At 34.7% G+C, this 107,342-nt stretch overlaps 1 protein-coding gene and 1 pseudogene across 1 annotated transcript; one reads left to right on the forward strand and one right to left on the reverse strand.

Moving 5' to 3' along the window:
* The first annotated feature begins 10,502 nt into the window (after positions 1-10,502).
* On the forward strand, positions 10,503-79,977 carry REDIC1 (regulator of DNA class I crossover intermediates 1). The gene is given in 13 exon segments (XM_059934552.1): positions 10,503-10,535; positions 14,988-15,126; positions 19,361-19,493; positions 19,902-19,950; positions 24,151-24,339; positions 26,591-26,706; positions 39,370-39,878; positions 40,134-40,203; positions 41,646-41,706; positions 70,711-70,774; positions 76,709-76,791; positions 79,523-79,568; positions 79,571-79,977. Coding segments are annotated over 12 exon segments (1,833 nt in total). The 5' UTR covers positions 10,503-10,535; positions 14,988-15,020.
* LOC132372784 (large ribosomal subunit protein eL20-like) lies at positions 48,413-48,924 on the reverse strand (annotated as a pseudogene).
* Positions 79,978-107,342: the final 27,365 nt, after the last annotated feature.

A 107,342-nucleotide genomic window follows, 5' to 3' on the forward strand; every position in this document is an offset into this window, starting at 1 on the left:
GTAGTATGAGCTCCTTACATATTTTAGATATTGACCCCTTATCAGATATAAGATTTACAAATATTTCTTCCCATTCCATATGTTGCCTTTTCATTTTGTTGATGCTTTCCTTTACTGCGCAGACGCTTTCTAGTTTGATGTAGTCTTACTTACTGATTTTTGCTTTTGTTCCTTATCCTTTTGGTGCCATATCCAAAAAATCACTACCAACACCAATATCAAGGAGTTTTTTCCTCTGTTTTCTTCCAGGAATCTTATGGTTTTAGGTCTCACATTCCAGTGTTTAATTCATTTTGAGTTAATTTTTGTGTATGGTGTAAAATAGTAGTTTAATTTTATTCTTTTGCACATGGCTGTGCAGTTTTCCCAACACCATTTATTGAAGAGACTATCCTTTCCTTATTGTATATTCTTGATTGTCATAAATTAATTGACCATTTGTATGTACGTTTATCTCTGGGCTGTCTATTCTGTTCCATTTGTCTATGTGCCTGTTTTTATGCCAGTACCATACTGTTTGATTACCATAGCTTTGTAATGTTGTTTGAAATCAAGCAGTGTAATGCCTCCAGCTTTGTTCTTTCTCAAGATTGTCTTGGCTATTTGGGGTCTTTTGTGGTTCCATACAAATTTTAGGATTATTCCATTTCTGTAAAAGCTTTCACTGGAATTTTGATGGGGATTGCATTGAATCTGCAGATCACTTTGAGTAGTATGGACATTTAAATGATATTAATTATTACAGTCCATGAGCACTGAATATCTTCCGATTTAGCTGTGTTTTTTGTAATTTCTGTCATCAGTGTCTAATAGTTTTTAGTATACAGATGTTTCATCTCCTTGGTTAAATTTATTAGGTATTTTATTCTCTTTGCTGCCATTGTAAATGGGATTGTTTTCTTAATTTTTCTTTCTGATAGATCATTGTTAATGCATTGAAATACAAGTGATTTTTGTACATTGATATTGTATCCTGAAACATTACTGAATTTTTTAGTTGTAACAGTTTTTGGTGGAATCTTTAGGGTTTTCTATCTATAATATCATGTTATCTGCAAATAAAGACAATTTTACTTGTTCCTTTCTATTTTGGATGCCTTTTATTTCTTTTTCTTGCCCAACTGCTCTGGCTAGTATTTCCTTACTGTGTTGAATGAAAGTGGTGAGATTGTGTGCCCTTGTTCCTGATCTTAGAGGAAAAGGTTTTAGTGTTTCACCATTGAATATTAGCTGTGGGTTGGAGTGGTAGATATGGAGTCCAAACCCTTTGCTCCTCAGGGAGAAGCTAGGAGTTGGGGGTTCTCTCCCAACTGTATGACAATATGCTAGCATAGGGTTTACGGTAACAGTGTGTCTCAGCCTTTCCTATTCATTTTAATGTGGAAATTTTATCATTTGTCCAATGTGAAGGAGTCACTCACCTAGTTTCTGGATCTCTTTCATAGGGAATACTCCAAGTGTAGCTGTACATTGGGTGTGTCTGTGCAAAGAGGGAAGCTTAGGAACCTCTTATATTGCCACTGTAAGGGAGCAAAATCTTCCACCCCAAAATGTCTCTTTGGCATGCGGATTATTTCAAGCTGAAAACATTCTAGGCCCAAAAGACTCAGGAAGAAACATTGACCTTCCTCCTAACTGCCTAAAAGAATTCAGATAGACGACCTGTTCCCAGAACAGAGCTATCATCAGAGATATCTACAAATATCGCCTAGATGTGGTGTGGGAAAATTGGCAGGACCTACAGATCAGAGTCCACTCTGTGTCCCATTGTCTGCATGGCCCAGCAAACATTTATGTACCAAACATTTGCTTTTCCATCTCCATATGAATGGCCTTTCTCCCCTTTGAAGTCCCAAACCACTACTCACAACATCCTCTTTTGTCTTTAGCTGAAGATGGTATTAAAGGTGAGAACTTTAGCCATTTTGGTGAGTTACTCAGTTTTCCTGGATCTCTGTCATGTATACATGTTATTAAACTTTTGTTTGGTTTCCTCCTGTTAACGTGTCTCATGTCAATTTAATTCTTAGACCAGTTATAAGACCCTGGAAGGGCAGAGGAAAATTTCTTCTTCTCTGACACAATCTTGGTTAACCCTTGGGGGCAAAAACTAACTTTGCTCTCTTATTTTAATGTTAATCTAAGCAAAACCATTAGAAGAAACTATTAGGAATATATATATATATATATATATATATATACTTCCAACATGCACACACATAAATATATACATACAAATCCATACCTGACATAGCCAACTAAAAAAATCACTTTTTTTTTAAAGATTTTTAGAAATTTCATATAATGTCTGAAACATTTATATTAATACATTTCCATACATATTTCCATACAAATACAAATATAAGATTTTTAGAAATTTCATGTAATGTCTGAAACATTTATATTAACATATTTCCATACAAATAACCCAATGAAAGTTTAGTATTAGTTGTTTTATTTGTTTGTTTTTTTATACTGCAAGTACTTATTAGGCATCAATTTTATACACATCAGTGTATACATGTCAATCCCAATCGCCCAATTCAGCACACCACCATCCCCACCCCACCGCAGTTTTCCCCCCTTGGTGTCCATATGTCCATTCTCTACATCTGCATCTCAACTTCTGCCCTGCAAACCGGCTCATCTGTACCATTTTTCTAGGTTCCACATACATGCATTAATATACGATATTTGTTTTTCTCTTTCTGACTTACTTCACTCTGTATGACAGTCTCTAGATCCATCCAATTCTCAACAAATGACTCAATTTCGTTCCTTTTTATGGCTGAGTAATATTCCATTGTATATATGTACCACAACTTCTTTATCCATTCGTCTGTAGATGGGCATTTAGGTTGCTTCCATGACCTGGCTATTGTAAATAGTGCTGCAATGAACATTCGGGTGCATGTGTCTTTTTGAATTACGGTTTTCTCTGGGTATATGCCCAGTAGTGGGATTGCTGGGTCATATGGTAATTCTATTTTTAGTTTTTTAAGGAACCTCCATATTGTTCTCCATAGTGGCTGTATCAATTTACATTCCCACCAAAAGTGCAAGAGGGTTCCCTTTTCTCCACACCCTCTCCAGCATTTGTTGTTTGTAGATTTTCTGATGATGCCCATTCTAACAGGAGTGAGGTGATACCTCATTGTAGTTTTGATTTGCATTTCTCTAATAATTAGTGATGTTGAGCATCTTCTCATGTGCTTCGTGGCCGTCTGTATGTCTTCTTTGGAGAAATGTCTATTTAGGTCTTCTGCCCATTTTTGGATTGGGGTGTTCGTTTCTTTAATATTGAGCTGAATGAGCTGTTTATATATTTTGGAGATTAATCCTTTGTCCGTTGATTCGTTTGCAAATACTTTCTCCCATTCTGAGGGTTGTCTTTTCGTCTTGTTTATGGTTTCTTTTGCTGTGCAAAAGCTTTGAAGTTTCATTAGGTCCCATTTGTTTATTTTTCTTTTTATTTCCATTACCCTAGGAGGTGGATCAAAAAAGATCTTGCTGTGATTTATGTCAAAGAGTGTTCTTCCTATGTTTTCCTATAAGTGTCCAGTCTTATATTTAGGTCTCTAATCCATTTTGAGTTTATTTTTGTGTATGGTGTTAGGGAGTATTCTAATTTCATTCTTTTACATGTAGCTGTCCAGTTTTCCCAGCACCACTTATTGAAGAGACTGTCTTTTCTCCATTGTATATCTTTGCCTCCTTTATCATAGATTAGTTGACCATAGGTGCGTGGGTTAATCTCTGGGCTTTCTATCTTGTTCCATTGATCTATGTTTCTGTTTTTGTGCCAGTACCATATTGTCTTGATTACTGTAGCTTTGTAGTATAGTCTGAAGTCAGGGAGTCTGATTCCTCCAGCTCCATTTTTTTGCCTCAAGACTGCTTTGGCTATTCGGGGTCTTTTGTGTCTCCATACAAATTTTAAGATGATTTGTTCTAGCTCTGTAAAAACTGCCATTGGTAATTTGATAGGGATTGCATTGAAACTGTAGATTGCTTTGGGTAGTATACTCATTTTCACAATGTTGATTCTTCCAATCCAAGAACGTGGTATATCTCTCCATCTGTTGGTATCATCTTTAATTTCTTTCATCAGTGTCTTATAGTTTTCTGCATACAGGTCTTTTGTCTCCCTAGGTAGTTTTATTCCTAGGTATTTTATTCTTTTTGTTACAATGGTAAATGGGAGTGTTTCCATAATTTCTCTTTCAGATTTTTCATCATTAGTGTATAGGAATGCAAGAGATTTCTGTGCATTAATTTTGTATCCTGCAACTTTACCATATTCATTAATTAGCTCTAGCAGTTTTCTGGTGGCAGTTTTAGGATTCTCTATATATAGTATCATGTCATCTGCAAACAGTGACAGTTTTACTTCTTCTTTTCCAATTTGTATTCCTTTTATTTCTTTTTCTTCTCTGATTGCCGTGGCTAGGACTTCCAGAACTATGTTGAATAATAGTGGTGAGAGTGGACATCCTTGTCTCGTTTCTGATCTTAGAGGAAATGCTTTCAGTTTTTCACCATTGAGAATGATGTTTGCTGTGGGTTTGTCATATATGGCCTTTATTATGTTGAGGTAGGTTCCCTCTATGCCCACTTTCTGGAGAGTTTTTATCATAAATGGGTGTTGAATTTTGTCAAAAGCTTTTTCTGCATCTATTGAGATGATCATATGGTTCTTATTCTTCAATTTGTTAATATGGTGTATCACATTGATTGATTTGCGTATATTGAAGAATCCTTGCATCCCTGGGATAAATCCCACTTGATCGTGGTGTATGATCCTTTTAATGTGTTGTTGGATTCTGTTTGCTAGTATTTTGTTGAGGATTTTTGCATCTATATTCATCAGTCATATTGGTCTGTAATTTTCTTTTTTTGTAGTGTCTTTGTCTGGTTTTGGTATCAGGGTGATGGTGGCCTCATAGAATGAGTTTGGGAGTGTTCCTTCCTCTGCAATTTTTGGAAGAGTTTGAGAAGGATAGGTGTTAGCTCTTCTCTAAATGTTTGATAGAATTCACCTGTGAAACCATCTGGTCCTGGACTTTTGTTTGTTGGAAGATTTTTAATCACAGTTTCAATTTCATTACTTGTGATTGGTCTGTTCATATTTTCTGTTTCTTCCTGGTTCAGTCTTGGAAGGTTATTATACCTTTCTAAAAATTTGTCCATTTCTTCCAGGTTGTCCATTTTATTGGCATAAAGTTGCTTGTAGTAGTCTCTTAGGATGCTTTGTATTTCTGCGGTGTCTGTTGTAACTTCTCCTTTTTCATTTCTGATTTTATTGATTTGAGTCCTCTCCCTCTTTTTCTTTATGAGTCTGGCTAATGGCTTATCAATTTTGTTTATCTTCTCAAAGAACCAACTTTTAGTTTTATTGATCTTTGCTATTGTTTTCTTTGTTTCTATTTCATTTATTTCTGCTCTGATCTTTATGATTTATTTCCTTCTGCTACCTTTGGGTTTTGTTTGTTCTTCTTTCTCTAGTTTCTTTAGGTGTAAGGTTAGATTGTTTACTTGAGATTTTTCTTGTTTCTTTAGGTAGGCTTGTATAGCTATAAACTTCCCTCTTAGAACTGCTTTTGCTGCATCCCATAGGTTTTGGGTCGTCGTGTTTTCATTGTCATTTGTTTCTAGGTATTTTTTGATTTCCTCTTTGATTTCTTCAGTGATCTCTTAGTTATTTAGTAACGTATTGTTTCGCCTCCATGTGTTTGTGTTTTTTACGTTTTTTTCCCTGTAATTCATTTCTAATCTCATAGCGTTGTGGTCAGAAAAGATGCTTGATATGATTTCAATTTTCTTAAATTTACTGAGGCTTGATTTGTGACCCAAGATGTGATCTATCCTGGAGAATGTTCCTTGCGCACTTGAGAAGAACGTGTAATCTGCTGTTTTTGGATGGAATGTCCTATATATATCAATTAAAGCTATCTGGTCTATTGTGTCATTTAAAGCTTCTGTTTCCTTATTTATTTTCATTTTGGATGATCTGTCCGTTGGTGTAAGTGAGGTGTTAAAGTCCCCCACTATGATTATGTTACTGTCAATTTCCTCTTTTATAGCTGTTAGCAGTTGCCTTATGTATTGAGGTGCTCCTATGTTGGGTGCATATATATTTATAATTGTTATATCTTCTTCTTGGATTGATCCCTTGATCATTATGTAGTGTCCTTCCTTGTCTCTTGTAACATTCTTTATTTTAAAGTCTATTTTATCTGATATGAGTATAGCTACTCCAGCTTTCTTTTGATTTCCATTTGCATGGAATATCTTTTTCCATCCCCTCACTTTCAGTCTGTATGTGTCCCTAGGTCTAAAGTGGGTCTCTTGTAGACAGCATATATATGGGTCTTGTTTTTGTATCCATTCAGCCAGTCTATGTCTTTTGGTTAGGGCATTTAATCCATTCACGTTTAAGGTAATTATCAATATGTATGTTCCTATGACCATTTTCTTAATTGTTTTGGGTTTGTTTTTGTAGGTCCTTTTCTTCTCTTGTGTTTCCCACTTAGAGAAGTTCCTTTAGCATTTGTTGTAGAGCTGGTTTGGTGTTGCTGAATTCTCTCTCTTTTGCTTGTCTGTAAAAAAAAAAAAAAATCACTTTTTGATTGTCAACTATTTTAACTTTATTGTACAACATCTCTTTAGTGGACTTTGTACCCTTTGGCAGCCCAACATCTGAGCACCTTTTCTAAGCCTTAGGTATTTCTCACTTTATGAATTTTGATGATGGGCACACCCCACTTACGTCTATAGAATCTGGAAAAAAAAAACAACCCAGATACCTGTTTCAGCCTGTTTTGCTGCTCGTGAATGGGCATATGATCTAAGCTCAGACCTTGATGTACTTGTCCTGTACCTTGAATCAGAGGTTAGTGACCCAAAGAAATAAGACCTACAGGGCACCTATTGTAGTTGCAGGCAGTTGTAGGATCTGCAGCAGCATTGAGTTTTCAGGGTTAGTAATGCCGGTGATGCCAGAAGAAGTTGTTGTTCATTGTCCAGGTATAGAAATGGTGCAGTCAGTGGTGTCCAGTGTTCACCAGTGCCAGCAGTGGTGTCTTTATGAGACTAATCATGGCATAATTTTGACTGTGACCCCACAGCTGCCTCAACTTCCTTGTTCTTGCCAGTTGCCAAATCTGCTTCCTCAGCCCTCTTGGCAGGTCTATTGGCTATCCAATTTCCCCCTTTTTTTTATATATCAATACTCAAAGAGAATTTATTTATTTTTTATTTTTATTTTTTTTAACATCTTTATTGGAGTATAATTGCTTTACAATGGTGTGTTAGTTTCTGCTTTATAACAAAGTGAATCAGTTATACATATACATATATCCCCATATCTCTTCCCTCTTGTGTCTCCCTCCCTCCCACCCTCCCTATCCCACCCCTCTAGGTGGTCACGAAGCACCGAGCTGATCTCCCTGTGCTATGCGGCTGCTTCCCACTAGCTAGCTATTTTACATTTGGTAGTGTATATATGTCCATGCCACTCTCTCACTTTGTCCCAGCTTACCCTTCCCCCTCCCCAAGTCCTCAAGTCCATTCTCTAGTAGGTCTGCATCTTTCTTCCCGTCTTGCCCCTAGGTTCTTCATGAACTTTGTTTTTTTTAGATTCCATATATAGTGTTAGCAATAAGGTATTTGTTTTTCTCTTTCTGACTTACTTCACTATGAATGACAGTTTCTAGGTCTATCCACCTCACTACAAATAACTCAATTTCATTTCTTTTTATGGTTGAGTAATATTCCATTGTATATATGTGCCACATCTTCTTTATCCATTCATCTATCGATGGACACTTAGGTTGCTTCCCTGTCCTGGTTATTGTAAATAGAGCTGCAATGAACATTGTGGTACATGACTCTTTTTGAACTATGGTTTTCTCAGGGTATATGCCCAGTAGCAGGATTGCTGGGTCGTATGGTAGTTCTATTTTTAGTTTTTTAAGGAACCTCCATACTGTTCTCTATAGTGGCTGTATCAATTTACATTTCCACCAACAATGCAACAGGATTCCCTTTTCTCCACACACTCTCCAGCACTTATTGTTTGTAGATTTTTTGATGATGGCCATTCTGACCGGTGTGAGATGGTATCTCATTGTAGTTTTATCCAATTTCCTTTTAATTTATTTTCTGTTTAAATTACCCAAAGATGCTTTCATTTCTTTTAACTAAGAATACTAACTGATGCAATATTCTTCTTTAATATAGGTAATTGAAAGTGACTATATCCAGTAAAACATTTAGACATAGAGTACTTACTGTTTACTAGCATTGGGTGCCTTAATAATAGTCTAAAAAGTTCTGTTTAAGAAATTACCTTTGACTTATACATCAGGATCCTTTTTTACTTTCACTGTGGTTTAGTGATTAGTAAGCTGATCTAGCAATTGGTCTTGAATTCCTAATTAATTTTTTCTTAGGCAAATAGGAACAGGGATTATGTAGTACATAGAATTTGGTGAAAGTCATAAGATAATGTCCTGGATAATGGAAAATCAGCCTGGAATAAGTTCAGTTGATTTATGCATATATTAAGACTGTATTTAAACTTTGACTTATCCCTAATTCTGTTGATCTTTATAATGTGGGAACTGCTTATACAATTGATATTTCTTTTTTCTCTTTATAATCTGGATTGTTTAGTGTTATTGCAGCTTCTATCACTTCTTACATTTCTGACTTTGGAAAGTCACTTTTCTCTCTGTGCCAAAGTTTTTTAAGTTTTGAAATGATGGAGAATAAACTAATCCCAAAGGTCCTCTCTAGCCTTAGCATTTAATGAGTTAATGAAGTGTAATTTGTTTCCTTTTTCTTTTGTAAAGTTTGAATGCCAACAGTACACTTATGCTGCATGGAGCAGAATAGATTGGATTTATTGTTCAGTGACCTCAAAATAGTCAATTTAAGACATACTATTGGGAAATATGTTAAAGAACAAGTTCAGTAAGTGGCAGAGGACTTCCCTGGTGGTGCAGTGGTTAAGAATCCACCTGCCAATGCAGGGGACACGGGTATGATCCCTGGTGCAGGAAGATCCCACATGCAACAGAGTAGCTAAGCCCATACGCCACAACTACTGAGCCTGTGCTCTAGAGCCCGTGAGCAACAACTACTGAGCCCGTGTGCCACAACTACTGAAGCCCACCCACCCTAGAGCCCATGCTCCGCAGCAAGGAAAGCCACCGCAATGAGAAACCTGTGCACCACAACGCAGAGTAGCCCCCGCTCACTGCAAATAGAGAAGAGCCTGCACACAGCAACGAAGACCCAACACAGCCAAAAATAAATAAATTTATTAAAAAAAATAAAGTGTCAGAGTCTGGGGATATTCAGTAACCGTCATTCATGTAGTTTATGAAAAGCATTTGGAAAAATGAACAGCTTTGTATATTCACAGTTGGTATACTTGGCAGGCAGTAAAAGGCACTGGTTAAAAATTTTAAAGCTAGATTTCTTGGATTTGAATCCTGGTTCTACCACTTATTAGCAGTATGACCTTGGGCAAATTACTTAACTTCTCTGTGTCTTAGTTTCTTCATCAGTAAAATGGGGATAAAAATAGAACTTACCTTATAGAGTTGCTATGAAGATTAAATGAGTTTATACATGTAAAGATTCTGGAGTATCTAGAATGGTACAAGATTTATGGTACTCATTATTAGCAATTTTATTTTCATGTTATTATTACATAATCTCATATAGCTAAAATACATTTTGTTATTTTACTTATAATTCTTGCACAAATCTTGAATTTGAGAGCATAGTTTCATGTATATCCAAAAGATATATTGTGTAGATCTGACTATATTATCAATGTTTTATAGCATTCTGCTATTATTAATAGAGCAAATAATTTATAACTGTTAAATACCACATTACCACTGGGTTTCAGTGCAGATTTTGGCACAAAGATTATGTGGTTTGAAGCACATCCATAATGAATACCTGTTTTTTAAAGAAGTTGTGAGGTTTCAGGTACACATAGCTGATATATTAAGGTAACTGAAGTTGCTCTAATAATAAACTTAACATTTCCTTAGATCCTATATAGATTTTGATCTTCTCTCTATTCCATGTTGATTTCAGTAGAATATTGAAATACAAAGAAAGGCAAAGAAAATAGCAGTGTTGACCAAGAATATTGCTATCAGATGAGAATGTTTCAGTGATACATTCTTTCCAGTGCATTTATTTCTCTACTTATCTTGTTTTTTATAACAGGTTTATTTTATGCTTAATTATTCATCATAGGTCTAGAGTCTTTTTTATTAGTTCTTGTATTTTCTATCTGGGAAAATTTTGTGAAGCAGTATATATACTTTACAAATAATTTAAGAACATTTTCACAGTTGTCACTACACTTTTAGATTTTAATTCCAAGTCTTCAATTCAGCTAAAATGGCAATTATTTTAGAGACTATTTCTTTAATCATTATATGTTTTATCATGCTTCCCTTTTCAGGACCAGAGTTCTGATCAAGCAGGAAAGGAGAAAGCAAAAGGTAAAGAAAATATATTTTTATTGTGTCTCATAGCCTTATGAGAACAGTGATATTTTGGAGCAGTTTTCCAAGGTTAATAAATTCACCTGAGTGAAACTGGAAGACCATCTTTCTTTAGTCTTCTTCCTTCTTGTAGATAGCTTAATTAGCTACCCATTTTGCTCAGGCAGAGAGTTAAGGATCATGATGATTCTTGTTGTCATCTACTTCCAATATATCCCAAGTCTGATCACTTCTCACTAACTGTACTGTTAGCCCCCTGATCCACATCGTTATCATTTATTGCCCAGAGTACTATAATGACCTTATAACCTATTTCCTACCTTTTTTAGTGTTTTTTAAAAAATTATTACATTGATTGTATTACATAGTAAAGTTGAGCATGTATATGCCTTGCAACTGAGCAGTATATATCCCAGAGAAACTTCCACAAGTGTACTTTATGTACATGCTTGTTTGAATCGTTGTTGTTAAGTAGCAAACAAAAAAAGAAGAAAGAGAGAAGGAGAAAGAGAGGAAGAAGAAGGACAGGGTACAGGGGAGAGAAAAGGGAGCACCCAAGCATTCAGGAGCAGTAGAATGGTTAAGCAAATTGTGGCCTACCCAGGTAATGGTATAGCCATGAAATGTATCATCAGAATGTAATTAATGTAGATGAATCTCAAAAACAGAACGTTGAGCAAGCGAAGCAACTCACAGATGAATACAAGCAGTGAGATTCCATTTACAAAAAGTTCCAAAACAGTAAAAATATGTTCAAAGGTGGTAAAATTTAAAGAAAAGCAAGGGAGTGATTATGATGTAAGCAGGATATTTGTTAACTCAGTGAAATGATACCTTATTGTAAGTTTAACTTGTATTTTCTTGATTACTAATGAAGCTGCCTATCTTTTCATTCAGGTTTTCTGTTTTTTGGGGTTTTTTTTAACATCTTTATTGGAGTCTAATTGCTTTACAATGGTGTATTAGTTTCTGTTTTATAACAAAGTGAATCAGCTATACATATACATATATCCCCATATCTCTTCCCTCTTGTGTCTCCAGGTTTTCTGTTTCATGAGGTGCTTTTCCAAGTATTTAAAATGTTTTTCTTTGGGTTCTTTGTCTTTTTCTTACTGTGTCTTTATACATTTAGGAATTCTTTGTCAGTTATATGTGTACTCCGTAGCTTTTATTTTTACTTTCTTAATGATATCTTTGAAGGAAAGTTCTTACTTATAATGTCATTGAATTTATCAAAAATTTTTTCTGCTTTTTCTTTTACTCTTTTGTATTCTATTCTTCACACAGCAGTTAGTATGATTCTTTTTAAAGCACAAACCAGAATTTATCATTTCCCTGCTTAAAAGCCTCAATTATTTTTCATTGCTTTTAGAATAAATCTGATTTAAACATATCTAAAAGGACCTGAAGATTCTGCATCCAGCCTGCTTCTCTGACCTTATTTTTTACTACTCGCCCTATTGTTCATTGTATTTCAACCACACTGAGCTTCCTTCTGCCACTCTTCTTCCCTTTCTCTGGAATATTCTCCCTTGAGATAGTTTTATGTCTGGCTTGTCAATCTTGGGTCTCAGCTAACGTATCTCTTAGACTGGCTTTCTCTGATCACTACATCTAAATAGCTCCCCACCCTCCAGTTACTCTCTTCAGTACTCTCTCTTATTCATCACTCTTTTCAAAGTCTGGTATTTTCTTATATATTTCTTGAGTCTGTTCTCTTCCCCCACCCCCTATTAACATATATTCATAAAAAAGGGATCTTATCACTTTTATTCATTCTGTATCTCCTGTGCCTAGAATTGTGTGTAACATAGGCACTCAATAACTAAATAATCTATGAATGTAATCTGTACCCAGACTATTTTTCAAAAACTAATCTAACTCTATTTGGATCATTCTTTTGAATATTTATAAGAAAGAAAAAGACTCACGGCCCTTTCCCAAAGTGTTGATCTCTAGTCATGTCACTTTCTTATTCTTTGAAAATTTCATACCTTCCTTTGTCTCCTCAAGCTTCTCTTCCCCAACCCTGTTCTTTATCCCTTCATACTCATTAGATGACCTTGTCTCATATTTCAAAGGAGATAGAAACTATCAGATGAGAATTATCTGAAATTTCTATCACCAGTTCTATAAATCATCTTATATCTTCAGCCATCTTCTCTTTCCTTCCTGTAACTCAGGAAGTAGTTTCCTTTTGTCAAGGTCTCTCTATCTGTGATCTGGATTGCATTTACTTCTGCTTTCTCAGGGACCTCACTGCATCAATTACTTCACCCCTTTCTTGTATCTTCAACCATTCTGGGTCAACTGGAGGTTTTGCATCGATATCATACATACTCAATTCTCTCCTGTTGAAACAAGTAAAAGCTCTCTCTGGATCCTTTCCCTTTTCTGCTATGGCCCATCCCTCTTATCTCCCATTCGCTTCTCAGTACACTCCACTATACAGCTCTTGCTAATGCTGAAATTGAACTTCATGTTGTTCAATTCCAAGGATGTTTTTCAGTCCAACCTACTTTAGTATGTCATTATCTCCTGCAGTTTGCCATTACCTCCATCTTTTCTTTTTGTAGGTGTGTGAGATATAAACAAACCATTCAACACTTCATAAAGTGGACAGTCTCCATTTGGAGAACTGCACACCCCCTTTATCTCGAAACAAGCTCTTACCTTGCTTTCTTCAACACATTGTCCAGATTCTATTCCTGTCTCTCTAGCTGCTTCTTTTAAATGGCTATTATCAAGTTAAAAATTGATTATTTCCTGAGGTTTTCTAACTATCTTCTAATTATTTTCTATTTGTCTCTACCAAATGAAACTTGATAGAAAAATTGAGCCTAACCTTGTCAGGTAAATCAGTGAGTCACATACCTTTGTTCTTTCTGGGAACACAAAGATTAGAGGTTATCATGATATCTAGAGTATGAGGATCCATTCTCTTCAGCACAGTGTCCCCTGAAATAAAGACTTACTTGCTTTGTAGATAGTCATTGTACTGTTCTTCCTTATTCCTAGAACCTTATATTTCTATACTCTGGCTTACTCTTGACTCATCCATCTACCTTAGAAATAATTTCATAAGAAACCTTCCCTCTCCTTCTCTGCCTGACCTCCCACCACCTACCCATAGGTTGACTACCCTTTTGGGGTAGATCCTATAATATCTCCTATCACATTGTGTTGTAATTATTTGTGTCATTGTCTCTCTCACCATAGTCTTATTCATCACAAAGTATACTGCCTTAAGAAATAACATCTTAATTCTAAAATATTATCAATTATAAGATCCATAGTCAGTTTTTTCAAGGGGAAAAAATATTTACATCCTGAAGGTACTGTCATTTCATTGCTGAACCATAGTGTGATCTTTTCTAAGACATTTAAGTCCAACTTGGGATTGCAAATCACTGAAACAAATTATAAACAGATATGTTTATCTATTGTTAATTTTGCATAACAACATGACATTTACTTTGTTGCTTGAGAACTGGTAAGTTTCTTACAATTCTTACAAGATTTTTACAATCTTAAGTCTAAGTCTACAGTATAAAAGTCTATTATAATTAATGGTATTCTGAAAGGTTAATGTGAAAGAGCTTTAATTTCTTGGAAAAGCGATACTTCCTCTTTAGTTTTTTTGCCATCTTGGACCTTCCTCATTTTTGATATCTCACATTTATAATAACGTTTATGGCAGTGTATTATGAATTATTAATTTAAGAGAAGAGGTTTTCACAATTTGTTATAGTGTTAGTACATAGTAGTTGCTCAATAAATAAATTTTAAACAAATAAATGCCTTTGAACTTGGTAAATTAAGGATATAATCTGAAAGAAAAGAATGAAGATAAGGAAGAATAATTAAGTTCAAACAACCAAGAAGAAAATAAATGCTGGATGAAAAAAGATAATTATGTATAAGTCTGGTTTAAAAAAAAAATGTAGTCATGGAGGTATAACAAAGGGAATTAAATTGCCTTTGGCTGCAGATTATTTCTCACATAGCTGCTTTTCCCCCCCCCTTCTCATCTCAGTTGACTTTTAATGGCACCCAGCTGAGAATATCTTTAAGGATTTTTATATCTATAGAATAGCACACATTGTAGAAAAACAAATTTTTAGCCTGTCAGATTTGTTTTATCAGATTTTTTAAAACTTTCTACATTCAGATAATTTTTGATACCTGTGAATGGCTTTATAAAGTTCTGTTTTAAAAGTATTACATTTAACAAAAGAAAGATAAGAGGCTGTGAAATTTAGACTCTTTAGGCAAACTGCAAGTTATCATGATTGATTTTAATTTGTAAACATATAAAGTGTGTGTCACAAGAATATAAAAATATCAAGTCAATTATTTGATTGTATTATTGCTTTTTATTATTTTTGATTCTGCCTGAAACCATATAGTTGCTGCAATAACTTTTTATTTATTTATTTATTTATTTAGGAATATTTTGAAAAGAAAAGGTTAAAATCAAAAATGGAATTACTGGGAGTTTCATCCCCTGTCAAAAATTCTACTGTCAGTTTAGACCTCCTTAACCTGTATATGGTAAATCAGATATCTTGCCAGAAGAAAACACCTGGTAAGTAAGTTTTTCTAATACCATTTTGTTTTGATTCTGATGTGATTATAAGATTTAGTTCTCTAATAAGTGTAATATTAGAACTCAAAGGATGTGGAAAGTAAACTAATTTTAAAACTTGGTTGCCTGGTTAAATAAGATTTGTTAATTTTTGCTTAAAATCTGTTGTTTAATCCATTTACTTTTATTTTTAGGTTAAGTGTTATATAAAATTAATTTTATAAGGTATAGTTAGACTTATTACAGTGCAGCTGTTTCAGTTATTACATTATTCTGTCTAGGCAGATAGTTATCAAAGTTTAGCTAAAGAGCAGGAAATAAATGTATTTACTATCTTATACTATTTAGAGAATTTGTTTGAAAGGAAGAGCTGAAAGGATTTTTGTCTCAATGATCAGTTTCCTATCTCGCAATATGAATAATTTCTTAGGCATTCCTGGGGTATTAACTATGGTAGTCTAATAATTCAAAATAAAGTTCCTTTTGGCATGCACTTTGATTCTTTAAGTAAATAAAAAGTTTAATCAGAGTATTTTTTTCCTCTCTGAAGGGAACTTGTGTCTGATATTTAATTTTTAAAATAAATGCTAAAATGAGAGCTTAAAGAAGTAAGAGAGTTCATAAATGATGGATAGAAATTGATCGTACTGTTTAGTATCCCCTCTTTTCCTTTCTCTGCCGTTTTTGTTTCTCCCTCCACAGATGGCAGTTTACACAAGTAAAAAACTTCTACTGTAGTAAAAGTAAATACGTTATTCATGGACTTTGTGAATAAAAGCTTTTGTTGTAAATCTGTTTGTTGAATTTACCTTTTATTTTCTTCACATATAATACAGTGTTATCAACTATAGTCACCACATTTTACACTAGATCTTCAGACCTTAATCATCATACAGCTCAAAGTTTGTGCCCTTTTACCAACCTCTCCCTATTTCCCCTGCTCTCCAATCCCCAGCCCCTGGAAACCACTTTTCTACTCTGTGTTTCTATGAGTTTGACATTTTTTTTTTAAGATTCTACATGTAAGTGATACCATGCCATAGTTGTCTTTCTCTGTCTGGCTTATTTCACTTAGCATAATGTCTTCAAGGTCCATTCATGTTGTCACAAATGGCAGGATTTTCTTCTTTCTCAGGGCTGAAGAATATTTTATTTTATGTATATACCACATCTTCTTTATCCATTCATCCATTGACAGACATTTAGGTTGTTTCTATATCTTGGCTATTATGAATAATGCTTCAGTGAACATGGGAGTGCAGATATGTCTTCGAGATCCTTTTTTCATTTCATTTGGCTATATATCCTGGAAGGGGGATTGCTGAATCATGTGGTAGTTCTACTTTTAATTTTTTGAGGAACCTCCATTCTGTTCTCCATAGTGGCCGCACCAATTTATATTCCCACCAACAGTGCACAAGGGTTCCCTTTTCTCCACATTCTTGTTAACACTTGTTATCTCTTCTCTTTTTGGTAATAGTCCTTCTGACAGGTATGAGAAGATGTGTCTTATTGTGGTTTTGATTTGCATTTCCCTGATGATTAGTGATGTTGAGCACCTGTTGGCCATTTGTATGTCTTCTTTGGAAAAATGTCTATTCAGGTCCTCTGCCCATTTTTAAATTAGATTGTGTATTTTTTTGCTAATGAGTTATGTGAGTTCTTTATATATGGTGGATATTAACCCCTTATTAGATACATGATTTGCAAATATTTTCTCCCATTCCATAGGTTGCCTTTTCATTTTGTTGATGGTTTCTTTTGCTGTGCAGTAGCTTTTTAGTTTAATGTGGTCTCACTTGTTTATATTTGCTTTAGTTGCTTTTGTTTTGGTGTCAAATCCAAAAAATCATTGCCAAGATGGATGTCAAGGAGCTTACCCTTTATGTTTTCTTCTAGGAGGTTTATGGTTTCGAGTCTTATAATTTTTACTTTTTTTTTTTTTGGCCACACTGTGTGGCATGCAGGATCTTAGTTCCCAGACCAGGGATCGAACCCTTGCCCCCTGCGTTGGGAGTGCGGAGTCTTAACCACTGGAACACCAGAGAAGTCCCTCGGGTCTTATAATTAAGGCTTTAATCCATTTTGAGTTGATTTTTGTGTATGGTGTAAGATAAGGTTCCAGTTTTGTTCTCTTGCATGTGCTGTCCGATGATGAATTTATCTTTATGTATTTTCTTTCTCCCTTACTTTCTTTTCACTTATGCATTCAACATATGTTTACTGAATACCTACCATAAGTATTGTGTTGGATGCTGGGAATAGAATAGAAAGTGACAAGGTCGGGACACGATACCCCAAAATATGGCACCTTGGCATTTTGAATATTTTAAGCTGAAGGAATTTGAGAAGCAGCATGTGCAGGAAGGATTCTCATGTGAGAGGTACCCTATACCTGGAGGAAAGGAGCATCTTTATCTCCAAGACAGAGGGGCACTGAGAGGAATCTAAATAAACAGGACTGCTGTTTCCCCCAGTTTACTACACTTTGCTCATACCCTTTTTTTGTCCTGTCACATTCTTCATGACTTTCCATTGTTCATCAAACCTAGCATTCAAATGCTCAGGTTTAAACACTTCTTTGGGTCTTCATTTTCTTTTGAAGTTTTCTATGTAAAACCTATATTAAATAAGTTTGTATGCTTTCCTCTTGTTAATCCCTGTTTTGTTACAGGGGCCCCAGCTGGGAGTTTAGAAAGGTAGAGGATAGAGATATTTTTACTCTCCTACAAAAGCAAGACTTTATTAGTGAGGACTCATGGCTGCAAACAACAGACATTTAAAAATATATACTTATTTAATGTTATGAACTGAATGTTTGTGTCCCCCCCCCCTCCAAACTCATATGTTGAAATCTTAATACCTAATGTGATGGTTCAGGAGGGACATTTAGGAGGTGATAATGTCATGAGGATGGAGCCCTCATAGATAGCATTGTACCCTTATTAAAGAGACCCCAGAGAGCTCTCTCTCCCTTTCTACCATCTGAAGGCACAGTGAGAAGATGGCTGTCTGTGAAACAGGAAGCAGGCCCTCACCAGACACCACATCTGCCAGTGCCTTGATCTTGGACTTCGCAGCCTCCAGACTGAGAAATAAATTTCTGTTGTTTATAATCCACCCAGACTATGGTATTCTGTTACAGCAGCCTTGAATGGACCAAGCCACTTAACTAAAAGGAAGGGCTGTGGTGCAGCTGGGCCTCAGAGACTGCTTAAATCAGGGACTTGAATACAGCCAAGATTCTTTCTCACTTCAGGTATTAGCTTCATTCTCTCAGACTGTCTTCATCATTGAGGCTTAAAACATTACCTTAAAAAACTAATATTGCTCATCTCTCCTAGTTTTGCTACCAGGGAAATACTGAGGTTTGTTTCTCTGGTTCTGAACTTTAAAAAATTCCACTGGAGGGATGTTGCCTTGCCCTACTGGTGCCAGGGCCCAGCACTGGAACAATTACTTTTTTTTTTAACTTTTTATTTTATACTGGAGTATAGCCAATTAACAATGTTGTGATAGTTTCAGGTGCACAGCAAAGCGACTCAAACCTACATATACATATATCCATTCTCCCCCAGGCTCCCGTCCCATCCACGCTGCCATGGAACAATTACTTATAACCAGAGGGAACAATTATTAATTCTTCTTGGGTCAGATGGGTACCCATTTTTTTTTCCAGAAAGGCAGGGTTTTATAACATAGAAAGTCTCCACTAGAACTACATAGTTGGTGCATGTGTAAAAGCATTTCACAGAAGAGTTGTCAAAAGTACTGAACAGACAAAATAGAGACTTCTTCTATAAAGAGAGACAAGGATTCTGCTCTATAAAGTTTAAAAATCTAGTGAGAGAAATAGAGTTAATCAAGTACTACAAACTATGGTAAGTGCTATAATAGAGGACTTATATAGCGCTATGGGAATGTATCAGACAACATCTGATATAGTCTGGGGGTCAGGGAAGTCTTGGAGGAAGAAAAAAATAGAAGTGAATAAGTAGAGCCCCTTTCAGGAGGAATATATAAGATGATGAAGAAAAAGAGATGATTTGACTTACTATGATAGTTAGTATTGTAATGACTTCTAGCATATATATCAATAGAATATAGGTGGTTTCAGTAAATTTCTAAAATGTACATTTATTTAATGAACATAGTATATCAAACAATGCTTTTAAAAGATTTTATTATTCTTATAATTTTTTATAAATTGTAATTGTAATTTTTTTCATTATAGAAACTGTGAGAAAACCAATCCACGTGAATATGAATAGAGACATAAAAATGCCTCTAAGAAAGCATGATATAGAACTTCCAATGTCGCCTCACTGTGTACCGTCTAACCTCTGCATTGATGATGTAGAAAACAAGTAGGTTTTAGCTAAGTTATATATTATTAGGTATTTAAATGGATTACTATCAACACTCTTTTATTCATTGGAAAATGTACAAAGGATTTATCCTTCTAAGCTTCAGTTTTTATTTGTTCAGCTGTTATAATATTATTAAACTATTAAGACCTTTATCAAATGACCAAATGTCCACGCTAAGTTTTTTGTACACAATTTCACTTTCTTTATCATAAAAATGTCTCTCTTGTAATAATATAATTTTTAGAAAACTCAGTAATATTATGACCCTGGAATGAAGAGAGTTACTTAGAATTCCATATGTTTTCAAGTATTTGTGTAGAACCGTATGAATTTTAAGTAGATATAAAAAGATGGTCAATTTTATTGCCAGCTATATTTTTAACCTTAAAATTTTATTTTTGTTAGTATATACTCTCAAAGACTAAGCAGCAAGGAAGAATTTGATCCAGTTCAGGTGAGGTTTTTTTTTAAATTTTATTAATTATTTTGACAATTGTGACATGCCACTAAATGATACAAATTTTTCAAATACTGGAGAAAATTATAGTCCTTAAAATTATTCTTTTAAAAGTTTTTAACGTAAGGAACCTATACCTTAAGAATATTTTAACTGATTGCTTATGAGAAACAATTTGGAGTTCTGGTAAGGTAGACTAGGCCTACGTGTGCATAACATTTGATTCTGCTTGTTACTGACAAACTGCAAAGGATAATTCATTTGGAGATTCCTACTTTGGGTTCATGTGATCATCGAGCAATTCATCTCTTCAAACATAGTGATCAGATTGTTTTATTTTACATCAAATTGTGATTTTCAATATTCACATTGTTCCTAAGATTATTTTTTAAAGTATTGCAAATGATTATTTTTTAGCAAATAAATTATTTTTAATTTAAACATTTTAATTTTTTTAAATTGAAGTATAGTTGATTTGCATGTCATGTTAGTTTCAGGTGTACAGCACAGTGATTCAGTTATATATATATATGTATATATGTGTATATGTATATATATATTCTCTTTCAGATTCTTTTCCCTCATAGGTTATTACAAAATATTGAGTGTATTTTTCTGTGCTATACAGTAGGACTTGTTTATTATCCATTCTGTATATACTAGTGTTTATACCTTAATTCCAACTTCTTAATTTATCCCCCCCTCCCTTTCCACTTTGGTAACTGTAAGTTTGTTTTCTATGTCTGTGGGCCTATTTCTGTTTTGTAGATAAGTTCATTTGTATCTTTTTTTTTTTAATTCCACATATAAGCTATATCTTATGATATTTGTCTCTCTCTGTCGGACTTCACTTAGTCTGGTAATCTCTAGGTCTATCCATGTTGCTGCAAAAGACATTATTTCATTCTTTTTTATGGCTGAGTAATATTCCATTGTAACTATAAACGACATCTTCTTTATCCATTCATCTATTGGTAGACGTTTAGGTTGCTTCCACATCTTAGCTATTGTAAATAGTGCTGCAAAGAACGTTTGGGTGCATGTAGCTTTTCGAATTATGGTTTTCCCCAGATATATGCCCAGGAGTAGGATTGCAGGATCATATGGTAGCTCTATTTTTAGTTTTTAAGGAACCTTCATACTGTTCTCCAAAGTGGCTGTACCAATTTACATTCCCACCAACAGTGTGTAGGAGGGTTCCCTTTTCTCCACACCCTCTCCAGCATTTATTGTTTGTAGACTTTTTAATGGCCATTCTGACCAGTGTTGGGGTGATGCCTCATTGTAGTTTTGATTTTCATTTCTCAAATAATTAGCAATGTTGAGCATCTTTTCATGTGTCTTTTATCTACCTATATGTCTTCTTTGGAGAAATGTCTATTTAGATCTACTACTCAGTTTTTGATAGGTTATTTGTTTTTTTGCTATTGAGCTGTATGAACTGTTTGTATATTTTGGAAATTAATCCCTTGTCAGTCGCATCACTTGCAAATATTTTCTCCCATTCTGTAGGTTGTCTTTTGATTTTTTTATGGTTTCCTTTGCTGCAAAAGCATTTAAGTTTAATTAGATCCCATTTGTTTATTTTTGTTTTTATTTCCATTATTCCAAGAGATGGATCCAAAAAGATATCACTGTGATTTATGTCAAAGAGTGTTCAGCCTATGTTTTCCTCTAGGAGTTTTATAGTATCCAATCTTACATTTAGGTCTTTAATCCATTTTGACTTTATTTTTTACATTGTATTAGAGAATGTTCTAATTTCATTCTTTTACATGTACCTATCCAGGTTCCCCAGCACCACTTATTGAAGAGACTGTCTTTTCTCCCTTTGTCATAGATTAATTAGCCATAGGTGCCTGGGCTTTCTATCCTGTTCCATTGATCTATATGTCTATTTTTGTGCCAGTACCATATGTTTTGATTACTGTAGCTTTGTAATCTGAAGTCAGGGAGCCTGATTACTCCAGCTCTGTTTTTCTTTCTCAAAATTGCTTTGGCAATTTGGGGTCTTTTGTGTTTCCATACAAATTTTTAAAAATTTTGTTCTAATTCTGTGAAAAATTCCATTGGTAATTTGGTAGGGATGACATTGAATCTGTAGATTACCTTGGACAGTGCAGTCATTTTAACAACATTAATTCTTCCAATCCAGGAACACGGTGTATCTTTCCAACTGTTTGTGTCACCTTCAGTTTCTTTCATCAGTGTCTTATAGTTTTCAGAGTACAGGTCTTTTGCCTCCTTAGGTCGGTTTTATTCCTAGATATTTTAATCTTTGTGATGCGATGGTAAATGGGATTGTTTCCTTAATTTCTCTTTCTGATCTTTCATTGTTAGCATATAGAAATGGAACAGATTTCTATGTATTAATTTTGTGTCCTGCAGCTTTACCGAATTCACTGATGAGCTCTAGTAGTTTTCTGGTAGCATCTTTAGAATTTTCTATGTATATTATCATGTCATGTGCAGTGACAGTTTTACTTCCTGTTTTCCAGTTTGGATTCCTTTTATTTCTTTTTCTTCTATGATTGCCATGGCTAGGACTTCTAAAACTGTGTTGAATAAATATCATATGATATAGCTTATGTTTGGAACTTTAAAAAAAAGACAAACTGTGTCCACAAGAGTGGACATTCTTGTCTTGTTCCTGATCTTAGAGGAAATGCTTTCAGCTTTTCACTGTTGAGTATGATGTTATCTGTGGGTTTGTCATATATGGCCATTATTATGTTGAGGTATGTTCCCTCTATGACCACTTTTTGGAGAGTTTTTTTCATAAAGGGATGTTGAATTTTATCAAAAGCTTTTTCTGTATTTGTTAAGATGATCATATGGTTTTTATTCTTCAGTTTGTTAATGTGGTGTATCACGCTGATTAATTTGTGGATATTGAAAAATCCTTGCATCCCTGGTATAAATCCCGCTTGATCATAGTGTATGATCCTTTTAATGTGTTGTTGGATTCGATTTGCCAATATTTTGTTGAGGATTTTTGTATCCAAGTTCATCAGTGATATTGGCCTGTAATTTTCTTTTTTGGAGGTATCTTTGTCTGGTTTCTGTATCAGGGTGATGGTGGCCTCATAGAATGAGTTCGAAGTGTTCCTTTCTCTGCAATTTTTTGGAATGGTTTCGGAAGGGTAGATGTCAACTCTTCTCTAAATATTTGGCAAAATTCTCCTGTTAAGTCATCTGGTCCTGGACTTTTGTTTGTTGGGAGTTTTTAAATCACAGATTAAATTTCAGTACTTATGATTGGTCTGTCATATTTTCTATTTCTTCTTGGTTCAGTCTTGGGAGATTGTATCTGTCTAAGAATTTGTACATTCCTTCTAGGTTGTCCATTTTCTTGGCATATAGTTGTTTGTAGCAGTCTCTTATGGTCCTTTGTATTTCTGTGGTGTTGGTTGTAACTTCTTTTTCATTGCTCATTTTATTGCTTTGGGCGCTCTCCCCTTTTTCTTTATGAGTCTGGCTAAAGGTTTATCAATTTTGTTTAGCTTTTCAAAGGACCAACTTTTAATTCCATTGATCTTTTCTATTGTTTTCTTGGTCTCTATCCCATTTATTTCTGCTCTGATCTTTATGATTTTTTTTCCTTCTACTAACTTTGGGTTTTGTTTGTTCTTCGCTCTGTAGTTGCTTCAGGTGTAAGGTTAGGTTGTTTGAGGTTTTTCTTGTTTTCTGAAGTAAGCTTGTATCACTATACACTTCCCTCTTAGAACTACTTTTAGCAAATAAAATTTTAATCAATTAGAAAATGCACAGATTGTGATTAAAGCTTGAAATATTAAGTTCTAAGGCTATATTATTACCCTTTTTTTCCTTTGAATTGCTAAAGTTATACTAGAGAAAGGTAACAACAGTGATACTAAAATCTCTTGGAAATCTTTTCACCTGTAATGTGGGTTAATGAAACTCAGGTTTTCCGTCTTTAGGAGATGGCATGTAGGAGAATGGGGCTTGAGGATGGAGGGGACCAAATGTGATAAAGGCAAATGAAAAGGAACTCTTAAGTATAATCTTAGTTGATAACCTCTCTTGTCTTAATAAGTCTTGTCCATTACTGATGGGCTTGCCTTTCCTTGGGACTTTTTCTGCAACCCATGACCTTTTTGCACTTCTATTTTCACTTTTATCTTCTCTGTTTTTTACATTTTGACAAATCAAATGATGGTATCTTCTTTCATATAGTCATCACAAGTCATGGACTCATATAGGATGTTTGAACCTCAATTCAACAGAACAGAAAACTGCAGTTTCACTCCACCATCTTTTTCAGCTGAATTATCTTCCAATAGAAATATTACAGAACTAAATTTCATTCCCAGAATAGCACCTAGTCTTCAGAAAGTTGCATATGAAGAGAAGCAGAATGAACAGGTATCTTTGGATCACGAGTTCTTAGCATTTTGATATTATTATATTTTTATGATATATTCTTTTCTCTTTTTATAGATTTAAAAATATTAGTTGTGAATTGCTATAGATATAGCTAAAATAAGATATAAATTAAGTGTAATAGTTCCTCAAAGGTCAAAAACTTAATTCTCTGCACTGTAGAAGATTATGAATCCAAAAACTGGAGTGTTCTTTAAAAATCTTTGAAAAAAATCATTTTTTATAAAATTGATAGTGAAATTGAAAATCGTTCAGTGTGTTATATAGTAGTATGATTGTAATCACAGTAAATAGCTAGTTGGTGATGTCATGGTGGCCCGGTAGACATGTTATGGAAAGGCTCTTGTGAATAGCAGTACATAATCTCAGTGATATCATAGTAGCCTGTTAAAGTATGAGTTGTGATGGCTTGATTCTTTTTATGATTTGTCAGATGACAACTGGTTATATGCACTTCAATTATAATTATACAAATATATTTATATAGAGATGTATAGTGCTAAAATATTGTTCAATCATTGTGTGCTCTAAAGTAAAAATATGAAAATGTCCAAAATTTAAAATTCTGAAATATATCTGCCATAGAACATACCAAGAAATGATTTTTTATTAAATTTATATAGAGTTTAAAAATAAAATTATTAAAGATTACTAATGTATAATGATAGGAAAATGGTTATATAAACATTGTCTTATTAACAGGAATATTTAGTTTTGAATTTCTCCCATTTTTAGCATGCAGTAGTTTTATGCCATATTTATGTATTTTTAAATTAATTTATAATTATAAATTTATAAATTATAGTTATATATCATGCTATATTATAGTTATATATAATATATAACATGATTCAATTTTATTAAAGTATGTTTTCTGTTTTTCAGAAAAGAGAAAATGAAGTATTATGTTTCAGTGATGTGTGTTAGCCTTATTAATTTGAGGACCCAATAATTTTTGAAAGATGCAGTGAAAAACATCCAATTACCCATTCAGTTTGTATTTTACAAGACTAAAACTTGCATCCTAGATCAGCTTATAACTCATCCTTATTCTGTTAAATAGTTTATAGGCTAGAGAATGAAATGCTCTGTAATCTCCTACTTATAGACTGCAGGTTAGTGATTATCTCCAGAGGGGTAAATAATGTTATTCTTAATAGGACAGAAGAGAAAAAGAGAGTTTAATGTCCCTGTCCAAGGCATATTGTCACATTGTGACCTTTTAATGAAGTATTTAATAGTTTATTTGGAGGGATTTCAAGAAAAGTGAGAAGAATTAAAATGAAATTATATGATACAAAAGAAAATGAGTTGAAAAAACATGTTAGAAGAAAAAGTGGTCTGGGGCTCACTTCTCACTTCCCTAGAGAAGTAGTATTTGAGCCCATATATAATATACCCTTCTCTTTTGATTTGTTTATTTGTTTCTCACTTCAAGGGATGCACCTTTGTCTCTGCACCTCTGTCACTGTCTCTCTGAGGCTGAGATGTGCGATGTATTATCAGACTTTATTTTCAGCTCTCCCTCACTTCAGACCTTTTATTTTTTAAGACTTTCAGTATCTCTTTTTGTCTCCCCCTCTTTTTTTCCTGTTTCTGTCACTGATTGTCTTTGGACTTGTCATTTCTATGTTTGATGACTTGTAGATAAATATATACTACAGATATAAACTATTATTGCTGGATAGATTAGTGCTGAGCCAATACAATATCTTATATTTATATGGTACTTTCCACATTAATAAATGGATTATCTCAACTGCTTTTCACAATAGTCTTCCAACACTTTCCCCATTTTGTATTCAATGATATTGGTATTTGGAAATATTAAAGTAGCAGTCTAAAATTACTCAGTAAATGGAAAAACTGAGATAAGTACAGCTGTTTTCTTGGGAGAGATCATGTATTTTTTGTCAGAGAAATTTAACTTTTATTTACTCAATATCCTGGTGTACTGGGTATTTTTTTAATCTTTTTTTTTTAATCTCTGAGAAAATGTTTAGCTCACCATAGTATTAACCCTGTTATTTCAATAATTACTCAAATACTGATATTGCTTTCATTGTTATAACAGTATTTATTTTGTTTTAAATTAGGACACAATTACTTTCTTTTAGACTAAAATAATACATTTTTGTATATATATGTTCACTTAAATGGCATTGTGATAAATAATTTAACTTGTATATATGTACATTTACCACTTTGGCAGGCTCTTCCTTTCTTTTTGCAGCTCAGTAGTGTTGATTATTCTAATTCCTTGGTTTCTAAATTAAATGAAAGTCAAGATACTTTCAGTCCATCATATGAAATAGCACAATTTGGACCATTACTTGAAAGATTAAACAGGTAAGCAAAGATGTTGAACATAATAAAGAACCTGTAGCATTCTTTCCTTGAATTATTAATTTGACTTTTAATAGATACAAATATTTTTTGTTAGAAATGTAAGCAGACCTAAATATTACTTCTAGAAAAAAAAACATTATCAGTAAAATGTAGCATTTCACTAAAACACTTGTAAGTAATTATTTTCTAATGTGCACATTTACCTTTCATTTATTTATTTTAAAACATATTTGGGGCCAAGGTGTTTTGTACCTGTTTCATAATCTCCATGAATTACTAGTTTCTTTTGCTGTGTCATAATCATATTAATTTCTTTTTCATATTTATGATAGTTGATCAGTGTCTTATTTTTATTTTCTAGATTTCTGTGTATAAACCCTAGTTATTTGTTTTAAATCCATTGAACTTGTCAAACCAGTTTGAATTACTCTTGGTAATTGTGGTGAGAAACCTTGACTCTGTAATCCTACCCCAGTCTTCTTCATGTTAGTAAACGGCAACACTATTCACTCAGCTGCTTAAGCCAAAATAAAAATTGTCCTTGATTCCTTCCTTTTCTTCATCTTCCAGTATACATTTCAAAGTATTGTCATTTCTGTATTCTAATAAACTTTAAAATTATATACTTACATTTTCATCTCAAAGGGTTCCATCCCAGTCTAAGCAACCACTGCTTCTTGCCTGGAGTATTGTAATAGCCACAAAACAGTTCTTTTTGTTTTCTCTTTGTCCTGAGATAAATTTTTTTTACAACTTTATTAATGTATAATCAACGTACAACAAAGTGAACTTATCTAAAATGTGCACTTCAGTAAGTTTTGACCTGTGTTAAAAATAGTGAACTTATTTATCATCTCCAGTAGTTTCTTGGGCACCTTTGTAATCGCTTCTTCTGGTCACTTCACATCCCTTACTCCAGTCCCAAGACAACTGCTGATCTGCTTTCTGTCACTATTGATTAGTCTTTAAGTGGCATCATACAATATGTTCTCCCTTTTTTTCGTTTAGCTTTTTTCACTCGGCATAATTATTTTGAGATTCATCTGTATTGTTTATTGTATGTATCAATAAGTCTGTTTCTTTTTATTGCTGAGTAGTATTCCATTGTATGGACATAGCACAATTTATTCATCTGTTGATGGACATTTGGGTGTTTTTCTCCCAGTTTTGGCAATTCCAAATAAAGCTACTATGAACATTGATGCTGAAATCTTCGTTTGGACATATGCTTTCATTTATCTTGGGTAAATATCTACAAGTGGAATAGCTGGGTCATATGGTAGGTGTATGTTTAACTTTTCAAGAAACTGACAAACTGTTTTCCCAAGTGATCTGTGTCATTTTTGCATTCCCATGAGCAATGAGTGAGAGTTCCATTTGCAACACATACTTGACAACACTGGTACAATCAGTTTTTTTAAATTTACACCATTCTAGTCAACATGTAGTGGTGTCTCATTGGGGTTTTAATTTTGCATTTCCCTAATGACTAATGATGTTGGCATCTTTTCATGTGCTTACTAGCCATTTATGTATCTTTGGTGAAATGCTTACCCTTTTCATTTTCTTAATGGTGTCTTTTTGACACCAAACATTTTTACGAAGGTTTTAATTTTGATGAAATCAAATTTATTAATATTTTTATTTATGAATCATGCATATGGTGTCAAAGTTAACAAATCTTTGCCTAAGACAAGGCCAGGAAGATTGTCTCTTATGTTTTCTTCTGTCTTGTAGTTTTCAATCTAATATTGTTGAGTTAATTTTTATGTATGGTGTGAGGTAAGGATCTAATTTCATCATTTGCATTTGTGGAAAGAGAAGAATAACTTTTCCCCACTGAGTGCTTTGAGACTTTTGTTGAAAATTAATTGACCAAAAATATGGTTTTTTCCCTTGTAATCTCAATTCTGTTTTATTTATCAATCATGTCTATCTTTGTTTGTCACACTGTATACTAAAGCTTTAGTATAAGTTTTGAAATTGGGACTTATATTAGTCCTCCAATTTGTTCTTCTTTTTCAAAAATGTTTTAGCTTGTCTTAGCTCTTTGCATTTTCATATAAGTTTTAGGATCAGCCAGTCAGTTTCTGGGGAAAAAAAGTTTAATTTGATTTTTATAGGGATTGTGTTGAATCTATAGATCAATATGGGAGAAATTTTAACATTTTAACAATAAAATTTAACAATTTTAACAAAGTGATTCTTCCAATCCATGGGCATGAAATGTTTCTCCTAATCGATTTTCTTGTATGTCATAGCAGCTTTATTCTTAATAGCCCCAAACTTGAACTAACCCAGAAGTCCATTAAGAATAGAATATTATATAATATTCATATAATGGAATAGTACACGGAAAAGAAAAAGAATGGACTGCTAATATATGTAATAGCAAGCAAGAACATGAATAAATCTCAACACAAAAAGAGAACCATTGTATAATTCAATTTAAGTGAAGCTCAAAGACAGGCTAAAATAATGTGTAGCAACAGTAATCAGAATGGTGGTTACTTTTCAGAGGTATGGACTTGGAGGGACATGAGAGAGCCTTCCAGTGTGTTTGAAGTGTGGTTTTCTTTCTCTCCAGCTTTAATGACATATAACTGACAAATAAAAATTGTATATATTTAAAATGTTCACTGTGATGATTTAATATACATACACATTTTGAAATGATTACCACAATCAAGCTAATTAACACATCCATCACCTCACATAGTTACCATTATTGTATGTGTGGTAAGACCACTTAAGATCTACTCTGTTAACAAATTTCCAGTGTAAATATAGTATTAAGAACTGTAGTCACCATGCTGTACACTAGATCCCCAGAACTTCTTCATCTTATAACTAGAAATTTGTACCCTTTGACCAATATTTCCCATTTCTCCCACTTCCCAGCCCCTGGCAACCACCATTCTACTCTCTGCATTTTTGAGTTTGGCTTTTTAGATTCTACATATAAGTAAGATCATACAGTATTTGTCTTTCTGTGTCTGACTTTTCACTTAGCAAAATATCCTCCATGTTCTTTCATGTTGTCACAAATAGAAGGATTTTCTTTTTATGGCTGAATAATATTCCATTGTATTTAATCTTCTTCAATTTTTCTCAGTAATTTACAGTAGTTTTCAGTGTATAAGCCTCATGGTTATATTGTTAAATTTATTCCTACGTATTTAATTCTTTTTATGCTGCTGTGATTGGAATTATTTTCTTTTTTTAAGTTTTATTGAAGTATAGTTGATTTATATTGTGTTAATTTCTGCTGTACAGCAAAGTGACTCAGTTATACACACACATACATATATATGTATATATATATACACACACACACATACATATATATTCTTTTTCATATTCTTTTCCATTATGGTTTATCACAGGATATTGAATATAGTTCCCTGTTCTGTACAGTAGGACCTTGTTGTTTATCCATCCTATATATAATAGTTTGCATCTACTAATCCCAAACTCCCAATCCTTCCCTCCCCCCCAGCACCCCCTTGGCAACCACAAGTCTGTTCTCTATGTCTATGAGTCTGTTTCTGTTTCATAGATATGTTCATTTGTGTCATATTTTAGATTCCACATATGAGTGATATCATATGGTATGTCTCTCTCTTTCTGACTTACTTCGCTTAGTGTGATAATCTCTAGGTCCATCCATGTTGCTGCAAGTGGCATTATTTTATTCTTTTTTATGGCTGCCTGATATTCCATTATATATATATATCTTAATCCATTCATCCATCAATGGGCATTTAGGTTGTTTCCATGTCTTGGCTATTGTAAATAGTGCTGCTATGAATATAGGGGTGCAGGTATCTTTTTGAATTATATATTTTTCTGGGTATATGCCCAGGAGTGGGATTGCTGGATCATATGGCAACTCTATTTTTAGGTTTTTTGAGGAACCTCCATACTGTTTTCCAGAGTGGCTGTACCAAATTACATTCCTACCAATAGCGTAGGAGGGTTCCCTTTTCTCCACAACCTCTCCAGCATTTATTTGTAGCCTTTTTAACGATGGCCATTCTGACTGGTGTGAGGTTATACTTCATTGTAGTTTTGATTTGCATTTCGCTAAGAATTAGCAATTTTGAGCTAATATTTTCATGTGCCTATCGGCCATATGTATGTCTTCTTTGGAGAATTGTCTGTTTAGGTCTTCTGCCTATTTTTTGATTGGGTTATTTTTTTTTTGTTACTGAATTGTAGGAGCTGTTTGTATATTTTGGAAATTAAGCCCTTGTCCGTTGTATCATTTGCAAGTATTTTCTCCTAATACATAGGTTGTCTTTTCATTTTGCTTATGGTTTCCTTTGCTGTGCAAAAGCTTACAAGTTTGATTAGGTCCCATTTGTTTATTTTTGCTTTTATTCCTATTGCCTTGGGAGACTGACCTAAGAAAACGCTGGTACAATGTTATGTCAGAGAATGTTTTAACTATGTTCTCTACTAGGAGTTTTACAGTGTCTTGTCTTATATTTAAGTCTTTAAGCCATTTTGAGTTTATTTTTGTGTATGGTGTGAAGGTGTGTTCTAACTTCATTTATTTACATGCAGCTGTCCAAATTTCCCAATACCACTTGCTGAAAAGACTGTCTTTTATTGTGTATTCTTGCCTCCTTTGTCAAAGATTAATTGTCCATAAGCATGTGGGTTTATTTCTGGGTTCTCTATTCTGTTCCATTGATCCGTATGTCTGTTTTTGTGCCAATACCACACTGTTTTGATTACTGTAGCTTTGTAGTATTGTCTGAAGTCTGGGAGGGTCATGCCTCCTGCTCTGTTCATTTTCCTCAGGATTGTTTTGGCAATTCTGGGTCTCGCATGGTTCCATATAAATTTTAGGATTATTTGTTCTAGTTCTGTGAAAAATGTCATGGGTAATTTGCTAGGGGTCACATTAAATCTGTAGATTGCTTTGGGTAGTGTGGCCATTTTAACAGTATTAATTCTTCCATTCCAAGAACATGGGATATCTTTCCATTTCTTTGCATTACTTTCAAGATTTCCTTTATTAATGTTTTGTGGTTCTCAACATATGTCTTTCACCTCCTTGGTGAGGTTGATTCCTAAGTTGTTTTTTTCTTTTTTTGATGTGATTTTAAAAGGTATTGATTTTTTTACATTCTCTTTCTGATATTTCATTGTTAGTATAAAGAAATTCAACTGATTTCTGTATGTTAATCTTGTATCCTGCTACCTTGCTAAATTTATTTATCAATTCTAGTAGTTTTTGTATGGAGTCTTTAGGGTTTTCTATATATAATATCATGTCATCTGCATATAATGACAATTTTACCTCTTCCCTACCAATTTGAATACCTTTTATTTCTTTTTCTTATCTGATTGCTGTGGCTAGGACTTCCAATACTATGTTGAAGAGAAGTGATGAGTGTGGGCATCCTTGTCTTGTTCCAGATTTTAGCGGGAAGGCTTTCAGCTTTTCACCATTGCGTATTATATTGGCTGTGGGTTTGTCATAAAAATATTTTATTATGTTGAGATATGTTCCTTCTATACCCACTTTCATAAGGGTTTTTATCATTAATGGATGTTGAATTTTATCAGATGCTTTTTCTGAATCTATTGAGATGATCATGTGGTTTTTATCTTTTCTTTGGTTGACGTGGTGTATCACATTGATTAATTTGCATATGTTGAACCATCCTTGTGACCCTGGGATGAATCCAACTAGGTCATGGTGTATGATCTTTTTTATGTGTTGTTGGATTTGGTTTGCTAATGTTTTGTTGAAAATTTTTGCATCTATAGTCATCAAAGACGTTGGCCTGTAATTTTCTTTTTACTAAAAAGCCAATGGGTCAACGATGAAATCAGGAAGAAATTTTAAAATGCCTTGAGGCAAATGACAATGAAAACACAACCAAACAAAATGTATGGGATGCAGTAAAAGCAGTTCTTAAAGGGAGGTTCCATAGCAGTACAGGTCTTCTTTAAGAAACAAGACAAATGTCAAGTAAACAACCTAACCCACCACCTAAAAGGATTAGAAAAAGAAAAACAAACAAAACCTAAAGTTAGCAGAAGGAAACAGATAATAAAAATCAGAGAGGAAATAAATAAAATAGAGATTAAAAACAATAGAAAAAAATCAGTATAACCAAGAGTTGCTTCTTTGAAAGGGTAAACAAAATTGACAAACCTCTGGCCAGGCTCACAAAGAAAAGAGAGAAGACCCAAATAAAGAAAATAAGAAATGAAAGGAGAAATCATAACTGATACCACAGAAATACAAAAATCCATAAGAGATTACTATGAACAATTATATGCCAACAAATTTGACAACCTAGAAGAAATGGACAACTTTCTAGAAACATACAGCTTGCCAAGACTGAGTCAAGAAGAAATAGATAACTTGAACAGACCAATCACTAGAAATGAAATAGAATCTGTAATAAAAAAAAACAAAAACAAAAAACAACTCCATTCAAACATAAGTCCAGGACCAGATGGCTTCACAGGTGAATTCTACCAAACATACAAAGAAGAACTTGTACTGATCCTTCTCAAACTCTTCCAAAAGATTGAAGAGGAAGGAACACTCCCAAAGACATTCTGTGAAGCCATTACCATCACTCTGATACCAAAACCAGACAAAGACACTACCAAAAAGAAAATTACAGGCCAATATCTTTGCAATTATTTTGTTAATATTATTTTTGGATTATTCATTGCTTGTATATAGTTATACAGTTTTGTGTATTGAAATTGTATCCTTTGACCTTGCCGTATTATTAGTTCTACTAGTAGTTTTATGAGTTCTTTAGGATTTTCACCATATTGGATTATGCTGTCTATAAATATAGATGTTTTTACCTTTCCCCTTTCAATCTGAATGCCTTTTGCTTTGTTGCCTGACTGCAGTGACTTGAACCTCTAATACAGTGCTGAATAGCAGTGGCAAGAGTGGGCGTGTTTACATTGTTCTGAGTCTTAGGGAAAAAGCATTTAACCTTTCACTATTAAGAATGATATTAGCTTTAGGTTTTTTTGTAAGTGCCCTTTGTCAGTTTGCCCTCTATTCCTAGTTTATTGAAAGTTTTTATCATGGATTTTTGTCAAATGCTCATTCTGTGTCCCTTGAGATTATCATGTAGTTTTTTTTTCTTTATTCTATTAATATATATAATATATTACCTTATTTTCAAATGTTAAACCACCTTGCCTTCCTGCAGTAAAGGCTGCTTAATCATGTTACATAACCCATTTCATAAAATGCTGGATTTATTTTGCTAATTTTTTAATGATTTTTACATCTATACTCATGAGAAATATTGGTCTGAATTTTTCTTTTCTTGTGATGTCTTTGTCTGGCTTTGGTAACAGAGTAATACTCCTGGCTTCATAGAACAAGTTGGAAAGCGTTTCCTCCTCTATTTAATGGAAGAATTTGTGGAGGATTGGTTATTTCTTCTTTAAGTGTTTTTGCACCTTGGCTTTTCTTAGTGGGAAGACTTTTAACTAATAATTCTTTTTATTTTTAGTTGTTATAGGTCTAATCAGATTTTTAAATTTCTTCTTGAGTACTTTGTGTTAATGTGCGTTTTTATAGGAATTCATCCATTTCATCTAAGTTGTATAATTTGTTTGCATAAAGTTGTTCATAGTATTCCCCTGAAGTCCTTTTAATTTCTATAAGGTAAGTGTTGATATCCTTGTTTAACCTGTTTAATTCCAGATCTGTGTCTTTTCTACTTTTTTTCTTGGTCAGTATAACTAAAGATTTGCTAATTTTATTTGCTGTTTTGAGTTTCATCAATTTTCTCTATTTTTTTTCTATTCCATTGATTTCTGCCCTATTGTTTATGATTTTCTTTTTCTACTTACTTTGGATTTAGTTTGGCCTCCTTTTTTTCCTAGTTTCTTAAGGTGTAAGCTTAACTTATTGATTTGATATTTTTCTTCTCTTTTAATATAGACATTTAAAGCTGTAAAGCAGTGCTTAGAGGTCAACCAATGATTAGTTGGAGGTTGTGTTTAAACACCTTGAGCTAATAAGACTTCCTCCTGGGCATAAGACCTTACATTCAGCCAGGTATGAGTGGATACCTCACATTCAGCCAGGATGAGTGTTATTTTTCAAAGACATTTTGAAAAATGTCTTTGAGTGGCATTGTTTCCAACTAGAAGTTTGCTGTCATTCTTATCTTAATATCTGTGTATATATAATATATAATTTTCTTTGTTTTTAAGATTCTTTTATCGTGGATTCTCTACCACAGATTTTTTACGGTGGATTTCTCTCCATTAGGATTAGGATGTTTGTTTTCTATTTCTTGTGTTTGGACTGTGTTGAGCGTCTTGGATCTGTGGACTTCTTACTGTTTTTACAAAATTTGGAAAAAATTCAGTCATTAATTTTTCAAATATTTTTTACATATTTTTTCTGATTGCTCTCTCCTGTATGTGCTCACAGCCTTATACATGTTTGCAGCTTTCCAGACCACCAGGGATGGCTGAGAGTTTATGAAAACCTATTTGTTTTCTAGATTTCTCCATGAAATTTCTGGATCATTTTTTGCTTTCTCCAAGTATTATGAGATATAACTCTGTTTTTTGTTTTTCAGTGATTGCTTTAGATTTTATAGTATATATTTAATTTATCATGGACTGTCTTCAAGTTATATTATGCCAATTCAAATATAATATGAGACTTATAATGGTATGCTTCTATTTCTTTCCTTTAGCCTTTGTGTTTGTTGTATTCATACATTTTACTTATATATATGTTATAAATCCATTATTTTTGTTTTAGAGAGAGTTAAAAAATAAGTAAGCAATTTTTTATATTTAGTTCAAATTTATCATTTTTGGTGGTCTTCATTATTTTGTGCAGATCTAGATTTACATCTGGTGACATTTTGCTTCTGTTTAAAAGGCTTTCTTTAACATTTTTTATAGTGTGGGTCTGCTGGTGATTAATTCATCTCTTGTATATTTTTAAGTCTTTATTGTTCTCTTCTTTTTGAAAAATGTCTTTGAGTACCATTGTTTCCAACTAGAAGTTTGCTGTCATTCTTATCTTAATATCTGTGTATATATAATGTACAATTTTCTCTGTTTTTAAGATTTTTCATCATGGATTCTCTACCACAGATTTTCTACTGTGGATTTCTCTCCATTAGGATTAGGATGTTTGTTTCCTATTTCTTGTGTTTGGGCTGTGTTGAGCATCTTGGATCTGTGGACTTATTGTTTTTACAAAATTTGGAAAAAATTCAGTCATTAATTTTTCTAATATTTTTTCTGATTCCTCTCCTGTCTTCTTTGGGATCCCAAAAAATATGTAAAGTAGTCCAACTGAAGTTTTGTAACAGTTTGCTGATGCTCTATTTATTTTCCATTTTTTCCCTCTCCTTTCATTTTATATATATTGTTAGACCTTCAAATTCACTAATTGTATCTTCTTTGGTATGTAATACTGGTAAATTTATTCAGTGTATTTTTCATCTCTAGAAGTTTGATTTAACTCTTCTTTTTATTTTCCTTGTATCTATTCAACATGCTAAGTCTTTCCTTTAGCTTCTTGAATATAGGGAACATAGTTAGGATAACTCTTTTAATGTCTTTGTCTATAAATTATATCATTTTGTGTCATTTCTTAGTCTATTTCTAATAACTGATTTTCCTCCTCATTACAGATTGTAACTTTCTGCTTCTTTGCATTCTTGCAAATTTTGTTTAGATTCTATACATTGTGAATTATCTTTTTGGTTTCTGGAAATCTTTTATTCCTATAGATCATCTTAAGCTTTGTTCTGGGATACAGTTTAGTTACTTGGAAGTAGTATGATTTTATTGAGGGTTGCTTTAAACTTTGTTAAGCAGGACCAGATACACCTTCAGTCTATGGTTAATTTGCCCTCTGCTGAGGCTATACTCTTCTGAGTCCTCTCCAATTTCCTTTGAATTACAAGGTTTTCCACTCTGGTTGATGAGAACACAAAATTTTCCCATCCTTGTGTGAGTTCCTGGAATTGTTCCATCTTCTCATGTTGGGTGGTTCTTTTCCCAGCCTTGACTAATTGCTTCATATGTATGTGCTGGTCAGTACTTGGTTAAAGATTTGAGAACTCTGTAGATCTCTGGAGCTTCCTCTTTTTGAAACACCCTCCTTCATGGTACTCTGCCCTGGGAACTCTATTTTCTGTAGTCTCCCTGAACCCCCAGCCCTATTTACTCAGGAAGGGTAATCTGTGGGCTCTGACTAGGTTTCCCCTCCAAGTATTCAAGTATTCTGTGGCTTGGATACACTCTCAAGGTAGTAAGCTAGGAGCAGTTATAGGGTTCATTTGATTTGTTTTCTCTTTCTCAGGGATCATTATCCTGTTCTACATGATGGCCCATGTCTGAAAATCATTGACTCATGTATTTTGTCTAGTTTTTTAATTTGGTCAGTTGGGAAGATAAATCTGGTCCTTTTTGCTTCATTTGGGTAGTCAGAAGACCTGAAATTCATATTCACCCAGCAATCAGACTGATATTTTCCAAGGCAGAAAGCAGTCGATTTTACTTTTGTACTTGGAACCTTTCAATGTTTCTTATTGCTCTTTTCAGAAATAAAGCTCTGCATGATTTTTGGCCCTTTTGTACCTTTTAAGCCTTAAGTCATAAGTTTTCTTTTACTGATTCTAATCTAGCTTTATTCCTCTTCTTTTCATTTCCCAAACATGCTGCAGACCTTGCATTTGTTATTATTCCATTCCCAGGGTGTGCTTACTCCTTTCCTCACATATCTAACCATTCTGTACTTTTAGCTTATTTATCACTTCCTAATTAGGGACTTTCCTGACCAAACTATCTGAAACAGGACCTCCAACATGTTATTCCATCACGTGATTTTGTAGCACTTATAAAAGCACTATAATTATCTTTATCTGTTTAATTCTTTATTTCTTTTATTCATTGTACTTATTAATGGTTAATTATCTTATTTGTTTAATATATTTGTTCACTAGAATATAAGCTGTATTGTCTCCTTACCACATAATAGGCATACATTAAATATCTGTTGAATACTCTTTATTAGATAACAAATTTATCCCTATTTTGGTACATAATTTTCATGAATTTTATATTTATCTATAGGAAAAATTAAATTGTTAAAGAAACTGGATGGATTTGTCTTAATAAGACTTTTAAATTTTTAGCATCATTTCTCTCATTTGTACAAGTAACAATTCTTCCCAACATTTGGTCCCCAACTCAAATGCCACCTGCCTGATTTTTCTCAATCAAAAGAATTTCTTCTTTCTATGTACTATAGTAACAATTTACTGTAGGATAGCACTTTTCACTTTCTAATTTTTTCTTGCCTCTTCTAGACTATTTCTTGTGAGCAATGACTGTGCACTATACACTTCTGTATTGCCCACATCTTTTGAGTTAGTGATTATCCTGAGTCTGAATGCTTAAGATACCCTTTTAAAATGATGATTTACATTTTGTAGTATGCTTTCTAACTTACTAAGTGCTTTTAAATTTATTTTCTCATTTAGAGTAATAGAAATTTCTCTGGTGTTAATGGTGTATGTTATTGCATACTATAGGTTATGCCTTTTGGTAATAACAGAGTAGCATTTTTCTGCCCAAAATACCAATAAGACCCATATTGAGAAATAATGTAGGATCATGATCTGTGTGCATTCATGGACAAAACATCTCTCTCTCTCCTTAATACCAAACTGAAATATTTTATCTCTCTGTCCCCAACACATGGCACACTGCCTAGAACAGAGTAGGTGTACTTGCTCATTAAATATTTAATAAATTAATTATAAATAAAATTGGAATTCAATCAGAGTTTCAGCAGTCTATGTTTTTCTAAATTTCCTTGGTACCTCCAATCTCTGGAACAAAACCAACCCCAAGTAAATTTGTAAATAGTCAAAGGCAACAAAATTCATAATACCTTGATTTCTAATTACTTTCCATGATAACTTTGATTCTTTAATACAAGTTGGATATAACTTAGAATTATGACTTATAATAATTTATAATAATTATGCATTAGAAGGGAATTTGCAAGCTATCTTGTCTAACATTTTCATCTAATCCATCTTATCTCTTGGCTTTATTACTTACGTATGCATTTGTAGTTATATTGCTCTTCCTTGGGAACTTCAGAGATAGTTTGTTAGGTTGAGTTCCTTGTTAGGTTGAGAAATATCTGATTTAATGTTCTCATAACAATTTTATTTGACATTAACACTAAGGGTAATTATTTTCTCTGAGCAGTCTTCACAGTGTCTTTCTCTGGTTAAATGGAGTGGCATTTAGGTACAGTGTTTGCCTAGGTAATTCTCTAGACGTTATTATGGAAGACATACTATAGATTGGTCATATTTTGTTTTGTTAATAAAACAGTAAATTGAACCACATCCTAGTTTTTCATGTTACAGTACTAAACTAAGTGTAGATTATTTTTATACTCACTAAGGTATTAGAAGAGGATATTAGACAAATTTCCACCCAAAGCAGTATTATTTATTTAAATTTTAAAAATGTAAACATGGTCTACTTAAATGTTAGCAGCTACTCAGTATGTTCTGTAAGAATTTAACTTCACGTGTTTCTAAATGAGAATGCGCTATGCTTTTCTTGCTAAATATGTTTTTATTTATCCTAAAGTCCAGAAAATAGAAATTTCCTTACTAGGAAACCTGCTATAGTTGTAGGTGAATATTGTGGAAGCATGGATGAAAGAAGACAGTCAGACTTCATTACTGAAAAAAATTCATTACAACATATTTGGGGAGAAAATAGAAAAACGTTTTCTAATGAAGATATGAACCAGCAAACCCCAAGCCTTCTATCAGATAATTGTAACTCTTTTATTAGTGAAAATATGATCAACTTATTAAACATAGATCAACAGAAGATAAAGAAAACCTTTGACAAGTGTGGTTATGACAGTGCAGTCATTAGTTCTGATAAAAACCATTTCACTGATAGATGCATTAGAAGTACTTTTACAGATCCAGAGTTGACGTCTAGTAATTCTACTTTTAATAAATCAAGTTTTCCAGAAAAGTGTCAACCAAACAAGAATTGTCAGAAAGAGCACAACAATAATGAAAGAAATAAATTTAATACATCTTTTGAGAAGGATTGTTACCCAGCCAGCTCTGATAAAAAAGGTTGGTGTTATAGATGGAAAGTGTAATAATCTATTGGGGCCTTTTGTTTGTTTGTTTTCAGTTTTAATGAATATCCGTATGTGTGTGTGTGTGTGTTTGGAGGAACATGAAATTAAAAATAGAATGACATTCTATTATATGACATTGTGGACCAGTGGCATCCCTCTATATGGGTCATGCTAATAAGCTTCAAATTAAAAAATATAAATTGTCTATGCTAAAGTTTTATTTCAGTGCATACTTTTATTTTTAAAGGAAAATTTGAAAGTGATTACCAAGAGAAGACATCCCAGGAAAAAACCCAGAAATATTCAGTGAACCATATGTAAGTTTTTAGGTAAATTTGGGGAATGCAAATTGGGACCTAATATAATGCATGTTTAAGGATTAAACTGATACAAAGTGAGATAAGCATAATGCTGTCTGAGGGTGGGCAGACTGGCCTCAAAAATCAATTGTCAGACCTTGGTAATATCACCCTAGTTGAGAGTTTGGTCCTCATATTCACCAGTGCAAAAATATCTTCTTATCTGAATCATAGTGTTAATTAGATTTGAGAAAACTGACTTATGTGTTCAGGAAATTTATTTACCCACCAGAATGTCAATTTATTAATTTACAATAAGAAATAGAAGGGTGACATATATAGGAATGCTTACTGGCATAATTTTCTTAGTGAATATTTTCTACCTTTTGGCAGCTTGCCATGGGAAGGTTGCTTGGTTAATACAGAATCAGAACAAGGGAGTAATAGAATTCAAATGTTAATGTCATAAACAAGCATATCAACAATTTATGGGACTGACATTATAGTAAATTAAAGAAAACTTGTAGTTTCAGAATATGCCTAACTTTCTCAGTAATAATTATGATTTAATCAAATCTTTGTAATTGAAAATCATGAATTAGAATAGATTTTTATTTTGGAAGTACTTTCTTATGGAAATATGTAAAATATCTATTAATACAAAGAATTATTAGATGCCATTTTTATGGCATTGGCATAACAAATTAAAAAATAGATTCACCACTTATTTAATAAAATCAACAACTTAGGTTCTTTGTTGTCAAACCTCCAAATATTCAGAAACTTATGAATGAAAAACAGGATGTTAAAACTTGAATTTTAAAACATATTTTATGAAAGTGATTTAGAACATGGCTTCCAAACCTGTGTGTGTGAAGATCCTCATCACTTGAGGGTTTTTTTTTCCCTAATAAATAAATTTATTTATTTATTTATTTATTTATTTATTTATTTTTGGCTGCATTGGGTCTTCATTGTTGCACGTGGGCTTTCTCTAGTTGCGGTGAGCAGGGGCTTCTCTTCATTGCAGTGCGCAGGCTTCTCATTGTGGTGGCTTCTCTTGTTGCAGAGCATGGGCTCTAGGCATGAGGGCTTCAGTAGTTGTGGCTTGTGGCTCTAAACTGCAAGCTTAGTAGTTGTGGCGCATGGGCTTAGTTGCTCCGTGGCATGTGGGATATTCCTGGACCAGGGATCGAACCCATGTCCCCTGCATTGGCAGGTGGATTCTTAACCACTGCGCCACCGGAGAAGCCCAAGGGGTGATTTTAAAATACAAAATATCAAGTTTGACCTACACAAAATAAATAGGCTCCTTAAGATAGAGCTTATGAATCCTTATCTTTTAAAAAAACTTCTCTTATAATTCTGATCTTTAACCAACTTTGGGAATCATAATTTAGAACAATAATTTTCAGAGGGAATAAAACACACGCTAATACTTTCTTATTTAAAACCCTTAGGGGTAATATCCCTTTGGAAGAATTGTGTTCTAAGCAATCATGGGACTTTGGAATTGGTGAGGTAAAGTACATCTTACATTATCTTTCCAATTAAGTAAGTTGTATTATCATGTCTTATTTTAGTATTTGAAATTTACTTTAAGGTTAGCTCTTTCTGAAAATTTTCTTTTTAGGGTAACTTTTTTTTTAATATATTTTTTTACTCTGGGGAAATTATAGCTTAGATTGAGAAATAAAATTAACAACATTTCAGAAACTGTAATGTGCCTTATTTTAGTCAAACCAATATAGATGCATTTAAAGTTCTTTCTATAAGTCCTATAAAATTTATTCCAAGATGAAATTTCTTTAGGTTTAATTGTGTTACAGGTGAAAATAGTTATATATTTAAGAATACTAAAACATATATAAACATTGGTTACCTAAGTTGTAATCCCTGCTCATAATAAGGGTGTATGATTCAGTCATTCAAAAAACAATACACATTTTTTTCAAGAGCGCATGGGACATTCTCTAGGATAGGACACATACTAGGACACAAAACAATAAACAGTTAAGGAATAAGCACAAATATGTAAAATATAACATAAAAAACCCCACAAAATGTAAGAGAAGGGAGTAAAAAATGTAGATATTTTTAAATGTGTTTGAAATTAAATGACTATCAGTTTAAAACATGTACAGTAAGTCCCCTACATATGAACCTTCAAGTTGGGAACTTTCAAAGATGCGAATATGCATTCACGTGTCCAATCACATAAATTAGTTCATGTGTCTGGCATGCATTGTCACATGCCTGCGTCTTCTAAAAGTGGTTGTGCTTTTGTGTACTTTACAGTACTGTATAGAGTATAGTAGTACAGTGTCTTTATTTCAAGCCCAGGATGTCTGGAAGCAAGCGTAAAAGCAGTGGTGATGTAGCTGGTACTGCTAAGAAGCACCAAGCAATAACAATAGAATTGGAAGCCCAAAGAAAGGATGAAGAGAGAAAAGAGGAAGAAGAAGTAACTGAAGAACTAAAGAGATTCACAATGCAGGGAATTTGGTAAGGGGACTTTCTTTATTTGAGGAGGCACTGTTAGTTTTTGAGGCACAGGACCCGAACTTAGTACATGAAAGTTGCAGCAGCCATTCAGAATGCAATCCAGTGCAACTGTGTCATCTATGATGAGAAAAAAAGAGCTACTACCCCCCAGACATCACTGGATCTTTTGTTCAAGAGGGCAGATAGAATTGAATCCAGCAAGGAACCAGAACTTTTGTCATCAACGTCAGGCATGTATAAAATTGCAGCTTGCCCTCCATCTCTCGTTGCTGATGATCCTTCAGCTCTACCATCTCCCACCTCCTCTCCCTCCTCCAGTCAGTAATTTTTCTTGCCTGTTCACTCAATGCCAGCCCCTGTATGCCAGCTGTTGTACTGTACTACTGTACTTTTCAAGGTACTGTACTGTAAGATTAAAAATGTTTTCTTTACTTTTGTGTTTGTTGGCTTTTTATGTATTATTTCTGTGAAAAGTATTATAAACCTATTACAGTACAGTACTATATAGCTGATTGTGTTAGTTGGGTACCCAGGCTAACTTTGTTGGACTTACAAACAAATTGGACTTATGAACGCACTCTCAGAACAGAACTCATTCGTATGTAGGGGACTTACTGTAGATATAATTATGGGTCAACATATGTGATCCTCATGGAAACCACAAGTCAAAAGCCTATAATAGCTACACAAAAAGCAAATAGCAAGGAAACCAAGGAATTACTAAAGAAACTCATGAAACCACAATGGTAGAAACAAAAAGAAAAAATGAACAGAGAAGAACTACAGAAACAACTGGAAAACAAGTGATAAAGTGGCAATAAGTACATACCTATCAATAATTACTTTAAATGTCAGTGTTTGATCAAAAGACATAGGGTGGCTGATTGGGTAAAAACCAAGACCCTCAATATGCTGCTTACAGGAGACTCACTTTAGGGCAAAAGACACGTACAGAGTAAAAGTGAGAGGATGGAAAATGATATTTCATGCAAATGGAAACAAAAAGAAAGTGGGAGTAGCAATACTCATATCAGACAAAAGAGACTTCACAACAAAGGATATAACAAAAGACAAAGAAGGGTATTATATAATGATAAAGGGATCAAACAAGAAGAGAATATTATACTTGTTAACATATTTGCACCCAAAACAGGAGCACCTAAATATATAAATCAAATACTAACACTTAAAGGAAGAAAGGGACAATAATACAATAATAGTAGGGAACTTTAACACCTAACTGATATCAATGGACAGATTATCCATACAGAAAATCAATAAAGGAATAGTGGTCTTAAGGACACACTAGACCAGTTAAACTTAGTAGATATCTATAGGACAATACATCCAAAAACAACAGAATACACATTCCTTTCAATTGAACACAGAACATTCTCCAGGATAAATCACATACTAGACCACAAAACAAGCCTCAAAAAATTTAAGAGGGTAGAAATTGCATCAAGCATTTTTTTCAGAACACAACTGTATGAAACTAGAAGTCAACTACAGAAAGAAAAATAGGAAAAGAACAAACACGTGAAGACTAAATGACATGCTACTGAAAAGCAAATGGATCAACAATGAAATCAAAGAGGAAATCAGAAAGTACCTTGAGACAAATAAAAATGGAAACAAAACTTTTCAAAATACATGGGATGTTGCAAAGTCAGTTCTAAGAAGGAAGTTTATAGCGATATAGGACTTCCTCAGGAAACAAGAAAAATCTCAAACAGCCTACCACCTAAAAGAATTAGAAAAAGAAAAACAGATCAAAGTCAGCAGAAGGAAGGAAATAATAAAGATCAGAGAGAAAATAGAGATTTAAAAAATGGAAAAGATCAATTAAACTAAGAGCTGTTTTTCTGAAAAGATAAACAAAATTGATAAGCATTTAGCTGGGTTCACCAAGAAGGAAAGAGAGAAGACTGAAATAAAATAAGAAATGAAACAGGAGAAATAAAAACTGATACCACAGAGATACAAAGAAATTATAAGAGAATTCTCTGAGCAGTTATATGCCAACAAATTGGACAACCTTGAAGAAAGGACAAATTTCTAGAAACATACAGCCTGCCAAGACTGAGTCCAGAAGAAACAACTTTAACAGACCAATCACTAGGAGTGAAATAAAATCTGTAACTTGAAAAACTCCCTACAAAGAAAAGTCCAGGGAAAGATGGCTTCACAGGGGAATTTTACCAAACATATAAAGAAGAACTAATACCTATCCTTCTCAAACTATTCCAAAAAATGGAAGAGTAGGTAACACTCCCAAATTCATTCTACAAGGCCACCATTACACTGATACCAAAACCAGACAAAGACAGTACAAAAAAGAAAATTACAGGCCAAATATTTTAGATGAATATAGACGGCAAAATCCTCAACACAATATTAGCAAGCCAAATCCAACAGTATATAAACAGGATCATACATCATAATCAAGTTGGATTCATTCCAGGGTCAAAAAGATGGTTCAACATTTGCAAATCAACCAATGTGGTATATCACATTAGAAAAAGGAAAGATAAAAATCACATGATCTTCTCAATATATGCAGAAAAAGCATTTGATAAAATTCAACATCCATTCATGGTAAAAACTCTCATCAAAGTGGGTATAGAGGGAAAATATTTCAACATAATAAAGCCTATTTGTGACAAACCTATGGCCAATGTCATACTCAATGGTGAAAAACTGAAAGCCATCTCACTAAATTCAGGAACAAGATAGGGATGTTCACTCTTGCTGCTTTGATTTACCATAGTACTGGAAGCTCTAGCCACAGAAGTCAGACAAGAAAAAGAAATGAAAGTTATCCAAATTGGAAGGAAAGAGGTAAAATGGTCATTAGTTGCAGATGACATGATACTTTATATAGAGAACCCTAAAGTCTCACACAAAAACTACTGGAACTAATAAATGAATGCAGCAAGGTGGCAGGATACAAGAGAAAGTTTTTAAAAATCCCATTTAAAAATCACACCAAAAAGAATAAAATACCTCGGAATAAACTTAAGAAGATGAGAGACCTATACTCTGAAAGCTATAAAACGTTGATGAAGGAAATTGAACATAATACAAAGAAATGTAAAGATATCACATTTGTGGCTTTGAAGAATTAATATTGTTAAAATGACCATACCACCCAAAGAAATCTACAGATTTCATGTAATCCCTATCAAACACTCATGACATTTCTCACAGGACTAGACCAAATAATCCTAAAATTTATATGGAACCACAGAAGACCCTGAGTTGCCAAAGCAATCTTGAGAAGAAGAACAAAGCCAGAGGAATTACCCTCTCAGACTTCAGAGAATACAACAAAACTGAAGTATTCAAAATAGCATAGTACTGGCACAAAAACAGACACATAGATAAGTGGAACAGAATAGAGAGCCCAGAAAGAAACCCACAGAACTATGGTAAATTCATCTATGACAGAAGAGGCAAGAATATACAATGGAGAAAAGAGAGTCTCTTCAACAAGTGGTGCTGGCCCAACTAGACAGCTACACATAAAATAATGAGATTAGAATATTTCTTCACACCATATTCAAAAATAAACTCAAAATGTTTAAGACCTAAATGTAAGACATGAAACAATAAAACTCCTGGAAGAGAACATAGGCAGAACACCCTTTGACATAAATTTTAGCAATATTTTGGGAGGTCTGTCTTCTAAGGCAAAAGAAATAAAATCAACAAATAAATGGGACCTAATTAAATTTAAAAACTTTTCCACAGCAAATAAAACCATTGGCAAAACGAAAAGCCAACCAGCAGAATGGGAGAAAATATTTAGATATGATGCAATCAACAAGGGATTAATATCAAAAATATGTAAACAGCTCATACAACTCAATATCAAAAAAAAACCAAATAACCAATCAAAAAATGATCAAAGACCTGAACAGACTTTTTTTCCAAAGAAGACATACAGATGGCCAACAGGCCCATGAAAAGATGCTCAACATCACTAATTATTAGAGAAATGCAAATCAAAACAGCAATGAGATATCACCTCACACCTGTCAGAATGGCTATCATCAAAAAGTCTACAAATAACAAATGTTGGAGAGGATGTGGAGAAAAGGGGACACTTGTACACTGTTGGTGAGAATGTAAATTGGTGCAGCCACTATGGAAAACAGTATGGAAGTTCCTTAAAAAACTAAAAATAGAGTTAACATATGATCCAGCAATCCCACTTTAGTATATATATCAGGAGAAAAAGAAAACACTAATTTGCAAAGTTACATGTGCCCCAATATTTACAGCAGCACTATTTGTACTAGCCAAGACATGGAAGCAACCCTAGTGTCCATCAACAAAGTAATGAATAAAGAAGATGTGGGATATATATATATATAAACACACACACACACAGTGGAATATTACTTAGCCATTTGCAGCAATGTTGATGGCCTTATGGCCCTAGAGAATATTATGCTTACTGAAATAAGTCAGGCAGAGAAAGAAAAATAGTGTATGATATCATTTATGTGTAGAATCTAAAACATAATACATATGAATGCATATGCAAAACAGAAATTGACTCACGGATATAGAAAACAAACTTATGGTTACCAGTGGGGATAGGAAAGCAGGAAGGAACAAATTAGGGCTGTGGGGTTAAGAGATACAAACGACTAAGTATAAAATAGATAAGCAACAAGGATGTATTGTATAGCACAGGTAATTAGCACCATTATCTTGTAATAACTTATAACGGAGTATAATCTGCAAAAATACTGAATTACTATGCTGTATACCTAAACTAAATAATATTGTAAATCAACTATAGTTCCATTAAAAATTGCTTTCCAAGATTCTGTTAGATTTCAGTAATTAATACAGTAAATAAAATCAGAATAAACAAAACTGAATTATGTATTAATAATTTTCCTTTTGTTTGCTAATCAGTGAAAATAAATATTGTTTACCATCAAAAAAGAGAGAGAATGAGCTGCTAGAGAGATTTGGGAGTTCTCAAAGAATGGTGTCATAGGAAAGAAAAATGGGAGACATTTTCAAGGAAGGGAATGTGGTCAATAATATTAGATGCTATCCTGTTACTCCTTTAAATAACTCATATTTCCTAGATAAGAATAATATAGATATATCCTCTTAAAGAACGAATCATGAGCAGGTTAGAATCCTTAAAAAACAATCTCTACATCTATGGCAGCTTGAATGTGTCTAGAGCAAGTCAGAAAAGAAAATAAGCTCACTGGTGGAACCTGAAGGGTATCAGGTGCTATGAGTTCTTTAGGTAGAGCAGGCATCAGCTTTTAATTTGTGATGCCTAGACAAGGCTAAAGGCATAGTGGAACCCTGGCTAAAATCTTAAATTTTACAAGAGAGACCAAGGCAGGAGTCACAATAAGAGAGGAAGAAAGGGATTGGAGCAGTAGAGGAGCTGAGCTATACCTGCCTACTGGTTGGGAAACTTCGGGACAGGTAATTCCTACTGAGGCAGAATTAATGAAGAGATAGCAAACAAGCAAACCAAAACCAAAAATCAAACCAAACAAAAACTCCTCTTGCTTGGCAGATAGTAGGGTATGGGTAATTAGGGGTGTTCCAAGATCCTTTTGTTGGATGTGGAATGGAATAGGAAAGAAGAACATCTTGGAGGATATAATAATTTTTTTTTTCCGGTTTTCCCAATGAGTTTTATTTGGGCAGACCTGGGGACAGGGAGGGCCTGCATCTAAACGAAGGTGTTGGGCCTCTTAGTGGTGAGGTGTCGCTTGTGCTGGCAACAGAGAACCTGGTAGGGCAGTGGGAACTTGATCTTGGAGTCGTGGAACTGCTTGACTGCTGGTCGACAGCACTTGCTGGCTGCGATCTCTTCTGCTTTTGTGATCTGGATCGAGTGGGCCCAGGCGCGGTGCCAGGCACCCATGTCTCGGTAGCACTGGGTGACCACACTGGCTGTGGTCAGGTCCCGGTACTCTCAGTGCTGTGGAAGTCATAGCGCAGCCAGAAGCCAAAGTTCTTCACCCGCAGGGGAGATTTCTCCAGCACCTGTCTACAGTAGGCAATTTTCCCTGAATACTCTCTCATCTTCTTCAGCTGAGACACAAAGTACCAGAAGCAGGACTTGGCAACATGATTAGGTGCAAAGATTTGCATGCAGTAGAGGGGAGACATGCTGCATTTGGGGGTCCGCAGGCAGCGCCCCACCACCTTGTACTCTGGAAGTGTGCCCGAGGCCTTCATGGTGCTCTATCCGTGCTCGCTGCCACCCTCGAAAAGGAAACTACTTTATTATTTTTATGGAGGTATAATTGACATATAACAGTTATTTAAAGTTTACAACATAGTGATTTGATATGTGTACCCACTGTGAAAAGATCGCCACAGTAAGTCTAGTTAACATGGATCACCACACAGTTACAAATTCTTTTTCTTTGGATGAGAAATTTTAAGATATACTCTCTAGAAACTTTCAAATATAAAATACAGTATTATTAACTATAGTTGCCATCCTGTACATTACATCCCCAGGACTTATTTATTTTATAATTGGAAGTTTCTACATTTTTACCACCTCCCCTAATTTTGCCCATACCCCACCCCCCAACTCTAGCAACCACTAATCTATTCTATTTATGAATTTTTTTTTCAGATTACATGTATAAGTGAGATCATATGGTATTTTTCTTTCTCTGCCTGACTTATTTCACTTAGCATGATGCCCTCAAGGTCCATCCATGTTGTTGCAGTTGGCAGGATTTCCTTACTTTTTATGGCTGAATAGTATTCCATTGTGTGTGTGTGTGTGTATATATATATATATATATATACCACATCTTCTTTATTCATCCATTGATGGACACGTAGGTTGTTTCCATGTCTTGGCTATTGTAAGTAATGCTTCAGTGAACATGGTGGTGAGGATAATCTTTTTGAGTTAGTGTCTTCTTTTCCTTGGAAAAATACCAGAAGTGGAATTGCTGGATCATATGGTAGTTCTATTTTTAATTTTTTCTTCCAGTTTTATTGAGATATAATTGACATACAGCATGTATGAGTTTAAGGTATACATCATAATGATTTAACTTACATACATCATGAAATGATTAGCACAATACGTACAGTGAACATCAATCATCTCATATAGATACAAAATTAAAGAAATAGAAAAAAATTCCTTGTGATGAGAACTCAGGATTTACCCTATTTTTAATTTTTTTGAGGAAACCCCATTCTATTTTTCGATAGCAGCTGAACAATTTACATTCCCACCAACAGTGCACCTGGGTTCCCTTTTCTCCACATCCTTGCCAAGGCTTGTTTTTGCTTATGTTTTTGATGCTAGCTATTCTCACAGATGTGGTTTTGATCTGAATTTCCTTGATGATTCATTTTGTTAAGCATCTTTTTCTGTACCTGTTGGTTGCCTGTAGATCTTCTTTGGAAAAATGTCTGTTCAGGTTGTCTGCCCATTTTTTAGTGGGATTGTTGTTTTTTCACTTTGAGTCATATGAGTTATTTATATATTTTGGCTATTAACCCCTTATCAGATATATGATTTACAAATATTTTCTTCCATTCAGTAGGTTAGATTTTCAATTTTTTGATGGCTTCCTCTTCTGTGAAAAGCTTTTCAGTTCGATGTAGTCCCACTTGTTTATATTTGCTTTAGTTGCCTTTGCTTTTGGTGTCAAATTCAAAAAATCATTGCCAAGATGTATGTCAAAGATTTTGCCACTTGTGTATTTTTCTAGTATTTTGGTTTCAGGTCTTATATTCAAGTCTTTAATCCATTTTGAGTTAATTTTTATGTATCATATAAGATAGGGGTCCATTTTTCATTCTTTTGTGTGTTCAGTTTTCCCAGCACCATTTATTGAAAAGACTGTCCTTTCTCCATTGTATATTCCTGGCTCCTTTGTCATAAATTAATTGACCAAATATGTATGGGTTTATTTCTGGGCTTTCTTTTCTGTTCCATTGGTCTATGTGTCTGTTTTTATGTCAATGTCATACTGTTTTGATGACTATATCTTTAATATTGGGATTATGAAATATGATGCCTCCAGCTCTGTTCTTTTTTCTCAATATTGTCTTGCCATTTGGGTTTTGTTGTGGTTCCATACCAATTTTATGATTGTTTTTCTATTTCTGTGAAAAATATCATTGGAGTTTTCACAGGGATTGCACTGAATATGCAGATGACTCTGACTAGAATGGGCATTTTAACAATATTAATTATTCCAATCCATTATCATGGACTATCTTCCCATTTATTTGTGTCTTCAGTTTCCTTTATTAATGTCCTATAGTTTATAGTGTACAGGTATTTCACCTCTTTGGTTAAGCTTATTTCTAGGTATTTTATTCTTTTTGATACAATTGTAAATAAGGTTGTCTCCTTAATTTCTTATTCTGATAGTTCATTATTAGTGTATAGAAATGCAACTTCTTTTTGTATATGGTTATGTATCCTTTACCCAAATTTATTTATTGTACAGTGTTTTTGGCAGCAGTGGAATCTTTAGCATTTTCTATATATAATATTATGTTATAAGCAGATAAATATAATTTTAATTGTTCCTTTCAGTTTTGAATGCTTTTTATTTCTTTTTCTTTTCTTTTTCTTGTCCATTGGCTCTAACAAATATTACCAATATTATGTTGAATAAAGTGGTGAGAGTGGGCATCTTTCTCTTGTTCCTGATCTTGGAGAAAAAACTTTCAGCTTTTCATCATTGAATGTGATATTAGCTGTAAGCTTGTCATACATGGCCTTTATTATGTTGAGGTACACTGTCTTTATACCCTTTTGTTACAGATTTTTAGACATAGATGGATGTGAATTTTTGCAAATGCTTTTTCTGTATTCATATCAATGATTATATGATTTTTACCCTTCATTTTGTTAATATGGTATATCTCGTTGACTGATTTGTGTTATGTTGAACCATCCTTATCCTTGGAATAAATCCTACTTGATCATGCTGTATGATTCGTTTAATGTATTGTTGAATTCAGTTTGTTAATATTTTGTTGAGGATTTTTGAATCTATGTTCATCAGGGTTATTGGCCTGTAATTTTCTTTTCTTGTTGTGTTCTTGTCTGGTTTTTGTATCAAGGTAATGCTGGTTTTATAAAAGGAGTTTTGAAGTGTTTCTTCATCTTCTGTTTTTTGGAAGAGTTTGAGAAGGATTTATGTTAACTTTCTTTAAATATTTGGTAGAATTCATCGGTGAAGTCATTGGTCCTAGACTTGTTTGTTGGGAAGTATTTGATTACTGATTTGATCTTCTTACTAAATATCAGTCTGTTCATATTTTCTATTTCTTCATGGATTAGTCTTGTAGGTTGTAGTTTCTAGGAATTTTCCATAAATTCTAGGTTGTCCACTTTGTTGGTGTTCAGAGTACTGTCTTATGATCACTTGTATTTCTGTGGTGTCAGTTATAGTGTCTCCTCTTTCATTTATGATTTTATTATTTGAGTCCTCTCTTTTTTTGTTGCTGTTGGGTCTAAATAAGTTTGTTAATTTTGTTATATCTTTTCAAGAAAGCAGTTCTTAGTTTTATTAATCTTTTGTATTATCTTTTTATTTTCTATTTTATTTATTTCTGCTCTGAAATTTGTTATTTTATTTCATCTACTATCTGTAGGCTCAGTTCGTTCTCTTTCTAGTTCCTTGAGGTGTAAAGTTACTTTGTTTATTTGAGATCTTTTGTTTATTGATGTAGGCATTTATCACCATGAATTTCCCTTTTAAAACTGTTTTTGCTACATCCCTTAAGTCTTGTTATGTTGTTATTTCCATTTTCATTTGTCTCAAGATATTTTTTCTCTTTTGATTTCTTCTTTAACCAGTGATTGTTCAGGAGCATTTTGTTTAATCTCCACATATTTGAATTTTCCAGTTTTCCTCTTGCAATTGATTTCTAGTTTAATACCATTGTAGTTGGAAAACATGCTTGATATTATTTCAGTCTTTAAAAAGAATTTGAGACTTGTTTGTTTTTTGATATTGAGCTCCATGAGCTGTTTGTATATTTTGGAGATTAATCATTTGTCTGTTGTTTCATTTGCAAATATTTAGTCCCATTCTGAGGGTTGTCATTTCATCTTGTTTATGGTTTCCTTTGCTGTGGAAAAGCTTTTAAGTTTAATTAGGTCCCATTTGTTTATTTTTATTTTTATTTTCATTGCCCTAGGAGGTGGGTCAAAAAATATCTTTCTGTGATTTATGTCAAAGAGCGTTTTTCCTATGTTTTCCTCTAAGAGTTTTATAGTGTCCAGTCTTACATTTAAGTCTTTAATCTGTTTTGAGTTTATTTTTGTGTATGGTGTTAGGGAGCATTCTAATTTCATTCTTTTACATGTAGCTGTCCAGTTTTCCCAACACAACTAACTGAAGAGGCTGTCTTTTCTCCATTGTATGTTCTTGCCTCCTTTGTCATAAATTAGGTGACTATATGTACATGGGTTTATCTCTGGTCTTTCTATCCTTTGCCATTGATCTATATTTCTGTTTTTGTGCCAGTACCATATTGTCTTGATTACTGTAGCTTTGTAGTATAGTTTGAAGTCAGGGAGCCAAATTCCTTCAGCTTCGTTTTTCTTTCTCAAGATTGCTTTGGATATTCAGGGTCTTTTGTGTTTCCACATGAATTGTAAAATTTTTTGTTCTAATTCTGTGAAGAATGCCATTGGTAATTTGATAGAGATTGCATTGAATCTGTAGGTTGCTTTGGGTAGTATAGTCATTTTCACAATATTGAGTCTTCCAATCCAAGAACATGGTATATTTCTCCATCTGTTTATGTCATCTTTGATTTCTTTCATCAGTGTTTTGTAGTTTTCTGAGTACAAGTCTTTCACCTCCTTATGTAGGGTTTTATGTTTTTCTTTTTTTAATAAATTTATTGATTGATTGATTGATTTTTGGAAGCATTGGGTCTTCGTTGCTGTGCACGGGCTTTCTCTAGTTGCGGAGAGTGGGGGCTACTCTTCGTTGAGGTGCGCAGGCTTCTCATTATGGTGGCTTGTCTTGTTGTGGAGCATGGGCTATAGGTGCACAGGCTTCAATAGTTGTGGCACATGGGCTCAGTAGTTGTGGCTCACAGGCTTTGTTGCTCTGCAGCATGTGGGATCTGCCCGGAGCAGGGCTCGAACCCATGTCCCCTGCATTGGCAGGTGGATTCTTAACCACTGTACCACCAGGGAAGTCTCCCTTAGGTAGGTTTATTCCTAGGTATTTTATTCTTTTTGTTGCAATATTAAGTGGGATAGTTTCCTTAATTTCTCTTTCTGATTTTTCATTGTTAGTGTATAGGAATGCAAGAGATTTCTGTGCATTTATTTTGTATCCTGCAACCTTACCAAATTCATTGATTAGTTCTAGTAGTTTTCTGGTGGCATCTTTAGGATTTTCTATGTATAGTATCTTATCATCTGCAAACAGTGAAAGTTTTACTTCTTCTTTTCCAATTTGTATTCCTTTAATTTCTTTTTCTTCTCTGATTGCCGTGGCTAGCTCTTCCAAAACTAGTTTGAATAAGAATGGTGAGATTGGACATCCTTGTCTTGTTCCTGATCTTAGTGGAAACACTTTCAGTTGTTTACCATTGAGTATGATGTTTGCTGTGGGTTTGTCATGTATGGCTTGTATTATGTTGAGGTAGGTTCTGTCTATGCCCACTTTCTGGAGAGTTTTTATCATAACTTGGTGTTGAGTTTTGTCAAAAACTTTTTCTGCATCTATTGAGATGATCATATGTTTTTTTTTAATTTGTTAATATGGTGTATCACACTTGTTGATTTGCATATATTGAAGAATCCTTGCATCCCTGGGATAAATCCCACTTGATCATGGTGTATGATCCTTTTAATATGTTGTTGGATTCTGTTTGCTAGTATTTTGTTCAGGATTTTTGCATCTATGTTCATCAGTGATATTGGTCTATAATTTTTTTTGTTTGGTATCTTTTTCTGATTTTGGTATCAGGGTGATGGTAGCTTCGTAGAATGAATTTGGGGGTGTTCCTCCCTCTGCAATATTTTGGAAGAGTTTGAGAAGGATAGTTGTTAGGTTTTTTCTAAATGTTTGATAGAATTTGCCTGTGAAGCCATCTGGTCCTGGACTTCTGTTTGTTGGAAGATTTTTAATTACAGTTTCAATTTCATTACTTGTGATAGGTCTGTTTATACTTTCTAATTCTTCCATGTTCAGTCTTGGAAAATTGTAGCTTTCCAAGAATTTGTCCATTTTTTTGTGACTGTCCATTTTCTTGGCATATAGTTGTTTGTAGTAGTCTCTTATAATCCTTTGTAGTTTTGTGGTGTCAGTTGTGATTTCTCCTTTTTCATTTCTCATTTTATTGATTTGCAACCTCTCCCTTTTTCTCCTGGTGAGTCTGGCCAAGGGTTCAATTGTGTTTATCTTCTCAAAGAACCAGCTTTAGTTTTATTGATCTTTGCTGATGTTTTCTTCGTTTCTATTTCATTTATTTCTGCTCTGATCTTTATGATTTCTTTCCTTCTATTGTCCTGGGTTTTCTTTGTTCTTCTTTCTCTAGTTGCTTTAGGTGTAGGGTAGATTGTTTATTTGAGATTTTTCTTGTTTCTTGAGGTGAAATTGAATTGCTATAAACTTCCCTCTCAGAACTGCTTTTGCTGCATTTCAGAGGTTTTAGGGGACATGTTTTCATTTTCATTTGTTTCTGTGTATTTTTTAATTTCTTCTTTGATTTTTCAGTGATATCTTGGTGATTTCATACTGCACTGTTTAGCCTCCATGTATTTGTGTTTTTTGTAGTCTTTTTCCTGTAATTGATTTCCAATCTCATAGCATTGTGGTCAGAAAAGATGCTTGATACAATTTCAATTTTCTTAAATTTTCTGAGGCTTGATTTGTGACCCAAGATATGATCTATTCTGGAGAATGTTCCATTTGCACTTGAGAAGAAAGTGTATTCTGCCACTTCTGGGTGGAATGTTCTATAAATAATAATTAAACCTATCTAGTTTATTGTGTCATTTAAACCTTGTGTTTCCATATTTATTTTCTCTTTGGATGATCTGTCCATTGGTGTAAGTGGGGTGTTAAAGTCCTCTACTATTATTGTATTACTGTCGATTTCCCCTTTCATGGTTGTTAGCATTTGCCTTATGTATTGTGGTGCTCCTTTGTTGGGTACATAAACATTTATAATTGTTATATCTTTTTCTTGGATTGATCTCTTGATCATTAGGTAATGTCCTTCCTTATCTCTTGTAACAGTCTTTATTTTAAAGACTATGTTATCTGATATGAGTATTGCTACTACAGCTTTCTTTTTATTTCCCTTTGCATGGAATATCTATTTCCATCCCTTCATTTTCAGTTAGTATGTGTCCCTCGTTCTGAAGTGGGTCTCTTGAAGACAGTATATATATGGGTCTTGTTTTTGTATCCATTCAGCCAGTCTGTATCTTTTGGTTGGGACATTTAATCCATTTACATTCAAGGTTATTATCGATATGTATGTTCCTATTACCATTTTCTTAATTGTTTTGGGTTTGTTTTTGTGGGTCTTTTTCTTCTCTTGTGTTTCCCATCTAGAAAAGTTTCTTTAGCATTTGTTGTAAAGCTGGTTTGGTGGTGCTGAATTCTATTAGCTTTTTCTTGTCTGAAAAGCTTTTGACTTCTCCATTGAATCTGAATGAGATCCTTGCTGGGTGGAGTAATCTTGGTTGTAGGCTTTTCTCTTTCATCACTTTAAGTATATCCTGCCACTCCCTCTGGCCTACAGAGTTTCTGCTGAAAAATCAGCTGATAACCTTATGGGGACTCCTTTGTATGTTATTTTTTGTTTTTCCCTTGCTGCTTTTAATATTTTTTTCTTTGAATTTAATTTTTGTTAGATTGATTAATATGTGTCTTGGTGTGTTTGTCCTAGGGTGTATCCTTTATGGGACTCTGTGCTTCCTGGACTTGGATGACTATTTCCTTTCCCATATTAGGGAAGTTTTCCCCCATAATCTCTTCAAATATTTTCTCAGTCCCTTTGTTTTTCTCTTCTTCTTCTGGGACCCCTATAATTCAAATGTTGGTGCATTTAGTGTTGCCCCAGAGGTCTCTGAGATTATCTTCAATTCTTTTCATTCTTTTTTCATTATTCTGCTCCTTGGCAGTTATTTCCACCATTTTGTCTTCCAGCTCACTTATTTGTTCTTCTGCCTTGGTTATTCATTCCTTCCATTGTATTTTTCATTTCAGTTATTGTGTTGCTCATCTCTGTTTGTTTGTTCTTTAATTCTTCTAGATCTTTGTTAAACATTTCTTGTGTTTTCTCAATCCGTGCCTCCATTCTATTTCTGAGATTCTGGATCATCTTTACTATCATTACTTTGAACTCTTTTTCAGGTAGATTCCCTATTTTCTCTTCATTTATTGGTCCTGTAAGTTTTTACCTTGCTCCTTCATCTGTGACATATTTTTTTGCCATCTCATTTTTTTTTTCTTTATGGGTGGGATTGTGTTCCTGTCTTAGTGGTTGTTTGGCCTGAGGCTTCCAACAGTGGAGTTTGTAGGCTGTTGAGTAGAGCTGCGTCTTGGTTCAGAGATGAGGACCTCTGGGAGACCTCACTCCAATGAATATTCCCTGGGGTCTGCGGTTCTCTGTTAGTCCAGTGGTTTGGACTCAGAGCTCCCATCACAGGAGCTTCAGCCCAACCCCTGGCTCGTGAACCAAGATCCTTTTAGAGAAATGTTATGCATCCAAATTTTAAGCCTCTCTGTCCAGAAGTTCCTTAACTTCAGACAAGTTCTTTAATCTGGAGAGCCACTTGCCTGGCGCTTCCCAGACCCCCTCTCTGTGACTGCCAAACTTCTTTTTCCTCCAGACCCTTTAAACTGCCTCTAGGTATTTTTCTGATTTCCTCTTTCTATTGGTTGTTTAGTAGGATATTGTTTAGCCTCTATGTGTTTGTGTTTTTTTACAGTTTTTTTCTTCTGGTTGATTTCTAATCTCATAGTGCTGTGGTCAGAAAAGATGCTTGATATGATTTCAATTTTTTAAAATTTCCTGAGGCTCACTTTGTGGCCCAGTGATCAATCCTGGAGAATGTTTCATGTGCACTTGAGAGGAATGTGTATTCTTCTGCTTTTGGATGGGATGCTCTGTAAATATCAGTTAAGTCCACCTGGTCTAATGTGTCATTTAAGACCTGTGTTTCCTTATTGATTTTCTGTCTGAATGATCTGTCCACTGATGAAATTGGGGTGTTAAAGTCCCCCACTAATATTGTGTTCCTGTCGATTTCTTTATGGCTGTTAATATTTGTCTTATATATTGAGGTACTCTTATTTGGGTGCATATATATTTACAATTGTTGTATCTTCTTCTTGGATTGTTCCCTTGATCATTATGTAATGTCTTTCTTTGTCTCTTGTAAAGTCTTTATTTTAGAGTGTACTTTGTCTGATATGAGTATTGTGACTCCAGCTTTCTTTTGATTTTCATTTGCATGGAACACTTTTTCCATCCCCTAATTTTCAGTCTGTATGTGTCCCTAGATCTGAAGTGGGTCTCTTGTAGACAGAAGATACATGGGTCTTGTTTTTGTATCCATTCAGCCAGTCTCTGTCTTTTGGATGGAGCAATTAATCTGTTTACATTTAAAGTAATTATTGATATATATGTATTTATTGCCATTTTGCTAATTGTTTTGTGTTTGTTTTTGTTAGTCTTTTTTCTTCCCTTCCTCTTTTGTTCTCTTCTCTTGTGATTTGATGGCTAACTTTAGTGTTGTGTTTGGGATGCTTTTTCTGCTTTATGTGTGTATCTACTGTAGATTTTCAGTTTGCAGTTACCATGAGGTTTTGATATAGCAGTCTATATATAAGTAAGATTGTTTTAAGTTGCTTGTCTTTTCATTTCAAATGTCTTTCCAATATCCTGCATTTGTGCTCTCCTCTTCTCACAATTGCTGGTTTTGATACCATATTTTGTACGGATGATTTCCTACATTTACTGTTTTTTTGCCTTTACCAATGAGCTTTTCCATTAGTAATTTTCCCGTTTTTAGTTGTGGCTTATTCTTTTCTGCTTAGAAAAGTTCCTTTAGCATTTGTTGCAAAGCTCATCTGGTGGTGCTGAATTCTCTTAGCTTTTTCTTCTCTGTAAAGCTTTTGATTTCTCCATTGAATCTGAATTAAAGCCTTGCTCAGTAGAGTATTCTTGGTTGTAGGTTTTTCCCTTTCATCACTTTAATATATTGTGCCACTCCCTTCTCGCCTGAAGAGTTTCTGCTGAGAAATCAGCTGTTAACCTTATGGGAGTTCCCTTGTATGTTATTTGTTGCTTTTCCCTTGTTGCTTTTAGTATTTTTTCTTTATCTTTAATTTTTGTCAATTTGATTACTGTGTCTCGGCGTATTTCTCCTTGGGTTTATCCTGCCTGGGACTCTCTGTGATTCCTGGACTTGGGTGGCTATTTCCTTTCCCATGTTAAGGAAGTTTTCAACTATAATCTCTTCAAATATTTTCTCGGGTCCTTTCTCTCTCTGTTCTCCTTCTGGGACCCCTATAATACAAATGTTGGTGCATTTAATGTTGTCCCAGAGATCTCTTTGGCAGTCTTCATTTCTTCTCATTCTTTTTTCTTTTTTCTGTTCTGCAGCAGTGATTTCCACCATTCTGTCTTCCAAGTCACTTATTCGTTCTTCTGCCTCAGTTATTCTGCTATTGATTCCTTCTAGTCTATTTTTCACTTCAGTTATTGTATTGTTCATCTCTGTTTGTTTGTTCTTAATTCTTCTAAGTCTTTGTTAAACATTTCTTGAACCTTCTCAATCCTTGCCTCCATTCTTTTTCCAGCATCTTGTATCATCTTCACTATCAGTATTCTGAATTCTTTTTCCAGCAGATTGCCTATCTCCACTTCTCTTAGTTGTTTTTCTGGGGTTTTATCTTGTTCCTTCATCTGGGAGGTATTCCTCTGCCTTCTCATTTTGTCTAACTTTCTGTGATAGTGGTTTCTGTTCCACATGCTGCAGGATTGTAGTTCTTGCTTCTGTCTGTCCTCTGGTGGTTGAGGGTGTGTAAGAGGTTGTGCAGGTTTCCTGATAAAGGGACTCCACTGGTGAGTGGAGCTTGCTCTTGTCCCTCTGGTGGGCAGGGCCATGCTGAAGAAAACTTTAAGCAGCCTGTCTGCTGATGGGTGGGGCTGTGTTCCTGTCCTGTTTGTTGTTTGGCCTGGGGCACCCAACACTTTTGGATGAGGCTAATGGCAGCCTCTGGGAGGGCTTACACTAAATGAATACTCCCCAGAACTGCCACTGCCAGTGTCTTTGTCCCCACAGTGAGCCACAGCCACCCCCCACCTCTGCAGGATACCCTCCAATATTAGCAGGTAGGTCTGGCCCTGTCTTTTATGAGGTCACTGCTTTTTTTCCCCTGGGTTCTGGTCCACACAGAACCTTCTGTGCCCCCTTCAAGAGTGGAGTCTCTGTTTCCTCCAGTCCCATGGATTTTCTGTGATCAAACCCCACAGGCTTTCAAAGCCAGATTCTCTGGGGGCTCCTCCTCCCATTGCTGGACCCCCAGGCTGGGAAGACTGACATGGGGCTCAGGACTTTCACTCCTGTGAGAGGGCCTCTGTGGCACAATTGCTCTCCAGTCCATGTGTCACCCACCTGGCTGGTATGATATTTGATCTTATCGTGATTGTGCCCCTCCTAACGTCTCATTGTGGCTTCTTCTTTGTCTTAGGCTTTAGGGTATCTTTTTTGGTAGGTTCTAGCATTTTTCTGTCCATGGTTGTTCAGCAATTAGTTGTGATTTTGGTGTTTCCGTAGGAAGGGATGAGTCCACATTCTTCTACTTCACCATCTTGAGCTCAAGATAAAAGCTCTACATTTTTATTTCCCTCCCCCATTTTGTTTTTGATGTCACGTCTTACTTCTTCTTATCTTGTGTATCTATTAACAAGTTACTGTAGTTGTTATTTTTACTACTTTTGTCTTTTAACTTTCATACTAGTATTATAAGTGATTAACGACCCTTACAACATTAGATTATTCTAAAGTTTACATATTTACCTTTACCAGTGAGATTTATACTTTCACATATTTTCCTGTTACTAACTACTGTTATTCTGTTTTGTCTTAAAGAAGTTCTTTTAACATTTCTTTTAAAGCCAGTCTAGTGGTGAAAAACTCCTTTAGTTTTTGCCTTTCTGGAAAACTCTTTATCTCTTCTTCTAATCTGAAGAACAAATTTGCCAGGTAGAGTATTGTTGGTTGGTAGTTTTTTTTTTTCTTCCTGCAATTTGAATATATTTTGCCACTCCTTTCTGGACTGCAAAGTTTATGCTGAAAAACCTGCTGAGAGTCTTATGAGGGTTCCCTTATACTTAACAAGTTGTTTTTCTCTTGCTGCTTTTAAGACACTCTCCTTGTTTTTAACTTTTGGTAAGTTAATTATAATGTGTCCTGGTGAGAGTCTCTTTGGATTCATCTTATTTGGAACTTTATTGTCTTCTTGGATCTGGAGGTATGTTTCCTTCCCCACGTTAGGGAATTTATTGGCCATAATTTTTTCAAACCAATTTTCTGCCCTTTTTTCTTCTTCTTTTCATTTTTGGACCCCTATAATGTAAATAATGGTCCACTTGATATTGTCCCATAAGTCCCTTATGCTATTTTCACTCTTTTTCATTCCTTTATCTTTTTTGCTACTCTCATTTGATGAATTCCTTTGCCTTATTTTGAGTCTTCTGATTACTTATTCAGCTTAATCTGGTCTCTGTTGAACCTTTCTATTGTATTTTTCGGTTCAGTTATTGTATTATTCAGCTCTGATTTCTGTTTGGTATTTTCTTATATTTTCTGTTTCTTTGTTGAAATTCTCACTTAGCTCATATGCTGATCTCCTGACCTCAGCGAGCAGTTTTATGACTGTTATTTTGTAAGGTATACGCTAAATTGCTTATCTGCATTTCATTAAGGTCTTCTTCTGAGGCTTTATCTTTTTCTTTCGTCTGGAAAATATTCTTCCGTTTCTTCATTTTCCTTGACACTCTTTGTTGGTTTTTATGCATTAGAGAAAACAGCTACCTCTCCTAGTCTTGAAGGAGTGGCCACATGCAGGGGATGATCACTATGTTTCAACCTCACCCTAGGTCTTTGTTGTCTCTCAAACCTTTGTGATTGTCCAAGCAACCTAGTTCATTTTTAGTGGCTCCCAGTTGAGGGTGTGCCAAAACCACCAGGTTCCTAAAGGGGAAGATCTCAGTCAAAACATAGATTTAGTCTGATTGGAAGCTGGACCCTCAGCAAACAGCTTTTAAAGTACACAAATATACCTCTTCCATGAGAAAACTTTCAGATGGGAATTTCTTTCTGCTCTGAGACCTGATGTGATAGCCAGTTGAGAACTGTTTCTTTGTTTGCTACCATCCCATTGAACCTGTGAAAATAAGCGCTGCTGACCACCAGAGCCAGGCTGTCAAGGGATGTGTTCTTTGGGCAGCAGCCTCAAAAGTCAGGGTGCCAGATGTCTGCACAAACTCTTTTCTGGGAGATACCAATGTCAACTGAAAAGAATGCACAACCTAAAAATTGAGAATTATGTTTTATTCAGCAGGCATACTGAGGACTTAAGCCCAGGGGACAGCCTCTCAGATAGCTCTGAGGAACTGTTCCTTAGAGGTAAAGGAAGAGCCAGGATATATAGGAGTTTTTGCAAAAACAAACAACAAACAAACAGATTGTCAGAACATCAAAGGATTACTGTTAACTAAAGAAAAACCAGACATCTCAAGTTAATAATATAGCACTTTTCTATGTGTGGGAAGATGCAAGTATCTGGGCTCATTGAAATCATTCCTTTGATATGCACCTTAACTGTCTAGGTCCAGTATCCTGTTTTCTCCATCCTGAATCCCTCAGGGTGCACCTGTGGGTGCAGGGGGTTGGGGAGGCTGCAGTAGCTGATGGCTTGATGGCTGTAACATCCTTTGTTTACTGATTTAACAAGTGACATTCTTTGTGACAACCTAGAATAAGACAGAGGGAAAGGGCAAAGATGGCACCTGCTGGTCTCTGTGGTCTTTGAAAATTATTTCAGTCTGTCTCTAAATGTGTGTCAAATAAGAAGCCTGTTCCCGAGGCTGAAGATTTAAGATAAGCAAATAAGCCTCTCTCACGGAAACATTCGGGGTATGTTTCAGTCTGCTACCTCTGTGCTGTGCCCTGGGGGAATAACTGGTTAAGAATTCTTTCTCCATTTGTTATAGTGCTATAGAACCTACAGATGTAAGACCCATTGGCTACCAGAGCAAGGCAAACAAGGGGTGGAAACCACAAAAACTGGGGCACAGATGTGTGTACAGGCTCATCTCTGGGAACAAGGCAGAGAGAGAGCATGAAGATAGTGCCTAGACTCTGAGGTCTCTGGGGAGGATTACAGTCTGCTCTTAGATATGAGTTTAATTAGAAGCCTTCTGTTCAGGCCACATCTATGAAGTTAAACTAATAGGCTTCTTTCACGGAAAGATTGGGTATGTCAGTGGGCTACTTCTGCTCTAGGCCCTGGGGAGTAGTCTTGTGCAGCTTGTGCAAACACTTTGAGAACTGTTTCTCAGTTTCCTATAGTCTTGTGGATCTCATGGACAAAGGCTTCACTGGCTTTCAAATCTTGATGTTTGGGAGGCTCATCTCTCAGTTGCAGGTCTTAGAAGTTCAGGAACCAAATATAAGGTTCGAACCATTAGCTCTTCATGGAGAAACTTGTAGTAAGTTCCTTCCTGATTGTGGGTTGCTGCACCTGGAGTGGGGGTTATGATGTTTTAGCATAATCTGAGATTGAGTCTGTCCTACCTGTCCTACCTACTTCAATGTGGGTTTTTTCTAATTTGGCCAATGTGTGGGAGGCTCTTGGCTAGTTGAGGTTTTTTTTGGGGGGGGGGGTTCTTTTAGAAGAAATTGTTCTGTGTGTAGCTGTAGATTAAGTGTGTCCATGGGAGAAGGTGAGTTCAGGATCCCTCTACATTGCCATCTTTAACTGCAACTTATTTAATTTTAAAATAGTAGAGGAATACAGTTTAAATATGATAGTTTAAAATGGGAGGATAATCACTAGAGAAATGCAGACACATGGAAGAACTTCAGAATGCAAAAGGGTGGGGATGTCACACTAGGAAACCTGATCAAGGTGGGAAAAAATGAGAACACTTCTACATAAACAATAAATGTAAAATGTAAGGAATGAATGAATCCTGCTTAGCAATATATTAAATTTTATTAGAGGGCTGGTGTTTCTTATCAAGATTAGAGGAATATCAAATTGAGGAGACGAATATCTCTACATATTTTTCAAGAAACATGTAGAACATAATAATAAAGGTTGAAAATAAAAAGATAGCAAAAGATATATATATAAAGAAAATATATAGTATTAGGGACAGTATAAATGCAATAAATGCCCATTTAGAGAAGAGAAGAAGAGAATATAGAAAGTTATTGATCCATACCAATAATGAAATCCTGCTGAGCAGGCATTGTGAAGGCTTGCTGAACCTACAGAATGGGGGAAATTCCTTGAATAATTCAGTTTTTTTTTCTATTTGGGCTGCTCTTTTTCTGTTTTTCTCTCTCAAAAGATCTGAAGTTGGCATTGTAGTATATGTCTACCTTGGGGTCTATGTAGCTTTCTCAGCTTGTGGGTTCCTGGTACAAGTTTGAGACTTGAATGTTTTAAGGATTGAGCATACAATACTTTTTTTTTATATATACAGCAGGTTCTTATTAGTCATCCATTTTATACACATCAGTGTATACATGTCAATCCCAATCTCCCAATTCATCACACCACCACCCCCACCCCCTGCTGCTTTCCCCTTTTGGTGTCCATACGTTTGTTCTCTACATCTGTGTCTAAATTTCTGCCCTGCAAACCGGTTCATCTGTACCATTTTTCTAGGTTCCACATATATGCGTTAATATACAATATTTGTTTTTCTATTTCTGACTTACTTCACTCTATATGACAGTCTCTAGATGCATCCACATCCCTACAAATGACCCAATTTCGTTACTTTTTATGGCTGACTAATATTCCATTGTATATATGTACCACAACTTCTTTATGCATTCGTTTGTTGATGGGCATTTAGGTTGCTTCCATGACCTGGCTATTGTAAATAGTGCTGCAATGAACACTGGGGTGCATGTGTCTTTTTGAGTGATGGTGTTCTCAGGGTATATGCCTAGTAGTAAGATTGCTGGGTCATATGGTAGTTCTCTTTTTAGTTTCGTAAGGAACCTCCATACTGTTCTCCATAGTGGCTATATCAATTTACATTCCCAACAACAGTGCAAGAGAGTTCCCTTTTCTCCACACCCTCTCCAGCATTTGTTGTTTGTAGATTTTCTGATGATGCCCATTCTAACTGGTGTGAGGTGATACCTCATTGTAGCTTTGATTTGCATTTCTCTAATAATCAGTGATGTTGAACAGCTTTTCATGTGCTTCTTGGCCATCTGTATGTCTTCTTTGGAGAAATGTCTATTTAGGTCTTCTGCCCATTTTTGGATTGGGTTGTTTGTTTTTTTAATATTGAGTTGCATGAGCTGTTTGTATATTTTGGAGATTAATCCGTTGTCCGTTGATTCGTTTGCAAATATTTTCTCCCATTCTGATGGTTGTCTTTTCGTCTTGTTTGTAGTTTCCTTTGCTTTGCAAAAGCTTTGAAGTTTCATTAGGTCCCATTTGTTTATTTTTCTTTTTATTTCCATTACTCTAGGAGGTAGATCAAGATCTTGCTGTGATTTATGTCAAAGTGTGTTCTTCCTATGTTTTCCTGTAAGAGTTTTATAGTGTCCAGTCTTACATTTAGGTCTCAAATCCATTTTGAGTTTATTTTTGTGTATGGTGTTAGGGAGTGTTCTAATTTCATTCTTTTACATGTAGCTGTCCAGTTTTCCCAGCACCACTTATTGAAGAGACTGTCTTTTCTTCATTGTATATCCTTGCCTCCTTTGTCATAGATTAATTGACCATAGGTGGGTGGGTTTATCTCTGGGCTTTCTATCCTGTTCCATTGATCTATATTTCTGTTTTTGTGTCAGTACCATGTTGTCTTGATTACTGTAGCTTTATAGTATAGTCTGAAGTCAGGGAGTCTGATTTCTCCAGCTCCATTTTTTTCCCTCAAGACCTCTTTGGCTATTCAGGGTCTTTTGTGTCTCCATACAAATTTTAAGATTTTTTGTTCTAGTTCTTTAAAAAATGCCATTGGTAATTTGATAAGGATTGCATTGAATCTGTAGATTGCTTTGGGTAGTATAGTCATTTTCACAATATTGATTCTTCCAATCCAAGAACATGGTATATCTCTCCATCTGTTGGTATCATCTTTAATTTCTTTCAACAGTGTCTTATAGTTTTCTGCATACAGGTCTTTTGTCTCCCTAGGTAGGTTTATTCCTAGGTATTTTATTCCTTTTGTTGCAATGGTAAATGGGAGTGTTTCCTTAATTTCTCTTTCAGATTTTTCATCATTAGTGTATAGGAATGCAAGAGATTTCTGTGCATTAATTTTGTATCCTGCAACTTTACCAAATTCATTGATTAGCTCTAGTAGTTTTCTGGTGGCATCTTTAGGATTCTCTATGTATAGTATCATGTCATCTGCAAACAGTGACAGTTTCACTTCCTCTTTTCCAATTTGTACTCCTTTTTATTTCTTTTTCTTCTCTGATTGCCGTGGCTAGGACTTCCAAAACTATATTGAATAGTGGTGAGAGTGGACATCCTTGTCTTGTTCCTGATCTTAGAGGAAATGCTTTCGGTTTTTCACAGTTGACAATGATGTTTGCTGTGGGTTTGTTTTCTGATTTGGATTCCTTTTCTTTCTTTTTCCTCTCTGATTGCTGTGGCTGAAACTTCCAAAACTATGTTGAATAATAGTGGTGAGCGTGGGCAACTTTGTCTTGTTCCTGATCTTAGAAGAAATGGTTTCAGTTTTTCACCATTGAGAACAATGTTGGCTATGAGTTTGTCATATATGGCCTTTATTATGTTGAGGTAGGTTCCCTCTAGGCCCACTTTCTGGAGAGTTTTTATCATAAATGGGTATTGAATTTTGTCAAAAGCTTTTTCTGCATCTATTGAGATGATCATATGGTTTTTATTCTTCCATTTGTTAATATGGTGTATCACATTGATTCATTTGCATATATTAAAGAATTCTTGCATCCCTGGGATAAATCCCACTTGATCATGGTGCATGATACTTTTAATGTGTTGTTGGATTCTGTTTGCTAGTATTTTTTGAGGATTTTTGCGTCTCTATTCATCAGTGATACTGGTCTGTAATTTTGTTTTTTTTGTAGTAACTTTGTCTGGTTTTGGTATCAGGGTGATGGTGGCCTCAAAGAATGAGTTTGGGAGTGTTCCTTCCTCTGCAGTTTTTTGGAAGAGTTTGAGACAGATGTGTATTAGCTCTTCTCTAAATGTTTGATAGAATTCACCTGTGAAGCCATCTGGTCCTGGGCTTTTGTTTGTTGGAAGATTTTTAATCACCGTTTCAATTTCATTACTTGTGATTGGTCAGTTCATATTTTCTGTTTCTTCCTGGTTCAGTCATGGAAGGTTATTTCTTTCTAAGAATTTGTACATTTCTTCCAGGTTGTCCATTTTATAGGCATAGAGTTGCTTGTAGTAGTCTCTTAGGATGCTTTGTATTTTTGTGGTGTCTCTTGTAACTTCTCCTTTTTCATTTCTAATTTTATTGATTTGAGTCCTCTCCCTCTTTTTCTTGATGAATCTGGCTAATGGTTTGTCAAATTTATCTTCTCAAAGAACCACATTTTAGTTTTATTGATCTTTGCTATTGTTTTCTTTGTTTCTATTTCATTTATTTCTCCTCTGATCTTTATGATTTCTTTCCTTCTGCTAACTTTGGGTTTTGTTTGTTCTTCTTTCTCTAGTTCCTTTAGGTGTAAGGTTAGATTGTTTATTTGAGATCTTTCTTGTTTCTTGAGGTAGGCTTGTATAGCTATAAGCTTCCCCCTTAGAACTGCGTTTTCTTCATCCCATGGGTTTTTGGGTCATCGTGTTTTCATTGTCATTTGTCTCTAGGTATTTTTTGATTTCCTCTTTGAGTTCTTCAGTGATCTCTTGGTTATTTAGTAGTGTATTGTTTAGCCTCCATGTGTTTGTGTTTTTTACGGTTTTTCCCCTGTAATTCATTTCTAATCTCGTAGCATTTTGGTCAGAAAAGATGTTTGATATGATTTCAATTTTCTTAAATTTACTGAGCCTTGATTTGTGACCCAAGATGTGATCTATCCTGGAGAATGCTCTGTGCACACTTGAGAAGAAAGTGTAATCTGCTGTTTTGGGATAGAATGTCCTATAAATATCAGTTAAATCCATCTGTTCTATTGTGTCATGTAAAGCTTGTGTTTCCTTATTAATTTTCTCTTTGGATTATGTGTCCATTGGTGTAAGTGAGGTGTTAAAGTCCCCCACTATTATTCTGTTACTGTCGATTTCATCTTTCATAGCTGTTAGCAGTTGCCTTATCTTCTTCTTGGATGGATCCCTTGATCTTTATGTACTGTCCTTCCTTGTCTCTTGTAACATTATTTATTTTAAAGTCTATTTTGTCTGATATGAGTATTGCTACTCCCGCTTTCTTTTGATTTCCATTTGCAGGGAATATCTTTTTCCATCCTCTCAATTTCAGTCTGAATGTGTCCCTAGGTCTGAAGTGGGTCTCTTGTAGACAGCATAAATATGGTTCTTGTTTTTGTATCCATTCAGCGAGCCTGTGTCTTTTGGTTGGAGCATTTAATCCATTCCCGTTTAAGGTAATTATCAATATGTAAGTTCCTATTACCATTTTCTTAATTGTTTTGGGTTTGTTTTTGTAGGTCCTTTTCTTCTCTTGTGTTTTCCACTTAGAGAAATTCCTTTAGCATTTGTTGTAGAGCTGGTTTGGTGTTGCTGAATTCTCTTAGCTTTTGCTTGTCTGTAAAGCTTTTGATTTCCCCATCAAATCTGAATGAGGTCCTTGCCGGGTAGAGTAATCTTGGTTGTAGGTTCTTCCCTTTCATCACTTTAAATATATGATGCCACTCCCTTCTGGCTTGTAGAGTTTCTGCTGAGAAATCAGCTGTTAACCTTATGGGAGCTCCCTTGTATGTTATTTGTCCTTTTTCCCTTGCTGCTTTCAATACCTTGTCTTTAATTTTTGCCACTTTGATTACTATGTGTCTCCGTGTGTTTCTCCTTGGGTTTTTCCTGTATGGGACTCTCTACACTTCCTGGACCTGGGTGGCTATTTCGTTTCCCATGTTAGGGACGTTTTCAACTATAATCTCTTCAAATATTTTCTCTGGTCCTTTCTCTCTCTCTTCTCCTTCTGGGACCCCTATAATACGAATGCTTTTGAGTTTATTGTTGTCTCAGAGGTCCCTTAGGCTGTCCTCATTTCTTTTCATTCTTTTTTCTTTATTCTGTTCCTCAGCAGTGAATTCCACCATTCTGTCTTCCAGGTCACTTATCCCTTCTTCTGCCTCAGTTATTCTGCTTTTGATTCCTTCTAGCGTATTTTCCATTTCAGTTATTGTATTGTTCATTTCTGTTTGTTTGTTCTTTAATTCTTCTAGATCTTTGTTAAGCATTTCTTGCATCTTCTTGATCTTTGCCTCCATTCTTTTTCTGAACTCATGGATCATCTTCACTATCATTATTCTGAATTCTTTTCCTGGAAGGTTGCCTATCTCCACTTCATTTTGTTGTTTTTCTGGGGTTTTATATTGTTCCTTCTTCCGGTACATAGCCCTCTGTCTTTTCATCTTGTCTATCTTTCTGTGAATGTGGTTTTTGTTCCCCAGGCTGCAGGATTGTAGTTCTTCTTGCTTCTGCTGTCTGCCCTCTGAACATACAATACTTTTTAAATGGTTGAATAATGGGGTTGGAGAAGAGGCTCTGCTCTATAAAGTTATTCAGGACCCCTAGCTGGTAGGGACTCTGCTGTCTTTTAACTGGTAGCTTTCCATGTTTGCACTGTATGTTGATATCAGAGGGAAAAGGAAGTGGAGGATTATGCAGAAAATTTTTATAGACCAAGACTGGTAGTGATCTGCACCGTATTTGCCAATGACCAGAACTTAAATCACTTGTTCAAACCAGCTGCAAGGGAGGCTAGGAAATGTAGTTTAGCTGTATGCCTAAGAGGAAGGGGAAACAGGTTTGATTGAGCAGCCAGACAGTTTCTCTTTTATACTACCTATCTATCTAAAAAACTATATCCCACCAACAGAGAATATTTATTTTCTATGAATCCGTGGTACATTTATAAACATAATTCATATATAATAATAAGCCATAAAGAAACTCTAAGATATTTATCTATGGAGAGATTCATAGCCACATTCTCTAGTAAAAAATCATTAAAGTTGTAATCAACAGCAACAACGAAAGTGTTTAACCTCCCTTACCTTCTTGGAAATTAAGAAACGCTGTGGGTTTAACAAAGAAAAAGAAAAAAAAGAAAAAAATCAAAAGAAAATGCAAATTACATAGAAATTGATGAAAATCAAAGCCAGTGGTGTGTTATACAGAAAATTTATACCTCTAAGAGCTTTTATTATTTAGAAAACCTGAAAGTAAATGAACTGATATCCAACTTAAGAAATTAGAAAGAGAATAGCAGAATAGATTTTCAGATTGCTTTAATATCTTTGTCTTTTTTCAACTACATTTGCTAAGGTTACCTGAAGCCTTTCCTTTTTTCAATAATTTATTTCTTGGTAAATGTCTATTCTGTTGCTTGCTGTTTCTAAACCAATTTAAATTTTATTTCATTTTATTGTTCATCACAGGCAAATTTTTCTTTGTGATTTTAAAATCATCTTAGTGGAATTAAAGTAATATGAAAGAAGAATGCTCTAAGATGAATTGGTGTGGTTAAAAAGGAACTATAAGTAGGTATTATTTTATATACTTTGGAGTTGTTAAAATTTTGTTTTTCTTCTAGATTCTGATGGAAGAAGGAGGAATGTGTTCTTTAAAAGGCAGGATAACATCTACTAAGAAAACCGGTCAGTATAACTATAAGTGAATTTTATTCTTTTAAAAAACATTTTAACAGAAATTAGTTAAATTTTAAGGTTTTTTTTAGAGTTTTGCAAGCAAATATATTTTATAAGTATCTTAGAATATATTAATAATGCAATTGGCTCTTTAAAATTAATTTTATCTTCTATAAAATGTTATACATGATGAATATATATAATATATATGTACAACTTACTGAATAATAAACAGATACCTTTGTACTTAGTTTGTATAGTAGTTTAAGAAATAATACATAATTAGTACTTTTGAATATCTTCCCAATTCCATTGCCTATCCTGCCCCCTAGTGGTAACTCTTTTCCTGAATTTGTTTTTTGTGATAACACATATAGACTTTTCCAATTGCTTGATTTTGAGCTTTCTGCCACAAATTGAGTCAAACTCTATACATTTTTCTGCAACTTACTTTTTGTTCACCCAGTAATATGTTTTGAGGTTCAATCACCCTGACACTTGTGACTCTAATACAGTTCATCATTTGTTTTCTCCTATATAGCCTTCTATTGTGTGAATGTAGCACAATCTATGTATGCATCTTCTGACAAAGATTATTTGAGTTGTTTGTAATATTTTGCTATGATAAACAATGCTACTTTGACAATTTTTGACATTTCTCCTGGCACACATGTATAAAAGTTTCTTCTAGGATATAATTCTAGAAGTAGAATTGGCTAGTTCATATGATATGCACTCTTCTAACTCTTCTTCTAATGCAAAATTGTTTTCCAAAGTAGATGTGCCAGTTTAAACTCCCACTAGCAATAGGTAAAGAGTCTTAGCTGTTACATATTCTCACTAACACTGGGTCAGCTTTTTATCATTGTTGGCAATGTGATATCTCATTGCAATTTCAATTTATATTTCCCATTATTGATTAGGCTCATTGGCCACCCATATTTCATCTGTGAAATGTCTTTCATGTCTATTGTCCATGTTTCTTTTAGGAAGTTTGGCTTTCTTTATGGGATGTGTCTTTTGTATATCTATGTCCTTTATACCTTTTATATATCCTAGATTCAAATTGCTTGTAGACTCCTGTGTAGCAGATATTTCATATTTGAGTAGCAGATATTTCATATTTGAGTGGTCTTTTTCTTCTATATTTTCTTTTTATTGACAGTACTTTCTGGCACTTTTTAGATATTTTGTGATAGAATGATTCTTCAGCATATCTAGTCTGTTGGGATACCTAGAAATCTTTATGGACTTTTTCCATTTTTACTTAATTTAATTTTTTTAATATGTAAAGCATCAATTTGGTTTCTATCCCTCTCCTGTCTGCCCTATTTCCTTCTGCCTCATATGAGTAGCTATTTTTTGTTGGTTTACTGTTAATCATTCCAGTGGACTTTTTTTCTAAATAAAGCCTGATGTGTATAAATGCACATATATGTGTGTCTTAGTTCCCTGCCCTTTTCACTCTAAATGTAATGTAGGATATTTTATTTAATACAGTATATTTTATAGATTAATTAAATGGATTTATTTAATAAATTTTCTGTAGATTTCCTCATATTAGTAGTGGACATTTATTCATCCTTTATTTATGCCCATTTAGTAATTCATTATGTGTATGATCTATAGTTTACTCAGTCAGTGCCCTGTTGGTGGACATTTAGGTTGTTTCAAGTATCTCTTTCTTACAAACAATGTGCAGTGAACAACTTTGAGCACATATTTCTTAATTGTGGAGGTACATTTTCAGGGTAATTTCTAGAAGTGGGATTGCTGAATCAAAGAAGAGATACATTGTGGGTTTTTTTTTTTTGATAGTTATTTGCCAAAATTTGATTTTCATAGAAATTGCCAAATTCCCCATTGCATCATTTTGTAATCCTACCAGAAATGTGCTTTTTATTCCACAGCCTCACCAACAGGGATTGTGGTCAAACTTAGGAATTTTTGTGAATCTTATAAAGATATATAGATAGAAGTTTCAGTTTGCACTTCTTTTTCTATGAGTGCAGTTGAGCATCTTTTAAAAATGTGTAATGGCTATTTGTGATTTTTTTTCTGTGAACTCTCCATTCATGTCCTTAGACCCATTGAGTTTTTACATATTTTTCTTGATATTTAAGAGCTCTTTATATATTAATATTAAAGAGATTTAGGTCTTTGTAATGTGTCACAAATATTTTCTCCTAGTTTATTATTAATTTTTGATTTGTTTTGTCTGTTTTTACTATGCTTATGGTGTCTCCTGCTTTGCAAAAGGCTTAACATTTTTTATGTAGCTAATATTATCAATCTTTTCTTTTATACCTTTGGATTTAATTAGAAAGACTCTTTACACTCCCTGGTTACAAATGAATTCACTTATATTTTCTTCTAGTGTTAGTATGATTTTATATTTTTGCACTTAGAGTTTATCCTGATTTAGGAGTTTATCCTGATTCAAGTTTTTAAAAATGCATCTTTTCCCTAGAAATTTGTAATACTACCTTTTTATGTATCAACTTTCCATATATACTTCAGTCTGTTCTGGGGCTTTCTTTACCATTCCATTGATCTTTCCTAATCTTCATGTGCTAATATCACATTACTTTTATTATGATTACTTTATGCTATGTTTAATTTCTAAGAGTTACACCTCCCTTTACACTTTTTAAAGAATTTTTCTGGCTATTTTTGATTAATTTTACATGTAAACTTTAAAATCAACTTGTGTAACTTCAAGGAAATGGTTTTTTTTTTTCGGGGGCGCACACTGCTTGGCATGTGGGATCTTAGTTCCCTGACCAGGGATCAAACCTGTGCCCCCTCCAGTGGAAGCACGGAGTCTTAACCACTGGATACCGGGGAAGTCCCGCCAAGGAAATGTTCCAATTTTTATTAGAAAAGTACTAAATGTATACATTAATTAAGTGTGAATTGTCATCCTAATGATGTTGAGTAGCCCTATATAAGAATAAGGATGCCTTTTTATTAATTCAGTCTAATTTTATATCTTTAATAGTTGGTTAAAACGCCTTTATGCACTTTAATGTTTTCCTCAAGCAGATTCTGCATGTCCTTTATTAGATTTAGCTATAGGTACTTTTCGTTGTTTTTGTTGCTACTTTAGTGTGAATGTACACCCCATGTTTCTACATTAAGTAAGAGTCTGGATTTTGGACTTAGGCACCTGTGTGTTGATTGTTTTGTTGAGAGTTTTTTTAGAGATGATTTTGAGGCAATTAGTAATTTGGGGAAGAGTGATTATTGGCATCTGTGGAAATGATTATTATCTTTCCCTCATATATCTTTTTTTGTACCCCAAAACACATAACATAAAATTCACTCTTCCAACAATTTCAAAGGGTACAGTATACCTCTCCTTCCCCCCAGCCTCTGACAACCACTATTCTGTTTCTATGAGTTTGAATGTAAGTGTAATCATACAATATACAAATATTGTATGTAATCATACAATATTTATCTTTTTGTGACATTTCACTTAGCGTAATGTCTTCAAGGTTCATCCATGTTGTAGCATACAACAGGATTTCCTTCTTTTATAATGCTGAATAATACTCCATAATATGTGTAAACCACATTTTCTGTATCCATTCTTTTGTCGATAGACATTTAGGTTGCTTCCACCTCTTGGCTATTATAATTCTGCAATGAACATGGGTGTGCAAATATCTCTTCAAGATTCTGTTTTCAATTCTTTTGGATATATCCCTAGAAATGGGATTGCTGGATCATATGGAAGTTCTGTTTTTAAATTTTTGAAGAACAATTCATACTGTTTTCTGTATCAGCTACACCATTCTACATTCCCACGAATAGTGCACCAGGGTTCCAACTCCTCCAAATCAGTGCCAACACATTATTTTCTGTTTTTTGTTTTCAATAAGTAGCCATCTTAATGGGTGTGAGGTGATATCTCATTGTGGTGTAGATCTTTTAAAATGGTGAATCTTGCTAATGGATTTTGTGATATGGACCATTCTAGCATTCCTAAAATAAATCCAACCAAGTCATGATGAATTATGATTAAGTTTGCTATTCTATTTAATTTTTAATTTTTTTTGTTTTTTAATTTTAAGTTTAAAAGTTTTAATGCTTATATACAATTTTTGCATTGATCCTATAAGTGAGATTGGCCTATAATATGTATGTGTGTGTGTATGTGCATGTGTAATCTTTCTCAGATTTTGAAATTAGTGTTATGTCAGATTCACAAAAAATTTTTTAAGTTCATACACATAAAAATTAAGGCTATTTGAAAGCTTTCTTGAAATGTGAATCACTTGCCTCTTCAACGCAGTCCCACTGTTTTATTGCAGATCCTCATCACTTCATGACTTGATTATTGAGTTAATCTCCTAACAATCTGCTTTCATATAGTTTCACCTTTCTTTAATTAATCCCCAATAGATGCCTTGGTAGACAGTCTAAAATTAATTTTGTATTAAAGTGCACCTCTACACTTTCTTTTCTCCCATCCCATATGCTATTTTTCAGCTTGTCTTTTGGGAAATTGTTTATTCATCTTCCAAAACCCATTCTTTATCTTGTGCTTTCTCTATTACTCTTCACTAAATCTTTTTTCCCTAGAGCTCATCACACTTAGGTCTCTACCACTTTTGTACCTTCTATGACTTCTATTGTTGGGCCTAATTTTGTGACTATTTTTAAAAAATAAATGTATGTCTTTTTCTCCATCTCAAGAGTCTGAATACTTTGAACTTTATGGCCACATATTCCTAAAAACTACTAAGTGACTTACATAAGGTAATTACTCAATAAGTGTTGAATTTACATTTTAATCTACATATCCTTTCTTACACTGTTAGAGGTAAGACATTCATTTAACAGACATTTGTCTTCTCTACTAATAACTATGGGTTTACTATACTTATGAACTGAATGAACCTTGTTGTTGGGGAATGCCCTTAGATCATGTTGTTAGTAAAATCCTACTGTTCACTTTTCTTTTCTCTGCTTTCCACTGTTGAGGAGAACCTGCTTTGTGAGGGTATAAATTCCTTCTAGAATGATGAACTAAAGGTAACTGAATTTACCTAAGAAGTTCTCTCTACCTCTCAGCTGACTGATGGTTAAATTCTGTTACAGAAGGCATCAGATCTGATCTGAGGTATGAATAGTAGTCATGGTCTGTTATGTATGGGAGGACATGTGATTTAATATGTGTTGTTGCACCACATTCCATTACCTTTTTCTTTTTCTTTTTTTTTTTTTGGATAGCAAATTCATTTTCACAAACAAGAGGAATGGTTGAAGCTACTGTTGATCTATAGTATTTATGCATTCTAGGGAGTCATGACCTACTTTTCAGGCCCTTTTTTAAACTTTACTTGTAATCATAAGAGAACACATTAGGCAGATAATGAAAGAATAACATACTGGATGCTTTGAGTTGAGTTTTTTTACATACAGCTTTTTAAAAAATAAATTTAACAGTGTCACAGTCACCATCAAATTTCAATAGATTATATATCTTTTTATATTATTTTGAATTCATAAATGGCTTTAAAATTCTATAGTTATGAAATCATATTAAAGGTTAAATACAGTTTTGATTGTGTGATAAAACTTCATTTACTCAATTAGCAAATATCTGGTACCTTAACTTGACTTATTTCTCCTTCCTTTAAATTATTTGCTCATAAAAAATGGTTTATTGTATTGGAAAAAATCAATTCAATTTCCTCTGTTCTCCTTTCTTCCCTTACATTACATACCCTCATTTTACTTGTAGATACATATCTTTTACATGTAGAATAATTCCATAATACCCTGTCAAAAATGCAAGCTGCCACATATCCAAAATTTTAACTTTTAAAATGCTTTGTAGTATGTTAGCTAAACTTATTTACCAGCAGCTATCTTCTGCCTATGTACATATTAATAGGTACCATTCTTCACAAATTAAATCTTTATTTTCAGATCTTGATTCTTCACAGAGTAGTCAGTCTACCAGTTGCTCCCCAAGGCCAGCAGATAGTTGTTTCAGTTCTAGTTCAGAGATGGTAAGTTATGCTCTTTTTTTTTTTTGCTTGTTAATATATGCTATACTAATTTAGAATGATTTGTATTTCTCATAGTTTACCTTTTCATTCTGAAAAAAATAGTTGAGATGATAGTGAAAATAAATGTAAATGTAAACAAAAATGTGAAAATATTAAAAATGTAAGAAGAATGTAAATTAAAATGTAAGTGAGCATCATTCATTCATATTTATGAGATGATGAATATGTTCATTGTTATTTATAAAACCCACTCTTATTGAAATGTATGTGTATATGATAAATGCATTCTTCTTTTAAAAGAGTTTTTAAAAGAACCCATTCACAATAATTGAAAACCTAAAACAACCAATAATACACACAAAAAGAAAGTCTCAAGACTTATGTGAAGAAAACTATAAAATATTATAATCTGAATAATTGGAGTGACATGTTTAATGCTGAGTGGGAACTGTAATCTGAATAATTGGAATGGCATATTCTGAGAGAGTTTCTCACAAATCACATGTTTAAATGGAATTCTCCACTAATTCTTCCATCTTCATTTCATCTACCTTTTGTCTCTAGCTCGCCGTCCAAACTGCTCTTGCTGAGGAAGGACACCAATGACCTCTAATGATGCCAAATTCATTGGACAATTTTCAGTTTTTATTTTACAAGAATTTCTAACAATATTAGTAGAAATTATTATTTTCTTTTCTTGAAACATTTTCTTCTCTTTGCTTTTGTGATACACACTATCTTAGCTCCCTACATACCTCTCTGAATGCTACTTTATGCCTTTGCCTACTTCTCTCCCACCTTTCCCTGTATATAAATGTTGTAATGTTTAGGGTTTGCTTCAGGAGCCTTTTCTTCTCTTAACCTACACTCCAAACTCTAGATGATGTTACATACTCCATTGATTTTTTATACTATTACCTGGTTGATGACAATTCTCAACTTTATGACTTTAGCTTAGATCCTTAATTAGGTGTCCAATTTCTTATTGGATATCTTCTTGGATATTTCACAAAAAACTGAACACTCCTGATCTCCCCATATCAGTTTTTCTGATAGTTCCCATATTAGTAGATACCTTTTCTATCCACTCAGTTGTTCATGCCAGAAACTTTAGTTTGGCATTTCTTTCTGTCTCATCTGCCTTCCTTAACCATATTCATTTCATCACTTGATCCAATCAATTCTACCTCCAAAATAAATTGCATATTTCTCTACTTCTCACCTAGGGTACTAGGTGTCAGTACCCTAATCTAAGGTACCATCATCTTGTTCTTAAACTATTATGGTTGTTGGCCAAGAGATCTCTCTACTTCCACTCTTGCCCCACTTTTTCTCTAGTTAACAGTCATCATGGTCTTTTGAAAACTTAAACTGAATGATGTTATTTCTATGTTTATTCAATGGATTCCTGTTTTACTTTAGAATCTAAACTGCTTTCAGTAGTGACAGGCCATGTGTGATCTAGCCCCTGGCTACATCTCCAACTTCTAGTATTCCTCTCTCACCACACTTTACACATACTGACATTCCACTTCGTTAGCTTATTAAGTCTCTTTTCTGCTTCAGCACATTTATATATTCTGTTTCTTACCTTACTGTTATTCATCCTTTAGGTCTCAGCTTAAATATGTCACTTCTTTTGAAAACCCCTCCTTGGCTTTTCAATTTAAATTAGGCCCCTTAGTTATGCTCTTGAAGTGCTTCCTGCTTGCTCTTCATAATGCTTTTTTCAACTTGTAATTACATATGCTTGTGTGTAATTATTTGATTAACGTCATTTCCACACATAAGAGTGTGTGCTGTAGAGAGCAGCAAATATGTCTGCTTCACTCACATTGCAGGTGCTGAGTATTTATTTCTTGAATAAATAAATGTACTGATCCTATTTTCTCTAATTTATGCCCAGCCAGTTTTAATGCTGTTTCTTGGGCTTACTTTTCCTATTTTAGTGCCAGTCAGCTGAGGCCTATATCTCATTTTAGGTTTTTTTATGTTAACTTTCCTTTTTATTTTTAGCTAGAATAATCAATACTTCTATATATGATTTTTATTAAAACAGTATTTTGGTTAGTTCAGTAATTAAAAGATAAATTTTTCTTGAAGTTGAAAAATTCAAGCTACTAAATTGAAACCTAGACCTATTAAGAGTTCTTAAAATTTGATTTTTTATATAACAGTTTTGATATTTATTGCTGTTTAACCTTTCTTTTGTCTATTTGATCTCCTGTTAGCTGATACCATTCTTAATGAATCTTTTTTGAGACTGAGTCCGTGAAAGATACAATATAGATATTTTTTGACTTTATGACTCAATGAGTGAATATTAAAACAAATTATATGTGTTAGCTTTTTCTTTCAAAGTTATACTTCTACTTCACTCTTTTTAAGTAGTTGAAGAGTATATGTTGTATTTCATTTCCTCTCTGTGAAAAGGTAGTAGGGTGATGTCACCTATGAGTATGAAGACTAATAATAGACAAAAATCTTCTCTTTTTTGTGCTTTTGCATCTTTAATATAAGGATTATTATTATCGTTTCATGCTATTTTAAAATCCATAAGCTTGATTTAAAAAAAAATTAAAAATCTAGGTTGATTTGCCACCTGCCAAAGTCTCTTCTTTTTTTGAAATTTTCTATAATGTGAATTTTAAGAATGTCTGCTTTGAAGTGATTAAATGATTTTTTTTTAATTTAAGCATCATTAACAGCAAAATTACTAAATTCCTTTTAGCCATCTGAAGATGAAGATCAAATTGAAGGTTCAAATAGGAGATCCATCAAACCAAAGAAATAACTACTAATTTTTATTTAGAAAGCATGGAGAAACTTCCGTGTGATAGGATTATTAAAAACAATGCCAAATTCCATAAACAAAATGAGAATTTTAACCAGTTCTCAATGAATAGTAATATAGATCAGTTTCCACAGTCTCAGTGTAATTCAGCACATATATTGCAAAACATAAACAATAATAATTGCATTCTACAGGTTGCAAGGTGTGATGCATGGATACAAACGGAGAGTGGACCTCTAATGGAAGAAAAATTAGATGCTGCCATACAATGTGATATAATTTCAAAATGTAAATGTAGAAAAGATGTATCTTCTTTTTGTAACGTAGAAAGGTGCAATGAAAATATTAAGGCAGATACCACTGGAGGGCAGGAAATCCTTAAAAACAACTAATATTCTAAAACCTCAGCCTAAGATTTTGCATTTGGTTTAATGTTTAGAATTTTATTAACATAATAAAGAAAGAATATTTTCATAGCTAAGCAACTAAGTGGAAGTATTCAGAAGATGTATTTTTTAATTTAATAATATTAATTTATGCTTTAATTTCCCATAGGTATTTTTAATAGCTTTAGTATGTCAAAGTTTTTTAGAAAATAATATGTATGTAAATTTACTATCTATCATTCTTATGGTGACTATTCATTACATTATGATATGCTGCTGTTTATGGATTAAAAATATGTTTAATTACTTCCTTCTTTGTTGCATTTATTTTAAAATTTAGTGCTGTTGCATCTTTTGGCAAAAATGTTCTCTCCCAAGAGCTTAAGACAGAAAATAATACTAAATAATACTAAATATGTTTTATAACTTAATTATAAGAATTTTCTTAGCTATTTCTCTTATTATACCATCATTAAAAATTCTGGCACTAATTTTTAGATAAAGTATTTTTTTCTAATTTGGAGAACATTTTTTCTTGGTGCTTATATTAATTCAGAGGAATGGGTTTTCTCTTCAAGATTAAAAAAAAGTTTTAATGCTTTTGTAAAAGAATTGATCAACCTTGGAAAATAATTTATGTTTACTAATTTTAATATTACATAAGATTTTCATAAATATTGCATCAGAATTTCTCATTTGTAAAATATAGGCTTTGTTTCTAACATAACACTTATTTTTTTTTTTTGTCAAGATTTTAAATGTTCACACCAGTCATTTTAGAAAATGGACATTTGTATGGGTATATTACAAAGTGACCAGCAGGGGGCATTCTGATATCTAACTGTAACAAAAATAAAATTGTTAGGAGTTTCTGTTAAAGGATGATTAGATGCTGCATTTTTACATGTACACATATCACTCAATAGTTTGTTTTACAGAGGTGATCTGAAACATAACAATTTAGAAACACCAATAGCTAATATTTAAACAGTAGCAATCTTTAGGTTTTTAGCTAGTTTTAGGAAGCTCTCTTTGCTGCCTCAGAGAGAGCACAATGAACTCTAAAATAATTTTCTTAAAGTAGGGTAATCATCTCATGAAAGGGTAATATAATTATCTGATGTACACTGATAGTTTTTCAAAAGGCCAGATTTTCTTCCTGATATTCAATAAAAAGTATTCCATAGTGGATTGATTGTCCTGAGCATTGCTTTGTAAAATATGACATATTGTAGTAATGAAGACCTATATATGGAAAAGAAGACTATACTGGTTATACTAGAATAAGATTGAGCTTTGAATCTTGGGTTGTTTCAAATATCATGTAAACTGATTTTTTCCCCAAATACAAATCAAAGTCTAGCAGTTATTAAAAGCACATTCATTACAAAAGTTCACACCTAGTTACATTTTTATCAATATCGTAATGTGGCAGTTAAGATTAGTAAGGTAAAGAAAAATATAGGGGCTATTTAGTGTAATGACTGCACACAATGATAGCAGGGTGAGGTTTAGTGTAGTAAAGAATTTAAACTTGCCCCAAAAGAGATCTGGTTTTTTACCCTTGACTTTTGTGAGGTAATCTCTAAGCTCTTGGAGTGTCATGGCTGATAGAAGTGTCTTTCTTTGCCTTGGGACCTTGGGCCAAGCCAGATAGTTAACAGTGTGATTTAGGATGGGACTTTGAGTCAAGCAATATCAGCTCAACTTCCTAAGGGGTCAGAAACTGAAATCAGCCATGTGGGCTGTCAGTCATGCCACTGTGATAGAGCCAGAGTAAAGGCTCTGGACACCAAGGCTCAGGTGAGCTTCCCTGGTTGGCAGTCCTGTGTGTTGTCACACATTGATACCAGGAAAATAACACTGTCCATGACTTGTAGAAGACTGGAAGCTCTGTATTACTTTCTTAGACTCTGTACTAAGTGCCTCTTACCTGGGCTGATTTTAATGTCTCCTTTCCTTGTAATAAACTGTAACTGTGAATATAACAGCTTTCAGTGAGTTCTGAGTCCTTCCAACAAATTATCAAATCTGAAGGTGCTCTTGGAACCCCTGAATTTTTATGGACTGCTCCTTAACATTGTAGTTGCTAACTCTTTAGGGAAATAAATATATTTGGATAGGAAAGTGAGTACAGATTTACAAAATAAAGAGGACATATCTTATATAACAGAATAGATTATAACATACTTCTCAAAATACTAGTTTAGAGTTTCTCTTGGTGAAACAATTTAATGAAAAAAATTAACTGAGGTAAACATAGCTTTCTTCCATATTTGCAATTTTAGGTTTATAGAACAAAGTAATCCTAGCTAAGTTTCATCCAAATGAAACAAAATGGAAAACTTAATGATTCTGCACACACTTATAATATAAACTGTCAATCACAGTGACTTCAAATAAAATACTGTACATCCAATAATGGCTATTGTATATAATATCGATCTGGAGTTTGTGTTTAACAGTTTGTGAAAAGCTGCCACCTGAAATAATATGAAGCTATATTTAGGGGTAGTCTCATGTAATTTACTTTTACAGCACATCGTAATTGTAAGTTATTTGTGTAATTTCTTGTTTAATGTTTATTTTCCCCATGACACCATATATAGCAGTATGGCAAATGTCAGTACTCTGTTCACATTACCTTGGCACTTTCCATTTCAATACATGCCAACCTGATTTCCAACTGCCAGCACATTTGACTCATTCCCTGAGGAGTTTCTCCTGGCTGCAGATACCTGTTTGGCCTATGTGCAGGCAGGCAGGAAGTACCAGGGTATTAATACTGTCTGAAAGTGGTCTTTTTAGAGCAATGACTGATGGTAGATGGTGAATAAACACCCCAGTTCCCTTGCCTCTGGAGCAGGATAATGTCCTCAGAAGTGTGTTCTACACCACTGCTTAAGGTGTGATCCACTGACTTGTAACATCAACATCACCATTGCTTGAGAGTTGGTTAGAAATGCAAATTCTTAGAATCCACTCTAAAATTACTGTATCAAAATCTCTTGGAGTGGGGCCAAAGAATCTGTGCTTAAATAGGTGATGTTTATACATTCTAAAGTTGGAGAAACACTGTTCTTCCAGAGTTCTTCAGAAGTATTATGCTTCAGTTGCTTTCAATGGTAACTTGCTTGATAGTAAGCCCTTTGTTAGCTTCCTTCTTTTCCTGTCTCACTTCTTCAATTCCATACCAGTGTTTCTTGAGATCACACCCCAAACATATTACATGCACTTAAATTCTTGGCTTATGATTTGCTTCTGAGGTAATCCATACTGACAAGTTAGGGACCATGACAAATAGCTGAATGAATCGTCTTTATTGGTGTCACTCAAATGTTAACATTAATAATTTTCTGGTTTTACAATTCTCTTGTACCAGTTTTCTATTTCTGCCACCTGCTGAAAACTCAGTAAATGGAACTAGAAGCATATAGACACAAGTGAAGAGAGAATTAGTGAAATGAAATATTCATCATAATAAATTATCCAGATGCAGGAGCGAAAAAGAAATAGAAAATATGAAAGAGAGTGAGTTAAACAGTAACAAGGATATAATGAGAAACTCCAACATATGTTTAATTGAAGTATCATTAGTAGAGGAGAGAAATGGGATTTTGAAGAGATAATGGCTGAGAATTTTCCAGAATTCATCAATCACATTAATCCACAATTCAAGGAGGCCAACAGATTCCAAGTAGCATAAATAATGTGACATCCATGTCTAGACCCAGCATAATGAAATGGCAAACCTCAAAGACAAAGAAGATGTTGAAAGCAACTGGAGAGAAAATGATGACCTTCCTAGAAGGATGACAACACTGTTAGGTTATTTTTAAAAGCTATAATGAATGCCAAAAGACTGTAAAAATACCATCCAAATCCTGATAGAAAAATAACAAGTCACTCTAGAATTGTGTTTCCAGCCCTACAGATCTAGCACTATTTGACACCACCATACTAGCCAATACTAGTATGAAGGACCCAATTTTGTAGGCTACAGCAATTTATATTTAAGCTTTTTGAATACAGGTAGTGCTTTCTCTTTGTGGAAAAAGTTTCTAATTTTTTCAGTTTGGTTTTTAACCCATATGCACAATTTTTCCACTGCTTCTATTTTTTTAGGCCCTCTTCTTATTGACTGTGCAACACTTGAAGTTGTTCCAGTGATGGACTTTATTTATCTTTTCAGTGTTTTCTCTGATGGTCTGCAATGTATATTCCTTTATGCCTGTTGCTGAGGAGCTACCACATGTTCTCTCATTCCTTTAAAATTACTTTATTATTTCAAACTTCTCTTTAATACTTAAAGCTTTACTTTTACATGCACTGCTTGGCCTTTTTGAATCAAGATATTTAGATCTGTTTTGAATGTTGATATCTATATCTATCTGTTTATATAGATATCCACAAATATGAAAACTTAAAAGATAACACAGTGAATTAAGGTAACTGCTAAGTTTTTAATGGATGTGTGTTCATTTTGTGTATACCTCTATGGTTCAGTTCAAATGGGTGCAGTTTTCTGCATTCACCTAGTGTTTCTTGTGGATGCAATTGAATATCAGTCAGTGCAAACTTCACATCATGCTCCCCAGGACCTGGGTTCTGGGTCCACCCACCCATGGGCCAGCACTACTCCCAGGACATCCTGGGCCCTGGCCTGCCTACCAGCAGGTTGACACCAGCTCCAAGACACTTTGGAACCCTCAGCAATGCACACCAGGATCCAGCTCCAATCACAAGTGAGCCGACACCAGCTTTAGGATACCCTGGACCCTGAAGCCAGCCATGTCAGGAGCCAGTCCCCCCTACCAGCAGATTGATACTAGATCCAGGAACCCCAGCTTCACAACCACCCACCCCAGAACTTGACTCCACCTACCAATAGGCCAACACTAGCCCTGGGACCCCCTGAGGCTCCACAGCCAGCCATCTCATGACCTGGCCCCACTCACCAGTGGCCAGCAGCCTCTGCACAAGACAGGTTCTGGCCACCAACTGGACCAGTAACCAACCAAAACTGCTAGATAGTCCATAGTAGTCAGTCCACCACCACAGAAGGACACATGCAGCCTACCTAGGGGGCACCCCAGAGCATATAGCTCTGGTAACCAGATGGGAGTGCACTGCTGGGAAGCATAGGACATCTCCTACAAAAGGTCCCTTCTCCAAGATTGGAAAATGTAACCAACCTACCAAATAATTGATATAAAAACAGCAAATTAGGCAAAATTAGGTGACAGAGGAATAAGCTCCAAAAAAAAAGGAACAAGGTAAAACCCAGAAGAGAAACTAAGTGAAGTGGAGATAAGCAATCTACCCGATAAAGGGTTCAAGGGAATGACTGTAAAGATGTGCAGAAACTCAGGAGAACATTGGATGAACAGAATAAGAATTTAGAAATCTTCAACAAAGAGAAAATACAAAGAAGAACCAAAGAGAGGTGAAGAAAATAATAACTGAAATTTCAAAATACACTGGAAGGAACAAATAGTAGATTAGATGATACAGAGGAACGGATCAGTGAACTGGAAGACAGAATAGTGGAAATGATTGAAGTTGAACAGAAAAAAGAATAAAAAGAAATGAGGACAGTTTACTACCATTCACATTATAAGGCGGTCTCAGAAGGAGAAGAGAGAGAGTAGGGGCAGAGGACATATTTGAAGACATAAAAGATGAAAATGTCCCTAAGCTGGAAGAGAAAACAAACATCCAGGTTAAGAAAGCACAGAGTGTCCCATACAGGATCAAGCCAAAGAGTACCAGACCAAGGCACATTGCAGTTAAAATGTAAGAAATTAAAGAGAGAGTATTAAAAAGCAACAAGGGAAAAGCAACAAGTTACATAAAAGGAAACTCTCATAAAGCTATCTGCTGACTTTTAAGAAGAAATTCTGCAGGTGAGAAGGGACTGGTACAATATATTTAATGAGATGAAAGGCAAAAAGCTACAACCAAGAATACACACCCAGCAAGGCTTTCATTCAGATTTGATTGAGAGATAAAGAGTTTCATGGACAAGCAAAAGCTAAAAGAGTTCGGCACCACCAAACCAGTTTTACAACAAATGTTAAAGGGACTTCTCTAATTGAAAAAGAAAAGGCCACAACTAGAAACAGGAAAATTACAAAAGAAAAAATCTCATTGGTAAAGGCAATGTATAGTAAAGGCAGTAAATCAACCACATATAAGCTAGTAAGAAGGTTAAAAGACAAATGTAGTCAAATCAAATATATATCCACAATAACTAGTTAAGGTATACACAAAAGAAAAAGATGTAAAATATGAGGTCAAAACCAATAAATGTTGTGGGAGGATAAAAATACAGTGTTGTTAAAATTCATTTGAACTTGAGAGATCAGAAACTTAAAATAATGTATACCTCATGACAATTACAAACCAAAAATCTATAATGATAAATACACACAAAATAGAAAGGAATCCAAACATAACACTAAAGATAGTCATCTAATCATAAAAGAAGAGAACAAAAGAACAAAAGAACAAAAAATAACTACAAAACAACCCCAAAACAATTAACAAAATGGCAATCAGTACATATATATCAATAATTACTACAAATTTATATGAACAATATGCTCCAATCCCAATATATAGACTGGCTGAATGGATACAAAAACAAGACCGATATATATGCTGCTTATAAGAGACTGACTTTAGATCTAAAGCTACACACAGACTGAAACTGAAAGGATGGAAAAAGATATTCCATGAAAATGGAAATCAAAAGAAAGCTGGTGCATCAATACTTATATCGACAAAATAGACTTTAAAACAAAGACTGTAACAAGAGACAAAGGACATTGCATAGTGATAAAGGGATTGATCCAAGAAGAAGATATAACAATTGCAAATATATATGCACCCAACAGAGGACCACCTAAATACATAAAGCAAATATTAACAGACATAAAGAGAGAAATTGACAGTAACACAATAATAGTAAGGGACTTTAACAGCCCACTTACATCAACGGACAGATCATCTAGACAGAAAATCAACAAGGAAGCACTGGCCTTAAATGACCCATTAAGACCAGATGAATTTAATAGATGATAGATAAGTAGATTATAGATATACATAGAACATTCCATCCAAAAGCAGCAGATTACACATTCTTTTCACGTGCATGTTGAAAATTCTCCAGGATATGTCACATGCTAGACCACAAAACTAGTCTCAGTAAATTTAAGAAAATTGAGACAATATCAAGCAACTTTTCTAACCACAACACTATGAGACTAGAAATCAACTACAAGAAAAAAATCTGCAAAAAACACAAACACATGGAGGCTAAACAATAAGCTACTAAACCAATGGATCACTGAAGAAATGAAAGAATAAATAAAAGAATATGGGAGACATATGAAAATGAAAACACAATGGTCCAAAATCTATGGGACACAGCAAAGGTGGTTCTAAGGGAGAAATTTATAAATAGTGATACAAACCTACCTCAAGAAACAAAAAATCTCAAACAGAAAATCTAACTTTATACCCAAAGGAACTAGAAAAAGAACAAGTGAAACCTAAAGTTAGTAGAATGAAAGAAATCATAAATATCAGAGCAGAAATAAATAAAATAGAGACTAAAAAAAATAGAAAAGATCAATGAATCTAAGAGCTGGAGAATACCAAGCATACAAATAAGTTATGCATATTTTGCTCAAACAATTCCAAAAAATTGAAGAGGAGAGAACAGTCCCAAATTCATTTTATGAAGCCACCATCACCCTGATACTAAAACCAGAAAAAGACACTGCCAAAAAAAAATTATAGGCCAATATCTTTGATGAATATAGATGAAAAATTCTTAACAAAATATTAGCAAACCAAATCCAAGAATACTTAGAAAAAGATCTTACACCATGACTAAGTTGGATTCATTCCAGGGTCACAAGAACGGTTTGACATAAAAAAATCAATGTGATACACCACATTAACAAAAACATGATCATCTCAATAGACTCAGAAAAAAAATTTTTGATAAAATTCAACATCCATTTATGATAAAAATTCTCACTAAAGTGGGTATAGAGGGGACATACCTCAACATAATAAAAGCCATCTACAGCAAACCACAGTGAACATAATTTAATGGTGAAAAGCTGATAGCCTTCCGACTAAATTCAGTAGCAAGACTAAGATGCCCACTGTCACCATTTCTATTCAACATAGTATTGGAAGTCCTATCCATAGCAGCCTAACAAGAAAAAGAAATAAAATGTATCCTAAATTGGAAGGGAAGGGGTAAAACTGTCACTCTTTGCAGTTGACATGGTACTCTATATAGAGAACCCTAAAGTCTCCACACAAAAACTAATAAATCAATTCATCAAGGTAGCAGGATACAAGATTAATATAAATAAATCTGTTCCATTTCTTTTCACTAACAATACAATATCAAAAAGAGAACGTAAAAAATAATTCCATTTAAAATCCCATCAAAAAAATAAAATAAAATACCTAGGAGTAACTTAACCAGAGAGGTGAAAGTCCTATACACTAAGCACTATATAACATTGATAAAGGAAACTGAAGATAATTAAAAGAAATGGAAAGATATCCTGTTCTCTTGGATTGGAAGAATGAATATTGTTAAAATGGCCATACTACCCAAAGCAATCTACAGATTTAATGTGATTCCCTATGACATTTTTCACAGAACTAGGACAAATAATCCTAAAATTTATATGGAACCACAGAAGACCCAGAATTGCCAAAGCAATCCTGAGAAGAAGAACAAAGCTGGAGGCATAACCCTCCCAGACTTCAGACAATACTACAAAGCTTCAGTAATCAAAGCAGCATGGTATTGGCACAAAAACAGACGTATGGATCAATGAAGCAGAATACAGAGCCCAGAGATAAATCCACGCACCTATGGTCAATTAATCTACAACAAAGTAGGCAAGAATATACAATGGATAAGACAGTCTCTTTAACAAGTTGTTCTCAGAAAGCTGGAAAGCTACATGTCAATCAATGAAATTAGAAAACTCTTTCACACAATATGCATAAAAAAACTAAATGTGGCTTAAAGACCTAAATATGAGACATGACACCATAAAACTTCTAGAAGGGAACGTAGGCAAAATATTCTCTGACATAAATCGTAGCAGTATTTTCTTAGATCAGACTCCCATGGCAAAAGAAATAAAAGCAAAAATAAACAAATGAGACCTAATCAAACTTAAAAGCTTTTGAACAGCAAAGGAAACTATCAACAAAACAAAAAGACAACCTATGAAGTGGGAGTAAATATTTGCAGATGTTGTGACTGACAAGGCATTATATCCAAAATATAAAAATAACTTATACAACTCAATATTGAGAAAACAAACAACACTATCAAAAAAATGGGAAGGAGACCTGAATAGACATTTCTGCAAAGAAGACATACAGATATCCAACAGGCATGTGAAAAGATGCTCAACATTGCAAATCAAAACCACAGTGAGATATCACCTCACATCTGTCAGAATGGCTATCATCAGAAAGTCTACAAATAACAAATGTTGGAGAGGATGTGGAAAAAAGGGAACCCTTATACACTGTTGGTGGGAATATAAATTTGGTGCAGCCACTGTGGAAAAATAGTAGGGGAGTTCCTCAAAAAACTTAGAACTACCGTATGATCCAGCAATTTCACTCCTGGGTATATATCTGAAGAAAACGAAAACACTAATTTGAAAAGATATATACACCCCAATGTTCATAGAAATATTATTTACAACAGCCAAGAAATGGATGCAACCTAAGTATCCATCAACAGGTGAATGGGTAAAGAAGATGTGAGATATATAGATATAGATATAGATATAGATATATAGATATATATAGATATACACCCCAATACAATGGAATACTACTCAGCCATAAGAAAGAATGAAAATTTGCCATTTGAAACAACATGGATGGACCTGGAGGGTATTATGCTTAGTGAAATAAGTCAGATAGAGAAAGACAAATACTGTATATATTTTATATGTGGAATCTAAAAAATAAAACTAATGAATATAACAAAAAAGAAACAGACTCTCAGATATAGAGAACAAACTAGTGGTTGCTAGTAGGGAGAGGGAAGGAGGGAGGGGCAAAATGGGACAGAGGATTAAGAGGTATAAACTACCATGTAAAAAATAAATAAGCTACAAGGATACATTGTATAGCACAGGGAATGTAGCCAATACTCTATAATATATAAACTATGAATGGGTGTAATCTATAAAAATTTTGGATCACTATGTTATACTCTTGAAACTAACAAAATATTATAAATCACCTATACTCAATAAAAGAAATAAAATTTAAACTGTCATTTGCCTAACAGTTATTTGAAAAAAATAATTTAAAAATGGGCAAAGCACCTGAAGACATTTTTTTCAAGGAAAACATACAGATGGCCAACAAACACATTAAAAGATCCTTGACATACAGAATGGCCGTCATCAAAAAATCTGCAAACAATAAATGCTGGAGAGGGTGTGGAGAAAAGGGAACCCTCCTACACAGTTGCTGGGAGTGTAAATTGGTGTAGCCACTATGGAAAACAGTATGGAGGTTCCTCAAAAAACTAAAAATATAGTTGCCATATTATCCAGCAATCCCACTCCTCAGCATATATCCCAAGAAAACCATAAAACTATAATGCAAAAATATACATGCCTCCCAATGTTCATTGCAGCACTATTTACAATAGCCAAGACATGGAAACAACCTAAATATCCATAGACAGATGAATGGATAAAGAAGATGTGATACATATATACAATGGAATACTACTCAGCCATAAAAAAGAATGAAATAATGCCATTTGCAGCAACATAAATGGACCTAGAGATGATCATATTAAGTGAAGTAAGTCAGAAAGAGAAAGACAAATGCCATATGATATCACTTATATGTAACATCTAAAATATGACACAAATGAACTTATCTATGAAAAGAAAACACTCACAGACATAGAGAACAGACTTCTGGTTGCCAAGGGGGTTGGGGGTGCAGAACGGGTGGATTGGGAGTTTGGGATTAACAGATGCAAGCTACTATATAAAGAATGGATGAACAACAAGGTGCTACTGTATAGCACAGGGAATTCAGTATTCTGTGATAAACTATAATGGAAAAGAATATGAAAAAGAATATATATATATAGATATATAGATATATATATATACATATATATGTATGTATAACTGAATCATTTTGATGCACAGTAGAAATTAACACATTGTAAATCAACTATACTTCAATAAAATAAATTTTTTAAAAAGATGATTGACATCACTAATCATTCTGGAAATGCAAATCAAAACCACATGCTATCTCCTCAAACATGGCATAGTGGCTATTATAAAGTAGATAACAAACAGCAAGCATTGGAAAATTGTGGGAAAAAAGGGAACACCTGTGCACTATCAATGGGAATGTAAATTGTGCAGCCACTCTGGAAAATAGTATGGAGATTCCTCAAAAAAAATTAAAAATAGAACAACCATAAAATCTAGCTATTTCACTCCTGGTTATTTAGCTGAAGAAAATGAGAACACTAATTAGAAAAGATGTATGTACACCTATGTTCTTTGCAGCATTACTTACAATAGCCAAGATATGAAAGCAAACTTAGTGCCCACCAATAGATGGATCTATATAGAAGACGTGATATATACATACAATGGAATATGACCAGCCATAAAAAAGAATGAAATCTCACCATTTGTGACAGCATAGATGGACCTGGAGCATATTATGCTAAGTGAAATAAGTCAGACAGAGAAAGACAAATAATGTATGATTTCATTTGTATGTGGGATCCAAAAAACAAATGAACAAATGTAACAAAACAACAGAGAAGAAACACATGATTGCCAGAAGGGAAGTGGGTGCAGGGAGGAGAGAAACAGGTGATGGAGATTAACAGGTAGAAAATTCCAGGTGCAAAATATGAGTCATATGTATGAAATGTACAGATGGGGAAGATTCAATAAGTATGTAATATCTTTGTATGGTGACCTATTGTAATTTGACTTATCATGATGATCATCTTGAAATATATAGAAATATTAAATCATTATGTTATGTAACGGGGAACAAACAAACTCATAGAAAAGAGATCAGCTTTATGGCGACCAGAGACTGGGGTTGTGGGGAGAGGGACTTGGATGAAGGCAGTTAAAAGGTACAAACCTCCAATTATAAGATAAAAAAGTACCAGGGATGTAACATACAACATGATAAATATAAGTAACACTGTTGTATGTTACATATGAAAGTTAAGTGAGTAAATCCAAAGAGCTTTCATCACATGGAAAATTTTTTCTATTTCTTTAATTTTGTATCTATATGAGATGATGGATGTTCACTAAACTTATTGTGTTAATCATTTCATGAGGTCTGTAAGTCATATCGTATGCTGTACTCCTTAAACTTATGTAGTGTTGTATGTCAGTTATATCTCCATAAAACTGGAAGAAAAAAAAAAAGAAATTCATGTCATTCTCAAATTGTCCCCTAATATATCACATGGGAACAAATTTGCCTTGTCAAAACAATTGTTGTAGCAAAATTGACTCTATTTTCCCCCAGACAGAAGGGTCTTTTTATTTTCTTAATGGTGTCTTTTGAAGAACAAACGTTTTAAATGTTAATAAAATCTAATTTATCTTTTTCAAAAAATCATGGTCACTAAAATTCTCTTCTGTGTTTCTTTCTAGAAGTTTTATATTTTAAGTTCTTACATTCACGTTTATAATTCATTGCCAGCTAAATTTTTTGGTATAAGATAATGTTGTAAGCGTTTTGTTGGTGTTGTTGTTTGTATATAGATAGACATTCAATTGCTCCAGTAGCATTTTTTCAAAAGACAATTTTCCCCTGTTGAATTGACTTTACAACCTTGTCAAAAATTACTTGACCGAGAGGCTTCCCTGGTGGCTCAGTGGGTAAGAATCTGCTACAAATTCAGGGGACACGGGTTAGAGCCCTGTCCTGGGAAGATCCCACATGACACGGAGCAACTAAGCCTGTGCACCACAACTATTGAGCCTGCGCTCTAGAGCACATGTGCCACAACTAATGAAACCCGCGTGCCTAGAGCCCATGCTCCACAACAAGAGAAGTCACTGCAATGAGGAGCCCGTGCACTGCAATGAAGAGTAGCCCCCACTCGCCACAACCAGAGAAAGACCGCATACAGCAACGAAGACCCAACACAGCCAAAAATAAAAATAAAATAAAAATAAATTAAACAAAAATTAATTGACCGAAATCACCTTGAGGGGGCACCTTCAAGATGGCAGAGGAGTAAGACGTGGAGATCACCTTCGTCCCCACAAATACAACAAAAATACATCTACATGTGGAACAACTCCTACAGAACACCTACTGAACGCTGGCAGAAGACCTCAGACTTCTCAAAAGGCAAGAAACTCCCCATGTACTTGGGTAGGGCAAAAGAAAAAAAGGAAAAACAGAGACAAAAGAATAGGGATGGGACTGCACCTCGGGGAGGGAGCTGTGAAGGAGGAAAAGTTTCCACACACTAGGAAGCCCCTTCACTGGTGGAAATTGGGGGTGGGTGGGGGGAAAGCTTCAGAGCCACGTTGGAGAGCACAGCAACAGGGGTGTAGAGGGCAAAGTGGAGAGATTCCTGCACAGAGGATCAGTGCTGACCAGCACTCACCAGCCTGAGAGGCTTGTCTGCTCACCTGCTGGGGTGGGTGGGGGCTGGGAGCTGAGGCTCAGGCTTCAGAGGTCAGATCCCAGGGAGAGGACTGGGGTTGGCTATGTGAACACAGCCTGAAGGGGGCTAGTGCACCACAGCTAGCTGGGAGGGAGTCCAGGAAAAAGTCTGGACCTGCCTAAGAGGCAACAGACCATAATTCAGGGTGCGCGAGGAGAGGGGATTCAGAGAACTGCCTAAATGAGTTCCAGAGACGGGCGTGAGCTGTGGCTATCAGCGCGGACACCAGAGACGGGCATGAAATGCTAAGGCTGCTGTTGCAGCCACGAAGAATCCTGTGTACAAGTACAGGTCACTCTCCACACCTCCCCTCCCAGGAGCCTGTGCAGCCCGCCACTGCCAGGATCCCGTGATCCAGGGACAACTTCTCCAGGAGAACACACAGTGCGCCTCAGGCTGTTTCAACATCACACCGGCCTCTGCCACCTGTAGCCTCACCCCGCATTCTGTACCCCTCCCTCCCCCGAACTTGAGTGACCCAGAGACCCTTAATAAGCTGCTATATTAACCCCATCCTGTCTGGGGTGGAACAAACACCCTCAGGCGACCTACATGCAGAGGCAGGGCCAAATCCAAAGCTGAACCCCAGGAGCTGTGTGAACAAAGAAGAGAAAGGGAACTTTCTCCCAGCAGCCTCAGGAGCAGTGGATTAAATCTCCACAATCAACTTGATGTACCCTGCATCTCTGAAATACCTGAATAGACAACAAACCATCCCAAAATTGAGGTGGTGGACTTTGGGAGCAACTGTAGACTTGGGGTTTGCTTTCTGCATCTAATTTGTTTCTGGTTTTATTTTTATCGTACTTTAGTATTTAGAGCTTATTATCATTGGTAGATTTGTTTATTGATCTGGTTGCTCTCTTCCTTTTTTTATTTTATATATATATATATATTTTTCTTTTTTTTCCTTTTTCTCTTTTTGTGAGTATGTGTATGCTTCTTTGTGTGATTTTGTCTGTATAGCTTTTCCTTTCCCATTTGTCCTAGGGCTCTGACTGTCCGTTTTTTGTTTTTGACTATAGTTTTTAGAGCTTGTTATCATTGGAGGATTTGTTTCTTGGTTTGGTTGCTCTCTTCTTTCTTTCATTCTTTCATTTTTTTTCTTACTTTTTTATTTTTAGTAATTTTTTTCAATTTTAATAACTTTATTTTATATTATTTTTTATTCTTTCTTTTTCTCCCTTTTCTTCTGAGCTGTTTGGCTGACAGGGTCTTGGTGCTCTGGCCAGGTATCAGGTCTGAGCTGCTGAGGTAAGAGAGCTGAGTTCAGCACATTGGTCCACTGGAGACCTCCCAGCACCATGTAATATCAAACAGCAAAAACTATCCCAGCAATCTCCATCTCAACACTAAGACAAAACTCCACTCAATGAGCACAAGCTACAGTGCTGGACACCCTATGGCAAACAACTAGCAAGACAGAAACACAAACCCACCCATTAGCAGAGAGGCTGCCTAAAATCATAGTAAGTTCACAGACACCCCAAAACTCACCACTGGACATGGTCCTGCCCACCAGAAAGACAAGATCCAGCCTCATCCACTAGAACACAGGTACTAGTCCCTTCCACCAGGAAGCCTACACAACCCATGGAACAAACTTTACCCACTTGAGCAGACACCAAAAACAATGGGAATTACAAACCTGCAGCCAACAAAATGGAGACCTCAAACACAGTAAGTTAAGCAAAATGAGAAGACAGAGAAATACACAGCAGATGAAGAAGCAAGGTAATAACCCACCAGAACAAACAAATGAAGAGGAAATAGGCAGTCTATGTGAAAAAGAGTTCAGAGTAATGGTAGAAAAGATGTTATAAAATTTTGGAAATACAATGAAGAAAATACAAGAAACGTTTAACAAGGACCTAGAAGAACTAAAGAGCAAGCAAACAATGATGAACAACACAATAAATGAAATAAAAAATTCTCTAGAAGGAATCAATAGCAGAATAACTGAGGCAGAAGAACGGATAAGTGACTTGGAAGATAAAAGAGTGGAAAGAGCTACTGCAGAGCAGAATAAAGAAAAAAGAATGAAAAGAATTGAGGACAATTTCAGAGACCTCTGGGACCACATTAAACACACCAACATTTGAATTATAGGGATCCGAGAAGAAGAGAAAAAACTGGAACTGAGAAAATATTTGAAGAGATTATACTTGAAAACTTCCCTAATATGGGTAAGGAAATAATCAAGTCCAGGAAACGCACAGAGTCCCATACAGGATAAATCCAAGGAGAAACACTCCAAGAAACGTATTAATCAAACTATCAAAAATTTAATACAAAGAAAAAATAATAAAAAGCAGCAAGGGAAAAGCAACAAGTAACATACAAGGGAATCCCCATAAGGTTAACAGGTGATCTTTCAGCAGAAACTCTGCAAGCAAGAAGGGAGAGACAGGACATATTTAAAATGATGAAAGGGAAAAACCTACAACCAAGATTACTCTAACCAGCAAGAATTTCATTCAGATTCGATGGAGAAATTAAAACATTTACAGATAAGCAAAAGCTAAGAGAATTCAGCACCACCAAACCAGCTCTACAACAAATCCTAAAGGAACTTCTCTAGGCAGGAAACACAAGAGAAGGAAAAGACTTACAATAACAAACTGAAAACAATTAAGAAAATGGTAATAGGAACATACATATCGATAACTACCTTAAATGTAAATGGATTAAATGCTCCAAGCAAAGACATAAACTGCCTGAATGGATACAAAAACAAGACCTGTATATATGCTGTCTACAAGAGACCCACTTTAGACCTAGGGACACATACAGATTGAAAGTGAGTGGATGGAAAAAGATACTCCATGCAAATGGAAATCAAAAGAAAGCTGGAGTAGCAATTCTCATATCAGACAAAATAGACTTTAAAATAAAGACTATTACAAGAAACAAAGAAGGACATTACATAATGAACAAAGGATCGAGCCAAGAAGAAGTTATAATAATTGTAAATATTTACGCACCCAACATAGGAGCACCTCAATACATAAGGCAAATGCTAAGAACCATGAAAGGGGAAATGGACAGCAACACAATCATAGTAGGGGACTTTAACACCCCACTTTCACCAATGGACAGATCACCCCAAATGAAAATAAATAAGGAAACACAAGCTTTACATGATACATTAAACAAGATGGACTTAATTGATATTTATAGGACATTCCATCCAAAAAAAAGCAGATTACCCTTCTCAAGTGCTCATGGAACAGTCTCCAGGATAGAACATATCTTGGTCACAAACCAAGCCTTGGTAAATTTAAGAAAATTGAAATCATACCAAGTATCTTTTCCGACGACAACTCTATGAGACTAGATATCAATTACAGGAAAAAATCTGTAAAAAATATAAACACATGGAGGCTAAACAATACAATACTTAATAACTAAGAGATCACTGAAGAAATCAAAGAGGAAATCAAAAATACCTAGAAACAAATGACAATGAAAACATGATGGCCCAAAACCTATGGGATGCAAAAAAAGGCAGTTCTAAGATGGAAGTTTATATCAATACAATCCTACCTCAAGAAACAAGAATCATCTCAAATAAACAACCTAACCTTACACCTAAAGCAATTACAGAAAGAAGAACAACAACAACAAAAAAAAACCCAAGTTAGCAGAAGGAAAGAAATCATAAAAATCAGATCAGAAATAAATGAAGAAGAAATGAAGGAAATGATAGCAAGGATCAGTAAAAGTAAAAGCTGGTTCTTTGAGAAGATAAACAAAATTGATAAACCATTAGCCAGACTCATCAATAAAAAAAGGGATAAGACTCAAATCAACAGAATTGGAAATGAAACAGAGAAGTAACAACTGACACTGCAGAAATAAAAAGGATAATGAGAGAGTACTGCAAGCAACTACATGCCAATAAAATGGACAACCTGGAAAAAATGGACAAATTCTTAGAAAAGCACAGCCTTCTGAGACTGAACCAGGAAGAAATAGAAAATATAAACAGAACAATCACAAGCACTGAAATTGAAACTGTGATTAAAAATCTTCCAACAAACAAAAGCCATGGACGAGATGGCTTCACAGGTGAATTCTATCAAACATTTGGAGAAGAGCTAACACCTATCCTTCTCAAACTCTTCCAAAATATAGCAGAGGGAGGAACACTCCCAAACTCATTCTATGAGGCCACCATCACCCTGATACCAAAACCAGACAAAGATGTCACAAAGAAAGAAAACTGCAGGCCAATTTCACTGATGAACATAGATGGAAAAATCCTCAACAAAATACTAGCAAACAGAATCCAACAAAACATTTAAAGGATCATACACCATGATCAAGTGGGGTTTATCCCAGGAATACAAGGATTCTTCAGTGTACGCAAATCAATCAGTGTGATACACCATATTAACAAACTGAAGAATAAAAACCATATGATCATCTCAATAGATGCAGAAAAAGCTTTTGACAAAATTCAACACCCATTTATGACAAAAACCTTCCAGAAAGGGCATAGAGGAAACTTACCTCAACATAATAAAGGCCATGTATGACAAACCCACAGTCAACATTTTCCTCAATGGTGAAAAACTGAAACCATTTCCACTAAGATCAGGAACAAGACAAGGTTGCCCACTCTCACCACTATTATTCAACATAGTTTTGGAAGTGTTAGCCACAGCAATCAGAGAAGAAAAAGAAATAAAGGAATCCAAATCAGAAAAGAAGAAGTAAAGCTGTCACTGTTTGCAGATGACATGATACTATACATAGAGAATCCTAAAGATGCTACCAGAAAACTACTAGAGCTAATCAGTGAATTTGGTAAAGTAGCAGGATACAAAATTAATGCACAGAAATCTCTTGCATTCCTATACACTAATGATGAAAAATCTGAAAGTGAAATTAAGAAAACACTCCCATTTACCATTGCAACAAAAAGAATAAAATATCTAGGAATAAACCTACCTAAGGAGACAAAAGACCTGTATGCAGAAAATTATAAGACACTGATGAAAGAAATCAAAGATGATACAAATAGATGGAGAGATATACCATGTTCTTGGATTGGAAGAATCAACATTGTGAAAATGACTCTCCTACGCAAAGCAATCTACAGATTCAATGCAATCCCTATCAAACTACCACTGGCATTTTTCACAGAACTAGAACAAAAAATTTCACAATATGTATGGAAACACAAAAGACCCCGAATAGCCAAAGCAATCTTGAGAACGAAAAATAGAGCTGGAGGAATCAGGCTCCCTGACTTCAGACTATATTACAAAGCTACAATACTCAAGACAGTTTGGTACTGGCACAAAAACAGAAACATAGATCAATGGAACAGGATAGAAAGCCCAGAGATAAACCCACGCACATATGGTCACCTTATCTTTGATAAAGGAGGCGAGCATATACAGTGGAGAAAAGACAGCCTCTTCAATAAGTTGTGCTGGGAAAACTGGACAGGTACATGTAAAAGTATGAAATTAGAACACTCCCTAACACCATACACAAAAATAAACTCAAAATGGATTAAAGACCTAAATGTAAGGCCAGACACTGTGGAACTCTTAGAGGAAAACATAGGCAGAACACTCTATGACATAAATCACAGCAAGATCCTTTTTGACCCAACTCCTAGAGAAATGGAAATAAAAACACAAATAAACAAATGGGACCTAATGAAACTGAATAGCTTCTGCACAGCAAAGGAAACCATAAACAAGACCAAAAGACAACCCTCAGAATGGGAGAAAATATTTGCAAATGAAGCAACTGACAAAGGATTAATCTCCAAGATTTACAAGCAGCTCATGCAGCTCAATAACAAAAAAACGAACAACCCAATCCAAAAATGGGCAGAAGACCTAAATAGACATTTCTCCAAAGAAGATATACAAATTGCCAACAGACACATGAAAGAATGCTCAACATCATCAATCATTAGAGAAATGCAAATCAAAACTACAATGAGATATCATCTCACACCGGTCAGAATGGCCATCATCAAAAAGTCTAGAAACAATAAATGCTGGAGAGGGTGTGGAGAAAAGGGAACATTCCTGCACTGTTGGTGGGAATGTAAATTGATACAGCCACTATGGAGAACAGTATGGAGGTTCCTTTAAAAACTAAAAATAGAACTACCATACGACCCAGCAATCCCACTACTGGGCATATACCCTGAGAAAACCATAATTCAAAAAGAGTCATGTACCAAAATGTTCATAGCAGCTCTATTTACAATAGCCAGGACATGGAAGCAACCTAAGTGTCCATCATCAGATGAATGGATAAAGAAGATGTGGCACATATATACAATGGAATATTACTCAGCCATAAAAAGAAATGAAATGGAGTTATTTGTAGTGAGGTGGATGGAGTTAGAGTCTGTCATACAGAGTGAAGTAAGTCAGAAAGAGAAAAAGTAATACAGTATGCTAACACATATATATGGAATCTAAGGAAAAAAAAAAAAAAAGGTCATGAAGAACCTAGTGGCAAGACGGGAATAACGACACAGACCTACTAGAGAATGGACTTGAGGATATGGGGAGGGGGAGGGGTAAGATGTGACAGGGTGAGAGAGTGGCACGGACATATATACTCTACCAAATGTAAAATAGATAGCTAGTGGGAAGCAGCCGCATAGCACAGGGAGATCAGCTCAGTGCTTTGTGACCACCTAGAGGGGTGGGATAGGGAGGGTGGGAGGGAGGGAGACGCAAGAGGGAAGAGATATGGGAACATATGTATATGTATAACTGGTTCACTTTGTTATAAAGCAGAAACTAACACACCATTGTAAAGCAATTATACTCCAATAAAGATGTTAAAAAAATAAAAGAAGGTAGATCAAAAAAGAAGTGATGTTTGAAACAACAAAGTACAATGAGTGCAAAAATGTTCTTTTCCTATCATAACGTAATTATACTGAAACTTTATTACGTTTCATATTAGTCATTTCTAATCTATCTTTAGTAATTGATAATAAGGAACTACTTCATTTTACATAAGATCAGATTCAAGTGTTGTTATTTTCCTGAGCTGCTTTTATTTGAAAATAAGTTCATGTGACTTTACAGAAAGTGACCCCCACAAAAAAATTAAGTGACATATCCTAAATTATTTCATAAGATCTCTGAGTAATGATTTATTTGTTCAATACCCATGAAGGTGATATATTTTAATATGTCTTATTTTGATATTTTAATTATTTATTGCCAGTTAGGTGCCCATGTTATTTATATTAGTGTTGACCAGATTCCACTGAGTCTCAAAAGTAACTAAATATTATTAATAATGAGTTATGGCAATTATATTTCTATAGCCCATACACTGAAGTTGATGTATCACTGTAAATAAGAAAACCATTCAAAGACAGAAGATGATAGCCAGACCTGGAATTTCAATAAATGTTCTTTGTTTTTATTTTTTTCCTATTTATTTATTTATTTATTTAATTTTTCTGTTTTGTAAATATATGTTCATTTGTATCATTTCTTTTTAGATTCTGCATATAAGTGATATCATATACTTCACTCAGTGACAATCTCTAGGTCCGTCCATGTTGCTGCAAATGGCAGGATTTCATTCTTTTTTATGGCTGAGTAATATTCCATTGTATATATGTACCACATCTTTATCCATTTCTCTGTCGATAGACATTTAGGTTGCTTCCATGTCCTGGCTATTGTAAACAATGAATGCAATGAAAAATGCGGTGCATTTAGCCTTTTGGACCATGTTTTTCTCCAGATATATGCCCAGGAGTAGGATTGCAGGGTCATATGGTAGCTCTATTTTTAGTTTTTTAAGGAACCTCTACTGTTCTCCATAGTGGCTGTACCAATTTACATTCCCACCAACAGTATAGGAGGGTCCCCTTCCCTCCACACCCTCTCCAGCATTTATTCTTTGTGGATTTTTTGTTGATAGCCATTTTGACTGGTGTGAGGTGATATCTCATTTTAGTTTTGATCTGCATTTCTCTAATCATTAGTGATATTGAACATCTTTTCATTGGCCATCCATATGTCTTCTTTGGAAAAATGTCTGTTTAGGTCTTCTGCCCATTTTTTGATTGGGTTGTTTATTTTGATGATATTAAGCCACTTGAGCTGTTTGTAAATTTTGGAGTCTAATCCCTTGTCGTTCAAATCATTTGCAGATATTTTCTCCCAGTCTGTAGGTGGTCTTTTCATTCTATTTATGGTTTCCTTTGCTGTGAGAAAGCTTTTGAGTTTAATTAGATTCCATTTGTTTATTTTTGTTTTTATTTCCATTATTCTGGGAGACAGATCAGAAAAGACATTGCTGCAATTTATGTCAGAGAGTGTTCTGCCTATGTTTTCCTCTAGGAGTTTTATAGTGTCTGGTCTCACATTTAGGTTTTTAACCCATTTTTAGCTTGTTTTTGTGTATGGTGTTAGAGAATGATCTAATTTCATTTTTTTGCATGTAGCTGTCCAGTTTTCCCAGCATCATTTGTTGAAGAGACTGTGTTTCCACCATTGTATAGTCTTGTCTCCTTTGTCGTAGATTAACTGACCATAGGTGTGTGGGTTTATTTCTGGCCTTTCTATCCTGTTCCATTGATCTATACTTCTATTTTTGTGCCAGTACCATACTGTTTTGATGAATATAGCTTTGTAGTATAGTCTAAGGTCAGGGAGTCTGATTCCTCCAGCTCCATTTTTCTTTCTCAAGACTGCTTTGGCTACTCGAGGTCTTTGGTGTCCCCATACAAATTTTAAGATTTTTTCTTCTAGTTCTATGAAAAATGCCATTGGTAATTTGATATGGATTGGATTGAATCTATAGATTGCCTTGGGTAGTATAGTCATTTTGACAATATTTATTCTTCTAATCCAAGAACATGGTATATATTTCCATCTGTTTGTGTCTTTGATTTCTTTCATCAGTGCCTTGTATTTTTTGGAGTACAGGTCTTTTGTCTCCTTAGGCAGGTTTATTCCTAGGTATTTTATTCTTTTTGATGCCATGGTAAATGGGATTGTTTCTTGAACTTCTCTTTCTGATCTTGCATTGTCAGTGTATAGAAATGCAACAGATTTTTGTGTATTAATTTTATATCCTTCAATTTTATCAGATTCATTGATGAGTTCTAGTAGTTTTCTGGTAGCGTCTTTAGGATCTTCTATGTATAGTATCATGTCATCTGCTAACAGTGACAGTTTTACTTCTTGTTTTCCAATTTGGGTTCCTTGTATTTCTTTTTCTTCTCTGATTTCCATGGCTAGGACTTCCAAAACTTTGTTGAATAAAAGTGGTGAGCATGGGCATCCTTGTCTTGTTCCTGATATTAGAGGAAATGCTTTCATCTTTTCACTGTTGAGTATAATGCTAGCTGTAGGTTTGTTGAATATGGCCTTTATTATGTTGAGGTAGGTTCACTCTATGCCCACTTTCTGGAAAGTTTTTATCATAAATGGGTGTTGAATTTGTCAAAAGTTTTTTTCTGCATCTATTGAGATGTTCATATTGTTTTTATTCTTCAATTTGTTGATGTGGTATATCACTCTGATTGATTTACCAATACTGAAAAATCCTTGCATCCCTGGGATAAATCCCACTTGATCATGTTGTATGATCCTTTTAATGTATTGTTGGATTCGAACTGCTAGTATCTTGTTGAGGATTTTTGCATCTATGTTCATCAGTGATATTGGCCTGTAATTTTCTTTTTTAGTGGTATCTTTTTCTGGTTTCTTTATCAGGATGACAGTGGCCCCATAGAATGAGTTTGGAAGTTTTCCTTCCTCTGACATTTTTTGGAACACTTTCAGCAGGTTAAGTGTTAGTTCTTCTCTAAATGTTTGATAGAATTCGCCTGTGAAGCCATCAGGTCCTTGACTTTTGTTTGCTGGGAGTTTTTAAATTACAGTTTCAATTTCAGTGCTTGTATTGGTCTGTTCATTTTTTCTAATTCTTCCTGGCTCAGTCTTGGGAGACTGTACCTTTCTAAGAAGTTGTCCATTTCTTTCAGGTTGTCCATTTTATTGGCATACAGTTGCATATAGTAGTCTCTTATGATCCTTTGTATTTCTGTGGTGTCAGTTGTAACTTCTTTTTTGTTTCTAATTTTATTGATGTGAGTCCTATCCCTTTTTTTCTTGATGAGTCTGGCTAAAGTTTTATCAATTTTGTTTATCTTTTCAAAGAACCATCTTTTAGTTTCATTGATCTTTGCTATTGTCTTCTTTGTCTCTATTTCATTTATTTCTGCTCTGATCTTTATGATTTCTTTCCTTCTACTAACTTTTGGTTTTGTTTGTTCTTCTTTCTCTAGTTACTTTAGGTGTAAGGTTGGGTTGTTTATTTGAGATTTTTCTTGTTTCCTGAGGTAAGATTGTATTGCTATATACTTTCCTCTTAGAACTGCTTTTGCTGTATTCCATAGGTTTTGGATCATTGTGCTTTCATTTTCATTTGTCTCTAGGTATTTTCTGATTTCCTCTTTGATTTCTTCAGTGATCCATTGGTTGTTTAGTAGCATATTGTTTAGCCTCCATGTGTTTGTGTTTTTTATAGTTTTTTTCTTGTAGTTTATTTCTAATCTCATAGCATTGTGGTTGGAAAAGATGCTTAATATGATTTCAATTTTCTTAAATTTACTGAGGCTCGTTTTGTGGCCTAGGATGTGGTCAATCCTGGAGAATGTTCTGTGTGCATGTGAGAATAATGTGTATTCTGCTTTTGAGTGGAGAGCTCTATAAATATCAATTAAGTCCATCTGTTCTAATGTGTCATTTAAGACCTGTGTTTCCGTATTGATTTTTCTGTCTGGATGATCTCTCCATTGACCAAAGTGCGGTGTTAAAGCCCCCCACTATTATTGTGTTAGTGTCAATTTCCCCCTTTATGACTGTTAGTATTTGCCTTATGTAGTTAGGTGCTCATAAGTTGGGTGCATATATGTTTACAATTATTATATCTTCTTCCTGGATTGATCCCTTGATTGCTATGTAGTGTCCTTCTTTGTCTATTATAACAGTCTTTATTTTTAAGTTTATTTTGCCTGATATGAGTATTGCTACTCCAGCTTTCTTTAGATTTCCCTTTGCATGGAATACCTTCTTCCATCCCCTCATTTTCAGTCTGTATGTGTCCCTAGGTCTGAGGTGGATCTCTTGTAGACAGCATATAAACGGGTCTTGTTTTCATATCCATTCAGCCAGTCTGTTTTTTTTTTTTTGGTTGGAGCTTTTAACCCATTTACATTTAAGGTAATTATTGGTATGTGTGTTCCTATTGCCATTTTCTTAATTGTTTTTGGTTTGTTTTTGTGGGTCTTTTTTCTTTCCTTCCTCTTTTGTTCTCTTCTCTTGTGGTTTGATGACCATCTTTAGTGTTGTTTGGGGGTTGCTTTTTCTTTTTTTGTGTGTATCTATTGTAGTTTTTGGGTTTGCTGTTCCTATGAGGTTTTGATATAGCAGTATCTATATGAACAAGGTTGGTTTAAGTTGCTAGTCTCTTTCCCACCTAGAGGAGTTCCTTTAGCATTTGTTGCAAAGCTGGTCCAGTGGTGCTGAATTCTCTTAGCTTTTGCTTGTCTGTAAAGCTTTTGATTTCTCTATCAAATCTGAATAAGAGGCTTGCTGGATAGAGTATTCTTGGTTGTAGTTTCTTCCCTTTCATCTCTTTAAATATATCTTGTCATTCCCTTCTGGCTTGCAGAGTTTCTACTGAGAAATCAGCTGTTAAGCTGATGGGAGTTCCTGTATATGTTATTTGTTGTTTTTCCCTTGTTGCTTTTTTTTTTTTTTTTTTTTTAAATATATATATATATATATATATATATATATATACTCAAGGATATTTATTGGAGCACTTTTTTTTTTTTTCTACTTTATTTATTTATTTTATTTTTTATTTTTGGCTGTGTTGGGTCTTCGGTTCATGCAAGGGCTTTCTCTAGTTGAGGCAAGTGGGGGCCACTCTTCATCGCGGTGCGGGGACCGCTCTTCATCGCGGTGCGCGGGCCTTTCACCATCGCGGCCCCTCCCGTCGCGGGGCACAGGCTCCAGACGCGCAGGCTCAGCAGTTGTGGCTCACGGGCCCAGCTGCTCCGTGGCATGTGGGATCTTCCCAGACCAGGGCTCGAACCCGTGTCCCCTGCATTAGCAGGCGGACTCTCAACCACTGCGCCACCAGGGAAGCCCTCCCTTGTTGCTTTTAATAATTTTTCTTTGTCTTTAATTTTTGTCCATTTGATTACTATGTGTCTCGTCATGTTTCTCCTTGGGTTTATCCTGCCTGGGACTCTCTGCTCTTCCTGGACTTGGGTGGTTTTTTCTTTTCCCATGTTAGGGAATTTTTCCACTATAATCTCTTCAAATAATTTCTTGGGTCCTTTCTCTCTCTTCTCCTTCTGGGAACCCTATAATGCAAATGTTGGTGCATTTTTGTTTTTCCAGTGGTCTCTTAGGCTGTCTTCATTTTTTTTTCATTCTTTTTACTTTACTCTGTTCTGTGGCAGTGATTTCCACCATTCTGTCTTCCAAGTCACTTATTCCTTCTTCTGCCTCAGTTATTATGCTATTGATTCCTTCTAGTGTAGTTTTCATTTCAGTTATTGTATTGTTCATCTCTGTTTGTTTGTTCTTTAATTCTTCTAGGTCTTTGTTAAACATTTCTTGCATCTTCTCGATCCTTGCCTCCATTCTTTTTCCAACGTCCTGGATCATCTTCACTATCATTATTCTGAATCCTTTTTCTGGAAGATTGCCTATCTCCACTTCATGTAGTTGTTTTTCTGGGGTTTTATCTTGTTTCTTCATCTTGGACATAATCCTCTGCCTTTTCATTTTGTCTATCTTTCTGTGATTGTGATGTTCATTCCATAGACTGCAGGACTGTAGTTATTCTTCCTTCTACTGTCAGCCCTCTGGGGGATGAGGCTATCTAAGAGTCTTGTACAAGCTTCCTGATGGGAGGCACTGGTGGTGGGTAGAGCTGGGTGCTGCTCTGGTGGGCAGAACTCAATAAAACTATAATCCACTTGTTTACTGATGGGTAGGGCTGTGTGTCCTCCCTGTTGGTTGTTTGGCCTGAGGCGACCCAGCACTGGAGACTACGGGCTGTTTGGTGGGGCTAATGGAGGACTCCAGGAGGGCTCACACTAAGGAGTACTTCCCAGAACTTTTGCTGCCATTGTCCTTGTTCCTGTGGTGAGCCAGACACCCTCCTGCCTCTGTAGGAGACCCTCCAACACAAGCAGGTAGGTCTGGTTAAGTCTTCTATGGGGTCACTACTCCTTCCCCCTGGGTCCTGGTGTGCACAAGACTTTGTGTGTGCCCTCCAAGAGTGGAGTCTCTGTTTCCCCCAATCCTATCAAAGTCCTGCAATCAAATCCTGCTGGCCTTCAAAGTCTGATTCTCTGGGGATTCCTCCTCCCATTGCTAGACCCCCAGGTTGGAAAACCCAAGGTTGGGCTCAGAACCTTCACTCCAGTGGGTAGACTTCTCTGGTATAATTGTTCTCCAGTTTGTGAGTCACCCACCCAGCAGTTATGGGATTTGATTTTATCGTGATTGCACCCCTCCTACCGTCTAATTGTGGCTTCTCCTTTGTCTTTGGATGT

The sequence above is a fragment of the Balaenoptera ricei genome, chromosome 10, assembly GCF_028023285.1.
Source record: "Balaenoptera ricei isolate mBalRic1 chromosome 10, mBalRic1.hap2, whole genome shotgun sequence".
Lineage (NCBI taxonomy): Eukaryota > Metazoa > Chordata > Mammalia > Artiodactyla > Balaenopteridae > Balaenoptera > Balaenoptera ricei.